Here is a 144,179-nt window from a genome sequence, read left to right on the forward strand (position 1 = left end):
CAGTGTATAGCAGAGCCATTTTTCGGCTTTGGTGTACCCAACTTTTTCAGTATTTAAAAAGTGTTTTGAATAACATTAAAAAGTCTCTTTATTGTATAAATAAAAAAAATGTCACCTTATTGTAATTAATTTTGTCATCTTTTACTATTGGAAAGGATCTGAGTTTTCTAAAACCTCTGTTCTGTAAGTTACGGAAAATGAGATGTTTGTTATCTACCCACTCTCTAAAACTGTTCCAGATACCTGATAATTACACCTTTATTATCACTGACTTATTTTTAAGTTACGGCTTCAGAAACATTTGCTCTATCCACTGACAAAGCAAGCAGTATTTGAGAGAAAGACTCGTTTTAGTTGCCAGGTAAGTCAGGAAGAGCCTCGAAACCTGAGCAACTCCACTTGTCCTGCACGTACCTCCTGGTGAGGCTCCGAACACACAAACGAGGTGACGGCAAAAGCACCCCGCTGCAAGAGGAGGACGCGAAGGGGAGGGTCACGGGGGGAAAGCGGCAGCAGGCCCATAAATCCAGATAACGGCAGAACAGCTCCTGCCTGTTGTTCAATCCAAACAGGAATGACTTCAGTTTCTGCGCAAATACGCTATTGTGGGTGTTTCATGGGAAAGCCCTTACCTCTTTTCCCCCAAATCTCTCCCTTTCTAGACCCCATTAAATACCAGGCCTGCAGCGCTCCGAGGGCTCCAGCTGTACTGGCCGGTTCCAGGGGTCACATTCCAGGGCTGCTGCAAGTGCAGCACATCAAAGGTCCTCACGCCTGCTGAGAGGCTCGCTAAATCTGAAGATCCTGGGGATGAGTGAGTGTATTCTAATGTTAATTTGGGACATATTCAAACACGGGAAAGTTTAAGAAGTTTGAATTGTATTAAGTTTTGCCCTGATACAGAAAGGACAGGCAAAGAAAAAGAAAAATGCTTTCGTTGCACGTATTTTACCTTGTGAACACACACCACGGAAAGGATACCCATCTGAGGTCAGCCTGGCCATCTTCATAGGGGGAATGGAAGAGCGAGATATTGTTTCTGTTCCTGAAGCTTAGCAAGGATGTCATGTAGTTAAAAGCTTTTTTTTTTTAATTGGAGATCACACAGAAGAAAACAGCTGGCGATTAGAAGCTGCAGTCATACATAGGGACAGCATTAAATTTTTGATGCGGGCCACACAAGGCAGTGCAGTACAGCGAAATGCGAGACACAGCTCGGGTCCCCACAACCCCGCAAGTACAGCAGCAAGGCCTTCCGCCGGGCCAAACAGCCCTGACTTCTCAGCGTTGCTTTTTAAGCCAGGCGCAGCACTTCACCCAGCGAGCTCCACCCGCAGTGCCTACACCATACCGGCAATTCAGCTGTAAGAACAGTGAACTGTTTTCCATAGACATACGGATGGATCAAAAGTGGGGTTCGGGGGGAGGGTGGGGGGGGGGAACACCCAACAGCTGGAAATCAATATGGAACCAGCTTCAATTTTAGTTCTAATTCATAGGCCTGTAATCGTCTAACACAGAAGCAACGTACCTGCAGTCACATAGCAAGGAACATCAAGCAGCTTTTCCTTTTTAATTATTCATATCCATGAAACATTACTGTTATTAATAAAGATATCACTTCCAGGATGTGGAAGTGTGTTTAAATACCAAATAAAAAATGTTTAAAAGTATTGGCTAGAAAATTAATTATATCATATGCTAAACTATTAAAATAAAACTAAGACCATACATACATCCAACAGGAACCATTTATTGTTTCAGTGCAGTTACCACCATCAACCACATTTTGATTACTCGTACATAAGCCATGCATGCAGTCTGCAGTACGTTTCACACTGTATCTGTATCACAACCATGCAGTTTAAGGTTTCAAGCATTTTATCACAGACGGACCAGTAACCAATTGTTTGAGGCAATAGTTAAGAGACCAAAAACTTTGTAGAAGATTATGTAACAAGTATTTATAAAACAGGCATACAAAAATCAAAAAGTTAATTTCTGCCTTATGCTCAAATACTTTGGTGTTTACAAGTCTTTTAAAAAAATTAGCTTAATTATAGAAAAACATCATTGTCATTATTACTGAAGCCAGCTTTCAACATAATCCTTTATTACAAAAAGTGTAAACAAATATATTGGGGCATTTTAAAACCCACTGTGGAAACATGCAACCTTGGGGGGAAAATATTTCATGGGCGAGTTCCTTTTTAACATACAAATGACAACCACTATTATAAATGCTTTATGGCAGCGGCCAAATTAACAGCGAGTTGATAAACAAGGAGAAGGCAGTTTGATTATACAGCATTTGGTCAGCGAGGATAATTGATTCGCCAGCCTAACAGGGAAACAAACTACTGTATTAAGTGGGAATTCGGCTTCTTAGATATTCTAGCACTGCAGCTGTTCCCTTTGCCAAAATGGCTGCTCGGGGAATACGGAATGGATTTCCTTCTAACAGAAGTGTCCTAGAAAAACAGAGATGTTGAAGTCATTTTTATAAAGGTTTATCCTTGGACCAGCACATTCATACACCATATATCAATTTATGAATCCTATGAAATTCATGAGTAATTTCTCTTCTGTTCTTCCAAAAGAATTTTAGCTTCTGCTACCCTAATTCACACTAACCTATCTCCCTTAGAGACATCTGAATTTTAATTTATACTAATAAATCTGCAGTCATATAGTACTGTAGATAGATACAAAATACACACATACCCTACTTCTTCAGTAAGCCTCTGCCAAAGACAGAGCAGGAAAAAGAACTTCTGAAACATATAAATGGCACAAAAAATGGGATAAAATATGTTAAATTACAACCCTCCACTTTCTAGCTCAGCTGCTAGCCCACTCTTCTTGGGTAGCTTTTCTGTTTGTGTGTGGTTTTGTGTTTTTCTGTTTTTTTAAAGTCCCTCAAAATTAGACTCCCATTCACCTATAATATTTCTGTTTTGCTGAACTAACAACCTTTATATCAAGTCTAAATTAAGGTGCAAGAGCTAGTTTTTAACCATATATAATCTGGGACATATTCTACTGGAGCATAAACATCCCACTGAGGATAAGATAATTCCAAATTAACAAGTCTTAAGAGGTCGCAATAGCCCCCAGCGGCAGACAGAGAACTGCTGTTTACCGAGGAACGGCTGCAGCAATCGGAGCCCTCACCGCTGCCCAGCTGCCTGCGGTGCCTCGCTGCCCACCACGGCCCAGTATCCTCCCATGAGCGCGTCTAGGCGCCAGGCGGGCTGACGCGGCAGCAGCTCACGGCAGACACCTCTGGGCAGGACAGGAGTCTCGGTAAGCTCCAGCTGGCAGGGCTGGTTCACAGGCAGGATGGCAATTTCTTAAACTGCTACCTGAAGATTTGCAGGCCTAGTCCCTTAGACCGCTGCGATAATGACTGGCTTAAGGCTTGATCGAATGCATACAAAATGACAACACTAGTCATCACGCACATGCCAAGTATCTTGGCTAGCCATCAGTCAACGCAAGGTGAAAAAGTGCAGGAGAGGACCTGGCTGGCAGAGCTCGAGCAAGGGCAAGAGGAGAACGTCAGAGGGGAACTGCCAGAGCCCCAGGAGCTGCCGCTGCCACTCTGGCCTGCTGCTCTTAGCAGTGGGTGTCCCCGGGACCCAAACATCTCACTAAAACTCTGCACCAGGATCCCGCTGCCAGCCTCCTCCTGAAGTATTCTTAAGGAGAAATACAGGAAAGTGTACTTTAAAGGGGAAACCACACTGACCACTGATCTGTTATCTTTGACAAGAGGGAATAGTTATGTGTAACTGTCTTCCTTAAGGTGTATTATCTAAAGACACTTAGACGGCCACGTCTCTTTATACATCATTATACATCATTACCTGGAGGATGTTATCCTGTCTCTCTTTTATAACCAGGCAGGTTACACACACAGGTAAGGAGCTAAATGTGTTTACTGACCGACAGAGCTATGGCTCACTTAGCTGGCAAACCATGCTCGTCTGTAGGTACACCAGCAGTATGTATGGACGGACAGAAAAGCACTTGAACAAGACCACTCATTTCTAGTTAAAAATCCTTGTAACAGCAATCAAGGCAGACAATGCACCTGCTTTAGACCATAACATTAAATCTACGCAATATCAACATTCTCCTTCAGTTCTATTCTGCATACTTTATTATGCACGCTATCCTTTTTCTTAATTTTTATTTCCCCATCCACAGCCAGCACACAGTGAGCGTACATAGCTGATAAGGTACTCAGAGAGGCAAGTGTTCAAAGCCACTGAAAACTCAGCAATCAATACTGGGAGTTTGATATATTCTCCCAAAGCAGATGATTACCTCAAGATATTAAATGCTATCATGCAACCCAGTCTTCCAGTGATAAATATATTTGCCTAATTTTGTTAGGCTCCAAGTTCCTCATGACTTTTCTAGTCTTTATTAATGAAAATAGTGTCATCTTCAAATTTTACCACTTCTGCTCTTCACTTTCTCCTGAGCTTTAACATGGCCAATCACAGTGTAAAATCTTTAAAAATATTTAGTAACTTCAGTTGCTAATTTTTTAACAAATCAATTTTGGCAAGGAGCCAAAAACAAAGGCCAACAAAAGAGGCAGTTATTCTTTATACCAAGGCTCCATGGCCTATGAACAACTTCTACAGTAAAGAGCAAAAAGCAAATTAGGAGGAAGCTAAATTAGAAAACCCACAGCTCTCAGAAAATTCAAAATTAAAGCTGGACTGTTTGCAAAATTTGACCCTTACAGTTAAATTCTACTTTTGGGAGTGCTTACTTACTTACATAAGTAGTTGGGCATCCAGCTTTCAAAGTGCATTTTTATATTAATCTATATTTATAGAGTGAATTTTCACAAAATCATGAAACAACTTTGCCAATTCTCTAAAAATCTTGAGAAGCTACAGAAGAAATTGCATGGTTTTACAAATGATAAAGACATACTCATTATATGCATTTAGACCTACAAACATATATCTTACCAATTTGTATTTTTCCCTCTGACAAAATATGCCTTAAAGAAAGCAGAGTTAGAATACATTTTTATCAAACAGGCTACTGCTTAAGATACACACCTCAGAGTTTCACAGTTTCCAAGTTCTGGTGGCACCTGGAGGAGGTCGTTGTTCTGAAGGTCCAGTGTCCCGAGCTTGTCCATCTTCTGCAGCTGCAGAGGATCTATGGACCCAACCTGATTGTTACTGAGCAGGATAGTCTCCAGTGTTAGGATGTGATAAAGGACGCTGGGAAATACTTTAAATCTTCAAAAAGAAGGCAAATAAATGAGAGTCAGAAATATGACATAAAAAAAATTAACAGCCTTCAAAACAGAAGAGGTTTTTAGGGTTGTTGATTTAAACTTTTGTTTGTTTAAGTATGCCACTCTGAAAGCAGAAAGCATTGATTATTTTACCTTGCACACAGTGAAAAAGCTGGACAGAATTTGTATAGTGACAGCTCAGCACCTATAGCAGAGAACTATAGGCCAGCAGCGTTCACTTTACAGAACTGTAAATGACAATTAAATAGGACAACTATTTCCAACTACTAGTTCTTGTAAACATTCACTGCATCCAAAATTCAAGAAAATGATGAAATCAGAATATTTTAACCAGTGTTTATGTTTAAAAAGCATCTAGTATTAAAACGCCGACTGTCCATAGTATTAAAAAAAAAAGTAGAACTTTCAGTACTTTTAATTTTCCAGCATTATATGTTCCTTAAGGTAAAAGCTGAGTACTGAAGCTCTGAGCTCTAACTACAAATGTACTACATCATATTACTTCAAAAAAATTCCAGAAACACTCATTTGCAAACTATATATAGGTTCTCCTATGTCTGTGTAGCATAACACATAGCCATATATTCACAATTTGGGAAAAATATAAAAATCATCACAAAGTATTTGTCAACTTGTTTTCTTTAAATAGGAGAGCTTTAGTTTTTAAAAGTATTTGCTCTTTAAATATTAATATAGGAAACACCCTCAACATTGCACTTAGAAGGGATCCTCTCTGAGTCATAAACCATAAAAAACAGCAACACGCAGCTTGTGTGTCACACAGAACATGTCTTGCGAGGCTAGTAAAAGGAAAGTTATTCTTACTCTATAGAATTTTGTTCATCTTCTCTTGCTAGAAAAACTACAGATGTGTCAGAGTTCATCGGGGGTCTGAGCTGTGTTTTCCTGCTGCCATTCATCATGTTCATTCTATACTTTTAATGACAATGTTTCCAGATTCACTGGATAAGAACAGCCTGAAGAGGCACTTCAGGAGAGCAGCAATTTGTCACTCACTGCATTCGGCACTTTGTTTCTGCAGAAAAAGGCATGTAAACTCCCTCCAAAGTTGAACGCAGAACCTAAGAGCAGCCTTCTCAAAGTAGAATTGTACCCACCACGTTCTTTAAAAAAAAAATTAACAAATAACGGAGAAGGAGTCCTGCCTTTTTCTAAACAAATAGCTCAGTGCTTAGTGCACTCATCTAGGAAGTGGCAGACTTCAGATTCAGCGCTCTCAGCCTGAACAAGCCCCAACTCAACTCCTGAACTTTCCGCATGGACAGCTGTGTAGGGCACTCGGAGCTTCATGAGCCTCCTAGGCATTTGAAAAGGATCTATCACTGATAAAGTGGAGATGGTTTATATGGGTCCCCCCCTTCCAACCTGCCTAGGAGGCATTAGTACTGTGTATGGGGGAGGAGGCCATTTTGCACTAACCCAATATCCTTCTTCCTTTTCACCCCCTGAACTCATTTTATAAGAATAAACCCTGGCCTGTCTTTCCAAAGAAAGGCAGCTGTTCTTTAGCTTCAGCACAGGGTTTGGGGGGGCATATCCCATGGGATACGTGCAGCACAGAAGATGCCACAAAGCCCCAGGGAGCAAGCACGCTATCTAACCACTTATTTAACTCTGAGCAGCCATATGCCGTTCAGTCTGGCTCACGACTATTTTGAGTCCATTAGATGCTCTTACTTGATACATTTTCTCCATTAAGTCCCAAGGGCAGGAGTCCAAGGATGTGGACATTGCCATGCCTGACCTTTAGGCACGGACCTCTTTCACTGGGTCTGTCCTGGCCTGAACAAGCTTTCACACTGCAAGTGCCATGCACAAGAATGCATTTTCGATGTGTACCACTGTCATTTCCGAGGGAGGTCTGGGTACTTCACATCCCACTGGCCATTGGATAGGGAAAGAAAACAAATGTCTTTATTCTGTATTGAATCGCAGTCATCAGAATCCCTGAAGTACTGTTCATGTTCGTGCTGCATGTGCCAAGGCTGTAATTTGAAGTATATTTAAGCATCCTGACATATGTGCTTGGTGAAAGAAACAGGAAGGATACATGAGAGACTTTTCTTTTAAAATGGAGCTTTATAAAAAGAGCTGAAGATCTTCATGAATACATGAAATTTATTAGCAAAGGGACATGAGATCAGGCGTAGGTGTTCTCTCTTCACTGTTTGAGAAGAACAGAACTGTAATCTGTATGTTTTAAAACACACTGTTTTATGTATGGTAATCTGAACAGACTTCTGAAAGAAGGAGCTACCCCCCTTAAACTTTGCCTAGAAGTAGTAAGAGCAAACTAAACTTAAAAAATGAACTGTAACTAATACAGATGAGAGAAGCAAAGCCATTAGGAGTTAAAATAAGGTTATAGTTGATAGATTAGGTTTGGAAAAACTTATTCCTAGGCAAAATCTAAACGGTATCATTAGAATTTTACTCAAGTTAGTGGCAAAACTCACATTGTCTTCCAGAAGACCAGGATTTTACAAAAAGCGTCCATGAAGGAAATGGGTCAAATGGAGACAACAGATTTAGTCAGTATGATATACTCAGAAACAACCATAGGTCCCCTAAAATCACAGGCACAAGTGATTTGTTTGAGCAAAACTTACTCCCTCCAACATAAATGACAGTAACCGACTCAGTAGTGTAAAGAAGGGAGAATAACGGCCAGGTGTTTTCCTGCACACATAAGAAATGCCCTGAGTCAAATCAACAGTCCTTCTAGCCCAGAACTGTGTCTCGCTACTGTAAGCGATAAAAGCAGGAAGAGATGCTATTCAGAGACCACTCAAGCCTCGCCACTTACTGCAGTCCACTGCCCTCATATTTTTCCAGCATCCAGAACTGCTGTATTACGGATGTTAAAGGGTACATCCCTGACCAATCCTGCTGGTATCCATTTTTGTACATATTGTTCACAATACTGTTTAATACCTTTTTGAACCGGTTGGTACTATCTCTCTCCAAAACTTCTTGTGGTGGCAAGTTCCAAAAATACACTACACATTGTGCAAAGTAGTACATTCTCTTTATCTCTTTTAAGCTGATCACACATTTGATCAAGTGTGTCCTCATTCTTACATCACAGGAATATTATATTGAATTTGGCCCAGTCCTTTTATATTATAAAAAGTCTAAAGAGTTACTTACCTATTAAAGGAAAGATTTATTATTTGCAGTCTTGTCAGTGCCTCCATTTCCTCAGGTAAAGATGTCAAAAAATTATTTCTGTGTATCAAATGAAGACAAACAGTAATTATTAACTTTTAACAAGTGTTAATTAAGAATTCATGGTGAAAGAATACCGTATTTACCAATACTGATATGCTGTCTTAAACCAGCGAACTGCTTCATAAATGGGTCAAGACCATGCTCAAGTATAGATGCTTGCTGATGCAAACCACATTTGCATTCTGATTTTTGCCAGTAAACAGGATTAAAAGCTTGTTCTCTAAAGATACCTAAATATTTCAAAGTGTCATAACGTCTCCAGAAATATGCTTGACAATATTTTCAACACAGAATGAACAGAAATCAAACTTTTAATCATCAATTTCAAAATATAATTTGTTAAGCATGTGTATACACACACATATACATGTCCACATCTGTATGAATTATGCTATACAGATACCTCCTCTTCTTAAGGGTCTTTAGGAGACCAAAGAACACGAGGAACAAACAGCTTCCTAATAGCATGTAAAGAACCAGTATTCCCCCCAACCTGTCAGGTAGGACATACAAGACAAATACTATACAAATTCATCTCCAATGCAGAGTCTTGCCTTTTTTCTTTAATAAATACAAATTTAAAAGAAATATAATTGAAGGCATTAGTTATCAACCTTCCACCCTATTAGTTTGTTCATGGTTTTCCTTGAAGAAGTTTCTGTTCCTTCTTTCTCCCTATTGTCCCAGAAACGTATTCAGTTAGTTGGGTTTCAGAAGGAAGTTAACGAAACTGCCTGGATGTTGGTGCCAACCTGAACCAGTAGGATAACTCTACATCTCTTTAAAATTCATTTAGCCTAATACCCAGTTGCTGTGACAAACTGGTTTATGGCTACTGTTTCCAGAGTGTTTTCCACAATAGGAAGACATTCAGAAACTTTTAAAATACAAGGAGGACAGGGGCTTGTAAGGTCAAACAAGACATTTCTTGAGTGTGGCACATAAAGAGCTGTTACAGGAAAACAGACCACTCACTAAAAGAGACCCAGACTTAAATTCTTGCTCACTCTAAGATATTCAGCCTTATTCTCTCATCAACCTCATCTTACCAACCATTTCTGCAGTCTGCAGCCTAACTCCTCCATCAGCAGCACATATGTTACAGGCAACTTAATTTAAACCAAGCCAAAGCAAAAAACTCTCTTTGCAACTGTGCTTTGCTACTTTTCATTTTGTGATGCACCCAAGATAATAACTGCTGGTGAGCTAATCCTGATGGCCAAACAAATGCAATGAATATTTTTCAGAAGTTAGGGGAAGTAGAATGACAGTAAGGAACTTAATAAAACTACTACAAATAAAAGTACCTATAGAGAGCTGCTGCTCCATGCAGCACACTAGGGTTGCTCTCATTGGTACTACTACCCGGATACCCTCCAGATTTGGGGTTTTTTTACATCCACTTAACATCTCTGAGACCCTTTTTATGACTGGGGCAAGACTCTTCATCAGAGCAAGTCTTAGAGCTTGTCCACTTTTCTTTTTTTTTAAACCAAAGCAGAGATCTAGGCCACCTGCCATTTCAGATCTGCCAGTCATTCAACTGACATGGAGGCATTTAGAGAAATGAAAAATTATTTCAGTACTGCTATACTGCAGTAACAGATGGCTGGTTTAAAAAGGCATAGAAATAAATTACTCAGAAAGGAAGTCCAACACACGACACAAACCTGATATCCAAATGTGTCAATTTATGAAGCATGCAAAGCTCCAAGGAAATAGATGAGAGTTTATTGAAGCCAAGGTTGACATCACAAACTGAGTCTTTCAGCTCCACAATCCTGCAACACAGTATGAATATACTTTTATTATGTAAGTACGTTTGCATTATATTTTCTAAGTTGCTGAAAAAATCTGCTTTATTCTAGAAATTCACAAACCAAGGACATTCTGTTTGGATGCTTCAGAAGCGATTTTGTGAAGATAATGGAAACTAAACTTGTGAAAGCAGCCTGTCCTGGAGTTTTATGCTTGGTGCAAAGACAAAGCTCAGAGTCACTTTTCTAAAGTTGCTGTCACTGATTCAGAGAGCGAGTTTTACTATGAAAGCCTGTTCACTTAAATGCAGTTAAGAGATATTTTAGAAACTATGGCACAAATGACCATCACTGTCATCTCCTGCCCTATACGCGTTTTAACAGAAGACTCCATCCATGTGACTCCATGTGATTCTTTAATAGTCACAATGAACAGAAATAGCTTATTATTATTTTATTTCCATTTTTCACTTTTGTTCCCCTGTTCTGCTATTACAGATTGCAGATTTGTAGTTTGTAAACAGCATTTGCTGTTTCTCATAAAAGGATAAAATACTGAGATGCTTCAGTGTAAAGTACTTAGAAGCTCAGGAAGTTAGTTATTGAATCCCTATGACAGAATCTTCATTTTAACCTTAAAAAGAGGTAATTAAATGAGCTAAATACTCATCTCTCATATCTGGATTCCCACTGAATTCTCTTGCACCTAGCAGCTGCACACCTACACCTTCCTCCCCACTGAATGCTACAGCCTCAAATACATGAAAAAGCATGGAAGGCACAAGCATTATCTCGCCAAGTTCATCTTCCATGAATGTACTGAAAAGAATTTTTTTCTATGGGAAAAAGACAGCACCTCCTCTTCAAGTTCTACATGCTAAAAGTATATAATGCTTAGCACATTTGGGTCCCAGGATGGAAACAAGTGGGCACCACAATAATGTAAACAAACGCGTACTGAATATTCAGGCATACCCTTCATCGTTATCTGCTTACACTGACATATTGTTTAGACGCGCTGATTGCAGCTGAGCATTATAAAAACCTGAAGGCAGGGCCATCGTTCACAGGAGTTAAAACAGATCTGAGCTCATGTACAAAATTTCTACTCGGGCAAGATTCCCAAATTCAAGCAATAGAAGGTTCTGTCTGAATAAGAACTGCAAAGTCAACCGAGGGGGTACCAGGCTGTTGTCCTACATAAGAGAGAATTTCCATTAGATCTTTCCCGTATCAAGTAGAGTATCCTCATCACTTGAAATTATTCTTCTCTCAAGATCCATAAGTACTAAGTCATGTGGTACTCTCTGTGTTGCAGGTTCAGATTGCTGACTCCTTATTGCATGAACTCTATCCTCCCCTTCTCAAAAGCAAACTCAAAGGTGTTTAGATATATTAAACATGAATTTTAAGAATGGCTTCTAGGCATGAAAGTGTTTTTTTTTCCTACAGTATAAGCTGCTCTAATAAATTTTTTTTTTCCTTAAAAATCAGTTTTGATGATTTTCTTAAGCTACCAGAGATACAATAACACTCCTCATTACACAAAAAGACTATTTATTCTCACTAGTGTCAGGAAAAAGCTTTTCCTTGACTGTGGATGAAGAATTAAGTACAATAATATCAAATGCTACTTGATGGTACACCAAACAATTTAAGAAAAAAAGGCATGGAAATTGTTCAGGCTTCTTTTAAAAAAATAAAAATTATGGTATCTGAAAAACCTGAATTTAAACAAGACCTTGACTATAATACAGAGGCATCATCTAATGAAGTACCGAATACACACAGATTATCTTCATATGGGAAAAGGATCACTCTGTAGAGAAAATAATAAACCATACTACATTATAGTTAAGTACAGCACTTCATTATTATGTGAAGTGACACTAGAGTCTCCCCTTATTCATTTCATCGATGCTTAGCAAAGCAAGATGAAAAACAACATGTAATGAAAGCATCACTCAGTAATGACGAGCTTCCTTTAACTAAAACCTCCATGTTACAATCAAAGGGCCCACCTGCATGCCACATACTAGAAGTGCAAGTTTTATTCAGCATCTTAATTTTACTTTCATTATATCTCTTTCTCTAAAATACATACGTGCATATATATATTATATATATAAATAAATGCATATATGGATATAAAATACTATACATATATAAAATACATACACACACACATAAATATATTAGGATAAAGTGTAAATATGCTTGATTAGAAAAACACAAGATGTTGAAGGACAAAAGCAGAAAAAAGTAAGAGATAAAGAATGATCTCTATTTTGGAACAGCTGGTACCTTGCAGGAGTTTCATTCAGCTGATTTTTGCTGAAGTTGACAGTGGTGACAGGATAGCTTCTGACTGCATTAAACATTTCATCAGGAATCACAGCTGCCTGTTTCTCACTAAACAATGAAAAGCATTTAGCAGAGTAACATGAACAAGTTAGTCATTTCCTATTTATTAACAAGACCTTTTCATCTTTTAGAAAAACAGGAGCAGTAGAATACATATATTATATAAATATCTACAATTTGAAGTCCTTGAACAACTGTTAACCAGAAAGCTATGAATCACTGTGCCAGGGTACATGGAATGTAGGCAATAACACCATTTCATGCCAGCAACCTGTTCTGTTGTCTAGCTTGACAAAAATCAGTAAAAGCTGAATTATGTCATTATCTCAGCAAATGCGTAAATTCTGTATGGGCCAGTAAGTGTTGCAAGATTATCATTAAACAAGTTTTCCCCCCTCAACTTAGAAAACATCCCCAGCATAGCGACATGGTAATGGTTTAACTCAGGTAACTATTGAACTTGGAGCTTCCGAACGTTTGTGGCAACTAAAACTATTCCAGCCCTTTTCATCAGAACAAGGTCCTCTCCCCATTCTAACTCTGTCCATGGCTCTGTGCATCTCACCTGACAGTTCTCACCAAATACAGGTGGCGTTTTTTTTCTTTCCTAACCTAACAAGTTACATTGCTGGTTTCATTCAAGAATTAACTGAAGAGATACTTGCCTACTGCAATGAGATGTTTTGAGACTTAACAATAATTTCTAAAGACACTTAAGATGTACTAATAGCACCTGAAATAATAAGTATTTCAATGAGTTAAAAGGAATGTTACTGTGGAATAGTTGATAAGACAAAGAAATGAAAATCCAGGAGAAACACCGACTGCAATTCAAACCTGTCCGTTCCTAAGCATGCAAGTTAGAGTGAAAAACATGCAAGTGTAGCCAGATTTTCAAACAGTTTGTATATATCATGAAGTCAAAAATAAAGAAAGCAAAAAATAAAAAAATTATTACAGCTTTAGAAATACTAAGTATTTCAAAACACATACCTATATTCCAATAATTTTAGTGAAGTTATGGCATGCATGTTTATCCTTGACTCACTTGGAAGAGTCATTGCTGTCACAGGAGGCTCTTCATTTGGGCTAGTTACATCATCTAGAGATAATATACGTATATAGTCACACAAACTACTATAGGCTGCAGTCAGATGTGGTGTTCCAAATGTTCTAGATCGAGAGCTTCATTGTCCCTAGTCACTTGCCATCATCCTTTTTAACTCTTCCTGTATTCTGGTTTGATTGCATATAACTTGATACAGATTAATTTCAATAATTTTCTAGTAAGGGGTTTTTGTAGTCTTAGATTTTGGGTTGGTGATTTTTTTTAACTTGGCTCACTTTGACAAAATAGGTCAGGAAACAATACACATGTTACGCTAGCCAAGATGCTGAGGGGCAGCAGCCTCCGAGGGGTAGGGAGATAGAAACTGAAAAAGAGAACAGTGATAAACAGGAAAGATGGGCTAGAAGTGATGATCCAGATCATCTATATCCAGAAGAGCAAAGCTGACCACAACTATAGTTAAAACATTAATATTTGTTATAATTTTCATAATACCCTTCTCTATAGGGTTCCTTTTCAACAGTGTTTGTGAAGAAGTTTTTGGACTTAAAGGGCTACTTTGAATGTATGAGCTTAATAAATGCAGCAGACTAAAAGCATTAGTTCTGCACATTAGAGCTGTGCCATCAAACCCTAGGGATTCGCAAATGCATAATTAGGGTGAAGCTTAGCTAGAAGTCCAAACATACAATAAATTTAACTTCCACTAAAAGAAGTGGAACAAATTCTACAGAATTTCAGCAGTGTTCATGAATAACAGTCTAGTAACAGCTACATCTAACAAAAACTAGTCATCCTTTTACTAAGAATTGTCAAAAACAAGGTTCAAGGGGCCTCTTCTCAATTTCAACCTCTACAGGAAGAGGACTGCTACTGCTATTTGTTTATCTCCCTCTTAGATGTCATAGTAACAGGTACAATAAGATGATAAATATTCCTGTACATGCAAGACATTAGTTAATATAATTAATAAGATAATAAAATAAGAGGATAAGATTAGCTATTCTGGTTCACCAGTTGAGCTTCTGAGTATGTACTCTACCATCCAATTAATATTTACAAAGTTAATAATGTTAGATTTGCTTTGAACCCAACATTCTGAAAGCCAAGCAACCTTATACTATGCAGTGACTTAATCCTGCCATCTTCTGGTAATGAGGAGATAAAACCTATTTACAAAAGGAAGAAATTTCATACATTTTCAACAAAAAGTTGCCTCTTCTAAATTAAGAGGTTAAACATTTTTCGCCATTTAAGTGCAGCATAATCATTCCCATATTATATTTAATGACCAGTGACCTCAGTCATTTTGCCTACTTCACACTTCTCAAAAGTTAACAAAGATGAAGATTTCTAAAGCTGATAAACTGAAGTCCTGTTCTGAAAAGATTAAGGCTCCTCAGCATGCAAGTTACTTAAAGATTCTGACAGCCTGCTTCCTATGTAAGCAGAAAATACGAAGTCTGACCACCATTAATTTGTTAAGAAAATGCAGAACAAAATGAAAAGCCAACTACCAAAATATCTCAGTGAATTACAAACCCAGGTATCAGTCTGGAGAGTGACTTGGGTGCACAAAGCAACTAGTAACTTTTAATTCCTTTTTTTTTAATATTATCAATTAATTTTACAAAGTAGCATATTCTGTTACAGAAGAATGACACACAATAATCTAGGTGTTTTTTAATCCACAGACATAAAGCTTAGAGTCCGAAGGAGGATTCTACAAAAACATACAGCAGTTGTCCAGAGAAGTAATCTCTGTGCAACATTTCACCTGATTTTCTGCTTTAAGACTTTTTAATTATTTCTATAGAGAATGCTGGGATAGAGACTTTTAAATGGTAGAAAGACCAATTCTAATAGGCCAGGATTAGAATTATGTTTTAAATAATTGGTTACTTTCTCCTGAAAGACTTTTCATATTCTTAGTCAGCTTAGAAGTAGACTTCGTGGCTTTACTAAGACTTTAAGGCAGACTTATTCATGCATATACTCGTTAGGAATCACAGGTCTGTAGTGCCCATGTTATTACATGAATGAATAACACATAGTACCTCTGCAAAATCTCATCTATTTTTCCATTCTGTGACCAAGCCAGCAGACAGATGGCAAGCTTAAAAGAAACTCCTTACATAAGCTTCCCTTTAGGTCCAGGGGGGGAAAATAAAAAGCAAGCTATCTGAATTCCTCATGCAAAATGTATAAAGGGTTAGAGGAAAATATGTAAGATTATCTTTCTAAACAATAATCCTCCATAATGAAGGTTTGTTATTTGGTATCACCTAAGAGAATAAGGAAAGGAAACTGCACTGAAGTGTAAGAGCAAACTGTTGAGTAAAGAAAACACTATTACTGCAGGATAACTAAGGGGAAATTAATTAAAAAAAACCAAACAGCTACCCTGGATAAGTTCTAATTTGTTTTAATTCATAAAAGGTTCTCTTTAAAAAAATGCAATACAATAGAGTAATATACCTTGGATTTTGCTTCTTAGGTATTTCAGAAGTTCTTGGGTTCCTTTCTTAAAAAAATAAAAAATAAAAGGTGAAACAAGCATTTGCAAGCCAGCATTTATACAGTTGTTTTAGCATGGAAGAATGACAAACATCAGTTGTGTAGGTGGAGCTCATAGCACTGCTGACTATAAAAGCTACCTAACACTTCCTGTAGAAAAACCCTCTTTGCAGTATCTTATAATTTTGCTTATGTGCAATTTTATCTACTTATTCCAGGTGAAATTTTCCATGCCATGTCAGGCACCAGGAGCTGCCCTAGGCTCCACATTATTAATTCTTTATCTAAAATTTCATCCAGTTCCAAGAACAAGGAAAAAAGATCAAATTAAATTAATTTTCTCTTTTAAAATGTCTAGCACAATTATGCTTTTGAGAAGGAACTTCAAATTTGTCAAAGAGGGTGGCTGTGCAGAATTTCAATAACTTTACATCCAAGTTTGACCAAATTATAAGATCTGGGAAAAACACTGCAGCTTACAAAGTTTACATGGATTTTTAACAGCTGTATTCTCCAAAGATTTGATTTTCAGTCCTCTCACAGCAACTCATATTGGCCAAACAACACAGTTACCACTTGCATAATCTCTGAATAATCAAGCATAATCTCAATCACCCCATTTGTTTTGGAAGCAAAGTTTTCCTTATGATTTCATGTGCTTCTCTTTGTTTTTGTAAAACCATGGACTGAACTAAAGCACTGAATATGTGTTACTGTTTTTCATTCTAACTGACATCTATATTACATACAAGAAGAGACTGATTGATCTGAAAGCTGAAGGGAGAAAGAAAATGTGGAAGTGGGAAAGGAACAAACCAGCACAAGGAATCTCATGAGACTGGTCAGCAGAAACTGAAGATAAAATACTGAGAAAGAGAGGCTGGAGGAAATTGGGACTGACTGTGGGCACAGGTAGGGCTGGCGTGAGCTGAGCTGAGCAAGAGGGGAACCAATACAGAGGGAACTGGGGACTTGTAAGGGAAACATGGAGGTCAAACAAAGTTGAGTAAGTCACCTGGCTTGCATGGAGGGGAAGGCAGACAATAAGCTGGAGATCAGCAGACAAGTAACAACGGGTTATGCAAAGAGATGAGAAACACGAAGGGATAGTGGGGTGGAAAAGGAAGATTACAGTTTAACAAAAGATGACTACAGCTTTGTCAAAAAACAATGAAACACACAGAGGACATGAATGGAATTGGGACTAGAATGAGAGGCCTGAAGAGTAAGAAGAGACAAGACAGAACAGGGACCTACAAAAGGGGATCTGTGCCTGCTAGACTACACCCCTCCCCTCGAGTCCTTGTAAATCTGTAGTCTCATCATTCACTTGCTGCTAGCAAGTGTCTGGAGAACCTACAAGATTTGTCAATCACTCCATTAAATCAAGTGGAAAAAATCCAGACAGTGCATATAAAATTTCAATTATATAGATTTCCAGTGTTGGTAATTGATCAAGAAGTGTAAGTATAAAATGTTGTAATGGAATTCTTATACCTCTGGTTTGCTATAAAATATGTAAGAAATACAATAAATTACACACGTGTATGCTCTTACACTTGAAAGAAAATGAAATCTTCAGAAGTCAGGGAATACCAGAACTTAAGTAGTGAGGCAATCCTAGCTCAGTCTCCTTTGCATGTATATTGTGGCACAGGTTTGAACTCTGTGATCACAGATAACTTCCATCCACTGAACCCCTGTTCATTAACTTAGTGCATACAGTGCTCACCTAATCAGCAGTTACATGATTTTCTTCCCTCTTATTTTTGACACGCTGCTGTAAATTACAAAATTTAATTTGGGGTCTTCAGTGTTTCTTATTTTTAGAGAATTCAAGTGCTTCAGAAACATTTATTTTATAGCACTGGCAAAAGCACAAAAAGAAGTAATCAATCTATACCACCAACAAAAAGAGGGGCCTGCTGGGGGGTAGAAGGGAAAGGAATTCAGTAGCAGTAGTAGTTCCCACACCCCAACCTCCCTGGTGCCCTAAGTACTTGTTTTCTCATGTATAACCCACACCTTCACTTTGCTAGTTACCTAAAGAGAGAACACAGATTATCTGAGGTGTAGGTTATCCATAAGAAAATGTGGTACATCATATTGTCATTCCTCAAAACACATCTGCCATCAAATACTCTGCATAAATGGAATCCTAGATCCTTAATTCACACAAGCAGGAAATGAAAAACAGAAATCCACACCCATCTAAGAAAAGCTTAAATTAAAGTACTCCCCTAGCATCACAACTGATTGTAACTGCAGGAGGATTATAACCCAGTTTCCCAAGGCAGCAGCCAGCTGCCTTATCCTTTATTCTTCAGACATCCCTTGCTTCATTCGCAATATATATTACAACATCTGTAGCACATCAGAAAGAGGTCCTATAAGCAACAACCTCCTTTATTCCACACCCTCATGATTTTATGCATTGCATCAGACTCGAGTGGAAAGAGTTCCTGAATCACAATACACACAAGAGACAGATTAAAGTTGCACAGGGCACTTGAAATCTAGACATTTGCTAAGTTTTTAATGTTTGGCTTCACAATTTGAATAATGTAAACAAACAACATAACCAAACTTTATATATTGTCTAAATGTGCTTACTTGCAGAAGGTCTCTTCGAATGGTTCTCAGAGGATTTCCCTCTAATGCCAGGAATTTCAGCTGAGGAAGGTTCCCCATTGTATACGGCAATCTGCAAATGGAAGCAGCTCATTTCAGTGCAACTTCAAAACAAATTTTAAATTAAGAATTTAAGAATTTAAATAAAGAATTAGCAATGGTTTTTCAGATGCCCTGGTATTCTGAAGCTCACATTCAAATCAAAAGATACAGAATATATTATGTTTAAGAAAGGCACAGTTGGATCATAACATTTAGATAAAACAGAAAGATTTCTTTTATCGAGTCATTTTTAATTACATTTTAGAAACTGCAATACATCAGCTATAGAATTATTAGTGAGTTATTACTCTGTTTCAGGCAAATATGGATGTCATTAGCTATGCCTCAATACAAATATATGCAGTTTTTAATATTACCTACTGATATCATTGTTGGCTAGATCAAGTCGTTCCAACTTCTGAAGCACAGTAATTTCATCAGGAACAGATTTTATCTTGTTATCTCTAAGTTCCAATACAGAGAGAGAACTCAGGTGCTTAAGATTCTCAGCATTTAAAATTTCAATCTGATTTTCACCAGCATGTAATTCCTATAGAAACAAAGATCAGCCACAATTACATTACTCTGGTAAAATTACTCTGTAACTTTAATCTCCTGAATCATGACATTGGCAAAAACATATGATGACATGTGGAGAAAATACAGAATCTGATTCCCTTTCATCTACATACAAAAAACCAAAGCCTCTGAAGATTCAGACATGAGTCTGAACTTAGTTTTCCTGAAACTGTCGTAGAATCCACAGCTTTGAGTTCCATTTCCAAGCTAGGAATCAATCTGCTCCATATCTCTCTTTGCTCAGGGAAGTTTCTTAAACTCCAAGCTACAGAAGTTGAGAGGGCAGCTCTCCATCTCTCAGTTGAAAATGTTTCACTTACAGTGGAAGAACTGAGTGGTTCCTTGGACCAGAAAGAGCACACACATGCTGCTGGAAACACTAAGACACAAAACTTCACACTCCAGCAGGAATTTTTTTTTTTATTTTTTAGGGAAAAAAAAAAAAGAAATAGCTTGGAATTTTAACTGCTGAGTTCAGAGTTACATAGCTTTGGTACCTGCATTCTCTGATGGATTTAGTCACCACCATGATATAAGCATTCAGTTGATCCAATTGTTTTCCTATTAATTAACAAATTTCTGATGTCCTGAGGGACAGATGATTTTCAATTTTAAACATACCACGAAATTAGGCTACAAAATATCTGAAGATGTGATTACGTTAAAAGAAAAAGTATGGTATATTTTCTCTGCAGTTGCAATGAAAAAATAACAATGAACAAAGTAAACATATCCAAAGAATGTTTCTAGAGATAAAAAAATACTGCAGACAATATTACATCCAGTCATTCCTCTTCTACATACTTTTATTTCCCAATTCTGAAGAATAAGTACTGCTGCAAGTTTGTCTTTCCAATGACATTAACCTTGACCAGTGGGAACAGCAAAAGTAATTGCAAATGATCTATAATAAATATAGTTCTGTGCACATAATTATTAACTATCACAGCAATTCACAATATTTTGTATTTAAAGTAACAGCTGTTATTATAAAAAAAATTACTGCAGATATATTTACAGTAGTTTCACTTAATATTATTCAAATCTTAGAAGTAAACTTCTTTCGCTCATCATTTTGTTTTTTCTCTCCCCAGTGATTTCAATTATCTCCTATTTATGCATATTTTTCCACTCAAAATAGGCACTGAAGAAAATAATCTGTCAAATTGCTTACTGCACAGTCTTAAGGCTACTGACTTCTAAGTAGAACAATATTAACCCTTATATTTCTCCAATTACTTCCTGTGCCCCATTTATCTAGAAACACCAATACACTGTTTCAAACCTCACCTTCAATAATTTGCATGAAGGAAATTCTGGTAAGTAACGTAACTTATTTTTTCTCAGATAAAGTTGTTCCAAAGATGCCATACTCGCCAATTGAGAAGGTACAGTTTCCAGGTAGTTTTTAGTACAATCCAGTTGTCTTAAACCTATTGAAATAAGTGTGCAAGTGAGAAAAAGTAAACAAAAAATGTCTTCTATAGAATCATAACTATGCTATTTTTAAAATAAACATAACCTTCTGCCCATCAGTATTTTGTAAGAAATCAAACCAGTCAGCATCAGCATTTGTGAAAGCCAGACATCTGCTTAGGCTTTTCACTTATACTTCACAAGACATTCTGGAATGCCTTCGACGACACTACCGGCTACCCGTCCTTTGAAATACAGCAGTGAACAGGAAAGGATAGGCCTATCGTCGTACATCATTTCAGAAATTTCTGCAGATAATTTCTGTACCACTTAAAAAAGCCAGCAGTCTATCCGTTCCTGTAGATCAGCCACAGCAAATAAAATGTATTTCATTTAAACAATAATAAGCTTGATACTCAGTATTATTTCAAATCTTAGAAGTAAACTTCTTTCACTCACCATTTTATGTTTTCTCTCCCCATTAATTTCAAGTATTTCCTATTTATGCATAATTTTCCACTCAAAATTGCACAGTCTTGAGGCTACTGACTTCTAAGCAGAACAATATTAATCCTTACATTTCTCCAATTACTTCTCATGCCCCATCTATCTGGAAATACCAACCCTAAGAGGACTCATGTTTGATATATAAGTGGCTATGAGCTGGGGGGGGGGGGGTTCATTATTTTTATTAATTCTGAACTTGTATTTCTGAGAATTTATTAACTCTTTAAGAACACACTTTCTTAATGCTGAATAATACACAACATATCTCTGAACATGACTACAGAATTAACTGTATGACATTTTATAATCTGAGGAAACTAATTTACTTTTCATTGCACTGATATCTGCAGGCAGGTTCCTGAGCTGATTATAAGCCACGTTGAGTCGCACTAAATTAATGAGCAAAGCAAAACTTGTTGGAATGTCTGTAAGATGGTTGTTGGAAAGATCCTGAAGATTAAAAAAAAGAGAGAGACACAGAAAGGGGTTAGAAATAGAGATGTTTAAAATATCCCATGAGTACTGCTACTGCAAAGTTAATTAGTGGCAGAACATTAAAATTAGGTGACTGACTGACATCCTCAGGATCTTCCCTGTTAGAAACATGAATGGAAGAGATAAATCTCCCATGACTGATAGATCACAAGGGATTTGATTTGTCTTCGAGGACTGGGCAAACCAAAAGCAAAACTTGGCTTCAAATAAAAAAACCCTGTAATACCTGATAAGCTACATAAGTCACTAGAATATTCGTAAAGTTCTGCCATCTAAGCTGTACTTTTTTAAACTACCAGTAGCAAAACATGGATAAATCAGCCTTTCTGAACATATAAATATTTTTAAAGAGTTGTAATTTACTAATTCTTCTAAGCTGACAAGCTGTCCAAATCCATCCGGCAGGTGACTCAGCTCATTGTGATGAAGAAGAAGGCTCTTCAAACATGTCAACTGCATCAACTCTTCCGGGATAGTTTTCAGTTTGTTGTGGCTATTATTAAAACACGGAAAACAAAAGGAAAATCAATTAAGCAGTTTTCAAAACTCAACCTGCACACAGAACATTTTTGTTATATGTTATGCCATTCTAACTAGGGCTATGATACTAGTAACCAGCAGGACTGTCTTAGCCATGCATGACCCCTTGAAACCCATCCTCTACAGACCCTAGAGCAAGTATGAAGTACATCCAGTATCAGATACGCTGGATATTTTGTGTTGGTACAGAACAACTATCAATTACATCTGCAGTGGAACAGGCTCCTGCAAAACATTTTCACACTGCAACATCTACACAGGCACAAAAATTAAGAATTTCAGACAAAAATAAAGATTTTCAAAGTATGAATATTCTCTAGTTAAAAAAAATCTGAAATTAAAGTATTTTTTCTATTTCAATTGCTCATTCACACCTTGAAAGTCACTGCAGTATTTCCCATGTTTTCATTTTGTAACAGGTACTTACCTGACATCAAGTTTCTGAAGATTTTCTAAATGTCCTAAAGCAGAAGGAAGAGATGTCAGCTGATTATCATGTACCTAGAAAATAAAGTTTTTAAAATACAGTTACTAATTTGTACCTTGCAGTGGTTTTCTCTCCACCCAAGATCAAGCTAAACTAATATACAGAATAATTTTGTACACAGGTGACAGCTGCACGCATGCCTCTGCAATTATCAATAGCAGCATTGCAACTGTCAAACTGGCAAAAGTTCACTTAATTGATAGTAAGTGCTGAGAGATGAGGAGGTGAGAAATGAATGGTGGGGAGAAAAAGTGCAGAAAAGGAGGCTGTATCCTATAATAGATCTTCTTTCAGTATCCGTGATAAAATCTCTTACAACTTTCTACAAAACAAGACCATCAGCATAAAAACTGATTAAAGTGTTCTGTAAAAATCCCTAATTTATCCTGAAAATACACCAATGTCACTTCCACACATTCACCAGTGTAGGAAACGGAAAAGAAAGATCTGAGACTGTTTTCCCACCTCCCACAGTGAGAGTACAGTCTTCTTATAATGGGATCAGTGTACTTACATCCAGCACAGTGAGAGCAGGCAGAAGTTTGACATCCTCTGAAAGACACTGAAGTTTGTTTGAGGCTAAAATCAGCTTAGTCAGATCTACTTGCTCCCACCAGCGATCCGCAGCACCAAAAGAGAGATTTTGGTGAGCCTCCTCCGGAGTATCCAAATTTATCCGCCATACATGTTGAGGTACTACGTGCACAAACATACACAAGTCAGCTAGATATTTCTGGTATTCACTGTTGAACTTCCCCTGTCATAGCGCTTTTCATATGTAGATACACATATATATAGTTGACTATTTTTTCTAGGGACAGTTTTCCCAGATTTGTCAATTAAGCTGACGGAAATTTGCCAGCAGCAGCAGCAAAACGCAAGTGGAGGTGCGAGCAGATGGCAGAAAACATTCATTGTTATTGTTCCGTGTATTTGTTTGGTCCCGAGCAGATCACATTCCCAAGGGCAGCACCGAGGAACATCAAAACCAGCTACAGCCTGTGGGATCGGCGGCATCTATTCCCACGCGTTACCCAAAGCCTCCCTCGCCCCCCTCCCCCTCCCCCTCCTCCTCCTCGTCGTCGGCCCGCGGAGCGGCCCCCGGCTCTCACCCTCGCCGAGGCTCCGGCCCGACAGGTTTAACTGCCCGCTCTTCCGCGCCGCCCGGATCAGCCCCTGCGGCACGGCGGGGCCCGGCTCCCCCGCCGGCCGCCCGAAGCCGGCACGGGGGTCGCCCGCCCGCGCTCTCCGCGCCGCCGCCATCCCGCTCCGCTCCGCTCCGCCCCGCCGGCAGAGCAGGCGGAGCCCGGCGCGGCCTCGGGCGGGCGCCGCCACCGCCCCGCCGGGAGGGCGGCAGCAGCGGGCGGCCGCCATTTCCCGCGCGGCGCGGCGCGGCGGGAGCTGCGCAGGCGAAATGGTGCCGGCGGCGCCGAGCCAGGTGCTGCCCGCGCCGGGCTGAGGGGCGCCGCTCCGCACCCCTGCGCCGCCTTCCCCCGCGGAGGAGCCTTCTCGAGTCCTCCGAAAAGTCAGCGGCGCGACTGGCACCTCTGCGCAGGGCAGAAACACCCCTTTCTGCACAGATCTCGGCTCACCAACCGAAAGAACTTCGTGTTTTTGTTACAGTTCACATTGCAATTTAAGCTGTAACTTCTCCCAACACATGGAAAGACAAAAGGGAAACCCTACGCTGTTTAACAGCAGCGCTTTCCTTGTTTTTCCTGAAGAGCGTTTGGGATAATTGCTCAATGAGTGTCTACAAGTCTTGACTTGTGGCACCTTGCGAATGAAGCAAGGCTAGAAACTGTATTTCACAACAGAACTGAAAACAAAAATATTTCTAATTATTACAAAAGCAGGCTCAGCAACAGATGAGGTGCAGCTGTGCATACTGTATTACTCAGAGCTCACTTCCCTCCCTTCCTCCCCATTTCTTTTTGCTAAAGCCTTCTCCTTTGTCATAAAGGACTGACAATTTTCACTGAATATTTCAGATCTTCACACTCTGAATCCAGACCAAAAAACCTGGAAAAATATTTTAAATGTACAAAGTATGCCAAATAAAAAGGTACTTCTATTTAAGCTATTTGTTTTTCCCCATCCCTTTAGTTTAGAGTTCGCAAGATCTATTTGGAAGACCAGGACTTAAGCAAGGTGAAGCTGGTTTGCATCACTCAGAAATCATTACAATGGGGAAAGGTTTTTTTGGAGGGGGGGGAACACCTCACTGAATAATTCATATTCATTACTTTAGAAACAGTTTTAGACACCTAAGAAATAACTGCTTTATTTACAGCCTGATGCCAAGAGTGATAGTGCAGAAAACATTACTCCACAGCACTCTAACTACATTCCTCATAGAATACATAAAATACAAAATAACTATTCCTCTTGCCTCTGCATTAATACAATCAATTCAAGTACGGTCAACCTACCTCGAGTATCAAAAATGCAACAGTTTTAAATTTGCAACCATATCGACTGAGTGGTATCACCAAGGCCGCTTAGAGCGTTTTGAGCAAGGTGTTATTAGCACCCTGCCAGCCGGGCCAGTGTTGAGGCCGTTGAGGGCCTCCCTTTTAAAGACTGACTCGCAATACTCCGAATCCAAGCCCTCATCTGGTTGAACTCTCATGCTACCAGCACAAAAGGTGTTTCAGGCTCAGTGTTTTCCGCATTAGTTCCTTAAGAGGCCTACTGAATTCTGAAGCGAGTCGACCCACCGAGGGCGAGAGGGAGCCGTGAGTTACTCGGGCTCCCGCAGCCCCCAGGCAGCTGGGGGGAGCAGGGTAAGGAATGGCGGCCGCCTCGCGCCTTCCCCCCTCACGGATAACGGCCGTCGCACGCGCGCGCGCCTCCCCCCGCCCCAGCCAACCGCCGAGCCCTCCGGCACCGGCCCCCGGCTCTGCGCATGCGCGGCACCTCCCGCGCGCGCGGCGCGGACACCACGCGTGCGCGAGGGCGGAGCGCTGCCGCTGCCCGCGAGAGGGGCCAGGCTGCGCGTGCGCCGCGGCCGCGCGCTCCCGGGGGAGGCAGGGGCCAGGCGCATGCGCGGGCCCGCGAGGCTGCGCACCGCGCCTGCGCGGGGGGCGGCGGCGGGGGATTGTGGGATACTGCGGCCCAGGCAGGCTGGTGAGGCGAGCGGCGGCGGGTGCGCGGCGGCGGCGGGTGGCCGGGACCGGGGCTGGGCGGGCGGCGCGGCCGGAGCCTGCCCCGCCCCTAACGCGCTCTCCCCTCCTCCCCCCGCTGTGTTTGTAGCACCGGAGCGGGCGGCGGCGGCGCGATGGCTTCCAGCAGCGGCACCGACGTGATCCAGGTCACCAACGTCTCCCCCAGCGCCAGCTCCGAGCAGATGCGGACGCTCTTCGGCTTCCTGGGAAAGATCGAGGAGCTGCGCCTCTTCCCCCCCGAGTGAGTGCCGCCGCCTCGCCCGCCCCCGCTCCGCTCCGCGCCCGCCTCGCCGCCTCCTCCCCCGCCCCCCCCCCCGCCCGCGGCCCGCCTCCCGCCTCCGCGCCGCTCCCGCCGCGCCGAGGCCTGCTAGGCCGCGGGCCGCCCCGACCCGCCCCCGGCTCGGCGCCGGCCTGCCGGGGCTCCCCCCACCCCTCCCCTTCCCTTCGGGAGGCAGCGAGATTGCCGCTGACCCACGTCGCGCAGAGCCGGCGTGGGGGGGGGGTGCTGCGGGCTTCCCAGTCGCTCAAAGCGGAGCGAGCCGCTTCCTTATTTCTCCCTAGTCCTGCTCCTTCTCCAGCAGAGTCGCTGCGCTTTATGGGAGTTTGTGCGCCTACTGCGGCTAGCGATCGTTATTCAGGCAATTGCATTGTGCGCCTATGGGGGGGAAAGGCAGTAATACGGCATCTGATCGGACGTGCGATTCCTGCTGTCAAATGCACTTTATTCCGTAGGAGCTGTTTGTTCTAGGACTGTATCTGCTCTCCACGACTGTGGGCGGATTTTAGAAAGTTAGCCTTAAAACAAACATTCTTAATGAAAATATGTATTCCCTACAAAGAATTCTCAGCAAAATGGGCAGTTAATTACTAATACATAAAGAATACATGTTTTTTGTGTCAGTTAGGAATTCACATTGATTTTGGCCATGTTACTTTGATTTGTTTTATATAACTTTATAGTCATATGTTAAGTTTTTGCATATAAGGAAAAAGGTTTTTTTACAGTACTCTGAATGAACTTGATCTGAATCTGATTTTGTTTGTTTTTCTAGTTACTTATCATATGTAAGACTATTCAGAGTTTCTCATTTTAGAAAAAGAAGAGCTATCACAAAGCATGCTTTTTTTATCACTCATTCTTCAATACCTACTGGCACAAAAAAGGGAAAAATTTCCTATCCTGCTGGTTGGTTGTGTATGCAAACTCAGAAACAGTATTTCTGGTGTTTTTGCTGTTTCTTGTCTGGGGATGGCTGTTGGCAATTTCATGTTGGAAATTAAAGTGTAAAATAAAATAGAATGCATATGGAACTGAAACTTGAGGGATAGTAGCTGACATGAGTGTTTTTGTTATTAATATCTGGGATAACTGTACTTAAATGGCAAGACCATTGATGCTTAGCAACCAACAAAGTGAACCACCTTTAAACAATGCATTTTATTTGATTCACTGCTTCATATTTTATTTTCTCCAATTTTCAAGGTAGATTATTACAGGTAAATTCTGTTTCTGAAACTTAGTACTGTTTTAGATATATACTAACTAATGTGTTAAAAGATCACTTTTGTGGTTTCTGAATGAAATGTTCGGGGGGGGGGGACCCAAAACAAAACCCAAACTTGCAACTCTCTTTTTACCATACTTGAGGTTGTCTGTACAAACTTAATTTAGCTCCTTTGCACAAATGTATCATGAAGTACTGGCCCTGTAGGACCTTGCACCGTACAGCTGACGGACCTGCCTTGGTATTTGCATTGGATAAAAGCCTGTGATTGATTGATTGATTTTTGTAGAATTGGGTTGAAAGAAGACAGGAGATGGTTTTCATGGAGAGCTGGGTTGTATCTTTGTAATGTTTGATACTAGTCTTTAAGGCAAGCTTCTTGCATTGTGTTGTGTCAGAAGTTTCTGCTTCTGCAAAAAGGGTAGGGTCCTGTATTTGACTGCTTACTTCTGCCTTCTTTGTTCTGGTACTGATACTCATGTGGCTTCAGCTGGATCGGTTCCTTGGTATTGACAAATAGTAACTGCCTTTACGACTGCCTTCAGCGAAGGCTATGCATCAAACGAGGACAATGCAACATAAAACAAAGAACTTGAGTAACACAGGTATCAGATATCTCAAATCAGATGACTAAAAAATAGTGGAAACGTTTGGCATAAATTTTTTTTGGTTCAAATCCCTAAATGAAAGAGGAGGATAATGCATCCTATAGGGATATTGTGACGATTAGTATTTACAAAAAACTTAAATACTGCAGTAATTAGAACTATAGAAAAGCCATTAAATAAATTAAAACAAAACAGGAAATACAGTGTAACTAAATAGGTCATGCATGGAACATGGAGAAAAATATTGAATAGCTGCTGAAATGAACAGTATCATTTGTCTTCATTGTAAAATGTAGGTCTGGTGGAAAAATAGCATGTAATTATTTAAAACTGTATATGTAATTTAAATAAAATAAAGGTGGTGCAGTTGAAATTAGAACTGGCACTTTCTCAGGCTAGTAACTTTACTATTTTAAGGAAGTTTAGTGCTGTTTCCTTTGTGTTGATGTCCCGAGAGCTCTGGCTCCTTTAGGCCCACCGCGGGTCTCTGCAGAGGTGCGCAGGGATCTGATGTCAGCAGAGGGCAGTGGTTTGCTGCGTCCGTAGGTTTCACAGGTGCTTACGAACTACAGGGATGTTTCGGAGTCTCCGATTTCATTTCACACCAGGGAGGGGTGTATTTTCTAATAGGGACATTTCCTTTCATCTGTTTCTTCTTAAGGCTTTTCCATTCCCTCTCCTTCAAACTTCCACTCCTGACTCTTCCCTTCCCATGCTGTTCATTTTTGGGGATACATGATATAAAGTATAATATGTAAATTCTCTCCCTAATCTGAATCTCTTTATGTCCTTGATTGCTGTGGGATTCTTTTTCGCACGTTGTGTTCCTAAGTAACCAGTCCCATTTCCATTGCTCTGCCTCCTTATCTGATCTTTCTCTCTGTCTGTCACCCTGATTCTGGTTGTCCCCTATTGAAGTTCCTTTTCCTCATGGGCTTCCGAATCTGGGCTTCCTGAGCTTCTCTGTTTCTCTTTCTCTTTTTCTCTCCCCTTGTCCATTTCTGTATCCCAGTTTATTTAATAAGCCATTGCAGGTTTTATGTATACCTCAGTTTCATATTACATGTCTTTAATCCACAGCCAATTATATTTCTTCTTGCATTTTTTTTTCTCCCCATCTTCCCTCCCCATCCTTCAGCCCTCGATTCAAGTCTGGGTCTGCTTTCCCCCAACTCCATTGCCTGGTTCTTGCCTCTGTTGTATTTCATGTAGCTTCATCCTCCATGGCAGGCAAAACTGAAAAGAGGAGGGAATGGACTTCTGGGAAGTGCTTATAATAAAATTATTATATAAGCTAATCATATTTAGATTTCGGTATATTCTGTTTAGCATATGAAAACTGAAGTTTTATGATGGTTTTAGAACTTGACTATATTTGGGTGGATTTTTCTGAGCATAGCTGAAGTTGTATCACTGTCAGAGTAGCATTTGCATCAAAACTGAAGTTTCTGCTCTGAAACTTGGAAATGAAGGAACTTATGAAAGGACTGTTACTGGAATTTGATAGGGAAACCAGTATGCTCTCTGATCTTTTTCTTAGAAACGAATGATCCATTCAGGTGTTCATAGACACAAAATTTTGTCCAGAAAAAGCACACTTGGTGGAAAATTCAATCTACAAAGTTAAAGTTTGGTGGAATTAGGAACTTACCTTATAATAATATATTTTTGTATATTGGATGACTTAGCAATTGGCAAGATCATCTACCTTCTCTGTAATGACTGCAGATGCACGTTATACAAGGATTCTGTCAGAATACCAACTTTGTTTGCAGTTGCACTGATAGTTGGTCTATTGAGAAAAAGATGACAACGTCTGTTTCAGAGAGAAGAGCGGGGGGGGGGGTCCCTGTTTCTCCCCACACCACTGAGCAAGGTGATGTTGAAGAGCATATGTTGCATGGCCACTCTGTTAACTCTAGCCTGATATATTTTTTTTTTTTTTAACATCAAAAATAGTGTTTAAGTAGTAGAAATATCCTTTCAAAATATATATTTAATGTTTTAAGATACAGGCTGCAATATGAGGGAACTTTGGTGAAGGGAGTTTTTGGAGATTATGAGATACATGAGGGTTAGATTGCCCTATTTATCTATTATATTTCATAGTTGGTGCATTGTTCAAATACCACCCATAGTAAATCATAATTTTTCTCAGCTTTCTTTGGTGTGGTGTCTGAGAGAGAACTACTGAAATTTTCATTCTCTCTAATGAACTAAAATGTGTTTTTGTTGGTAGCTGTGTGAACATTCTGTTCTTGAAGAATTTTGCTCAGGCACAGCTTGGATTTCTGAGGGTTTGGAAATACAGTTTTAAAAATAAAATTTACCAATTTATATTAAATGTCAGCGTGAGGAATAGCCTTGCGTATTAATTTTAATTCTCTTTGTAGATTTGGCCAGTTGTACTGTTCTGTACATGGTGGTACTTCAATGTGTTGCAATGCATATGTATGAATGGCATGTGCTCTGTTTCATGTTTCCACGTTATTGCAGCCATTTTAAGATTAAGTTTGAAAAGATTGTACTGTGCTTATCAATAAATTGTTTAACATTTTTTTATAATTTGGGTTAGTATACCATTCACAAATGCTGTAACTCCTTGATTTCCAACCCTACTTTTTTTATTTACTGTGACTTTTGTTAAATATTACCTGCCAATGCTTCTGGTTTCTTAACCAGAAAAGTTAAGAAAATGCACTGTTTTAAAAAGCTGATGGGTATTTAATAGATAAAGAAAATTGAAACAATTATCTCACTTGTATCTCAGTGAGATTCTCCAAAATATTACCTTCCTTTCTATTAGAGCTGCAAGATGTTGAATGGAGTGGATGTTTCTGGTTTTAACAGTTATAAAAGCTGCAGTGTGCTGGCTCCAAATCTAGTTTTTAACATCAGATTAAATGTAAAGTATATTAAAATGTGGTCTGATATGCATTTAAGACAATTCTTGAATTTACATAACTTGCATGTTGGGCTGAGCCTGTGCTTGGTGGTGGTTAAGATTAGATAGTTTTGAGCATGTGCACTAACATAAATAGATCCTAGACATCTTTCTGGCTGATGTGAAAGCCTCTCCTGATTTCTGACAACCCTCTGCTCTTTCAGTACTTAAAGACTTAGTGAATTTTCTTCAACCTAGATAAAATTGGTTTGGCAGTGGGAGGCATTTTGAAGAACTATTCTTGGAACTGTTTCTGCATATCCAATTGGTAAAGGTAGACCATTGTCACCTAGAATTAGTGAAAGTTTTTCAGAACTAGCTTTTTAGGCTATTTTTATACCTCTCTATCTGAGGGCAGAGCTGAACAGTACAAGTACCTAGGCCTTGTTTAGGCACTGGGTTTTTAGGGACTTGTTCCTACTTCCAGTGCTTGCTCTGGGCCCCTAATTCATCTGTTGCACAGATATATCTGCATGAGTTTCTCATGCTATCTGGTAGTTTATACCTCTGATTAAAGCAAACCTTGCACCATTTGAAACCCATTCTGGACCCTTATCAAGTGGTTTCTGCCACTGATTTTTTTTCTGAGATTTGTACAGCCTACAATTCTTCCCTGTTGTTGTAGGAAGTAGACATTTATACTCTATAAAATTGCTCAAAACTCCCACATTTTCTTTTTGGATTTTCTATATCCAGGAATTTTTATGTAGCTCTACTGACAGATGCTCATTTTCAACTGTGGAGTAGATATGGACCTATCTTGTGACAAGGTTTATATTTACTCATTGTTTGTTTAGAAACCTTTCACTAATTAGTTAGATTTAAACTGTTGTGTTGCCTACATGAGCTTCTTGAATTTCTTTGTGATTAGTTCTGTTACTACTGAATGATAAGTATATGTTTAGCAGTGGGCATCCCTTCAAAATGAACTTAACTGTTTATGTTTGTATGAGTGTTTGGCCAAGAAAAGAAGCATGATGAAGTTTGGCCTAAAAGTGCTCACGAAATTGTATGAATTTTTCATGAAATTCTATAAACAATAAAATCATGGTGGTCTTTTAATCATTACCCTCTTAATTTCATAATTTATCTTTTAAAAATAATAATAATAATAATTTAGGGCCTAAAGCAGAGGGTGTAAAACTACAAAGAGTAACCTACTACATATACTGCATAAGTTCACAAAAATGGTATTTCTTGAGCAAAATTTTCTTTGCCTCCTTTCTTTGTCATAGCAAGGACATGCAAACCAATTTGCATTTTGGTGACTGGTCATAGATATATTATACATAATAGAATTTAGAATTCATTTCCAGTTATAAATGAGGCAATAAAACTACTCCTGTAACTTTACAGGAAAGTGGCTTCATTCAGGGTAATTTCATATCCACGGTCATGAAAACTGATGTTTGATAGAAAAGCTGAAATTGTATTCTTACATAAAGAAGTACACCAGTCAAATATGACTTCCTAGTTCAGTGAAAAGGGAGAGACAGTAAAAATTTGAAACTGTTAAACTTGCTTCCATCTAATTACTTTTTTTTTCTCTTTTCTAGTGATTCTCCTTTGCCTGTTTCATCACGTGTCTGTTTTGTAAAGTTCCATGATCCTGACTCAGCAGTTGTGGCCCAGCATCTGACAAACACTGTATTCGTTGACAGAGCGTTGATAGTCGTACCATATGCAGAAGGTTTGTGAATTGTTTAATGGCCTATGAAGCCACCGGATGATGGCGTGTTATTCCAGTATAGCTCACTAGAATGAGGCTTAGTAGGATATAAAACATACGAGATCCTGACATTTTGAAACCCTTGGTATATTGCCATTGGCCTGTGGATTAAATATATATATTTTTTATTAAGTGACGCTTAATGAAAGTTTACCTCTTACTGTTCTTACATGTGTCTTAAGTTTAGAATATTAATATTTTAGTTAGAATTATTAGCAAATTATGCTCTTTATTAACCTCAATGAGACACTGTCTGAAACAGACTTTTGCAAACAGGTCAACATTTTAAGGAAATTTTGCCGTACTAATTAAGTGTTTGCCATTTTCCCATATGCGTAAATCTCTTCATGAGAGTTGTTTCTCTCTCTCTGAGAGTGCATGGGAGAGTAGATTGACATTTCTTTGAGATACGCTGCCACTTCATTTAGTTGAGAACGTCCCTGAAAAAGCACTCGCTCTCGTTGTGAATTCCAGTATACCAAGGGTTTGAATAATTGTGGTTTAATTTCCAAGTGAGATCTTCCAAGAGGTGCCAAATGGGCGCTGGTATTAGTTTTTATTCCAAGTTTTCTTGTTCAGCCTTGCTATATTTTATAGAATTTCACTAAATAATAAACTCTTCTCTCTGTTATTTGTGTGTGTGATTTTTGTAGTGGAGAAGGCAAATGCAAAGCCCTTCCAGATGACTGAAAAACAGTGGGTCCTCTGCAGCTACAGGGGATTCTAGACATTAACTAAAGGCCAGCAAGCACTCAAGTCCCCAAGTGTTTTCCTGGTGTAACCACTTGTTAACTACATTTTCTCTTCTTCTTTTTATTTTTACATTTTAGGGTGTTACAGTAATTTGAAAGGCAATGAGCAGGGTTTTTGGAACTTACCTTAAAAACAATCTGCTGAGAAGACAACACTTCTTACAGAAGTCTTATTAAACTCTTCTAGACTTGCTTTATAAGTAATTTATTTCCACTGTACTATTTCTTGGTTTACTTCTGAAATCATGGATTTTTCTAAATCGTTTGAATTAAATAAAACCTCTGCAGATTAAGTCATACTACAATAATAAATTTGATATACGGTCTTGGTTCAGACCTTTTATCAAGACATTGTAATGCTATAGGCTCTCTTTTGAGGCCTTGGGAGCTGTCTTAGATTTGTATTCTTCAAATCTAAAAGATATGAAAACTTAGTTTATTTAAGGAGCTCAGGAATCTGCAGCATGGCTAGTGATTGAGACATGATGCTTTTTTGAGAGTACAGAACACATTCTGAAATTATTATTATTATTATTGCTTCTGCTTTCACTAGTTTAGGAATAATAGCATAGTTGAAAGGCATCTTATCCTAATCTTTACATTAAAGTGTGTTACAGTAACAGTCCATCTGAGTTAGTACTGAAATATTTTCCAAGGCCCATATTTAAGAATGTTAGTGTTTAAGAATAAAACAATTTTCTCTTTGCCAGTCTGACTTTGTCCATTGTGCTTGATGGTGGATAAATCTGGCACACAGAGAAACCTGCCCAGTAGTTTTGGTTCATAATGTGTAAAGATAAATTATAATATAGTAGTTCATTCTAATGGGCCTGTTTAAATCAAGGAGCTCCTCATGGGCTGTTTCTTGTGGTGTTCTGATGATTAAGAATGCTGATATTTTTGGCATAATGATACGGCATATCGCAACAGATATGTTTTGCCAATAAAGTTATGCCCCCTGGTTTTGTAATAATATTCTCTGCTTTTGTCCCTGAACTGGAGTATAGTTTTTCCTCCAAATACATATTGCCAGGGTCCCAATTCAACAAGTTATTTAAGCACGATACAGCAAGATTCTTAAAATCATAATGAAATTGCTCGTGTGCTTAAAGCCAGGCATATGCTTAACTACTGTGCTGAACTGGGCCCTTTTATCTTCTATTTTCTATTGTGATAATTCTGTATTAATATTGCCTGTCACTAAAGTAAATGTTTATTATCTGTTTAGTGCAGTAATTATCCCCTATATCACAAGCGTACTCCAGTTTTAGCATACACAGACATTTTGATGTTGGCTGTTGCTTTGTGTTATAGAACTATACACAAAGTCTACGGTAAGGTTTAGTATTAATTATAACTTTTCACTGTGATATTCCTAGATTTGGAAGGAACTCTAATCTTAAAGATGGCTGTGGGGGGTTATTTAGGTTCTTTGGTTAATGTTTGTTTCTTTTTGTCTGTTTCTTTTTCTTTCATTTCTACACATTCATGCAGTATTTCATGGTTCTAACAAAGCAGCAGTAAAAAAAACTCTTGAAGCATGAAAATTAACTGGTGAGGGGCCTCATTGCTTTTTTTTAAAGTTGTAGTTATTTATTTCTAAATACTTTTTTTAAAAAATAGAGGATCAGATGCATGATTTTTTTTTTTTAATGGATGCAGATCTTCTGTGAGGTGTCTCAAGATAAGTCTGAGGATTTGTATTTAGATGCCAGAAATGTTGTAGTTGCACTAATTTGAAATGTCTAGATATAACTGATAAATATCCTCTGAGACATAATTTTGCATGCAAAATTACCCCATAATCTCTGTAGGTATGTTAATATATTGATGCATTAATGCCCTTTATCTAAATGACCTTTTTCCCCCCCTCTCCCTCCATAACTTTTGGTATCTAAATTGATGACAGCTCAATGACACAAGCAAGATAACAGTGCTGTGTATTATACATTTGTTTATATTATCGGCACTTCTCAGTATAGGTGGAAGGAACCATTACCTTTATTTAACAGTGGTTTTTCTTTTTTGTTGTTGTGTTTTACAGTTCTTTTCCCTGGTTCAGCCTGAACTATATACCAGGCCCTGCTGAAAATACCACCCAACAGTTTTCTTCTGCAGCTTATCCAGTTTCTCTTAAGTGCCCTGTACATATTGTATGTTTTATGATGAGATGCAGTTTCTTAATATGTATTACAGAAACACTACTGGTATTTGCAAATATATAGTAAAATTGTTTTATTGAACTCTCATTTTGGGGGCTTGGGCACATTAACAAATTAATCCATCTGTATAGGGCTTTTGCTGTTGGATAGAATTAAAAATACCTACATAAGTACTTGTTTCATAGTAGGACCCTTAAAATTGTTGTATGTGCAGAACAGGCAGTAAAATAAGACACTTGTCTTAGTTGGCTGCAAGATTTTGGGCCAGAAGTTTCTTCTGAAATGGCAGTAAATAGCAGCATTCTTGGTACAATAAGCATGGCACATATTGGAACGTATGCATTTTACTGCACAGGTAAGGAATGTGCCACAGTATACTGTCTGTACGCACCCGTCCACCCACAGACACACATACACAGCGTGTATTTGAAGATCTGCAGAGACTTTCATTTTCATTTGACAAGTCAGCAAAAGCCCTACGCTTGATTCAACAAAAAATATTTCCATACCTTCTCTTAATTTTTGCAAAGTTTGTATGGTAGGTTTAAAAGAAAACATAGTGAACTGTACCATATTATTAACCCCTAAATCAAACTTTTTTTGTCTTGTGTATCTTGATTTTTCTGTGTGCTTTATAGTGAAGCAGCCGACACGAGTCGTTGTTCATAAAACAGCTTTTGAAAGTTGAGAGCACACCCCTGGAGAACCGACTGTGCTTGCTTACGTTTGGTTCATGACTTAAAAATCGAGTACAGGTGATGAAATCTTGGCAGTGTTAACAAAAAAGTAGTGTGTATTGTGCTATTTTTTTGCTCTAGAAACTTAACCATTTGTAGAGAAAAAGGAACAGTCAAATTTTCACACATTGAAGTTTCATTCTGACAAAAAATTTAATGATAAATATTAATAGACAACAAGCTTTGTATTTTAGCCAACATAAGTACTTTCAACAAACTCAGGTGGTGTTTCAGGGAGACATTTTCTGGGTGTATTTGTGTATTTTCTGCCTTTGAGATAGAATGCATTCTAATGCAAGGCTGTTTCTCTGCAGGAGTTATTCCTGATGAGACTAAGGCTTTGTCTCTCTTGGCACCAGCTAATGCTGTGGCAGGTCTGCTGCCTGGAGGTGGACTCCTGCCTACTCCCAACCCACTCTCTCAGGTAGGCGTTCCGGTTGGACCGAAGGGAAGGGAAGCTGTTAGATGTATTCTCTTAGACTCTGATTTGCTTTTTGTTGTTGTCTGCAGCATAAATAGATTGATGTACTAATGCTGGCTAATGGAATGTTTTAGTTTATATACCTTGATGGATCGTATTGTTACAGATGTCTGGTATGATTTTTGGCGTAATGGCGATACATTGCTAGATGGAATACTTCTGTTTCCCTAATACAGCACTTCTCTTATGGCCTCAGTGTTTTCTCTCTCATAACCCTCTTTTTTTCTATTGGAAACTTTCAGCCAGATTTGATGAGCAGTAGAGATCTCAAAGATCTTAAATTCCTGAAGTTCAAGAAAATGGCATGCTGTGGAGAGAGACCCACCATCAGTATTCCAGCTGAGTGGGGGAAAAGGCAGCATGTATTCACTCTTTATCTAGACACACAAGAATCCATGTGGAAGAGGGACAGTTAGAATAACTCAGTGTGGAAAAAGTTTCAGTCAGGAAAAATCATATTAGAGAACAGAGAATCCAAGTGAAAGGGGCAAATTAGTAAGAATTAGGCTTCATTATTTCTGCTGCTCTCAGATCTACTTCTTCAGCTTGTGCTTAGCTCTTCTTTGTGTAGCTTCTGTTATGTTTTCATATCACATGAAAAATGTACTTGCCATTGAGCCGTCCAGAAGCTCTCTTAAATCTTATATAATTGGAAAAATCTAAAGTTTAACTTTGAAATTTCAGGAAAGTGATGGAAGAAACAAATAACATATAAAAGATTTATTGTTCAAAAAAAAAGTGTATATATAAATTCTTGGAAATGGAGGTTGAACCAACTTAATTTTAGTTCTGTCAATCTGAATCCCAACCCACTCCCAGCCCACTCAATTTTATAATTTAGCACATCCACTTTATGTGATTGTACAGAAAATTGTGGTGGATGGTGATTTTCAAAGGCATCTCAAAAGCTTGTTATGCAGCTCCTTCTGATTATTAAAGTGAGTTGGGCATCTAACTCAGTAAAAACTTTTTAGAATTCTAGTCTCTGTTCATGACATCAGTATGTGGGATGTGACTTTTTCTTTGAGACTGCAGGGAGAAGGTCCGTACGGTTTCAAGAGAAAGGTGAGTTAACTGAAGAGCTCATCATTGCCAGAAAGCAGAAGGTCCTGCTCCCTTGTTCCTGGCCACATGCTCCTGCCTCTTATTTTACGCTGGCTCTGGAGCTCATCAGATCCTTTTGTGAACCAGTGTGTTAGCTGGGTGCGGACAGCACAAAAATAAATTTTCTGATGGCTTAGTGAGTTGAATTGGTTGACAAATGGGTCCCACAAATGCCAGTGCAGCCAGAAAGGAGGTGGTGAGAATTAAGGAAGTCAGGGCAAGACCTTTTGGTAAAACTAAACCATTAGATCAGCATATGTGCTTATAAAAATCATATGTTTTGTTAGCAGATTTGTTCCAGTGTACTGGTCATCTCACTTGAATGGCCAGAAAATGAAGTTCTCTTCTGAGGCTTCTAGATTCATTTCTTAAGGAATTCAGACTCATGCTGTCATCCTACTTATTTTTTCTCAGTAGCTTTTCAATCCATTGGCGAGTTTTACTCAAATTTGAGAGACATACAGAAATGTAATGATTTACTGTCTTTTAAGAGGAAATGTATTAATTTCAAATCCTAAATTGACTTAGATATGAGGTAATTGGCTCAGAACCTTAAGATTAATTTTCATTGAAACTCTGGGGCAGAATTCCATTTTAAATAATTTCTCGAAGGTATTGGAAAACATTCCTTTTTTTTTCCGCCTTCGCTCTGTTTTTCCCACCTTTTGGGATGCTGAGGAATTTTATTTTAGAATATTTAGGATTCATGATGCTTTAGGAAAAAAACATTTTCATATACCAAGCCTTGAAATACACGAATAAGGAAAGCTAAAATACATTTACTGACTTTATTATAATGTTTCCTTTAGTTGGCAGCCGAGGTAAAACCCAGTTCAAATTTCCCCGTATGTAATGCCTGGGAATCTTGTTCTAATAGCTTTTTATCAGTTGAACATGCCTTTGTCTAACTGTTATCTTTGTATGTTACAGATCGGTGCTGTTCCTTTAGCTGCTTTAGGAGCTCCTGCTCTTGATCCTGCCCTAGCTGCTCTTGGGCTTCCTGGAGCAAACTTAAACTCTCAGGTATGTAATACATTTAAAATTTTTCTTTATTCTCCTTATCACACATGTAGAATGACTAGGATTCATGATGCTTTTTGTTTTCACATTATATTTAATCACAGACTAAAGACCTGGAACTTACTGTTCTTAGGTTTGAACAAGTGTTATAAAACATCGCTTTAGTAAAGGCTTGGCTCAACATAGTTTGGGTAGGCTGTTGGGCCTTTAAACTTCTTCCAGTTGTTATACAGTACAGCATTTGTGTCTTGGCATAGCAGGTTCATACAAGAGCACTTTTTTTTTTTTTTTTTTTTTTTTTTTTTGGATCATCTCTAATTTAATAGTCATTTTCATTTATATCAGCTCAGCAACCACTATCTAAAAATCCAGTGGTTAATTTTTTTCTCTGAACACTTCTTCGGAATAAATGGTGTGTGTACTAGTACCAAATAAAATGCCAAAAGGATGTAGAAGATAATTTGGGAGTAACAGTGAAATGTCATTACCAAAGTATGAATGTATCTTGTATTTATAGTAAGAAATTAAGGTTGGCTTTTTTATTTGGTAGATGCAGAAAATACTGAGAAGGCTTTGTTAGATTGTAAACTTTTTTAAAGCTGAAAAGAAAGACTTCATGTAATAAGAAATAGTGAGTAGAATATTGTGTTAATGTTTAAGATATAGCAATCAAATACTGTACAGATAGCATGTTTTGTAGATACCAGAAGTAGTAATAATTTAATGCAATGTTAGGAAATCCATCATTTAGCATTCTCTCTACACACGTCAGATATTGTAACAAAAGTAAGTAATTATGATAATGAAATAACAAATGAAAAAAATAAGCATTAAGTACATACTAGCAAAATATCGTATCAACCTACCAGAATTATATTTTCTTTGTCCGTTAAGCCAGTTGATTGCAATACTACTTATGTATTTGGGTAGATCAACAAATGGCTGCCTCGGTTAGATCAAAAATTACTGGGGAGAAAGCATTTGGCTTGTTAATATATCATTGCTCTAACAAGTGGCTAATTGTAATAATGTCTGAATTTTCCTAAGAGCTGTAAAACATGTTTTTAATGGAATTCTTAAAGAAAATAAGAATTTGCTTATCGTTGATGAATTGACACTGAATGCTTCCCATGAGCAGACAACTTAGTTCTCTAATATGCTGTGTATTTTCTTAAAGTGAGAGAAATAACCTGTAAATACCAGAAGCTTGGTGGGGTTTATTTTAAGGTGCTTTGATTCTGCCTGGGAAAGGGTCACTGTTTGGCTTCCTTGGAAAAAAAATGCTCTTACGCACCGAAACATGGTAAGACCTAGTTTGCATCTCCAAAATTTTAAAAGAGAACGATGGACCGTTTCGGCTATAACTTGTTGGATTTTTTTTATTTGCAAGCACTTTCTTTTTGCTTTTAGCCAGAGCTGAGGGTGCATTCAAGGAAGATGGTATCTTCTTAAGGATGCTCTGGAAAATCCTCCAACATTGTTTTAATTTTATTTTTTCTTTCCCTCACAGTCTCTTGCAGCAGATCAACTACTAAAACTTATGAGTACAGTGGATCCAAAGTAAGCTTCAGTATTTACAAATACTTGTATTGCAATACACTTGATCTTGGGAATGATAACTTCTGTGATTCAGTATCCGTTCTTTGTCCTACCTGATCTAGTTAAGATTGGAGAAAACTAGCGTCCTGGATCTTGTGCAGACCCTCCTGTGGTAGGGAGAAGAGGGTCGGGGAAGTAAGGTTGTTCAGCCTTGCATCTATGGAGTCACACCAGTTCACTTCTGGGGTTTCATTTGGCTAGAGACAGGAATTCGGTTTTTCATATTTCACATTTGTCACTTCTGGTCACTTCACACAGGTCCATAATGTAAAGGTGCAGCTAGCACCTTGCACCTTGCATCTTGCAAGGATGGAATCAAAGGGAGGTAGAGAATGAGTTAAGACCAGCAACCGCTGTAAAAGGCGATAATAAAAGAAACTACAGCTGTTAAAGACAACAAAAGACAGTATATCTTGTTACTTAATGGAAAAAGGGAGCAAGTAACAGATAAAACAAGTACTTGCTAATTTTTATTTCAGTATTCACAAAGGATAGTGTTCAAAAAAGTATGGCATGGGGACAGCAAGCATGGAAGAATTGTGGCACTTAGTGTTTATTAGTGTGCAGTTAAGCTACTGATACTGTTGCAACAGGATGATGAAAGTTTCTGTCAGTGAAAAAAGTGATTTTACAAATTAATAGATGAAAAGTCCATCTAAGAATACTAAATCCAAAGAAACCACATGTGCCTCAGGAAGTCCTTGTGCTGCAAATCGGTGGAGCCTTTGGAGAGAATACCGGGAAAACACATCAGTGTGTGCTTGCCCTGCTGTTACATTAGCTGCTGCTAGAGCTAGGATACTAAACTAAATATTTGCTTCTAACCCAGTATGGCTGTTTTAAAATTATGTCAAAGCCATCTGAAGTAGCCTAGTTTATAAAGTTTTATGTGAACTATCTTTGTTTTTAATACTATTACAGGCAAGCCAGAGCAATGAATTTTAAGTTGACATTTCTATAAATAAGAAATGCACAACTGATTGAAAAAACTTAAAATAGTTATCAAAGCTAATGCATCAGACAAGCATCAGTTAGGGCTGTATTAGCTATACCTGATCTGCTTCAAAGCCAAGCTGTAGAACGGATAACTTCTGAACTTGAAACTTCATCATTGTTTACAGGCTTCTCAGTAGGACTTAAAAAACAAACTGACTTTCTACAGTGTAATACACTTTCCTGTGAAGTTGCTCTTTCCAGTGATGAGAATCAAAATTGCATTTTACAAAAATGTACTGGAAAGTGTCCTTAGAAATATATCTGTGCAAGGCAGTCTGGACTCTCTTCCTGTTTACAGTTTACTGGAATTCTAAGAGCCTTACGTGTTAGTATTTGTTCCACTGATTTCAACACAGATATCACGTCAGACTTGTGACTCTTATCTAAATGGTGACAAAATGCAGACAGAGATACTGACTCACTTAGATCAGTCATTTTGGGTGGACTGCAATTTGACAATGTAGGCTTGTATTTTTTTGATTAAACAATGCTGAATTTCTAAAACTCTTTCTTATTTACCAGGTTGAACCATGTGGCTGCAGGCCTTGTTTCACCAAGTCTGAAATCAGATACCTCCAGTAAAGAAATAGAAGAAGCTATGAAAAGAGTACGAGAAGCACAGTCATTAATTTCTGCTGCTATAGAGCCAGGTAATTTTAAGTCGCAGACTGCCTCCTTCAATTCAAGATGGTGTTTTGACATAGTACATGATAAAAGTTAGCTGTCTGCAAAATATTGGCTTTATGCTTTCCTGTTCTATAATTACTTAATTTATAGTCGACAAGCAGTTAATTGTCCTACATTTTGAATGTATATGAATGTCCTGCAGAATGAAATAGGGAGTGAATCATCTGGGGGGGGGGGGGGGTGTTGTTGTTCCCTCGCCCCACGCACCTCAAATAACTCGATTTGAGGATGGTAAAATGTTTGAGCTTCCGAACACATTGGAAACAGCAAGTGACATAACCACTTGACATCCAGTGGCATTTATTCTTGGTAATGATTTCCTTTCTTTTAGTTCTTACTCTGTGAAAGTTAGTAATTTTTTTTGTAGTTAGTGTTTTTGTAATTTTGTAGATTTCTACTGTAGAGTGAGATGCAGCAGTCCATTCGCAAATGTCAGATGAACTAAATATGAGATGTACCCAGAACACGGAAAATGTAGTTTTGCTGCTTTTTGATCATTTTGAGGAAAGAATAGAGCTTCTGTTCTTTTTATTACCAGAAATATACGCTGATCATTTTGTTTGAGGCTTTTGTGGGAAGCTCGGAGCAGTGATCTGAGAGAGACTCCTTAGCCATTCATAAAATGGCAGAGATGCTGAGATACTAACAAGACTTTTCATTGCCTCACAGCTGTCTTTTTCATTTAAGTCAGTGTTAAAAAAAAAACTGTCTGAAGTTTGACTTCTTTACTTTTGTGTAATATTTTATGTTGTTTCTGTGTATGTCACATGTCTTTGTCATTTGTTCATTCTGTGCCTCATCCTTTGAGGAAAAAGATAAGGCTTTTGATTTCTAACGTCAAAATGTTCCCTAGGTTTTCTTTGTCCTGTTTGTCTGTAGTGTGAAACCCAAGTTATTTTCCTTTATAGAATCTCTTTGAATACTAAAATAGCATTTGTTTTTCTACTATGCTTTTTGTTTTAAACTCTAGACAAAAAAGATGAAAAACGAAGACATTCAAGGTCAAGATCACGCTCAAGGAGGAGGAGGACGCCTTCTTCGTCTAGGCACAGGTAGCTTATTTCCTTTAAAAACATAGCTTGCCTGGAACAATTCCTTCAAAATTACTTCTTGCAAGTTATACTTTGCTCATGCAGACTGACATGAGGGAAAACGCAAACCTTTTGAAGAACGCTAAGGCTATGATTTGGGGTAACTAGGGTGAGATGAAGGCCTAGCCCTGTGTTTTTATAGAACGAGTGGAGGAATGACGGTAGCACAAGATTGAACTATTGCAGCAAGAACTTCAGGAACTGTAAGAATGGGACACCCACTGAGATGGCTTCCTTACCAGCAGTGTTTGGACTCTGATTTTAAACAATTTATTGTTTCTTTTTTACGAGACAGCTTTAACAGAAGGCCTTAATTTTACATAGCCCTAACTCCTGTTAACACCTAAGCCATCCTAGGCTGTCCATTTTACAGTAGTTCCTTAGACCTCTTTTCACTCTCCTTCCATATGGTAATTTTAATTTGTTTTCAAACCAAAAAATTATATAAAACATTAAATGTTTATTTGGGCTGTTTTTTCTGGTATGTGCAGCCAATTCTGCCTGGTGGAAGTGCTTGGGACAAGAGTTTTCCAGGCGTTTCTAGGTTTTGATTTAATTGGGCATCGGGTCTGTTCAGGTGTCCTGGCTAAAGATCTCAGTACTGGCCTACCTAAACAGAGATCAGTTTGGTTGATTTATGTTGCTGACTTGTCAACTCCAGTTAAGACAGTGCACGCCAATGGTCTATGCGTGACAAAGCCATTGTAACTTTGGTCTTGCCATTGGCATTTCTTTGCTATTTGCATATTCAGTAATTGACTTGTATTTGGTTTATCGTTTCCAAATTTCTTTCACACTCCCACACAGCTTACCAGTTTCCTTCTACAATAGGACTGCTGTTTTCTTGCAAGGAAAACGACAAGATGGCTGATTTAAGTATCACCTGTTCTTTCACATCTAGCAGTTGTGCACTTTTTTTTCTCTTTCCCTCTATTTTCTCGGAGGACTGAATGTGACTCCTTTGCTCCATTTTCTGTATTAGGGTGCATTACAATGCAATTAGTATTGAGCAGATGGATTCTGAATGGTATATCAAAATTAAATATATTTAAATCCCACATACATTGTATTATTGGTAGACGGTCAAGAAGCAGATCAAGGAGAAGGTCCCATTCAAAGTCAAGAAGCAGGAGGCGATCTAAAAGTCCAAGGCGAAGAAGATCTCACTCTAGAGAGAGAAGCAGAAGATCTAGGAGCACATCCAAAACCAGGTAATTGCTTCTGTAAATTTATTACACTTACTAGAAATTAAGTTTTAGATTTTGGTATTTTATCAGAAAAAAAAAAATCTAGACCAGGATGAACTAGTGACTCTTTTAAAATAAAACCCCTTGTAACATTTTTATGAGAATAGTTACTATATTTACCCTATAAATGTGCACAATTAGTCACCTAAAAACACGTAACATGGTTTTCCTCTGTGTCAACAGATGCAGCACCCATTAATAGATAATTGTTGTCTTTTACGTTAATATTATGTGACTGGCCCCAGAAAAATAATATATATGCTATCCAATATAATTATGCCTTTGTTCATCTCCTTATATAGTAAGAATAGTAGTATTACCTGAACTGTTTGAAAATGACTTGAATTTAAAATTTGTATTTCACTAAAAGGGATAAGAAGAAGGAAGAGAAAGAAAAGAAACGTTCTAAAACTCCTCCCAAAAGCTACAGCACAACTAGACGATCTAGAAGCACAAGCAGGTACAGTAACTTGAATAATTTTCTTAGTCTACATTTCTAGCATGTTTAATCCACTTTAAAGAGATGCATTAATGGAAAGAATGTTCCTGTATTTAATAGGATGATGATGGTCATGTTGTGGATATACTAGGTTGTACACATGTCACTTACAGTACACATGCATGTGTGCTCTCTTTACCTGTGTCTATAAGATGCTTAATTTTTTTCCTTTATACTTTAATTTTCTGGAGGTATTATTTGGACTTAGAATAATTTCTGCTTTTTCTATATCAAAAAGTGCATGATGCTTTGAGGTCACTTTTAAGCCATTTTCTGATTTATAGGATAAGTCAAACACATGCATAAGGTGTAATGTCCTTTTTAAAATCACTTCCAGAATTGTTTTGTTATATTAACAAGAACAAACTGTCTTGTCTCTATTGTGGATGGAGTAAGAATCAGTGTCTCTAATAACGTTTAAGATAGCAATTTGTTCATGAAGGTGAAGACTGAATAGGAAACAACTCGCTTTGCTGACTGGCAACTGCCTTGGCTTTGCAGTGTTGCTAATAGTAAATACCAGTTTTCAATTATAGTATATATTTACTATCTTTTGAGCTGTGGTGGTTTTGGAGGAGTATTTGGAGTCCAACAAGCTTTGATCTCTCTTCCCTACAGAGAAAGACGACGCAGAAGAAGCAGGAGTGGAACACGGTCACCTAAAAAACCCAGGTCTCCTAAAAGGAAACTGTCCCGGTCCCCATCTCCAAGAAGGTGAGAATGCTAATAAACCCCTTGTCTAAAAAAAGGGGTTTGGACAGAAAATTTCTTACATATATGAAATACAGCAAAGATCATGGTGGGGTTATTCTGAAGATAGATGATGTGTGTTTGTCTTGTTCCTAGTATCTAGCCCAGAGGTTGATTTGTTGAAAGAAAGAGTGGATCTCTCTTGCCTGCTACCTCTTTTATCTTAGTTTAATTAGCTTCAGACATAGAACTACTTTGTTTTAATGCACAAGAGCTCCAAATATGATGCTTTCCGAGGACATGGAGTGGGAAATTTCCAGTTTCTAACCTGCTGACTCTGTACAGTTGCCATCAACTGACTGCATTAGTAAGTTGGTTAAATAATCCCCTCATCCTAAATGTGGGATTTGGGATGCTCCTTAATAAGAGAGTGTAGTTTTGCTATTCTTAACTAAGGCACTTCCTTGACTTCACTTTGAGGTGGTGGTGTTTTGGTCTAGAGCTAAGAAGTAGGAATGAATGGTTGGTTATTTTTTTAAAAAGAAACGGCAAGTCTTACTTGCAGACAGTTGTTCCTCCCTGTAGGTTTTTAAGGAACTATGGGTGACGGTTTAGACACAATTTGTGTTCTAGTCATATAACAGTGTAATTGTCTTTCATTCTTGAACATACTTTGTCATTGTAGACATAAAAAGGAGAAAAAGAAGGATAAGGACAAAGAGAGAAGTAGAGATGAAAGGGAACGGTCAACAAGCAAGAAAAAAAAAAGCAAAGACAAAGAGAAGGATCGAGAAAGAAAATCCGAGAGTGATAAAGACGTGAAAGTATGTTTAAAAATCTGTTTAACTTAGTGCCTTTAATAAAGCATTAACCTTAAATCCACAAGGGCTTTGAAAGCAAGTTTTACTTTTTTTTATCTCGGCAAAGCAGGTCACAAGGGATTATGACGAAGAAGAGCAAGGATACGACAGCGAGAAAGAGAAAAAGGAAGAAAAGAAAACGGCAGATTCTTCTTCCCCTAAAATAAAGGAGTCTGCAGGTGATAAAGGAAGTGGAGATTCAGCAAGGGAGTCCAAAGTAAATGGGGATGATCATCATGAAGAGGACATGGATATGAGTGACTAAATTTTGGCTTTGCAGTGAACACAGCTGCAGACGTGCATCAGTGTCATTCCTGTGTGATTCTTTTATGCTGTACTTGTTAATCCTAAATCTAGATGTATACAGCTCTAAGCTATAAATGGTTTGTAAAGCTCCTGATACTAACTCACATCAAAAGCTTTATAGAAAGGTAACCATCCTTGTTGCGGCCAAAAGGGATTGCATAGCCAAGCCGTTTTTACTAACTTGGTGATGCTTCAAGCAAAAGTAAAAAAGCTGCATGCATCTACAGCAGGCATGGATTGTTTGTTGTATGATCTCCTTTAGTAAATCAGCTCACTTATGATAGTGTTTTAGAATTTGATTCATTGCAGTAATAGAGCAGTATAGGGAATGCACTGACTGCATGTTGATTGTGGCAGAAACATCCTAAATGTTCTAAAATCCTACAACATATGATGGATCTACTTAAGGGTCTTAAGTGTGACTACACAAAAATTGACAGTACATCTGAAAATAAGCATTCTAATATAGATAGGGGTTGTTTTTTTTTTTTAAAGCCATGTGGCTTTTTTTTTTTTTTTGGTGGGTTTTGTTTGGCTTTGACAAAGTTAAAATGCACTAACCTTTCTGAGGGCTTTTTTTTACTCTGTCAGTTCAAATCCATCTCAGGCAACAAAGAGCAGCAAGTCGTGATGGTTTATAACGTTTCTTTTGCTTGGGCCTTGGGAGGTGAAAATCTCTGCTTGATCGGTGCCCAGTGATTAAAGGTTGATTTGTGCAGTTTTCATAATCCAGATTGTTTTATTTGTTCATTCAGACATTGCAAAAGGGTAGTGCATTTTAAAATTGACCTTTGTATGCTTTTAAAAGCAAGTCTACTTGATAATGTACTTTTTACTTGATCTCAAGTTGTATAAACTAATAAATTTGTGTTTACTGTCACTGCAGTAGTAATCTTATGCACACAGTGATTCCATGTTATATGCAAAGTAGTTAGGCAAGCTGTTTCTTAGTTACAGAGCTTTTACTTTTGTGCAGGTAAAAAGACAAAAGTAGGCTACAGTCTGTGCCATGTTGATGTACAGTTTCTGAAATTGTTTTACAAAACTTTGATAATAAAACCCTTAAACTTATACTCATGTTCCTATAAAACTGTACTGGTATTTATTTACACAATTGAATGTATGAAACTTTACCTCATTCATTTAGAATTTATATTTTTCCTCATCTACCTATTTTAGCAAGACTATAACTTAACTCCATCTCTTTAAAAACTGCACATGCAGTGATAAAACTGTTAAGCCTGCCATTTTAGCTGAGTTAAGTATGTTGTACTAAAGAAAGATTTATTTTACTTTATTTGTGAATGAAGGGAACAGGCTTAAACGGGAATCTAAAGGTATTATGGGACAAGTACTTTTTAAAAGAAATATGTATTTGTAAAAAAACTTTTGTATTTTCATTGAAATATGAACTTTCACCTTTTATCTTTAGAATGGTAATAGAAGACTAATAGAAACAGGAGGCAGCAAGTGCGTTGTGCATTATAAAATAGGCTGTTAAGGCCAGGAACTAAAAATATATTGGTTTAAATTAGTTAAACTTTGAAATGAAACTATAAATGGTGCTTGTACTTCTTGAATCTGATAAGTCAAATCACCTTCTTAAAACTGTCATTTTGCCATAGGCAAAGTGGAACTTGCCATTTAGATATGCAGTGTCATTTTTAGAATTTGTAGAAATGTAACTTTTTACCAACTGTTTTGAGTATTTTGTCAATACAGAGAGGTGTATGTCATACAGCCAGTTCTAGCCTTTTATTTCTAGTGGAGAGAGAGAGAGAGTGATAGTTCTCATAATAAAATAACAATAGACACAGACAAGGTGCATGATGTCTTCATAGATGTGCCTTTTTTGTTGTCATCAAGATATTTATATGTGAAGTTATAAGAACATAAAACAATTTATAGTAATAAAGTAAAGCTCCTTGATCCTTAGATTTTGTTGTTGTGGAAGTCATTAAAATGCTGTCATGAAGGACCAAGCCAGTTTCTTGCCACTGTATTGAGCTGAAGATGATAAATCCTGCCTGACTTGGATATTGCAACATTTAAACAAACTACACTGTTTGTAGTTTATTTTACTAACCACCTAAGTCTTGTACTTTGTATTAAAGGTGTAGCTCGCTCTGCCCTAGCCTGAATATATAAACAGGAGAAACAAGGCTGTGGTTTTCAGACCACATTTGCTAGTTACACACCTTACATACTTGTGTTTTATTACCTTGCAGAGTAAAAGTATATGCTGGCTGGCTTGTACAGAATACCAGTTTGCAAAACTCGGAGCTTATAGAGATACAGTGCAGGAGGCAGGCTGCCAAACACTTAAAAGCTTACAGGCTGTGTCCTGAAATGTTCCTCCTCAGGGGTGTTATAAAGTCCTGCCTCCGCTTTCCTGTTACAGTGCTTGAACCTGTGTCAGAGGTTTACTTCCTTTCAGAAGTAAACGTACACTAAGTCTCATAGTTAGAGCACTGAGGCAGAAGAGGATTTTTTGGGGTAAAGTTGGCTTTGCTAGTTATTACTGAGGACAGGGTTGCCTATCATCTCTTGAGCTGAGATGTTGCAAGTCCTGCAGCAGCTCTCTGCCTTACTGAAGTAGCTTACTCCTGAGTTAGTAGCCATTGCACCCAACTTCAGCATTCTCTGAGGTGGATGCAACTGAGATAGATAGATAGTAACTTGCAAGATTTCTTCTGCTCCTAAGTTATACAGAGAACCGAGCGGTTACAGTTGCACATAGAAGCAGCATCCATTAATAGTGTTATACTCAAAGGATGCACCAAAGCATGGCCATAGAATGACTTGTTACTTATGAGCTGAAGGGTGAGGGAAAGCACTTCCATGCTCTTCCCCCTAGCGCTCTCAGCAGGCTGGAACCAAAGACAGGCAACTAATTATAGGCCAAACCTAAAGTCCTTGGAAAATACCAGCTAGGAAATAAAGGTGAGTAATACGCTTCTGTGGCTTGCTATAGGGGCTATGTTTAATGTTTCAGTGGTCGCTAGCAGTACCCGAGCTCTTAAAAAAAAAGTGTCATTTTTGTTTATACATTAGCCTTTTACTATTGCTGTAGTGCATCGGCTTTCACTCGGATCTAGCTGTTAACTTCAACACTGATAGGGTGCTGGCTTTTAAGGTCAGCATGCAGCTCAATCTACAGTATTTCGTCGAAATTAATATGTAGGAACTATGTTACATGAGAATGAAGTATCACATAATTCAGGTGAAGAATGTTTTTGTTCTGCTGTTGTCACTGGGGAATTTTATTTCAATAAAGTAAGTCTAGCTTAACAGTAATCAATCTGAGTATTCCCTACTTTGCTGAAATATCAAGTGGTGTTTTACTCCTTTTTAAAGTAAAAGTACTTCTCTGCAGACAGGCTTGCAGCTACACAAACTAATGGCTGCAGTGTTGTAGCAACAGAAAGGCTACAACTGCAGTTTACTGGAATTCTTGCTTCTGTCGTTAATAGTAAAGCATGTTCTATAACTCCAAATCTGAGTCCTACTTTTTCCTTATAAACATGAAGAGGTTTTAGAACTTGGTAGCAAATCCTTAACTTTCCAGGGGATGGATGTCTTGATTTCTGCTTCAGCAAATAAAGTTTGAGGCTTGCAAGAGGTCAGAAAAACAAACTGCTGCTGTACTTTCAGGAGCCACAGGTCAAAAAAGACTCCTATAAGGCAAAATAAAACTTTTTAGAACTTTCCAGTTTTTGCATACATAGTTCTCCCAAGAGATTACTTTTATAATAGCAACAAAGACACCAGTTGTCATATCTTGTTACTTAAATAAATGCATTTCTGCAGTGGAAATCAATTTAGGAGGTAAAACTCCAATTACATGAACTTATTTATAACACATTGAAGAAAACTTAAAAGATCTCCTTCTACCCCTCCCAATTACTTATCTCTAAACTTCCTTCATTTGGGCTCCTTTAACTCCAGCTAAACACTGGAAGTTACTTTTCATTTTTTCCAACATGGCTATTCCGTTCTATATTAGATGAGCCAAAAAAATTCCACAGAACTTACCAGATGGTAAAGAGCAGAGCTATACTGAGAATTCAAGATTTTATTTAAAAACTGACCAATAAAATGCCTTGGGAATATAGTAGTGTGAACTTGTCTCCTCAAATCGAAATACTTGCTCAAGCACACATCTGTGTAGGTGTTCTGAGAAGTGCTGTGGAGAGTTAAACTGAATTTGCAGATGTTGATCAGCTTCAGAATCAAACAGCGTATTTTGGTCTTTATTCTAACAAATGACATCATAACCTAAAAAAATACTATTAGTGAAGGTAAGTTAAAAACATGGACCACACAAATAGTAAAATGCAAAAAAGTGACATTGTTTCCATGATAATTACAAATTGTAAGGAAAATAAATGTGAAACTGCAGCATTACAGGAAATTTGTTAATACAGATTAAATAATGCAGTTATCCTTGCATGAATTAAAAATCAAGAACAAGTACACTTTAAAAAAATGACAATTGCTTTGAATGTCAACTTAACATGGTGGGTTTCCAGCACAAATATATCCAGAATTCTTTGTAACAAATCATTTCAATACATAAATCAATAATTGCAGTAAAGTGAGTACAGTGACTGGAACAGCAGCTCCTTAAAAGGAAAAAGAAAAAGAAAATGCATTCCCTTTGCCACAAATTAAAGCAATATTTTGGAAGACCAGTAAAACAGTTTGGTTAAGAAACAACCCTAAGAATTCATTTGCAACAATTTCTTATTCAGCTTACCAAAATTAATGGCTGGTTTTTAATACTTACTCTTAAAAAAATTCACAGCCATCAGAAAAAAAAAAAAGAGGGTGAAATTACAAAGAAAAAGCCCCAAACTATATACTGAGGTTGTCTCTTCCACCGCACTGGTACGCAGAGATTCCCCCTCAGTGAGTCATTCCTGCACCTCTGTCAGCTTCACCTCCAACACCACTGTGGCGTCAGTTTGTATCTTAACGGTTTGAATCTTTCTTACCTCTGAAAGCTTTTTTTCCCCCCCTTTTTTCCTCCAAGTTGTGCTAACCACCAGTGATTATACGACTCAGTCGGTGTTTCCAGAAATAGATTTTTAGCTATCTAGATGCTTTTGTTCCAGGGTATCTTGTTACAATGAAAGTCTCCAAACTGCACAAGTAAAATTTCAAATATTAAAGCTGACACACTTCTTGCTATGCAGTAGTAATGAGACAACCTCTGTAAAAGCACTGTGGATATGTATTCACTCTACAGGGGACCAAATCTTTCTTAACTGCTAAAGCAAGATAAGGGGAAAAACCAAAAATCAAGCTCTGCTAGGTCAATCCAGCTAGAAAAGATAAATTTTCAAAAGATATCTTAACAGGAGATCGAAGTGGTAAAGGACGCCAAAGGCCACAGCACAGCTGTGGGCTAGGGCTACGTCTATACTAGAAACACTTTACCCATTTACAGCGCAGGCAAAGCTTCTTTGTGGATCCATCCATACTGACAAACACGCACTTGGCATCAGTACAATAAAATAAATCCTTGCAAGCAGAACAAATTATACTGGATAAAACATTTATATCAGTGTGGACACAGTTACCACTAAGGACTCGCACCAGCACAGCTACATCGTCAGGGATCACATCTCTTCACGCCTGTGGACCGCTACAGTTGCACCAATATGCAAGTCCCTCCTGCAGGCTCAGCCCGATGCAAAACATCCCTCGCTGGCCAAGATTCCTACAGCTTTCAGCGTATCCTCCAGGAAACCATGCCCAAAGCGTCCGCACGTTTCGACAGTGTTTTAAAACTCACCACTAGGAATGTCTCAGACAGAATACACATCACCAGAAGTAGCAAGATGGAAGGAAACATACTGAGAACAGTTCACCAATTCTTACTCAATGAGGCTGTCGCAGGAATCTAAAAAACAGTCACTGAACTGAAAAATGCAATCTGACTGGAGTCAGATCTTTCAGCTTCATATTAACAAAAGAAGTAGTAGGGTATATTCACTACAATAATGTAGAAAGACTACAGTCAACCAAATCTGCGTCCACTTGTGCTGACACTCCAAACTAGAACAAGCCTTAATATAGCAACCCACTATAAAAAGTTTCTGCAAATCTTAAAATGTATCAAAGTTAGTAGTTGTGTATTCATGAAGGTTAAAAAACAAAAAAAACAAAAAACCAAAGTTTTCAGCCAGAGTCCATGAAAATTGCTGACAACAATTCCACAAACTGCAGTGGGCTTTGAGTCAGACACCTCATTTGCCATCAGAAGTAAACACAGTCTCTCCTATAGACAGATGGAGATATACCAACCCCTCTATTTTCATGTAAAGCTAAACTAAATGATTTTGTTTTGTTTTTTAAAAATCTAGAATCCAGTCCATTGCAGTTGCTATATTGCCTACAATACATAGCTGTAGCTATGTATGCTCCTTCCTATGTCAGCAAGCACCGTGATGATATTTTGGAATAACCAAAAACGCAAAATAATATGAAACACATAGTTCTTTCTCTGTAATACTGAGAGAAAAGATTTCTAACGTTCACCTTATGGAGAAACGTCCTATTGTGTTTGCTGAAATTTCAGTACCCTCATATGGTACCTGCAGTCATTAGGGGAACATGGTATCTCAATTTAGCGCCCATCACAAAACCTGATCCAGCAGCACTAAACAAAACATCCTACTCTGTTTTAGAGCTCTGTAAAATAGAGATCAACAAAGAATTCTACGTTTGGCCCCACTGACATGTAACCCTGACCTCTAGCACTGACAGAAGAGGTCGGTCTCTACATACATTCAATCCTCATCTCTTAATGCGAGGGATCTCAGCTGGTGCTAAGGAGGATTATGAGGTGGGTGTCAATTTATACCACAGATGTAAAACACTTCAGGAATTCATAATTACTTGGAAAAACAAGTCCTATCATTCCTACCAAATGTTCAACATCTGCTACTCATACAGTACTTCAAAAGTAATTACAAGAATTTTACATTTCCCTTTGTTTTTTTCCTCTTTTGTTCTATTTTCAGTTTGATTTAGAATTAAACAACTACAGTGTATCAGTCACTGTCTGCAAAGTAAACACTACCCACCTGTCAAACTTGTAGATTTAATGTAATGCTGGAATAGGATCAACCTCAACTTCCTGTTTTCAGTTTATCCATCCTTTGCTGATAGTGATTCAATGGGACTCCATTCACAGAGTGGATACTGTATTTCCCTAGAGCAGCCTCTTTGGATTTTTGATAGAGAGGATTCCAGAAGTTTTGAAAGAATGTCTACTTGAAGTATTTCCACATTCGATTGATGTGCCTGACAAATCAGCTTTTATTGCCTTGTGATAAGCTATCGCCATTTATCATCTGCATGGTTAGTCAGGTTGGTTACCTTTACTAAGCATTGATGGTACTCTTTATAATAAAGTTTCAAACATAACTCTATTGATTTCCAGAAAAAGTTTTAACTACAGTGCACAAAGAATATAATTTTGAAAATATTTACATTTTTGTACAGTTACACCACAGCACTTTAATCTAAATTTCTTAATACAAACAAATAGCACCATTAGCCTTTTGCACAAATTCTTTCTAACAAACCAGAAAGCTGGATTATTGTCAAATTAGGAGACTGGAACCACTTGGAATGAGAATAAGCTCAAGAAACCAGAGTACTGTAACTCCTTACCTATCAAAAATATTAGGAAGAAGAAAATTAATTTGGAAACATACTAAGCATCTGTAAATAAAATCTTCCAGTGTGAGCTCTATTCAATGTGCACTACAATTAAACTAACTTCAAGAGAAACTTTTTTGTGTAAGAAGACTTAACACTTGAGCTTATTGTTCTGGTAGCTCTTCATATGCATCCCATGTATTCCAGTGGCTACTGGACATAAAAACAAGATAACCTAGTTGATGTTTAGCCATTATGGAGCAAGTCTCCTAAATGAGTATGAGAAAAGGAAGGGAAAAAAAAAAGTGACGAATTCTAGCTAATGAGCCTCCAAGCATGCTAATCAACACCACATCATGGACACAGCAAGGACTTTTTAAGCCAGTATGATAAAAAAGAAAAGAAAAGAAAAGAAAAAAATAGTTACTTGCAGAGCCAATGAAAGGAAGATTAACAAAGAGCTCAGTGAAGAAATCAACAGTTCAGAGAGACACGGATAGCACCACAATGGATTGCACTAAGGTGCTAAGGTGGTATCTTATTCCCTGCAGAGTGAATGCTATTTCTGATGTGTATTGCAATATGAAAATGCAACTGTTTAATGGTTACCATTTGGTTCATTCATCTACAGAAAACGCATTCCTTCTAATATATGTTCAACTAACATTCAAATTACTGAACTATACATAATGATACATAGTTTACAATTCATGAAAACAAAGCATGAAAGAATATAATATGGTCATCTTAAGTATGGTGGGATGTTTTAAAGGATTAATATCCAGCTAAGACATTTCAATTTTTATGCTAATGGTCCAAGAGTGCTTTCTGTATCACCAAGAAAAAATGTAAAAAATTTAAAAACGAATGATAGTCCTCACAGCTGTTAAATATTCTTAGGGTCACTGAGGTGTCAGACTACCACGCTTGCAGTACTGGATGTATAAAAGTGTGAACGACACATCAGGAGACTTGCTGTAAATCAGGAACTAGATTAGATGTCCATTATAGTGAATATCAGTATATCAGTCATTCGATGCATGTTCCCTTTTCTTCTGGGTTATTATTTTAAGTTTATCCCTTCCTTTATGACCCACTTCTATACTTATATCTGTGGCCTATTTGCATCCATTTGCTTTCACTGTGGTACGCTGGTATTGTTATTCACCATTAACCTTCCAGTTTAATTAGAGATCAGGAAAACGGCTGGGGTCCTCCTTGTAGTCATCAGGAATAGTGAAGATAGATTCATCAAATTCATCATAACGAAACTCCTGAAAAGTCACAGTGGCTGTGATGGTGGGAAATACAGGAATATCTAGGTATGAAGCAAAATGGTACAATGAAGAGCAAAGAAATACAAGCTCACCAACAATTAGCAGTTGTTATTTAATGTCATGTCACTTCAGATTTGCTAATACATAGAAACTTCTTTGATATTTCATACAATAGCAATTCAAAGCCTAAAAAAACCAAGGATGTGCTTTAAAGAAAGTTATTGCAGAATATGTTCAAACAGCCTGAGTGGGGAAACAGTAGACAACTCAATACACCATTCAAAAACATTAATATAACTAATTCAGTGACTTTCCTTTCTTTATGCAGATTAATAACATGGAAACAAAAGACAATGTAGAGTTTTGGCTTGGATGAACAACAAATTCAAGGTGCTGTGAACATGCAGATTAGTCTGCTCAGAGGAAATTGCCCTGAAGATACCATGAGATAAAATAATCTTGCCATTTTTAGGTTTCAGCTGAGCAAACTCACATGCAGAGTTGAGCTTTTTTGATGTTTGCTTTAAAATATATACTTTTTCATTTTAAATTCACGTTGAAGGTTTAAGAATTGTCCTCATTAAAATTGGCTTACCCATGAACTAACTTAACAAGCTAAGCAAAAATTCAAACCTCAAATGCAAAAAGACAGCTGTGCCAATGTAATAGGAGGTAGAATTTAGTCTGTTCAGAATGTTCAAGCTTAAACAGAACAAACATGAAAAATTCTCCTGCTGCTATGCAAGAAAACCTCTAACATTTAGAAAAGGGACTCTTACATTTTGGTAGTTTATATTGTAATCATCTATATCCATGAATAAAATATTTTATACATTTCTATTTGTTAGCAAGGGTAATGGTTTAGTTTCTCATTTGCTTGTAAGTGAGTAATATATCACCACTGATCCTTGAGGGAAAAAGAAATACTCATATGAAAAACCCTACAAAATCCTTTACTCAAGACTAAGATCATCCTTTAACGCACGTATACTTCAATGTGTCTATGTTATTCTTAGAACAAGATCCTAGCACTAGGAAAATGTAAATTAAAGAACTCTTCATGGCTGGGACTGCATTCTCCTTTCAGATACAGATTTCCTTTTTCAAACCTAAGATTACTTCCAGTAATGTAGCTACGTTCTCCTGAAATCCACAGCAACACACTCATGTTAAGGAGAGACAGTTCTTTTCTAAAACTTAACAGAATTTTAAAACATATTATATGCACACACATTCTGGAAATACAAAATCACTAAAGTTGTAGGAGTCACCTTACCTAATTTTACAGGAAAGCCTGGTGGAAGCTTCATTTGAACAAATTCTCTAAGTTTGTTAAAGTGCTTGAAGGGTGCAATTACTTCTAAAACATTCAATAATCTAAAAAGAGAATGGATTCCATTACAAATTCTTGTTTCACAAGCTTACTTTTTCCTTCAGAGAAGATGAAAATGACCCAAAGAGCTAGGCAATAAAGAGATAGTTGAAAAATTACATCACTTTAATATATATTCTTAGAGCTTCAGTATCAGCATCATCACATTTGCTTCCTAGTGATCTGTAATGCTTTATTACATACATACAAATAACATGAAGGCATTTGTTTATTGTCCTCATGTTTCACAAGAAGCAGGAGGACACAGTATCACACTCACTTCTCCAAACCTCCTTCCCGTGTAAAAAGAACCTGACATGTGGTTTTGTCTTGGTTTAGAGAACATAATCGTGTGCTAATACTTGTTGTGGGCAAAGATGTTTTAGTATCCTGTAGGATCAAGTACATTAGTATCATGAGAAGCTAATGATAAACCTGGCCAAACCTCTGGTCTAATCAAGTAAGATTAATACTTGGGTCTTGCAGTAACAGGCACATCAGCACTGAAGTCTCCAATTTTAACGGTTTCTTTCTCTACAACACAACTTCATTCACATTTTTGAACTGCCAAAGTCCCACATCTGAAGATATGAAGAACCGTGCAGTTCATAAACACATTAATACATTTCCTACATACAAACAACATTTCCAGACAAAATTTTAACTTACGATTCAATTCCCAAGGGAAATTCCTGGCTCATAGCTATCGTGGCTTTAAAGGTTTTCTTGCTTTCTTTGCAGACCAGCTCTCTACCCAGATGAGGAGCTCTTTGAAGGGGGGTGGGAAGGGGAAAGAGAAAAATAAAGTCAGCAGAACCTTGGTTTTAAAGGAAGGAAGAAAGAATTAGGTCTGAAAAAAGTCAGTAAAGAACTCCTACAGTTAAGGAAATAGCTTTAAACAAAAGCTATGTATGGTAACAGAGGAAATGGTAGCCACTGCAATTTAGATTACTATGAGTTCTGGTAAACCTGGAGACAAGACAAAATTAATTAAGGAAAAGACAAAAATATTCAAAATAACTCCACGTGAATGCTATATTAATAACACTACAAAGAGACATGATAATTACCTAGGAATAGATTTCGGGTGGTATCAGAAGTGAATTAACATAGTATATATAGGTGATAGTATATATACACTATATTACAAGTGAACAAAGCATCAAGCTGAACTAGAAGAAAGTTAACCTTGCACTCAGCCTAGACTATGAAACAATCTCAGAGAAAGCAGGAAAGTTATTCTACTGTCACTAGAAGACAACATTGAAAAACACAGGACAGGAAACAATTCTGTAATAGGAGAGGATAAGACATAAGGTAACAGATCTTTTCCTCGTCTGATTTATATTAGCTAGAAATCCAGACATCCCACTGAACTGCCTTCAGTTAATTAGAATACTAAACATAGCAAAATCTAATATACTCGCATATTTTTGTCCCAATACTAATAGCTGTTCAAGCATAATCTATATATTCTGTTTGAATACTTATTCTACTGTCTCAAATACACAAAAAATACACAAAAAATGAGTTAAAACAAACAAAACAAAAAACCAACGATATGCATGTGCCTTTTTGGTAAGCCTGTACTGTGATATCATCATCTTCGCCGGTAACATCTGACTACAGGATAATCTATAACCTCTGTGAAGAAAGGACTTTTATCATTGCTGTTTCCGTGATGCACTCAGTATACTTTTGGATCCTTCTAAATTCAATAGCTAGGCAGCATCCAGTCCTAGAAATAAACTCCATTGCTTGAATCTTCTACAAATGAAGGAATGGTAAATGAATTTTAACTATACCTGTTCACTACCTAGTTACACAGCTGGGGGGGAGTATCTTGCAAAGATTTGGCTAACATTAGCAGTTATATATGGCATTATATTCCAGAAGCATTCATTTTTGGACATGACTAGAGGATCATCAAATCATACGCTTTTATCTTCATTTTAAACATGGTGAATTGAATCATTTATTACTATCACAAGTAAAGATTAATGAATTACAGCGATGAGTTTGACAGAAAATCTTCCTTAATTAAAAAAATGCCAGCTTAAATAGATGTGAATCTTTTCAAAATGTTTAAATTTCAAGCTACAGGTATCAGGTAGATGCCCATCTGATATTTGTATCATCAATTGCTGCAATAATACTATCTACTTATACAGGTGTCAGTTTCCCAACCAGTCTACTAGAGAATGTAAAACATTTAAGAGATCAAAAACAATGTTCCTCTGTCCCCAGAAAACCATAAACAAAAAGCACACACAAACTAGATGAGACTGAAACATATATTAATAATCTAAAGCTGTCTACAGAAGGTCATGTCAAATCAAAAACACTTACTTTCCATTTTCAGCAGATATATACTCTTCCCATGTAATTGTATTGGGTGATGGTGGAGTAAGTGACTGCCGTCTCACAGGCTGTTAAGAAAAAAAAGTCTTGACTATTTACCTTTTCTTATCTTCTTCCAAAATTTTACCATTCAAAAGATAAAACTGTAGTTTAATTCTATGAAGAGCAGCAATGTAGTCTGCTCAGTGTGCAACTGGTACTTCACTAGGCTTCTCCATCTCCTGTTCCTTCTTTCCTGCTCTCCATTTAGATATTAGGCCTCAAACAATATTTTACACAGAAGCTGGCTGTTTTAATGCATCACTTAATTCAACTATCTGAATGACAAGTAGAAAAGCACAAACTAATATAGAAATAAATTAATCATTTTTAAAAGGCTGTATACATGTTCCTAGATGATGTCTGGCTCATTCTGAATGGTTTCCAATTTCATGACGACAGCCACAGGCTTAGAGCGTTCTAAAGAATCATAAGGAAAACATGATTGAGAAAGGAACCAGAAGGGCATTCTAAATCATAAACATTTTGTCTAAGAGAAATTTAATTCATTTGCTGCAGCTAAAAACATCTTCTTTTGCTAAGAGCCATAGTTAAGACTGAAATATTCAAAATAATCAAAGAAATTCCTCAGTGTGTGCACTAATCTGGCTAATACATGAACAGATCACACTGATTACATTCATAGGTTATATCTATTATTTTAAAGTTAAGACAATAGAGCAAAAATATGACCTATTAATTTTGCTGAATGACTAGTGTGAAAGTTTATTCTCCCATGCAAAAATCGGCATGCGGTAAAGAATGACTCAAATATACCTCAAAATTTTGTTCCATTAAGTTGCCACCTTTACTCAGACTCTCCATGATAGCTTTATTTCGAAGAATATCTTCCTCACTGAGATGTTCTCTTCTTTTCCTTGATTCTAATACAAGTCCATTAACCAGGTAGAAATCTGCCAGAAAGTTTCCTACTCTTTCCTGCAAGAAAGAAACTTGACATTAATAAATGACAAAGACAAAATAAGGCCTTTGTAATTCATATATATGTATATGAATTCATATATATATACATATAAATAATTACACTTCAGTGCAATATCAGTGTACACTCCCAATAATTTAAATACAGCACAAACAAAAATTTCACCAGGAATAAAATTTCCATTCACATGAAATATCTAACTCAGAAGAGACTATTCAAGAATTCGTTTGAGTGGCCAAGGGAAATCTAACTACAAAGCTCTTCAACAGCAAGTTGTGTTAAATGATAATTTACACATGCTATATTTTACATATACAGAACATGGATTTCATATTTCTTAAAAGGAAAACATTCTAAAACATTAGCTTAGCAGAAAAAAATGTGATGAATGGCACTACATGTTGGACCCAGATGAAAACAAAACCCCTGCAGAGCTAATCCCAAGATAGCATTTTCCTACCTAAAGGAGATGCGTAGGTAGATATTTCTCAGTTTTTTCACAGCTGAGAACATATATCTCAAACAGAAAGAAAGCACTGACTACTCAGCTTCAAAGGATACCGTTCCCAGAACACCTTTTTGTGCTTTTTCCTTCATTTCACTGATGTAAAAGCTTACATAATCCTCACTGTACATCTTAGAATGTGTGTGTGTGTATATATATATATATATATATATGTGTGTGTGTGTGTGTGTGTGTGTGTGTATAGGCTACATTATCCTAGAATGAAGTCATTTTCAGTACAATCTACTCATTTCCCCCAGCAGCTACTTTTTGTGAGCTCTTTCCAAGCTACCATTTTCTTATGAAGGCAGCCCAGTAAAACATACTATGATCACACAGAATGTATATGATAAAAGTAGTGACAACAGGGCAGGGAGGCAGCGATTTTCCCACCCAACCTGGGAAATGAATACCTTATTGTTTTTCCTCCTTATTTCTTCCCAACCACACTACCATAACGCTCTCTGAACTATTCTGACTCCAGTAGTGTCAGCATATGAAATTTCTTTCCAGCTTACTGTTTTGTCTTCTCGAAAAAGCCATCCCGTTTGGGCACGTGTGAAGGTAATTGATTTGGTTGATAATGTTGCTGAGTAAATATCACTGCTCATCAAAATGTCAACCTCCTCTTCTGTTTCCATCTCTGATTCCTAGAGAAAAATTCCCAAATACAGAATAGAATTTAATATTTCTTCTTAAAAAAAAACAAAAAACTTTTCCTTTGAAAGTGTTACCAGAATTAGTATTTCCTGAATTTTTAACCAGATTTATAAAAGCTCTGTCCAAATCATTACCAAATAGTTCCATCTTAAATATTATTGTAAATAAAGCATCTAAGTGTGATTTATCCAGAAGTTCAGCAGCCACACTCCTTAAATAGGCCAAGATCCATATACTTGAGCGATTAGCAGATAGAGCTATATTTAAAAGAATTTGTCTAAACACAAGGTGTCCAATGATTCATGCCCCTTGTATTGTTAACTAAACACAGAGTGATTAAACAGGTGCAAAACAGTGGCTACCAGGTTTGAAAACCTACCTGACGACACCTGAATTAAGTCCACTGGAAAGATTAAAAATAGCACGCTTCATAATTTAAAATATATTTGTTTACTCAAAATGATATAATATTTTCTAATAGCTCTGCATTTTTAGCTTTTTTTAAATTAGATAACTGTATTCAAAAAGCACTCTTTTGGTAAGAAAATTTTATGTCACTAATAGACCTTAAGTTATATCAGCTACACAAAAAATTCTTTGGTTTGCAGTTCTTTGAAGTTAGATTTTTCTGGGGCACGTTTTGCTTAATAAATTAATTCATCAGACTTCTAATGGGCATAAAAATCTTGAGGTATTTCACATCCTATATTCATGCAGCTCCTTACCTCATGATGTATTCGCTGGTAAACTTTTTGTTCATTGTCTAAAACTACAAAAGATTCAGAGGGTGCTGCATCACCGTTAAAAATGAAGCTTAAATCCCCTCGTTGGCACTTCATGTCGGTAAAGTCTATGAGAGTTGTGTCCAGCCTGTGAAAAAAGACCAATACTTTAAAAATAGTTACCCATAAACATTAAAAAACACTAATGAGTTCCAGTTGCATGTAGAAGCATTTTTGCCATAATCAAACATATTAAGCTCTAAGTTTTCATAGAATGTTCCATAAAGGAAGTCTAGATGCAGAAATAAACTGGTATTAACAACTGATAGGTTTCACATTACGTGTGAATGTATGTCTACCATTATAAATTAATTCCAAGTTATTTTTATGCTTTGTTCATAGGAAAATTTAAATCTTTTCCTCCATAATGTATATACAGTAGAACTAAAAAAGGAAAGTTTTTTGAACACAAAGTTTTTACTTTTATTTCAAAACTTTTACATAAACATTTACTTTATTTCAAAACTGCCAGCATAAGGAGGTGACAGAATTTATACAACCAGCATGAGCTACCTACTGAGAAATGTAACTACTCCATGTGATCAGCATCCTATTCCACAAGAAGTCGCCAATGATTTGAGTAACAATGTTAAGATGTGACCCAAATTATGAAGAGGACTAAGAAAAAGACTGAATTTTGATTTGATGCATTTTAGTTAGACTGTTTCTATTTTTTCCTCAGCAACAAAAAGAAACACTTCAACTGGCCTTAAGAATTAGAAGAGGACAAAGATCTCCCCAGCAATTCATGTGCATTATTGCTAGCGTATTTACTTTTTCAAGAAAGACAGTTAAAGAACCTGATTTTAGTGACCACTTCAGCTCTAAGCAGTTATTGCTTAGTACTCATCATATATTGGTCTTTAAATTCAAGAAAGAATCTGTAGCTATTTCCAGTCAGTCATATAACTCCCAGCTGTACAAGCAACGTACCCAAAAATGAGAAGACAGAAGAAAGGAAAAAAAAATAAAGGGGGGGGGGAGGGGAGGAGAAGAGATCTCAGGCTAAGATCTGACCTAAAAAGTCAGTTCACATTTCTATGCTAAAAGCTTTAATAGGAACAGAAGTTTCTACTCAATAATGATCTTGAATTTTTTAATTTTGGAACCTAAATAGAAAAGAGACTTGAATCCAAAAAAATCCCATCTGAACTAGTTAAAGAGCTGAGCTTGGAAAAAGTGCTGGAAACACTCTGAGTTTGTGAATATCACAGGATTAGGGCATATTAAAAAGTGAAACTATATATATATATATATATATATATATATATATTTTTTTTTTTTAAACTACAGAGTTTGGAGCAGCAATATTTTGCCACAACATACAGAAAGCTTGTTTATTTGAAATTCTTCCATTACAAATATAATCAAATTTGCTTTTATCAGTTAATCATTATCATGTTTGGTAGATACAGCCATATATGGCATAAATACTTATGCTCTATATTTTAAGTGACTCAGGAAATAAAGTTAAATTCAAACTGATAAAGACGAGTTTTAATCATACTGTTCTGTCGAGTGTCTGCATCATCTACCATGGTTTTCTTAAGTCAGTTCATATGCTTATTTACTAACCAATATAACTAACTTCAGCAGATATGGAAGGAAAAGAACATCCCAATAGGTAAGTAGGTATATACCAATTCTAGAAGTTCTTAAATATTTCAAAGGCATTCTATTTACAAAACTAACTCAGCTAATTGATCAGCTCTGCCATTTGATACCAATATAGAGGCAATTTAATGCACACTGTGCCAAAGCATATTTCCTTTTAAGAAGATTTTTCAGTGTTTCCAATAAATAATACTATTTTATCATGATAAACCTTTTTTGATGAAAGATTTCATTTAGAAGTCCTCCTTAACTGAAAGTCCTTCTTATGGGTTTTATTCACTGCCATAGACACTGTAAAAACTAAGCGTTAAAAAAAGAAATTATATTAGTTTCTGTTAGACTGAAAAAGTTCAAAACTTGTTTTAGGGGTTAGTTTCTGGAGTGCGATCTCAGTCATTTCCAACAAAGTTCTATTATATGAGAAGAATGAGAACTTTTGACCAATACACAAAAAAGCTAAGGGTGGTTCAAACACTTCCTTTCTCTTAGCACCTATATAACAACACATTCGAGCACACTCAAATCCAGTGTTCTCACAACATGCAGTTATTTATGACTTTAGATATCACACACCGTAAATCAGTACTTACCTGATATTTATACCTTGCTTGTGTATTTTACATGCATCAGAAGGCAGAATTCGGGAAAGTAAAGGCACTAGATGTAGGGGGAGAAATAATATAATTTGAACGTTAAAATACCAAGAGGTTCTTTTGGAAAGTATTTCTATTAAAACTACTCAGTTTGCATCTTGATGCATTTTAACAGAAATACAACATATCCATTTTCTATCATAATCTCAATACAAATGCAATGGAAGAACACCATTTTTTTCTATTCAGTAACTGCAAAACTGATTTGGGACTGTACAGACCACCTTCAGCATCAGGACAGAACTTTAAATGTCCTCAGCCACAGCTACATCATTTGTAACTTCCAGTAAGTCATGTTTCAGCTGCTTGAAGTTTTAATCCTATGATTTGATATTATACTGACTGAAAGCCTAGCTATAATTATGACTATATCAAATACTCAAAATCAGAAAAAAAATCCAATGCACTAAGCTTAAAACCTTAAGCAAACATTAAACCACCAGTGGTACTGTGAGTCAGTACAGTATCATGAGCTGAATATATGAGACTCCAGCTGTCCTCATTTTAAAAAGCACCATTTATTTTATAGCAATAAAACCAACTCAACATTATGGCATTTCAACACTTTTCTTCAAATAGCACTACAAATAAGTGAAACCATCTGTAAAATGCAATTAGCCTAAAGGACCAATAATCAGCACAAAAGGCAAATGCCCATCTTTTTCTTCAAGAAATGAGACTATATAAAAAAACTAAGCCATGTTAAGAGAGGTGTGCTCTACTGTACAGTGAGACTGCTGGAGAAGAGGACCTTAAGACTTGGTTTTGCTTCTGGCACTTTTCTGTGCAGTGTCTAACTGCCATCATAATACTCTGCAAGTCAGGTTGTGGTATCATCACTAAGCCACGTTTTATTCCATGCCTATCCCCACTCTTTTTCTTTCCCATACTGACTCTTCTGTGAAAAAGTCCACTCATTAAACGTGCAGTGCACTGTAGACCACCTAAGAAAATGAGGTGTTCCATATCTGCTCAACATTTGGTTACAGCTCAGCTGCTCATTCCTCCTCTGAATACTGGAAGAGGCACGTATTGCACCAAGTAATTAGACTACACTAACATAAAAGAATATAAAATTACCAACTTCAGTTCAAACAGTAATAGAAAATATCAGTAAGACATTTTGAAGTTATTCAGATACACTGACCATTGTTAACAAATTTCTGCTAATTTGCTTAGATTTTTCTTCTACAGATGGGAGGAGGTGGAAACTCAAAAAATACTTAATGCATTTGACTAGATCGTTAACGATATCAGTTATACTGTCATATAAACCCCATATTAACATGAAGCTAAGGTTTGAAGTACATACTAAATGGTTGCACTTAACTGAAAGCCAAGTTCTCAGAGTCCAGGTTGAACTTCAAGAAGTTAAACATCATAAGAAGTTCAGCTAAATTACTCAAACCACTGCTCTATAGTGACACCAAATGACCACACAGAAACTTTTTAATATTTTACTTTTATAATAATCAATTTTTAAAGTAAGCAACAGCTTGTTCCCACAACCCACTACGTCATTAGGTTACATTACAATATTCAGATCCAAAAATGAGTAACCAAAAATAATTCAGAGAAAAAGTTGTCTGTCCTTTCTTTATAACTTATACCTTGAGAATGGAATTGTAGATTTTACATTGTGCAAACTAGAAAAAAAATGAAGCCTGAGAGAACAAATGTTGAAGACCAATTATATTATCTCTATGAAAGGGAATATGCAGTTTCTTACCCCAACTTTGAAAATCCCAGTGAAGCTCTAGATAGAAGTCACCTAGCTGAGATGAAAACAAGACTGTTTTAGCATACTTTCTAGTCAAAATGACAACTGTAAACTTTGCTGAAAGGCAGAAATTTTGACAAACTAATCAAAATTAAAACAGATACAACAATGAAAACTTTCTTCTTTTTCTGGTGTTAGTACTTGAACAATACTGAAATTAAACATTTCTGAGGCTTTATATACAGTAGAATTAACAATGAAGAAATTATGTCAGTCATTTGAAGCATCCATTTTTAATGATCTTTTGCTTGAAATAATAATTGACACAAATATTAAGCTATGGATTGTAAACAAATGATATCAATTTAAACAGATCTATTGAGCTCTTAGTTTGCTTCAATTGATCACATCCAATCACACGGAATTATATGTTCTGACTTTAATGAGAATCAAGTTTCGGCTACTATTATTAACATATACAAATTTCAATTTATTTTCTGGAAAGATGCTTACGTACTTATACAAAAATTCCTCTATTTTTATAAACATGTGACAGCCAACTCCTTTAAATTGTACAAGAATCAAAAGCAAAGTAAGGGATAACTTGAATAAAATCAGCAAATGCTCATAATACACTGAGGTAGCCACATGCTTCCACTCTATGTAAGGGCAAAAAAAATAGCATAACTATAAGCCAGGTCTTGAACCAGCAGGAACAAGAAACAGCGCAGCAGTTCTAGTAAGGCTGAGTTAAAGTCCCTAACTGTTTGCTCTCACAGAAAAACTGAAAACATTTTTCACTGCTAGACCAGACAGCAGGGTTTTTTCTTGGATCGATGAAAAATGTGGGAAAGGTGGTAGAGCTTATTACAGACAAAACCAAGCTCAAGTTTTCAGATACATGGTTTAATTAACTTAACATCAGCGGTTTGTTTTCTACAAACCCATTCATATTTTTACCACTTGCGTAGGAAGGAGAAGCGCACCTCATCTAAAGGGAAATACAAACACCTGTGTTTTATAACCACAGTTTTAGCACATTACCGCAGTCTTTCAACTGAGCAAACTGACTTTTTCTTCTTAGTTTCCCTACACTGAGGAATGTTTTACTGTGCTCAGGAAGAACTGGCTGCTGCATGTAGATGGAGAACTTAATTAAAAATCTCTTTCATTACAAAGCATTAAAAAAAGGTGTCATTCATGATAGCGATAAACAAAATCAGCAAATCATACACCAAAACAAAAGATTTAAGGAAGCCTTAGAAATCCTAAAGAAATAAGTACAGATTAAAAACATGTTCTTTAACTTCTAGATTGCAAAGATGACTAACAGGTCTGTCTTAAGTATACCCTACCATCTATCCGAATTTCTAGAAATTGAGGAGGAAGCATTATCTTAAAAATACATACAAGTCTGTGACCTCTTAAAATGGACATTGTAAGTTAAAACCGCTACTAAGAGCAAAAAGGTCTGTAAAAGCAAGTTAGAAAAACTTTTTTTAGAGTTTTTCTAGAGCATCCATACTAAGTGACCATAAGCAATTATTTTCCACCACAATCTGTTTTTGTCAACACAACCTACCTCTTTCAGGGCTTTTAATAATCGAGGTCGCTTTTCTTCAACACTTTCCCTGGACTGCTGCTTAAGCTTTCTTAGGAGTGCTGTAACTAAACAGACATTAACTGTGAGATAAGAATATCCTATTCGTTTGTTAACTTCAGGATAGTATCACTACTTTACAAATCTTTACAAAAATTGAAAAACATATGCAAATGTAACATTCCAGTCTTTAGAGAAATTCACTTCAAGTTATAATAATTATACATAAACCACTAGGATCCCAGCAGGAAGAAAAGCATGCATATATATATGTGTGTGTGTGTGTATATATATACATATATATACACACATATACACACGTCAAGATATCTCTTCACACACAAATTAGCGAACATTTACATACACACATGTATTACTGAACATGAGCTAGGGACTGGGTAGCATTTACTCCCACTGAGACGATTCTTCAGCAGTGAGGAGCTCACTTGTAGAACATTGCCAGTACATTAGAAACTAGTACGTTAATATATTATAAACCCAGATGATAAGTTTTCTGCTACAGGACATGGTAAAACCAAATACTATCACCATCCGCTAATAAGTAGAAGTAGAATAATTTTTCCCTTTACTACTTCATATCTGCAGTGGATAAGTAATTCACTTGAATCATTATATTTATCTGCCGGCCTGCTGAGATGTAACATAAAAGCAACATCCCATTGCCAATCGTTACATCAAATGTCATACATATGACTACTATACATGGAGTTGCTCCAATTAGATGATTCCATACAGCTAAAATCCATTTCCACCTTGTAACTCTACTTTTAAATACAGAATGATCATTTATAGCTTTTACAATAATTTACAAGCATAATCTTAACTCTATTTAACATTATTTATCTTAACGCAATTTCTTTCCTATCCAAATTAGGAAACTGACATGAGTAGAGCTTGTCATATCATATCTAGATATAAAAAAAATTCTACTGGTCAAAATAAACTCTTCAAACAACTAAAATGGATGTATTATATATATTAAAAAAATTTTTTTTGAAAGACTTTGTTTTCCTAATCTGCACGAGACATCCTTTTTGATTAATCGAGAAGCTGAGATTCTTACTCATTTGTCTGTCTCCATAGCTGATGGCTTCTGCAAGAGGGCTCCATCCCTGAGCATTTTTCACCTTTACTGGAGCATTATGGGCTAAAAGCAAGTGGGCACATTCTGTAACAGAGTAAATAGTAATATTTAGTTACAGTAAACAACATTTTTTTATAGTAATATCATTCATAATAAAGAAAATGATAATTTTTTCAATGAAGAAAAAGCAGTAGATAATCAATACATTAACAGACTATTAAAACACAACATCTGGATTCTTAATCCCAAACCTCACACAAAAAAATAAAATATTTATAAAGTATCTGTAGCACTTTCCTGTTCAATATTGGCATTAAGGACATACCTAAGTGACCAACCATCACTTACATACATACAGAAGTACCACCCTTCTGGTTTCTATATTTTGCTTTTTATAAAGGCATATTTGCATGCATGTGGGTATGCGCTCACACACACACACACGTGTAATAACATTTTAAAAGTTACATCAGTTCTCTCGACATCATGCACAAAGCCCTGAATCAGGACACACTTAATGGTCTTCCACACACGAAAGTTGTGCAGTCTTTCTCCTTTCCCCTGTAAATGTCCAGTTTGCTAGAAACTTATCTGAAATCTACACCTCTATGTAACTTTTGAGAACACTGGCTAATGGGGGGAGGGGGGGAAGCTGTCACAGTAACACAAACTCAAGTACATCCCCACATGCTAGAACATCTCATGGCAACATCACACGTCTGAAGTAGGGCAAAAAATTAAGCGTATTTCAACCTAAGAGTGTCTCAGAGTATGCGCATAATATGCTGCACAACATGCTACAGTTGCTCTAGCTAGGACTAACAACACGGATATCTGGAGCATGGATAACACAGCGTACCACTGGTGGGCCTGTGCTCCATCGATACAGATGTAGTGCATTGCAAACTTACACCTTTGGTCAGCAGCATCAGTAACTGCATGTATCAGTGCTACCCCTGCCACTTAGCGTGCACACACTGTGCTATAAACCATGTCAGCATCTCAGCAAAACCGAGCAAGTTCAATTTGCTTCTCTAAAGGAAAGGTGAAAGAAGATGATGGAACGACAAATAGAGCTTAAAATTAAGAGGAGAAGAAATCTTTATGTGCTTTCATGTTTTGAATACGCTGTCCTTGCTTTAAACAGTTCTTTAGTTTCTAAGTAGTTTCCTCACCATGTGTCATTAAAATCAGTCTGTCCCATCTCCAAATGGCACAGCACTATCAAGCTGGAGCTGTAGCCTGAACAAATGTCTTGTTATGAATAGGATGGGCAGGAATTATAGAGGAACTTCCTGGATTTTTTCTCCTACTGTAGGTGTTACAGGAAACCGCACCAGTCATTCAAGATGCAACAATCATGAGTCAGTGCTAAGCACAGTGTTTGGAAAAGGAAGGAATACTTCAGCAGTGAACATGCTATCTTCAGCAGTAAATAAACAAAAGCCTTAACTACTTTGCCAGAAATCATACAAAGGTATTTTTATGGCTGCTTAGATACTGCCTAGCACAATAACAACGTTCTAAACTGAACAGGCAAATGAGCTTGCATTTGCTAGCCAGATTACATTTTTAGTTAAACAGGATGTAAATTCACTCTATATTTCACTTGGTAAAAGACTGTCTATAATGTTGCTATATACAGTTGAACAATCAAAATGCATCACCCCAGAAAGAGGGGGGAAAAAAAAAAATCTGATCTTTGGGATCAATGTCTATCAATTTTATTTAGTCTATCAATGGGATAGACTAATAAGGCAGAAAAGAACCTGGGGTTCTTGGTGGATCACAGACTAAATAGCAATCAAAATTTAAATTAAAAAAACAAGTATTATGCTTGGTGTCATATGCAAATAGCCCTGCCCTACTCAAGCTAGGCTTGAACAGGATTACCACAAACATCCTAAATGATTTAGGGTTTTGCATATAGGATGACCGACCATATGCAAAGAAGTCAAGAAGTGAACTGCAAACGGAAATCTAAGATACGCGTCCAGAAGAATTTTTTCTCCTCTCTTTGCTATACTAAACTCAAGGACAGTATTCAAGTCCACAAACCATATTCAAGTATATGAAAAGATGCTGGAAAGTAGAACTGAATAAATTGTCCTTAATGTCCATAATGCACAGAATTAGTAGTAAGAGTTTATGTTTAAATCATGATCAATTTAGGCCTGATGCTAAGGAAAGTTTAACTGTAACAATGCTAAGGAAAACTTAACTGTAAGGACAGCTGACACTGGAACAAACTGATCAGATTTGCCTTCACTTCATGATTTTCATATTTACAATGAAATTTTAAATAACTAGTTTAGGTACAGCTGTCTTGAACACAAATGGACTAAGTAATCTACTCAAATGTCACCCAGTCCCATCTTTCATGCAACTTTTTTGCGTATTAACCCATGAATTCATATCTCAGTGCAACTAAAGGGAGCTACTAAATTGTAGAACAAAGCTACTGCAGAGCTCAACAAGAAATTGGTATTGCAGTGGTTTAATTAGAGGTTCTGAAGTTTTTCTTCTATTTGTTTAAAAACTTGTTAGCCATATACAGTCTGAAAATGCACGTTTGTAATTAAAATATAGTATTAACAAGTGAAGATCAAAATGCTGACAGAGCCCTTGCAGAGTGCTCAAAGTCATCAGCAGTCTCTAGCAGTCTGCAGGCTCCACCCGTTGTTGTGAAACTACAGGTGAGGAATTGTCAGCAGTGGATGGAGTGGGCTTTTTATCCTAGAGCTGAAACAGAAAACAACCGACCAAAATTTAAAACAGACTTAGAGTATGTATTCAACTGTACTGAATTAAAGCACCAGTGTTATTAGAAGAAGCATCTTTGATCAAAATTGGTTATCTGTATTTCTAACTACAACAGCATCATACCATGTTATGTGGAAAATGCCCCTTCAGGACAGCTAATCACGTTTTAATAAAACAAAACGAAACGAAACAGCCCACAAACCTTGCTATATCAACAGTGCAAGGCTTGTAAACATTAACTAATGACCCTGAGACAAGCCAAGGCTTGAAACAAACAGTGTAATAAGGCATAATACATAAGAAATCACATACATGACTGCAATCATCATTGCTTGAATACGTATAGATTTTAGCTTTGTAACTGCTAACTCTCCTGCAGAGAAAAATGCCTTATTTGAGGCTGACAAATTTAAGCAAGGCTCCTGCCTCTGGTTTCTTCTGTTGTCCTAAGCCTCTAGCCTAGTACACTGACTGGAAAACAGCAGTTCTAAAAAAGCACCATTTCTCACAATTTGGAGAGCAACTGCGATATGTGAATGCTAACAGGCACTTGTAAAACATTTTCTTCATCACTGTCTCAAAGAATTTCTGCAGGTCTTTTCTGTTTTGTGTTGTTTAAGAAGTGTCACAGATTAGACCAATATCAGCACATCCCAGCAAGCTCTAGTGACTCTCCCTCTGGATAGCCACCTCTCCTTCTTTTTCCTTCAAAACTGTTCCCCATTGTTACTCTCAATTATCTTGGATCACTTCAAAGCTATTACCAAAATGTCCTAAGACAACTTCTCCTTGCATTTCCTGCATTTCCCTCACCAAAATCAGCCAGGTGTTTCAGTTAACAATAGCTCTGTTATTGAGTAGTGAGATGTACCAGGTGTAGGACTCACATGACTTAACGGAAGCAAAGTATTCTTTTTCTTGTTTCCATGGGGGGAGGGGGGACTTCTTCTGTCATGGAAACTGAATAATCACACTTTAAGTCTCTTCCCAGTCTTGAGAAGTGTTAGAAATTGAAATTTCAATCCTGCACCTTGAAATTCTACTATAAAAAAGTCCCCAAAGGATAGCTGGAAAGGTGAGAGCCATCATGAACTGACAGGCAGCACAGACCAGTAGGCTGTCCTATGCGCCTCTAGAGCAGTGAGTCTTGAAACATCAAGGAACAGCTAGGCAGTGGGTCAGGAATTTGAACCAAGTGAACTAAAGACAGTGAAAAAGCAGGTGAGCAATTAAATTTCCACTCACGCTGAGTGTCTTTATACTGGAGAATATTATGCTGATTCACACCACTGAAAAAAAGCAAGAGGGGTTGCTCAAGACCTCTACTGAGCAGTTCAGCAACAAGCATGATAACACTAACAACCAAAAAAGTGCTGAAGGTGGAAAAGGGTATCATCACACAATAGGAATTAATAAGTCTTCCGTACCATGCATTAATTGCAGATTACAATAGAGGTCTGCCTGGACCAAGTCCCCTGCCTACACATACTGAGTACATCCCTCCACTTCAGCTGTTTGGACACCAAAGAGGAAGCAGGCATGCATATGCTTGCCTCCACTGCTTAGGGCTGTGTTTCTTGATTCTCAGTCTTCTATGATCTTCCATGTTCCTCAGTTTCCTTCTAGCTCTGTAAAAAGAGAGAAGCTGCATCCACCCACTGTTCTTGTTCTAGGCTTATAAAGGAGCCCAACTGTTAAAACTCTTTTCCTAGAATTAAGTCTTTCCACCCTACCCGATTTACTGTCTGACTCCTTGATTTTACCCTATGAAATAGCCCTGATTTCTTCTCAGACTTTTCTCTTCTAAATCTGTGCAGCCTCTTCTTCTCAGAAAACCTCTTCAACTTTGAACTACTTTGAAACACAAGATCACATTCAGCAAAACTGGAAAAATCTTTTTTCCTCTCTCCCCTAAATCTTCAGGATAATTTAAAAACAAATAAAATTGATGGGTTTACCAACCTTTGTGCCCCAACATCACAGCAAGATGTAAAGGAGTGTTTCCTAAAATAAAAAAAATAAATAAAAAAAATATTAGATTCAGTGTAACAGAAATCATTGCAATTCCTTCAGGAATTTGCACACACAGCTCAAATCTCATGTATTAAGAAAAGTCAATTACTGTGACCTGAAAAAGGCACACACTAAAATATGAGTTATGTTTCTTAAAGAAGTCCTACGTACAGTCTTCAGATTGTACTTTTTAAGATAGATACATCTGAAGCACATTTCATGGACAAAGCTTGTATATTTGTATCTTGAACTTATTGCAGCTAAAGAAAGAGGTCCAGTTATATTTTCAAGAAAGTGATAACACAAACCTCTACTTTATGGTCTGAAAAGTCTGATATTTTATAAAGAATGACAGATCTAGGGTAACAGCTACTCAAAGATATGACTCTGATTAAAATTTTAAGAGCATATTTTATTAATTTTTCAAAGATTCAGTACAAAATTTTTACTAGGACAGCATTGGACAGGTTACGAAATAACAGTCCAACCTTCGCTACAAAAAAGTCTTTTAGTTTTTCTAATGCCATGTTTCCAAAAAAAGCATCCAAGATTATTAACAGAAATTATAAACACGTTGCTGTTTTCCTGGCTATGCATATGACGTATTTTGTAGTTCTGCTCTTAAATATGAACCATAAGTTAGAGTTGTTTTTTCTGAATTAATGCTACTAGAATTCTGACACACTTATGTAGCTTATGGATGCAAAGTTCTTCCATTTAACAATGTAACTCTGTATTTATATGTTTAAACACTTTCTCAGTGAAGTTAGCAGAAAAATTGGTGGTAACCAAGTTTCTTTTGAAATTATAATAAATATACTGGATTTTAGGGGTATTTTACAGTATCACTTTAGCAATGAGTATTGCTACATGCAAAGGATGATGTCATTTCACTACAAATCTAAAAGATACAGTCCTAAACATTCATCGATTCTGTTATACAAAGTTATTACTGTTATAGTATAGTATCACGAAATCTCTGATGAAGATAGGCCAGCAGTCAAAGGCAGAGTTCCTGAGTGCTTTTTAATTAGTTATTCAAAACATAGTACTAATTATTCTTCTTGTAGGTCACTAGCAACATCTCAGTTACATCCTCATTCATTATGCACACTCTAACTAAGCTAACCTCAAATTTTCTGTTAAGAGATTTTGTAACATCTCCAAGCCAAAGCATAATTTAGAATATTGGATGCAACCATTCTTCTTTGTTAAGTCACTAAAGTAATGATGTTATTGAGGAACAAACTTGAGAACGAGCCAAAACATATACTCAGAGAATTGAGATTATGCAAGACGGGTAAATATTTAGCTCATCTAATCAGGCACTTTAACAGGAAAAAAAAAACAAATAAAAATCACTAGATGCTATGTTTTCTCTTAAATTAATAAGCCTTAAAATAAATAAATAAAAATAACACCTTTCAAACACCAAATAAAACAGATGTCTTTCCAGTCTGGAGGCAGACAGCTCCAGTACCTATGACAGCTTGGCATACTGGCAAAAAACAACAAAATGAAAGCCAACCAGACACTTGATTATTTTCCTGAGAACTTTGACCAATTTCATTCAGCTGATAAATGGGAACTGATAAATCAGTTGTGTAACAACACATCATTTCAAAACTCCTCTGGAAAAGGTTGTGAGCAACCTGATCTAACTTCGATGTTATCTCTGCTTTGAGCAGGAGGCTGGACCAGACTACCTCCAGAGATCTCTTTCACGCTAAAATCATCTACACACCAAAAAGTGTGAAATTCAAAAAATTATATAGGAAAATGGGATACAACAGACAAGGGGGAGGGGAGGAGGAGCACACAAAACAGATATTACAATAAAGTACAGAAGAAAAAAATTTAAAAATTAAACACAAGGAAGTTGAAAAGTGTAATTGGAGGGGAAAAAACAACAACAACAACACTGTATTCTCCTAAACTGTAAGAAGCAGTCAAAGCTTAAACTTGGTCATAAATTGACAGAAAACCTCTTGCTCCCCAAACCAACCCCAGGAACAGCAAATTGTGAGAATTCCAGCTCCATTAACCATCTCTCTATTTCCCCTTCCCGGTGGGACAGTGGAGGAGGAGGAGGAGGTGGTATTTCCCCCCTAATCCAGAACAAGAAGGAACATCCTTCTCACTGGCTTTTTAAGCTGATGTACCAAAGGGAGAGGGGAGTCACTAACAGGTAAGTTAGGAAAAAGACTTTAGGGAAGGGAGGGAAGAAAGAGAGGTAAGGCAAACATAGGAAAGAGACATTAGGCAACTTGGAAAGAAACCGTGTAACATTCCCAACTACCTGACTAATGAAGCCTGTTTTTCACTGCCCATCGTGACTCCTCTTCAAACAACTGCTACCCAGAACAGCCAAACTCGGGGAGCATAGACACAACAGTATATGGCTGCTTTAGAGAGAAGACTGGAACGTGGTGGCACAGATGGATCATTCTTAGAAATATATATTCAGTAAACCAAATCTTGCAAGAACCACATTAATCTCTCATGCATTTTTATTTTATCAAAATTCCAGTGCTACCTTACACAAAGTACTTCCTTGGGAAGTTAGGTGCCCAAGTATATTTGCTGATCTTGGCCTGTCAGCCAAACAGATCTGTCCCTCCTGCACCCCCTCCCCACAGGATAACAGCCTCAGCAAGAACTGAGAGATATAACTAGCTTTGGCACATTCAAAAATCAAATGTGGAACAGGATTTTGCCCAGTTCCATCACTAATCACCTCAGCTTTCCTGAAATCTGATAAATTCACAGCGGTCTTGATGCTCTTTGGTCCACACAGAGTGAGTTTTATCAGCAGCAAATTTAAGCCTGATTTATTAAAATAAACTGCCCAATCTGTATATGATTATATGTCACAAAATGAAGAAATTGGGGTGCAGTGGTGGTCCATGAGAGTCTCAGCTTGTAGAGCACCTCAACACAGTCCTCAGCTTCTTCCCCTCCATCAGCGGAAAGGGAAGAGCTGTTCAAGCAGAAAGACCCTCCTTTACCTCATCATAGTCCTAAGCAGAGACAAGCTTTCACTCTGCCCAGGAAGACCGAGAGAAGGCAAGTGCCTCGGAGAAGACGAGACCAGTGCCGTCCGTTTCCCAGCTAGCAAAAACTGCCGGCCTTCATCACTCAGCAGCAGCAGCACTTATCAGGGTCTGAAATGGGCAGCAGCCAAAGACTTTCTATACTTCTCAGAAGCCTGGCTATCTGGCAGGCACAACGGGATGGGTTTGCTTCTACTTCTTTGGGAGAGCTGGGGATCTCAAAACATGGTGGTAGAAGTCCCAGACTCACGATTTAATTAGTACCGGTATCCACTGTACTCAAAGGGAATTGTCTCACTGCAATTCGATCACACGACAACCTCGAGTTCTATCGATCTTAAAATACTAACCATGTTCAGTTGCTTATTCATGGCAAGAACAGCTGGGGCTTCTCTAGAAGATTTACTATCAACAGCAGATAGAACAATTCTAGAATTAGACTGTGAAACTGCTCAGGGTTAAAATTAATCTGAGGGGAGAAAAATAGTGAACTTTAACCCTAATCAATCTTTCCTACCCAGTTCAGAGGGCAACTAAGCATTTCTGCCAGGAAAGGCAAGAGGGTGGAAAAGGACTGTTTCACTTCTTTCAGTTGCATGGATAGTTTTAACAGCTTGAGGTATTCAACGATCTACAGCAAAAGCCACAACAACAAGCCTCAGATAGCATGAAAATAAGCAGCTTTATACAAGACAATTGCTGGTAAGAGACGGAAGGGTGCAAACATACAACTATGTGGTTTACCTACATAGGAGAGCAGTAATTATTTACATTGCCCTTTATAATAGGTGGCTGACATGTAGTTTTGATTACTTCAACACAACTTAATCATCTTCATGATAATATGTTTGATATGATCACTTTTAGACACTGAGCTAGAATATGAATGTGCATACACTTGAATAGTTGCAATCAAGTTCATTCTCACTGAGATTTCCCTTTCGACAGTAACTCTGCTTGATTCATCATATAAACCAATTTCATGTATCCCTTGTATCTGAAGACAATTTCTTTGATATTGACACCTTTGGAAAATAAGCATTTATAATTTCCCTGCCCAATTTTAAGCTGTGTAAACTACAGGGCCTTATTCCAAGACAGTACTGATACAACGGTGCCTAAAATCATGCAGGTGTACATCCAGGATACGTAAACAAAAATCATTTGTACAAAGTAGAGCACTTGCCTAATAAAGTTATACATGTAGGCATGGGTAAATTTTTGGCACACCTACAAGGAGGCTCAGTCTGTTTCCTGAGAGTAACTCAGTAAAAAGATCTGCCTGTTTGGGAACATGATAGCATACTGTTATTTTTAATATATGCTTATACTTTTATTTTTACTGCAATAAAATATAAAAGATAGCTAATATATACACATACAAGTTTCTCACAAGCAATTCATCTCTTTTGGAATAATGATACTGACCTTACTCTCTAAATGGAGCTCAAAAAGCATTACTCATCAGTAAGTTAGGCAAGCTGCACTCAAATTTACAAACATAGCGACTGTTTGTTTCATCAGAACACCAGGAGTTCAATATTCTATAGGACTTGGCTTTTTAGAACTTACTCGCACAAAAATGGGACTGAATTACAAACAACAGTTGTTGCTAGGAGTTCTTTCCCTTCAGTCACTTGCTTATCATGCAGTAGGATTCTTCTGTCTTATTTTTGAATATAATCATAAACTGAATTTATCTACCCCAAATAACTCATAATTCAAACATGTAAACAAGTGACAGAAGGATTCAGGCAGAAAGATGACAGAAAGCAATAATAAGGCAATAGCGGTCAGGCCTTTGATACGTCAAGACATCAAGAATTTTTTGAAAACAATTAAGTGCAAAGCAACACTTCAAGTAAAAATTTGGAGAAAGATAATGAGACAGAAGTCCCCAAAGTTTTTCTACTCTAAACAGCAATGAGAAAGCAGAAAGGTGTTCATATGAAAAATTTGTGTGTGTGTCCCCATATATATATATATATATATATATATATATATACACACACACACACACACACTCACACACACATATATATACACATATACATATAAATCATGGTATCAATATTTGTGGTAAGTTAAAGATGCTAGTAAAGCAAAGATGGGTCAGGAAGTGCCATAAAAGTAAATATATTATGCTTATGATGATGAGTTATTTGATGAGAAGTTGGGAGGGGTGGAGAGGAGAAATCAGTAGAAGAGGTAGAAGAAAAATTTCTTTCTGAGCCTGTTGCTTTCATTCTACCAGTCTTTGCAGCAACATCCCGAATGAAGATGACATGATAAATACATCTACAGCTATATTGAGAATACGCTACTTAGAAAAACATTCTAATAGCTGTAAGAAACACTACTGCCCATCTTAACTGAGAAACTAGAAGTTACTCTAACACTATATCCATTAGTTTGTGTTTCAAAATGCCTGTGATTATCAGGGACACGGTTTATAATTCCAAGTTATGTTATTCCTCCTATTGTACCAATCCCAAGGATTGCTCTATCTTAACACTCCTTTTTGTTTTACACAAGTAAAACAAAGTGAACAGTGATCTCTTAATCAGGAAGAACGTCGCCCTTTAAGCACAGCTGGTCCAGATACCACATACCATATAACTTATGTTCTCCAACAGGAACAGATTGCGCTACTCTTGAGAAAGGCAGGAAACTTATAGATAAAAACTAACCACGAATGAAACTTTTAAGGTAACTTGACAGGCCAGTTTATTTTTTAAACACATAGAATGTTCCCTGAATTAAATGTATTAAGTGCCCTAGCAAGTTTTAAAGTATTTATACGTTATAAAGTAAGATCAGGATCACATTTCTACCGCTGTTACTGTTGCTTCCATGTCTGAAGCAACCTCGCAGAGGGACAAATGACAAGATACTTGCTCTTTCAAATCCCAGAAGCATCTAAGAAAGATTTTTTTTTTTTCCAGTCTGGGTAAAAACTAAAGATAACCCCACCAACAGCCAGGGAACCCATCCTGAGCGCCCCCTAAACCCTGTCATCTCCAAAAGCGAACGGGTGACAATTCAGAAAACAAGCAAACAAACAAACAAACAGGGCGAGCGCTTTGAAGTGACATGAAGTAACGTTTGGTACGCCGGAAGAGCTTCCTCTTTACGTGACTAAAAAAAATGACTGACATGCTCATTCATATTACGAAAATTCCAAGAAATCTTGGCTAGGCGAGGCTGGGTCACGCTATTTTGCAGAGAGACGTCATCATGATTTTCCCCGCCGCTAACTAGCCAAACCTCAGGAAAGATAAACACAAAGGTTTAAAAAAAAAAGAAAAAAGAAAAAAAAATAAGACGCAGCAACTCGTGCTGAGGAGAAACAAGAGAACCAAACAGCCCAAAGTGCCGCACGAAAGCCCGGGGAAACTCTCCGGGAGGTGACGGACGAGGTGAAAAATGAACCCGTACAAGGCGAAGAGGAAACCGGTGACGACCGGGGGCTCCAGCACGCGACGGGGAAGAGTCTTTCGGACAGTTTCCCCGAAGCGAGCAGGAGCCAGCGCGTTTCTCGCCCCCTTTTCGGGGTCAATCCCGCCGAGCGGCACCGAGGCCGCGGGGAGGGGAGGGGAGCGGAGGGGAAGGGAGGGGAGGGGAGGGGAGCGGCGCTCACCGTGGCTGTCCTTCTGGCCGATGCCCTGCGTGCGGATGAGGGCCGAGAGCCGCCGCACGTCGCCCTTGAAGACGCACTCGTGCACGGGGAAGTGCGCCGGGCACTTGTCGGGCTCGGCGGCCGGGCCCGTCCCGCCGCCCGCCGGCCCCCCCTTGAGCTGCGCCCGGTGGTGGTGGTGGTGGTGGTGGTGGTGGTTGCTGAAGATGCGGTGGCCGCCGGCGCGGCCGCCCTTGCCGCCGCTCGCGCGCCCGCCGGTGAAGAGGCCCCCGGGCGCGGCGGCCGCCTCCTCCTCGCCGGGCGCCAGCAGGTCCCCGTCCTCCTTGCTGGGCTTGTGGTCCCTGCGCAGCGAGCGCAGCTTCTCTCCGGTCATCGCGGGCGGCGGGGCCGCGTCGGGGAGGCTCGCCGCGGCCGCCGGGACGAGGCGCTTAGAGCCGCGGCGGCGAGTCCCGCGCCGCCGGCATCGCCCGCCTCAAACGCCCCGAGCCCGCGGCACCCACGAGCGCCGCGCCTCGCCGCGCCGCGCCACGCCGCCCGCCCGCGGGGGCCCGCTCAGCGGCCCGGCGCCGCCGCCATCTTGGCCGGCTGCTCCCGCGAGAGGAGCGGCGTGCGGCGAGACTGCCCTCGACATCGCGAGAGCGCTGGCAGGGGGCGCGAGCGGCGCGGAGGGGCGGTGCTAGGGGCGCGGAGGCGGGAACGGCGCTGACGGGGGGCGCGAGCGGCGCTGAGGGGAGGCGGGAACGGCGCTGAGGGGAGGCGCGAGCTGCGCTGACAGGGGGCGCGAGCGGCGCTTAGGGGAGGCGGCAACGGCGCTGAGGCGCGAGCTGCGCTGAGGGGAGGCGGGAGCGCTGCTGAGGCGGGAACGGCGCTGAGGGGAGGCGCGAGCGGCGCTGAGGCGCGAGCGGCGCTGAGGGGAGGCACGAGCGCTGCTGAGGCGGGAACGGTGCTGCGGGGAGGTGCGAGCGGCGCTGACAGGGGGCGCGAGCGCCGCTGAGGCGGGAACGGTGCTGAGGCAGGAACGGCGCTGAGGCGCGGCTGAACCCCCTGCCTAGGGTTTAAGCACAAGCTAGTGCATCCGCACTAAGAATATGCCCAGCATGTGTAGGGAAACAGCTGCTTTTTCTACAGGCAGCGGAAGCTCGCCCTTGTCTCATGGAGGCCGTGAACAAAATAAGGTATGTAAGGAGAGGGACCACCTGCTGTTACAACTAGGAGTTGTTTGTCGGCCGGACAGCTCGTCCTCCTTCCTTGCAGTGTTACTTCTTCTAACAAAAGGCTGTGCCTTTTTACAGGGGTCACATCACATCTCCTTGTACTATGTCTACCCTTGGACCTACAACACAGCTTCCAGCAATCAGCAAGTAGTAGCAGCTTCCTAATTAAGACATCAGCATCGGTTTGCTGAGTAGAACCACTCTCTCTAGTGCTGACATACACAAGGAAAGTACCCAGATTCTCGGTCCATTGCAGAAATCTGCTGTGATGACTCCTACGGATTTCTTCTAGATGCATTTATAAAGTGGTAATGTGGATCTAAGAGTGTCTTGGCTTGAGGTTTAGTTACTCAACTTTGGCGGTGTGTATTCTGTATGTTGTTGCATGCCAGAGGTGTAAGCAAACCACACATCAATGAAAAAAATCTGACCAGCCAGTTCACCTTATTTATAAAGAGAACAGAAGTGCGGGATTAGTTCACGGGTCGTGAAAAATCAAGCGATTTTTCACAACACTATCTCCTCAAAGCAAATCAGCATTCCTGCATCTCCTCTGGTGCTCCTTCTGTGAATCCTCTTCACTTCAGATCGGTGAGACAAGGAAAAGAAATAGGCTCTTAATGCTGTTCTGAACAAAATGTCATTCAGCTCCTTCATTAGCCCTCAGTTTCCTGTGTCTGGGAAGCTGCTTCATTCACCAAGGGAAAGGGAAATAAAAGGAAAAAAAAACAACAATGACTGTGAAACAAGTTTCTGGAGAATTCAGGGACCTGTACAAGCGGTATTTTTTTAAAACACACCCAAAAAGGGGGAAGACAAGACAGTCGTCCTTATGTCAGTATTTAAAGATGCATTATCATCTTTTAAAGAAACTGTGTTAGGTCTGTTCACTGTTTCCAGATTTCACTACAAAAGCTGCTTCTTTAGCATTAGTTATACAAGATTCTACTTACGATAATGGAATGAATCATTATTTTTAAAAAATGATGATGTGTCAAATTCCAGGGGGATGATTTTTTTTTACAAGGGGAAACAATCTACAATTTGGCCGAAGGATTAGATCTGCAGTGATAGACAAATTAGCCTTCCGGATGACTTCTTTCTTCACCCAGTTTGCATCATCTCCCATGCCAGGTGACCGAGAAGAATTCTAGGCAGAGACCACGAAACACAGTTTCTGCACCTGCTGTCATCAGCACGACAACAAAATTGCCTCCCGCATGTCTATTCATAATAAGGATTTTTAAATCTAAGTTTAAAAAAAGTCTTTTTTTTTTTTTTTTGCATTCATCTCTGTACTTCATTGGTTGCTCCACCAAGATTTTTCCGACCTTTTTATTTTAGAGAAAATTGAAGCCCATTTACAAACAGAACTTGAGAGGATCTCGTCGGGTCAGGGCCAGGGCCGGGTCCCGGATCGGGGCCGGTGCCGGGGCCCAAGGCCCCGGCCCCGGCCCCGGCCCCGGCCCCGGCCCCGGTCCGGGCCCCGGTCGGTTCCTCTTCCGGCGGCGGGGCCGGGGCGGGGGCGGCTCCGCCCGCGCCGGGCCCCTCGGGGCGGAGCGGCGCCGCGCAGGAGCCCAGAGCAGCGGGGCCATGGAGGGAGCCGGCGACAGCAGCGGGTTCCTGCCGCGTTTCGCCCACTTCGCCACGCAGGCCATCCACGCCGGGCAGGAGCCCGAGCAGTGGCGCTCCGCCGCCGTGGTGCCGCCGCTTTCTCTCTCCACCACCTTCAAGCAGCGGGCGCCGGGGCAGCACGCGGTGAGTGGCCGGCCTCGCGGACGCCGCTGGGTTTTCTTTTCTTCCCCTCTCCCCCGCAATTCTCTCCTGTCCCCCTCTCTCTCCCTGTCCCCCACGCGTGTTTCTCAAGGGTGCGGTGGGGGTGGTTTTCTGCAGCGGGTGCCGAGGCGCGGGGTGCAGAGCAGTCGGGAAATGCAGCGTTTAACGGACGGGGCAAGTGGTGGGGGGACTCCCGGGTCGAAACGCGTTGAAGGATGTGTTTCGTTATTTCGTTATTAAACATGGAGGGGTTGCATCTCGCCTTGAAGATGCTGTGACTTACCCTTGAAATTCAGGTTTCCTCACGGTGTCTGATTAGACGTGCAAAGTCACTGCAGGAGGGGAGGATCCTTTTTCCCCTTTTAAATCTTTAAAGCGTGTGTGACATCCCAAGCTGTTGTTTTTCCATCATGCTAGCTCCTGAAGCAAAAGGAACAAAACCAGTCTTATTGTAATTTTTTTTCCCCGTTGGAAAAGATAAGCTTTCCCACCATAGTCTGAAAGGCATATCGTCTGCCAGGAAGATTTTCAATTCGAAAGTCACATGAAGTTAAGTACTCGGGTTCCCTCTGTGACTGGACAGGCTTCCCTTTGATGCGTGCAAAGGGATTCAACTGAGGAAGCTGCCCACCATGTTAATGCCCTGGCATGTGTCAGGTGGTTTGCATGCGCCCAAAGGCTTTGGTGAACCAAGGGAGATAACAATATTGAACTTTGCTGCGAGGCCTGGACATTTCCTCATTTATACAGATTGTGTAAGAGGTTGCTTCAATTGTACTTCCAGATCTCAAATTTTCCATAAATATTTTGTGGAGGTCTTGAAGCACTTGAAGCGTTAAATTATCATGAAGTTCCTGATGGTCACAACGTGCGTGTGAGGGAAATAACACATTTTTTGAATTCATGAATCAGCATTTGCCCCAAGCCCTAATTCTGAACATCACGCTTTGCCAGTTCAGCAGTCGGAATTTGCCTCATGACCTTTGATCACTTACATAGACTAAAATTTTGAATACTTGTGAGCTGACAACAGATTAATTAACTTGTTGAAGAGCACAGAAGAAGTAGTCACAAGCTGCTGTACTTACATACTGTTAATAAAGTGAGCCACGTTCCTGCTGGAAGCTCGGTGAGAACAGTCTGTCAGATTCCTGAGTATGATGAAGTTGTCTTTAAACAGAAACCTTGAAAATACAAAAATACCAAGATGCTTAGCCAGGTTCTCTTGGTGACAAATGCATCCATGTGTGCATGATTTTTTTTTCTTGTTTAAGTTTTCAGTATTCATATAAAAACTATTGGATTCAAACCTGGAACTTGGCATGATTGCATGGCAGGAAAATATCTGAGCTTTCTGAAGAACTTTTTGACTGGTCTTTCCCAGTCTGGTACTGACCAGTGCCCTATAGCATTTATCAAGCAGAGGGTCATGGAGAAGGGACACTTCCTTTCTGATAAGAATGTGAGAATGAGTGGACTATGTCAGACCAAAGCCTTTTCTCCAACAGCAACCGAAGGTAGACAACTAGAAAAAAAGAGAAAGAATGTGGCAAGCAGTATGATATTTCTCCCAATACTCTCCCAGAAACCGTTTTCTGCTTGGGGATGTCCGTAAAGGGCTTGGAGACAGTTTTGGAGTTATTCTACTTGTTGTATTGGGTACTTAAATATCTTTTGGAAGCTGCTCAGATGATCATCTTAGTTTCAGTGTTAATTTCTGGGGATACGTGATCAAACGCAAACATTATAATATCTGGGTCTCAGAGATACAGATTGCTTTCAGTGAAGTCACCCTGAGCGGAAGGTACTCATCGTTTCACAGAATTGGGCCTCCTAGCCATCATAATTCAGATTTTGGCAAATAATTTGGTTTCTAGTTCATTTAGTAATTCTAAATGATGTAATTCCTGTTCATTTAGATAATCACTATAATAAGACAAATAATCAAAGATCGACTGCTGCTGTCTAGAACACAGATTCTCTTTAAAGAATGGAGAAATTAATTTTCTCTAAGTTCTTCCTTCATTGAGATACAGGCTGTGTTTTAGTCAATCAGCAGAGGTCTAGGTGTTTTTTTTTTTTTAATTAATGCTTAATTAAATTAAATTTATGCTTAATTAAATTAATTAAATTTAATTTGAAATGTTGCATGGCATTTAAATGTGCTTTAGATATTCAGATTTTAAAGGGGTGGCAGTCCATGAGATTAGTAAAGCTGTGTTGGTTGACAGCAGCTGAATAAATATCCAGCCATTGATTTTTTTCAAATGGAGTGATGAATGGCTAGTGACTGGAGCTGAACTGTAGACATCCCTTTAAAGCAAAATGAGCTTTTCGCTCCAAGATCAGTTAACACAAAATATGTCAATGTGTATTAAAATTCATACCAGATAAATCTAGGTAAAGCTCACATAGATGTCTTGCTAGAGCTCATGGGAGTCTTAATAACAAACAGATTTGTAAGGTAGGAGGGATGGATCCTACATTGTGTACGACAGCTTGATGTAGCCAGAAGACCATCCCGCTGTTACTGGAAAGGATGGATGCAAAGCCTGAGTGTTGAGGATGAGGACTTTTTAAGGAACCCAGGATTAGTATTGTACAAAACTTTCTCACTGCTCTCTTTTAAGTTATGTTTGTTTTGCTTTCACAATAGGGTTTTGAATATAGCCGGAGTGGAAATCCTACCCGAAATTGCCTAGAAAAGGCTGTAGCTGCACTGGATGGAGCTAAATACTGTAAGCAGTTAATGGTTTCCTTAAACAAGATGTCAGCACATGTATCTCTTGATAATGCTTTACAGTAGGCATGTATTGTGGAGGCAAGAATGTTGCGTTTTCACCAGCACTTGTATGACAGCAAGACTTTGACTACTGGTTAGGGGCATGAGCTGCTTTGATCTGTGTTGTGAAACTTAACATTCGGGAAAGTCCAGCTCAATCACTGGTCTTTGTATAATGACTTTACTTCTTTTTGCTGCATTTAATACCTAAGCTTAAACTTAAGTATGGTGTTTCATGCTGTAAATTCATCCCTGTGTAGCAGCACTGAATTCAGTGGTGTGAGCATGAACGGATCAGCACTTGCTATCAGACTTTGTTACCAGAGTTCACCGAGGGTTACACCTTATGTAAACAATGTCTATTGCTTTTAGTGAATCTACTTAGAGTGAGATAGCATAAGTGAGAGTGACAGAACAGGTTCCTTTTGAAAGCTAAGTAAGGAAAGTGAAGGCAAGTTTGACAGAGTTGTACCATACTAAAATATGATCCATCTGCCATTTACTGTTCTCTGTTTTAGGTTTAGCTTATGCTTCTGGCTTAGCTGCTACTGTGAATATTACTCACCTGTTAAAGGCAGGGGATACAATTATCTGTATGGATGATGTCTATGGAGGTAAGTAAAGCACATGTTTTTGGTCTTAATTGTGCAAATGATTTAAAGTACCTATTTGTATTTTTCATTAACCTTTTGAATTGCATGCTTCTGACCTTATTTTTCTTTAAAGCCTTTTCACTTCATGAGAACATGAGTACATGGTTTTTACAACGTGAGAATAGCATACAGTTTATTGTAGAAATATAGGTTTGGACTATGGGTCGGAGTTGTTTATAGTGTATTTATGTAATAGAATTTATATGTAGATCCATTCTTTGTGATTTAATTTATATATAGAGAGACATTTTTTGATAAAACAAAAAAGAAATATCAGTTTATTCTAATTATAATGCATTGTAAGATTGGGAATTGTCTTAGAGGCAGCCTGCCAATGTGAAAATACCTGTTAGAATAGCATATGATGACTGTGAATGTGTACTTTGGGACCAGCAGGAGGATTTCAGTTTCAGTTTAATTTACCCATTAAAAAAAGCCCAAACAGTATAATGCTATTAATTGAAAGTATTTCAGAAATCATTCTGATTCCATATTCCTATTACTTTTCCATGATGTTTAAAAATACAGCAATCTTTAAATCTTTTAGAAATAAAAGCATACTATTCTATCTTTTACAGTGTACAGCATAAAACTTGCACTCTGACTTTCCTTGGTTATATACAGGAGACTGGAGATCAGTGAAGGAATGTTAGTTTTATTTTGTACCTCAGTTCTTGCATTTTTTTCTCCCATCCTGTTAAATAAATTTAAAGCAAAACATTTCTTTAACAAGTCGCTTGCTCGCTCGCTCACTCACTCGCTCTCTTTTTTGTTGTTGTTAAGGTACAAACAGGTATTTCAGGAAAATAGCCATGAAAATGGGTTTGAACATCATTTTTGTTGACTGTACAAAATTGGAATGCCTGGAAGCTGCAATTACACCAGAGACCAAGGTAGGAGAGAGAAATTGCTAATCTTGTTTGCTTAATGTCCTTAGATAATTTTATTCTTGCTTCTTATATGGTCATATGATAGGCTTTTATTTAGTGTGCAAAATAAATAAATGCAATGCCTAGAAATTTTTAACTTCTTAAATCTCTTAGAAGCACTAGGAAATAGCACAATTTCAAAGTGCTTCAAGAGGGGGAATAGGAAATCATCTGCAAGCAATAAAGGCTTCTTCAGAGAAACATGTTGAAAAGGCCTGTTGAAAAGGGGAAAGAAGTCGGGAAGTAGTTAGTGGTGTCATAGCTATAATGTTATAAAAATGAATAAGCAGTGTTTTGGAGTGGTAATAGTTGATCTCGTGGAAGATAGTACAGCTGTAAAAGGCTTCCAAACTTTTGGACATAAAGTTTTCTTCTAGTATGTCAGGCATTCTTTAGCTATGAAGGACTTCAGTTCTCAAAAGCTTTGCTGTTTTTAACACATATCAGTTGTTTTCATGGAAAATAGTACCTCTCCCAAGGAATCTTGTCTTTCTTCAGTAATAACCCTTCCTTATTTACACTCTGCAAACTGAATGGAAAGCTGACACTCAACAAGTTAACATTAAAAAGCAGTTAAGACTTCAAAAACCATTTCTTAAAATAGAAATGTAGTATTTGTGTTGGTAGAACTGATGATAACAAAGTATCCTAAATGATACTGATGATGATAATTGATGATGATGAAAAGTAACTGGTGTTTATGTGTGAGAGAGGGGCCTGGATATTCAAGTATTGTTAGTTTTTTAGTCTGACACTATTAAAAATATATGAAAAGGAGGAAATGTTTGCTTTAAACACTGTGCAATATACATGCATCATCACCAGCATTGTAATGTCTCCAAACTGATGGTTTATATTGTTGAATTACTACAGCTTGTTTGGATTGAAACGCCTACAAACCCCACACTGAAGGTCATTGATATTCAAGGCTGTGCAGATGTAGTACATAAGCATAAAGATGTTCTTCTAGTAGTAGACAACACTTTTATGTCTGCATATTTCCAGGTAAACTGTTTGTTTGTTTACAATTATTCCATTATTTCAGTGTATTCAAAAGTACTTTTTTTGAAGTAGGAAGGACCACCAACAAAGAGCTGTGGTTTTGATCTGTGTACTTTAAAATTGCCTGCTGTAGTTCTAGGTACAACTGATGCACTGCTACTTTTTAAATTAGTAAAGATGGGATCCAAAGTATTTTATAGCTAGTTATATAGAAATATGATAACAGTAAAAACAACATAGCTCAACAGTTAAATAAACACACCGGATTGTTTTCAACATTCAGTATTTTGTTGAACATGTGGCTTAGAAGTTTATAATTTTGATCTCTGACAAGTCTCATAGTTTTTCTTCTTTTTTAACTAGAATACATGAAGTAAAGATAGTTTTTTAAATTACACAAATATTTCTAAATAATAAACTTCAAAGTCTTGTTCATCTTAATGTGGACTAGAAATATTCGTATATATTTCTCTGGACACCAAGCTAACCCCTTTATAATATAGGCCTAATGAAAAACTGTTTAGGTTTTTTTTTTTTTTTGAAGGATGAAACAAAAGGTGTCCTTGTGTTTGTTAAGGATATTGAGATCGTTATAATTTAAGAGAGGTTTATAAAAAGTGTTAATGCTTAGCTAAAGTGGCACTTGAGTTTGTCTTGCACACATCAAAGGCTTAGTGATTGTATATTTTTCTTTTCCTGTATCTATTTTCCTTCTGAAAGACACGTGCGTGGAAGAAGCAAAGTGAACATCTGGAAATAAGAGCTAGTTAAGATATCTTATATTGACCTGGTCTTAAGAGGAAGTCTGTTTTAATGATTAATTTCAGTAAGCATTAATAGGTAATGTCTTTAAACCCCTCAAGAATGCTGCTGACAGAAAGTACTAAGAAAATGGTAATTTTAGGGTGATTTTTTTTTTTATAGTAATATTGAATATAGAGGCACTGATGTTAATGCTATTATTGCAATGGCCAAGCATTGGGAATGCATGCCATCTTTGTTCCTTGAAAGGACTTCCACATTTAATCTGACAGCAGTGTTCTTTTGCTCTAAATCTGATTGCTTTATCACCTTTTAACACATTAGTACTCCTCAGTATTTATAATATGTTTAAATTTTGTGCAAAACTGTTACTTAGTTACTGATTAAAATAAGATTGTTCATTCCTTTTTGCCTATTAACATCTAGGTTTAACTCCCACCTTAAAAAGGCTTCTAGCAATAAAGTTGAACGGGTTAGAAAAGAGAGACTTGACAAACAAAACCCTTTGCACTTTCTTCAGGTTTCCAATTGTTCTTCCTATGTTGTATCACTAATACTGATACTTAGAAAGCTGGAAGATTTTTTTCTTTGAAAACTAAACCTTCTTTATTGTCTTGAGGCCTATATTTTAGACTGATTATCATTACTTATCCCCTCCTCAGCTAAGCAATATAACTAATTTTTCATAAGTGTGAATGGGCTGAAGGTTAAGTGCATTCAGTTCATTCAAATTAATTGCTCCTGTCTCTGAAGCCAGTGAAAGTTAGACTGGTACCTTTGAATCACACTTTATTGTGTGTTCTTTTTATTGTGCTTATCATGAATTCAGAGTAATTTTTGTTACATTCTGTCTTTCTTCATCCTGTTATTTTTGCATTAAGGTTTTGATCTTGGTTTCTGTGTCTGTTGTTACTTTCTGGTTTTGATCACAGCATTTCTGGACAGTTTGGGAAGGGCTAGAGTGCAAAAATAACTTTAATCAGACCTATTATTTTCATTTCATTTTAGCGTCCTTTATCTTTGGGGGCTGATATTTGTATGTATTCTGCAACCAAATACATGAATGGTAAGTATTTGGATTCCACACAACTCAGGCTGGTTGTTTCAAAGCCATTCCAAGTACCACAGAATCTTTGTGTTACCTCTTGAACCTCTTCCATGTCTCACAGAAGCTTCTACATTCATTTTGCCTTGGAGAAATCTATATATAGCTATTGCCAACTTGCTGCTAACAGCAGCAGTGAGTGATGTTGTGCAAACACAGTTTGCACTGTGATAGTGTCCAGATGGTTTGCCTTAATGAAAAGAACAAATCCATGAGATAAAACTGTATTTCTCAAACCCAGGCTCCCTCCAGGTTTGGCTGGTTTTACAGTGTTCAGAATGGAGCAGTCCTGGATAAGAAACCAACAGCAGCTGTTGGAAATACACCACGCACACATACACCCATCTGTAAAACTAAACAGTCGGCCACAGTTGGCTGGGGTCACCTCACAGAGCCTTAGTCCCTTTGTGGGTGCTGACTGCTGGCATAATTGGTGCTGTGCAGTGACAGTTTGCTCTAGAAGCACTCTGTCCTGACCAGATTCACTGGATTCCAGCCACTGTAATCTCCTTCAACATCCTTTCTCTCTTGCATGTACCATTTCCTTACACATCCTTGCCAGTCAGAGCTTTGGCCTCTGCTCATGCTATGTATGCCCTTTTCCTGATGTGCATCCTCTCCCACTAATCTTCTCTCACTACATCTGCTCTGGCTGCCTTCCTTTCTGCCAACAGCTGCAGGCAGTTCATGAAAGTGAATGCATCCGCCAGTAATTCTTAGATAGACCATTAGTTTCAGTCTGAGGAGTCTTAATAGCTCCTAAACTATTCCTGAGGAAAGAAATACTGACATGACTTTGAAGCACTGTACCTATAGGTGCTTGTAGCCACGTTAGCTTTAATCTGGCTGCAACACAGCAAAGGGACATCAGCGCAAGGTAGCTGCCAGAAGAGATATTAAGGTTGAAGGAAGATTTTACATGGCTCTGTTGGAGCCTGTTCAAAAGCATATTCATTGTGTTGTTTCCCAAACAATCCAGACTAAAATACAGGTTTACTGTGCTACCTGTGCTGTAACCACATGTTCTCATTGTGGTACAGATAAAAGTGGAAGTGTTCTAGCTGCTGTTTGTTCTTGCTAAAGCAGCAGTCTGTGTTGCCTATCTGCTCCACAGGAACACATTTGATTTCTGGACAAGGTCCTGCTTTCTGTCTGTTAGCTGTAGTGGGTATGGTAAGTATCTGGGGGCATGAGAAGAGATCACACAACATGCGACATTGCCAAATGCTAACCATAACTTCAGAAGAAGCTGAAATCTGCCTTATGATTCACGTGTTGGTACAGGAAGGACAACTGTAGCAATGAGGAGTCCAGTGTCTTGAAAATATGGGACTGTATTAGCACCAAGACTGAAAAAATGAGTTTATTGCAGAACCCTGGAGCAGATGGAGTGGCTAACATTGTTCTCGTGTTCTCCCTGCATTTTTAGGGCACAGCGATGTTGTAATGGGACTTGTTTCGGTAAATTGTGATGATCTCTATGAAAGGCTCAAATTCTTACAAAACTGTAAGTAATCAATGTAGGAAATAACTTAAAATGCATTATATTCAATTATTATATTCAAATATACCAGTTCATAATGGAAAACGTTGCATATACACAAGCATGAATTCTGTCTCTAGAGATGTAGCCCAAGCATGTAAATGTGAGGAAATGTAAATGACTGGAGCGAAAGTAGTAAAACATACGTAGGAAACCTAAATTCTGTTCCCTGCCTTTCCTAAGTACGTGGCATGGCCTTATGCAAACATGACAGCTTTCGTTATACCCCCATGGCTTCTCGGTCAAATGAAGTTAATGACACTGGTCTTCTCTCAAAAGCACTTCATAGCTGCTAATGGAAGAATACTCGATTATGTGTTCTGTGCTTTTTTTTCTGCCATTTTGTTTGTTTATAAATTGGAGGAAAGTTGTTCTTAAATTTCAATGCCTGACAACAAATGGTTGAAATCAGGGCTGTTCAGTCTATGGCTTGAACTATGAACTATGCCCTTTTCTGTGGGCAGTTCAGGGGACTGGCGAAATGAGATGAATTGTCTGGCGGTAGCTGCTTGAATCCAAGCACCATCAGTCTCTGAAGGATTAAAGTTGAGACCACGGCAAAAAGCACGCAATCTTTTCCTGTATTCACTTGACTTCACACATAAGACCTTTAAATGATGCATTTATTTAATTTCATCTAACTTATGTCAATTATATTTGGGCTTTTTTTAACTCATTCACAAATCAGAGGATTCAGCTAATGTAGAATTTTCATATATAGTTTGATTTTAACAATAGAATTTTACTGCCTCATAATGAATAGTGTTCTGTCTGCCTCCTGTCTGCTACAGAAGGAGTAAAGGTGTATTAGGTCTAGCAGATTTCATCCTCAAGTCTGCAGTTTATTAATTCAGCTCATTAATTGCTTTCATGTGTATGTGAGATGGGGAGGACAGATGACATCGAATTTGTCTTTCCCCTTGTCTTGTTCTAACTTTAGAGTATTTATACCTTGGTATCAGAGTGCTACATTTGAGTTTTCAAGGTCCAAAGTAAATTCTGTGCAGATGGAAGCCAAGTTCCAGTAGGAATCAGTAGGAATTTTATCTGTTTGCTTCAGGGGTTAGCTTGGAAATTAGTACTGTTATTTAGTTATATCAAAAAAGCCCTCTTTATTTTATGTGTAATTTTGTCTTTTAATTTCTGTAGCTCTTGGAGCTGTTCCGTCTCCTTTTGACTGTTATCTATGCAATCGTGGTTTGAAGACACTGCAAATCCGGATGAAGCAACATTTCCACAATGCATTGGCTGTTGCTCGATTTCTTGAGTCAGACTCCCGTGTGGAGAAAGTCATTTTTCCTGGTAGGTTGGCCTGTCTTCAAAGCAGGTGACATCTTGGAATGGCATGCATTTGAGTACTGTAATACTGTCATTTATATACCCTTAACATTTGATGACTCTAGGTGTCTACCTTGGCAATGGCCTTTTCATGTGAAGTGTTTTTCCACGGTTTATGGTGACTTGCTTTTGTCTTTGAAGGGATGGTAATTAACATAAACAAACTTCTACACATATTACTAATTTCAGGATTGCCTTCACACCCTCAGCATGAGTTGGTCAAGCGGCAGTGTACTGGCTGTCCTGGAATGATAACCATTTATATTAAAGGAAATCTTGAACATGCTGTTACTTTTCTCAAGAATTTAAAGGTAAATGACATTAAATATATGCTACCCTAAAGTGAATTGAATCTGTCCTTTTGAGTGTGATAATGGTAGGAAGTGGTTTTCCTTGGGGCAGGGAGAGACTTCCTCTACGCTTGCAAAGCTCCTTATTTCTTTTGGGTGTATCCATCTTGGAAATAATAGATTGTCTGCAACACTAATGAGAGGGAAGAAAAGGATGCCTCAACCTCAAGGATGTCTCATTTAAAGTGTCTGTTTACACAGTATTGTGTTCTATGTCCAGGTTAGCCCAGGTATTGCTTCTAATAAAGTACTTGCGTAGTAGCCTTTTACAATTGGCCACAGTATTTGAAAGCAGAGAAGCTGTGGCTGGTGTAATACTATGGTAATATTTCAAAGCACTTGTCAGGAGAAAATCCTGGTGAGAAATAATATGAATCATGAAACAAAGAAGGAGCCCCTCAGTTTAGAGAATAGTTGTTTGTTTATTTTATGAGCCATAGGATTTTGGTTTTGGTCTTCGTAATTCATGCATTCTGTCTGTACTCTTTAATGTATATGTAAGTCTTGGCCTCTGGTTAATTTGCATTCTGCTCTTCTTTTTGTTTTTTAATCATGGAAAAACAGATCAGTAATAACTGACAAAGGCAAAATAGAACTTCCTCGCCCTCCTTGTCTTGCTCACCTGCCAGTTAATGTCATCAGCAGAAAATGTATATACTAACAAAATAATTTTCCCACAGAATGTCCTTTTGAATGAGAGTGAGTATTTAATCCTGGTGCAGGAGATCAAGCAGATGTGCCAACAAGTTAGAGTGCGGAAGCACGTTCCAGAAGATACAGTCCCCTATGAGCATATTCGCTTCGCGCCTTTGACTTGGCCAATCATCAGTTTGTCACTAGGCTGATTTAAAAAAAAGTAAGGCCAATGCTTTACACCAAGCTGAGACAAGAGGATTCTCTGGTTGATAGGTTGGTTGTGGGTTTTCTGTGGCCTTGCTGAGTACAAAAGAAAAAAAGCCAATATGAGCAACCAGAAGTGCAGAGAAATAGAGGGCAGTAAATACATTCCTAAGCAGACAAATTGAACAAATCGTGCCTGTGTATCTGAGTGCGGCCAACCCTCTAGAGAGCTCCTTTGTCATCCAGGAATATATGCATAATTTAAAGATCAGTGTTAAAAAACCTTAACTAGTGGAAAGCAGTTCTCAAACACAAGTTCTAGAAATTTAGGATGTGCTTCAAAATACTAAACTAATCTTCAGTGAAAATAAATCTGTTCAGTCTTATTGGAAGCATCTTAAAGGTTTTTTTCTTTTCTTTTTTTTTTCTACATCAGTTCTGCCTTTGGCCAGCCTAAAAAGTATGTTACATGTGAATATTGATAAGTGATGGTGATGATGGAGAAGAATAGACAAGGATATGATATAGTCAGTTAAACCATAATCTAAATTTGTAAGATATGAGCCTGGTTTTATTCAGGCAGATGGTTTTATCCCTTCTCTGACTAGAATGAACCCATTGGTAGGCCCCAGGCAGAATCCTCTCCCTAATGTTATTTTCCCTGCTGATCTTCCCCGTCTGCATCGCTCTCCGTGCATTGCATTATGGGAGCTACTTTTGAGTTATATTTGCTCAACATGGGAATATTTTAATTTCAGTTTTGTATCAGTGCCTTTTATAGTCATTTTAGGAAAAATCTATTTTTAATCTTAATAGTTAACTTGAAAATGTCCACCTTTTTTTCCTTATTACAGCTAATATTTTTCATAATATAAAAGTTATTGTAGAAAACTTTAGCAAAAGTATACAAAAATAAGAAAATTAAAAGTTCCTGTTTCTTTCACTGTCTCTTTCTAAGCTTTCGTACCTTTATATTTTTTATTTTAACTTCTGTTTACTTTTTTTGCTGTAGCTTTTTGCACTGGCTGAGAGTCTGGGAGGATATGAAAGTCTAGCAGAGCATCCGTAAGTCATTTTTCACCTTAAAAGTCTATTAAGAAAAATTCTGAAAAGCTTCACAGTAGCAAAAGAGTTTCCGATGTATTTTTATGGTAGTTCTAAAATTTACTAGTATAAAAAGCTATAATGTTTTGCATATAATTGAGCTCCAAGGATAGTATGTCGTATAACACAAAAACAATGGCTACTCCAGAAGTCAGTGCGACTTTTTTAAGTGCAAGAAGAACACGACCTCCTACATTAAAATATTCCTGAATGATAATAGATTGTTCCAAATCTAACCCAAAGAGGTAAGAAATATCACACCCTTCAGCATTGTGGAGTGTTTGAGGGGGCCAGAACTGGAGCAACCCTTGGAAGCCCCCTAATAGTGTTGGGATGGTGCAGCATTTGCAAGAGTGCAAAGATGCGCACCTAAGGTGTCCTTGTCCCAGCTGGGCTGCAGGTTTCAAATTTTGCTGCTTAGGGCTTAGCCAAAGCACATGTGGTCTCTGTGCCTGGTCTTGAACTCCTTTGCCTAGGTAAACCTTCTTTAGCACTCACACTCTCTCAGTTATAATTAGACCTGCATATTAAATATATATCCAAGTAGGTTCATCAACATTCACTTTTCTTTCCCCCTCCCCAAAATGCTTTATGGTGCCATTGGCTGAGTTTTAAATTAGGCTAATAGGTCTTATATCCATTGAGCAAATTGTTTTAGAGCCATTGTAAATTTTAACAATTTTTTTTCACTATTTTCAGCAATACTATGCTAATACTTTCCAAGTTTCCTTGTTTAATCTGGAAGACTGAGCTGCAAAGTACTGTGCTATCAAATCCAAGAAATCAGTATTTTTAGTATTGAGTCTGTTTGATCTTACTACTGTGAGGAAAAATGACTGCCATTCTAACTGCTTACACAAGAGGGCATCTTCAGTACCTTAAACTGAATTGCATCTGTCTTCATGTCAGGCGGTTTTGCAAGGATTTTGGTAATACTTAGCTGCCTCTGCCCAAAGCAATTGGTCAGGTAGATCTGTAGAATTTTCAGAGAAAGTAGCTGTTTAGACTCCTATCAAGTCATTGCAACCAGTAGTGAAAATTAACATAATGTTGTTGCACCATTATCTTTTTTCTTTTTTAACCTGCTGATATTTGGGTGGGGGTCATTTACCTGCATGATTTACCAAATAGAGATAAGCAAGAGTGTTTATTTAAAAAAAAAAAAAGTTTAAAATGGAATTTTTATTTAATTGGATACATAAATCCAATTTGCTCTTATAAAAAAAATTTACATAGAAAGTTATGATTAAATTTATGTGCTAAATCATTTTAGTTACTCATTTTAGAATAACCCCAAATCTTAAACATTCAAACATCTGAAAGATAGTTGCTAACTGGTGGAAGTCACTGGCTGAGCATATGGGGGAAATAGCTTCTTATGCAGGTACAGAGAGAATAAACGCTTCAGTGTAAGTAGTACCATTTGACAAGTGATCTGAGCAACCAGAGGTTAAAAAGATTGGGAGATTTCTTTCAGTCTATGAATAAAAACTAAGTATGAGAAAATGTGATCTAGTATTTTTAAAATGTTGAAGAATATAAAGCAACCATTTCATTTTAAAAGAGAATTTTCTGTATTTGATGTTTAATAATCCAGTATTTGAGTAACTTTTCTTTCCTATACATCCAGTGCACTTATTCCACAAATTAATGCTTACAAGTGTTGTTCATGTGTCTCATTTGGACTACAGTTCAAATACTTTGACATAAATTATGCATAAAATAACTTAGAAAAAAGTGGCATTATTCATAATTTTCTAAAAGTATAAAACTGAAGAGAATTAGTGTGCATATACATGATATTTATTTAAATAATTGTTAAAGTATTCTTAAATAGAAAAGTGGTAAATTTTGTGTAAATATTATTAAATTAATAACCATTGCAAAGTATTGATTTGCAACCAATGAAAATCAGTCTTTTTTCAGGAAATGTCATAAGTGTGGATACAAAACAAGATTTAAAAAACCTGATTGTAGTCAAAGATTCTACTTGTTGATTTGAACCACTTTATTTTAAGTCTGGTGTACAGGACACTGTTCTACCTTCACTTGGGGACTCGGGTGGCTCCTTTCTGTAAGCAGGGGAAATCTTAGGCTAATGATTTCAAAGTTGCCCTAGCTGCTTTTTGATCGAGAAGGCATCTCTCTGATGGAGAGGTGCAAATCCTTCTATAATATTGCTGTATCTCCATATGCTTAAAGTAGAGCTTTTAGATCCTCTTTTTCTGAAAATTAAAAAAAAAAATCTGGAAGGAAGAGGAGTAGGATTTTTTTCTCCTCTTTCAGTTCCACTTTTTTTTCATGATCTGTAGTTTGGAATTACTGCACTGAAACACTTGGAGATACAAGTCACTGACTTCACTGAAGTTCACTTAATTTGCAGTGACTGACAATATGATATCTTCAATCTATAGGTTAACTAGCAGGTGATACAAAATAGGTATGAAATCTTCGTGCGACTACAGGGAATGCTGGCAAGTAACCAGTGTGGTTGGTCTCTACCAATAACAATAAAAGCTTCTTAAAAAAACTATTTTTTTCTTTCAGAGCCATCATGACTCACTCTTCAGTGCCTAAGGAGGATAGGGAGGCTCTTGGAATCAGCGATACATTAATTCGTCTATCAGTTGGTTTGGAAGATGAAGAAGATTTACTGGAAGACCTAGATCAAGCTCTGAAAGCTGCAGTAAGTTGGTTGTTATCTTAATGCCATCACTACAAAAAAAATTTCCCCTCTAATCATCTGTCTTTCTAACTAATCACATGTGAGCTCTAACAGTTTTACTGAGTCTCAGGAGTAAGTTGCTAGTTAACTAACAAGTGCAGCAACTGTCTCCTGGTAATTTTTACCTCACTTAATTTTTAAAGTACTCCTAAACATGCCTTGCAGAGTGTGCATACATTTTTCAAGTTTTCCTTATTAACATTCTCTTTGCATCGAGGTTTACAACCCTTGTCAGTCACAGTCCAAATTCATGTAGATTCCTACTGCAAACGGATGGTGTCCTTAGAGTCTGAGTGATAGGGATAGCTGATAAAGTTAGGGCAAATGGAGACTCTCATATAGGCAGTGAAGTGCTTAATAAGCATGTATGTACTTTGAAATTTTCATGTCATAATTTTAGAGAGGGTTAAATATATTAAGCAGCTTCAATAAAAGAGCTTCCACCAGATAGTAACTCCTATATTTGAGTAGCATTATTTCCTTTATAGGCAAGGGAGTATTCCTACTCCTCTACCTAAAGTTCTGTATTTCAGACAATAGATTAAAATATGATTCCATATTGTGTCTTTTCTTCTCAAGGCAGATCTTCTAAAACACATTAAGTGTATATGTGTATGTGTTTGTTTGTGTGTATACATACATGCACATGTATAGAGTAGAGACTAATGAAATATTTCTTGCTTGGTCCTATACAGATTTGGATAGGCCTGTGTTGTGACTGATAGAATAATAGTTTTTCCTGCAAGTTTTTTTTAATTACTCTTTTCTTACTGGAGTGGATTAGACGTACCTGAAAAATATAAAGTAGGGGCACTTGGCTTTGAACTGGTGCATCAATCTGATGCATACTATTTGGAAGCTGCAGACTCGCAGTTTGATGTATCAGTATTTCAGTGCAGAATATGCTATGTAGTACTGTCCTTTCTATTTATCATGTTGTAACTTATCAAGGGCATTGCCAGTGTCTTTGGTTTCTGCAGTAGTGAATAATTGGTTACGTAAATTTCACTGATCATCCTAGAAAGTAGATCATGTCATCCGATAGGTCCTTTCTCTTTCCCAGAAAGAGATCCCTGACCTTTTGGTATGCAGGAGAATTCCTTGTGATTTAAAATCTCATGACAGCTTCAAATCTGAATATATGAGCAAGACATGCGAAGCAGATGTCCTTAGGCCTACCCACCCACTCTGATTTAACCTCTAATTACGTCTAGTCTCCAGAGCTTCAGTGGAAGTCTAAAAACCCTTCCAACCTTCAGAAGCATAATTGTGTGTTGGGGAGAGGAAGGAGAGCTTCCTCCTGATCTTACAGGCAACAAACAGAGCCCAGAGGCATGGGATGGCCACAGGCAAAGCGTGAGCCCTTTCAGATGCCATTGTAGATCCATTACCCAAGGATGTGCACTAGATCTTTGGTTCCTGTTGCAAGCTCGATTTTTGTTCTCAGAAACTGCCAAGTGTCGTCAAACAATCCCATCCAGAAAACTTCTTGTTCTGTCTTTACAATTCTAGGTTCCTTTCCCAAGTATCCCGTTTGTCTGGTATAGAAATTCACTTCTGGAAAGTTAGAAACTTCTGATTTCCGAAATCTAATCATATTCCTAACCTGTTTATATCCACTTGATCACACATTGCTCCCACGCAGGCAAGCTTGGGTATTAAACGTGTTGCTACCCCACAATGAAAAAGTTTCATCAGGGCAGTGTGCTCTCTGCCACGCTATGAGAAGTGTTCTCCCTCCCAAGATAGTTTGGGGGGGGGGGTCAAAGAGAATGAGGGAGGCACAAGGTAAATCAAGGATTGCGGCAAAGCACGTGCTTAAGAGGGGCTTCAGCAAACGATGCACTAAAATTTAGTAAATAACCACACTGTAAAAGCATGAGTTTCCTTCTTCCCTTCCTCCTGCTTGTACTTTCATACTGTCAGAGCACCATAACTCTCGTTGGTTTGTTTTCTTCTCCTGGGGATTCTGAGGATTCGTTAACTCCTCAGGAGTCCTCGCGATGCTTAGTACAGAGTTCAGTGGAAAGACGGAGTCAGTCTTTACTTGACCGTGAATCAGCTCTAAGTCAATGGCAGAGGTAGAAGTAGATTCAGTACTGCCTTGTTTTCCTCCAACACCTCTGCTGGTAGGTACCAGCATCCCAAAAAACAATTAGAAAAATTAAGGTGTTTGAAATTAGTTTTGTTTGAGAGAACATGATGTTACTAGCAGATAAAATATAAATCTGAGCCCTGCAGCAATTGTAGCAAATGTATAGTAGTTTGATACACTGCACAGCCAGGAAGTTATTTTTTTCTTTCATTGGTGATATGGAAAGTTAATAAAAATTAGCAATAATAACTGCATGTGTTTCTACATGCCAGTATAGAGCACAAAGATAACTTGGTGCTACTCTGTATTATTCTTACATGCTGAAAATGGAGTGGTGCATGGTTGATATAGGTGCATAGTATAATTATCTCATACTTTTCCTTCTTACTGCAGTTTCCAGAGAATAAGACTTTCAACTAACATCTAAAACCTGAATTTGGAAGTTGAACGTTAAACGGCTAAAGAAGATGACATGAAAAGTCAAACTGCTAGCAGTTTTCCTTGGATTTGCCTTTGAGAATTGAAATCTGTTCAATCAAACTCTAGATTCCCGGGGAGTTTTTCCTTTGTGCCATTATGTTCATTCTGTTAATGTCTGTTTGTATGTTGGTTACACACTATTGCGCAAACCTTACACTCTCCTCTGTGTCCATTTCTGGTTGTACTGTAATTCTTACCACTGGAATTTAAGAAGTCAATTTATGTTTGAGAGAAGCTGTGATATATACTCAGGAATATTATGGCCAGTTCTCTCAGTGGAAATTAATGTTTCTCATTTGTCATGCTAATGCTAAGAGGATGTTATATCTCTAGGGTTTGTTTCTGTTAATTAATTTTTCACATCACTTCAAAACCAACAGTATTCTTGAATATCATTGATACAATTCAGATTTTTTAATGACACTGGAAATTTTTCCACCCTCTGATATTTTATGGAGTATTGAAAATGAAGCAAAATCCAATATCTGATACCTAATGGTGACTTTCTGAAGATGATTCTTTGGCTTTTAAAAAAAATCACTTAACTGTGTTAGTGATTTGCTATATATTTGGAGTTGGAATTTGTTAATTAAAAGATACTTTGCATTTCCCTGTTTTTGTTACTACTTTTGGTATTTGAACATACTACTTACATTCAAAGTCAATTGATAAAGTGACCCTGGATTTGTTTAAGTTCTCCTATAGGAAAATGATTTCATCAGTGTTTTTAATTTTGTCAAGAAAAAAAGAGATACAAATTGTTATACGTTGGAATTTATCATGCAAATTGCAACATTCCCACAAGCAAGGATTTCCATCAGACAGTAGACACTGACTCACAAAATGGCATTTATTCAGATTAGTGGTTTGCTGCATTGGATTTGTTGGTGCTTTGAAGTTCTGTAGACTTACGGTTCTGTGTGTTGGTCTGCCACAGTGATGAGGGCAGTGCATATACTAAAATAGGAGTCAGCTCCATGTTTCAAGTGAAGATCTTAATAGTCTGTGTTTTGCCTCTGCAAATACCCCAGTGAAGATGCTGAGGCTGTGTCTGAAGTTAGATCTGAAAGCGCAACTTGAGCACATCCCAGCTACCGATCTAGGCAAGAGGCATGCGTGTAGCAGTTCTGCTTTCCCCACCACTCACTTGTCTGGGTTCTGCAGGAAGGAAGCTGGAGCAGAAGGAGGCTGTGACTGTCTTGGGGCAGGTCTCTTATCTGGATAATAGACACCAGAAGCCTCAGCAAACTGCGTACTTGGATTAAGTGATCGGTGGGTTATCTGAAGTTGAGGTAGAACATTTCACGTATGCAGAATAGACATAAACCCTCGTGCCTGCTTCCTTGAGGTGGAATTTGTGTTGATTTTTTTTTTCCTTTTTTTTCCTCCGTCTAAAGATATGTGGTGAATAACCACAAAAGAAGCAAAAATTCCATAGGTATTTGTTACAAGACTGACCACACACATCTTTTTGGTAAGGTTTAAAAACTTTTACCTTTCCCAAACTACATGGAAATTAGACTTGAAGTTTTTCCTGTGTCTCTAGTTTTGTTTTCTAAGAATGAGAGCTGATATTAAATGATAGTTTTGTGAGTTTTCACTCATTAGCTGATTAAATGTTGATTTATAATATTGTATAGAATATAGTAAGTAGAACATACATAAGTGAGACGAGTGGGCTGTAACTGGCTGTACAGTAGCTGTAAGCTGTAATCCTTGGTGGTGACCTGAGACATTAAATAATTGTGATATGCTTTTATTGCGTGAGAATCTGAGCACTTGATGTTCCACACAGCTGGAAAAGATACTAGGTTTAAGATGAAAATATTTTTCTTCTAGCAGTAGAAGAGTTTTTTCTGGTTCATTCTTGATTAACATATTGCTAAAATAAATGAAACATTGCAGATAACACTGCTAAATCAGAACTGCATTCTCTAGGAGAATGCTCAGAGTTGCTTTTTGTTTGTTTTTTGCTTTTTTTTTTTTTTAAGTTGACAGGCATTGGCATACTTAAAGAATTTCTCTTTTTCATATTGATTACTGTTGCCTACTGACGCATGGAAGCACTTTTATTCAACCTCTGCTTACTTAAACATCACTGCTTACAGGTGTTGATATTCCTGAGCTTCTGAAATACACTGCAATGTGAATTACCCACTACAAAAAAGAAATTAGCACACCAAAGGCTTCAAGCCTTTCTTTTTTTTTTTTTCTGAGTATATAAGCAAGTAACTTTTGATGACTTTTTTCTTTTCTTTTTCTTTTTTTTTCCAGCTGTGTTGTTCTCTCCTTTCAGAGCATACCCATCCTCAGCTGAGAGGATAATAGTATAGACTGTTCTTCTCACAATCTGTTTGTGTGTCTCTCAGTTTTTTAGTGTAATTAGAACCTTAAAAATATCTGACATATCAGTGATGTACTATATTACTTAGATGAAAGTAGTATCCCATCAGAGAAACTATACAACAGAGCTGCTGGCACTAAAGAGCAGCTGAAGCAGGAAACCTAGGGGATGCGCAATATGAAAAAAGATCCTGTTTAGTGTTCTGGCAACTAACTCTCTGCTTATGCCTCTCTTTAGCTCCTGCGGAGGCTGGGCGACCGCCCGTGCTGATTTTGGGCGTGGGGCTGGCGTGCAACATGGCCTAGAGCACGGCAAGGCCGACATGCTCCAACTGCAGTGTTACGCAGGGCAGCCCCACAGCTGCAGGAGGCGGGATCACTCCTACCCAGCTCTGGATCGAGATCTGCCTCTTAGAGGTATGTATCAAGGCACAGAGGCTGAAAAGTGATCCCAGGCAATTTATGGAGAACTCTCAGTTTCCTGGAGGAAATTACGCCTTTTCAGGAATCAGTTAAGCATCCTGCAAGGCTGTTCAGACAAATGCATTGAGCAATTTTTCGAGCCAGGACCAGAACGTATAGCTGTTTGGGCTATCAAAAGGGGAAAGAGCTGTGACGTGATACAGACAGAGGCTGATAATGATGGAAGGGGATGTATCACAGGCAGGTTGTTTAGTGATTACGTTGCTTGCTTGCCTTTATCCTCCTATTTAACCTTAAGATAACTTATCTATTAGGCCTGCTGCTGGCAGATTCATTACTGAGGCAGTCCACTTGTTCACCCAAAGGGCATAAAAACATTCAATGCGACTGCAGACTACAGTCCTGAACTCCTGAACTGTATGTAGTTCAGGAGTGAAGCAGGCAGCGCCGTCTCTTCAGCTGCACAATTTCGGCTGTGGGCACGCAGAACATGGTGGATCTGCACAACAGACCATGCTCCTTGTACTAGCAGCAAGAGAGTTTTCTGGGGGCCATTTCCAAATTCCACTTACATGGCATTGCTGTCCCCAGCACTCACTGTTACCTCTTGCTAAAATTCTAGTCGGTTAGTAATGCTAGCAGTCACCAGGACGTCCCAATTTTCCTTTTTCGAAGGAACCCAGGCAAGTTAGAACCAAGATGCTCTGCATCTTTCTTATGTTCCTCTGCACCAGTAATTGTACCCTGTGGTGTTCAGGCTTTAGAGCTTTGAGCTCTGGGTGTCCTTTCTTTTGTATTTTTTTTTAACTTATGTCATTAGTAAACTCTTTCAAAAATCAGCTCACTAGCCGTGCCAATCTCTCTCTTTCTCCAAGTTCTCCAAGTTCTGAGAGTTGACCTGAAGCATTGCCTTTCTTGCTCTAGAATGGAAGTGCTGCAGGATGGTGTTTTCATTCCTTTCATGTAAAGCAGCCAGTCCTTTATCCTGTGCATTAAGGATGTGCCCACAGGTTAGGCTCACCGGTCTTTTTTTTTTTTATTTGAATTTTTACTAGTTCTGAATTAATTGCATTGTCATTTGTACAAACACAGTGCACCTCGTTTACACTGACCAATAACCCAGAAAATGACAAAAAGAAGTCAAGGCCTATAAGATCTGCAAACAGAGATTCTTCTCATTGATAATAATATGGTTTGAAGAATGATCATGAATTTCAACTAGTTATAGAGGCAATATAGTGAATTCTTAAGATGTGTTTTTACAAAGATACAGCAAGTCAGAAGTGGTGGGGCTGAACAGTGTAATTTAAATAACTATGGTAGTGGTTAAGATTCATTGAATGCAATGTCTTGGTGCATCAATCTGTTCCTTGTGAGAAAAGAGAACCAGAATTTAGGGTACCTATGCACTTTTACTTAAAAATAATTGTATAGGCCTGTGTATGTAACATGATCCTGCAAAACACTTGAGTTCATGCATAGCTTTAAACAAGTAAAGGCTTCTGTTTGTTTTGATTAAAGTTAAGAATGTGCTTTTTATACCAGGCCAATACAGCATTAAAGTGTGAAGCACAGAGTACAAAGATAATCCTGTCAACCTATCTGGGCATTGTGACTTCTGAGCTGCGAGCATTTATACATACAGACACCCAAACAGCATAGTTTACGTTATCTGGAATGGTTAAATAGAGATTAACTCTTCGAAAAACTGAGATGACACTGTGTACACCCAACAGATATCTCAGTTACTTATTTGCATTACTGGGTATATCACAAAAGCATGTGCAAAGTGAATAAAATGCTATGTTTGATGTAACCTAGCAATGATAAAAAATGAGGAGCTCTATTTTTCAAAAAAAAAACCCCAAAGAATGACTGGCAGTGAGCAGTCTCAAAGTCATGGTTATTGTATTGTACAAGCTATTAACTGTTCCCATTTCAGCAAAAAAACCCCTACTGTATTAATCTCCATTTTGAATTTTCATGTTCATGATTACAACATTTTTTGACTAAATATCCAGTTTAATTTCTATATTCCCACTCTAGGTTTTGTCGTGTCTTTGCTAAGAAGGGTGCAACGTGTGATGAATGTGAGTAGTTTTAGAAATGACAAACTGAATAGTGTACCTCCACCTGAGCAGAATTAATGTGAAAATGAGAATGTCCTAGGGAAAATATGTGCCCTTAGATGGCAGTGATGGGCTGGAAACCCTTAATTCCCTGTTTATATAGAGTAAAGCAATAAAAGATGAACAGGTTGCATTTTTTCTGTTCCCAGGAGATCAGGAACCAGAAATAATTTTTCCATTATTCTTTATTCATATAAATATCCTTGATCAACATTTCCAAGTTCAGTCACAAAAGTCAAAATAAAATTTCATTAAAATGTCAAATACAAAAGCTGTTACCTCCAAATAATTCCTTTATTTGCTTAATGACTCGACGGAGATCAGTGAACTGAGCTATGCGAAACTGAATTATAAATCAGGTCTGTATATGAGACAAAAAAAAATCTGCATAAATGATTCCTACGGGATAAAGCAAAATTAACCTATGAAGCAGCTTGGATCCTTCTTGTTTGACATCTCCTAAAGCACTGATCCTGCAAGCTGCCAGAGTAATCTGTGGGTTTTAGCCATGTGTCCCTAGTTCTGGAGGGCAGGAAGTGACTGCAGTTATGGTTTGGGTCCTCTAAACCCACCTTCAGACCTCGCTGCATCTGGTCAGCTCATTTGGGCTGACTGTGCAGCTTCCAACCTTGTTTCCAGGCTCAGAAAAATGGAAGCACAGCTCGTACTCTCATCTGAGTTCATACTACAGACTGTAGCAACTGCCATGCTTTGCGTGTAATAATCTTAAATTATGTTTAACTCGTTTACAGTTCTGATCTGTGTAATATTTTGTTCCACAATGCTTATTATTCAAAGGTATGTGCAAAAGGAATTCCTTTTTTTCCTTTTCTCCTGTTGCTGTTAGATTTTTTTTTCTTAGTCTCTCTTCTGTCTCTTTTTTTTTTTTCTAAGCAATTATTTGTCGTCTTGTACTTTTCATGCACAGTCTACAAGTTTTAAATGCTGCTATGTGAAACAACTTACAAATCAGGTTTTCTTTTGTTGAGGTTTTCTCAGGTTTAACATGCAAATATGAGCACTTCTATTAACCACGGTTGTTGTCTTTGCATTGAACAGTCATGAAGATGATACTGTGAAGAACTAAAAATTTGAGGTTTTGGGAAGATCTGCTTTGTATTGGATTGGTTAGGTCCTAGTTTCTTTCAGCTCTGCAAGAGCCATCCTATCTCTACAGAGTTCAGGCAGGACACTTTCTCTATAGCTTGTGGCAGGTTGTTCAGTAAGATTTCTCTTTGTTGTGTACAGTGCTTTGTTTTTTGTTTTAATTTTTCTTGTTCCTCCAGTATTTTGGTTACATCAGGTCTGCAGCTAATGAAACAGTCCCTCAGATAAGGTTTTTTTCCTAATATTTGTAAAGCAGCTACATTCTGAAATGAAGTCCAAGTATGTGAATGGTTGGTCTTCAGCTCCTTGCAAATGCAATTCCTTCTCTGAATGCACTCTAGAATGAAGGAAGACTGCTTGTATGGGGTACACGTATCTGGTTTTTACCAAGAGAATATCTGTCATGAAATGAATAGCTTCTGTATTTCTTAATTCTTTGGCAGCTGCCTTATGCAGATATGAATTTCCTTTATACTGTTTATTTTGGGAAAAGACTGATGATACTGCCAGCAGCTAAATTCTCAATGAATTGGTCAATAATTTTCTGAACACATGAAATATCAGTCTAAAGTTGGATACAGTAAGATTGTCCTCATTGCAACCAAAAGTTAGGCTCATTAGATTTCAGAGGACCTGGTCTTTTTATGGGGAAGAATTAAAGTCAATGAGTATATAAGAATTTAAGAAGCTGATTACAAATCTGCAAAAATAGAAGATAATCATTTGAGATCTAATCTAATATCCATTCTTTCTATGACTTTCCTAAAGTCATCATATTTGCCAGCACACTTTCCCAAGCAAGAACTTCCATACTTGTGCTACCCTCTCTTTTTATACAGTTACCTCTGCCACAGTTTCTTCAATAATCTTCTTAAAAATGGATTCCCAAACTGCTTCGGAAAACTGATGTTGTTCTCTTGGTTACAATCCATTAATGACATCAGTCAGCTGTGTTCTTTTCTTAGCTGTCTTGCAAATACCACAGTTACAGTCATAATCCTTAAAGTGTAATAATTTACTTGAACTGGAAAAAATAATAAGTTTCCCCTGGAAAATTTGCAGCTACCTTCAGTGAACTATGATATGCGATATGCGAACTCTTCTTTAAATATCAGCTGCTAAGCTTAAATGAAACCTTTTAGACTACTGGGAATAGTTGGCACTGACTTTCAGTTTTGAAAATGTTGAAGTGAGGACCCAGGAAAATATCATACATATCTCACCTTGAAAATTTCCACAATAAATTTATCTCAAAATAAGTTATTCTGTGCTATTGTGAAAAACACAAAGCCTATTGCAAGCAATGGTGCCAGGTGAGTGATGACATAAATGTGATATACTTTGAGATACTGTCAGCAAATCACAAAAGATTAGGAATACTTCAAAGTAGGGGAAGGAAAAGTAATGCTATTTAAAATAAATTTCAGTATGGCTGCCTCTGCACTTCAATGGATTAATCCAGGTCTTTCACATATTTCACATATAACATTCTTTCTGAAGTTAAAAGGGTGACTTATCTCTTGATTAGTTTCTTGCACATCTGGAATAACAGATTGCATTACACTTCAAGGAGAATTTCTTTTTTATGTTGAGTCCAAGATCATACTTATATTTAATATAAGATTACATTTGTTCCCTAGAAAATAATTGTGTATAGCTAAGCCTAGAAATAAAAACAATTAAACAGTGTCTGCTCTAAGAAAATGAACACTGAAAGATGTCCTAATCACATTAGGAGTCAAGTGAAATTTATAAGTTGTGGCAGCTCCTGCATAAAGTCTAACCCAGTTATTATGTTTCTGGTTGTTGTCATGTGAATTTGCTCATGTTTTCTACAAACTGAGAATCAGTGTGGTAAGGGATTCCAAAGGCAAAATATTCCTCTTTCTTACACTAGCTTGAATCTACTGAGAAGAATGAATGTCTAAGAAATAAATAAGAACAGAATTGGATTTTGACATTATAAGTTTTGCAAATACTTGCATTTCCTCTTTTATAAAGTACCGATTCAGTTTCCAAGTTCAAAAGACGAAAGACAAAAAAAGGCCTCTTGAAGCAATAGAAATATCAGGTACTAAGAGAAAATTATCATTTTAGGCACTTATTTGCCTGAACACTGGCAGTAATAGTTTTGGAAGAGTTTTCTTATTTGGGATACCCAATGTTTTTTGGTACATGCAAGAGCATTCAGGAGCAAGAGTATACAGCAAACATAACAAGCACCGTACTGCTCTGCTCTTCGATAATTCACATCCATGCCATGTGCGAGGTGGAATTTTCTACTGGAAAAAGCTAAATCCCAAATTATAAAAATTACTTTGTGCCAAGACAGAATTTTTCCCAAGTGCTATGTAGGTGAAATTTCTGTCCTACTCACTGGTTGGCTGTACAGACCTTATTCATTTTTCTTGAGCACAGGAGGCACAGTGCTCTTGTGGACAGAGTACATTTGTAGTCTCATGGACTTAACTATAGAAGTTAGCAGACTGTACTGTAATAAAATGCCATCTGTGCAATTTATACTGAAAAATGTTGGAATATAATTTTATTTTAAACTATATACAAGAGTAATCCCCATCCAGCTGTTTTCAGACTTCTTTACTATTATGAGAAAGATGAGGTGCTTCACTTTTCATTCAAATTGACTGTCTTGGGTTGAATGTACCTGCAGTTGTTGAAACAGCCCTTTATGGCCAGAAGAGGTATTTGTGGAAGAGAACATTAATTACAAAAAAAACCAAAACCCTCTATGCAAAGTTGCTCCACCGTGTATGCCAAGAGCTGTCAAGGCATTTCATAGGCGTTGCTCAGTTACGTGATGACGCGAGGGAGGAACACGGCTTCATGGCAGCGATCGGGGCGGGGGGCTGTGCTGGCAGGTAACACCCTGAGCAGGATGTTTTGGGACCTTTGCCCCCGCTGTCTCCCACAAGGCGCTATGCAATGACAGTCATAATCTGGCTCCCAGCCTACAGTGTTATAAATGGCAGCAAGTACAGAAGTCTGCATCTCCCTTGCTCTCTTCAAACCGTAGATTCCCCTAAACTTGAGCTTTTTGGCGTTTATTAATGGGTGTCACAACTGCAACCTTTTGATGAAATGCTGTTCTGTTTGTCTGCCACAGTACAGCCAAGAGCTGTACCATATTAGTCAGTATAGTTCTTAGAAACTTTCAGCTTTTACTTACAGGAAAGTTGCTGTAATTGAAATACGCTATTTGTCATAATTATATAAACTATATTATATATAGAAAATGTCAAGTGGTACGGCACATACTTTCCATTTCAGTGGAGACATTGACCCCTTTTGGAGATTTACTGATTGGCCATTGACTGTCACCACTGACTATGAATGTAGAAATGTAACGATACTTTATCTTATCCTGCTGATGGATGTCTGTGTTAGAGTGTAAGTTTGGAAATGTCAGTTCAGTATCCACATATTTATGGATTTAATGGACTTGAAGGCATTAACTCCAACAAAGCAGATGCATGTTCATATCAGTATGGTTTATTAACCTTTGCAGTTATATCTCTGTGAAACGTTAAAATGGGTTTGAGACTGATAAGTGCTTTTTAATTTTTTTATCTCCTGTAGTAGCTGACTTACAAATGCAATTTTCATTCCTCCCTTTTATCATCTCCCATTAGGAAAATATTGATTCTCTTATGTCTCGTTAAAACAAGAGCCTATATCATAAAATAGTATTAGATCTATGGCTCTTATCTTGTGAGTTTTGCCTTGGATAAACTTAGCTCAGCGTCATCAGAGTTTCCTTCTATAGAAGGCTGAATTACTGCTGAAGTAAGTATATCTGGATGCCTGCAAATACTGAAGTTAGTTAAGGCAGTTGCTAAGTTTTTGAGTCACATCTGTACTTTTCATCTTATGGCTCAAAGGACTTAAAATAAAAGTAGCTCTTTACGCCACTGCTCTGCTCTGGTAGCCGCTGTCGACAGGAGTAGGCACCCCAGGACCGACCGGGGTAAGTTCCCGCAGCAGGACCAAGGCAGGTGGGCCGGAGCAGGGAGCATCCCGCAGGGCACCAAGCCCTACAGAGGTCTTGGCAGAAATGGGAGGGAGCCTGAGACACCCTCATTTCACTCCTTATGTATTTATCTAAATTTTATATTTATACAGCATCCATCACTACTTTATCTGTGAGTCTTACAAACAAGTGAATTAACTTCTGTTCACCCTTTCTTTGTGCCATTTTATTATCACCTTTTTGTACTGTGATAAGACAGACAAAATCTTAGTAAAAAACTGGGGTATTCATCATGGAAGAAGTAAGATGCCAGTGGAATTAAGAGAGTTGTGTGTGCCTCCCTGCTCCATGACCTCAGGGAAGAAATAATGTCTTGACTGTTTATTTCTTGTCAATGAATATTGCTTTCTCAAAGCTAAAATGTTTAATGGAAATGTTGATTTTTTTTTTTATGAAAGTTTTCTGGTTCGGATTGGGACTGTCAAGTTGTTGCCAAATAGAGAAAGAGAAATGAAAAGAAAAAGATTTGATTAAGAAAAGACATTTAGAACCTAACACCATTTTCTGAAAAAGGTCCAGAGGTCCAAGGTTGTTTATTCCCTTGTGGAATGGAAACAACTGTTTGCCTCCCCAAAGCTGCCACGAGACAAAATTGTTGCCCAGTCAGCCACAGTCCCTCAGCCCTCCCCGCCTGCCTGCGGGTCTTCTCCGAATGCTCTTCCCTCGCAGCCAGGCCTCAAGGGCTCCCAGGAAGGGTCGGAGTGGCACAGGCTCCCAAGGGCGCAGTGGGCTGTTCTTTTGGTTTCATGCAGCCTAGTCTCATTTTCACCTGCTCTACAGGCTAGTAATGCTCTCACATAGCCAGAGGCTGCAGAAACTGAAAGAAAAATGTATTTGTTTGCGAAATGAGGAAAGGCCTTAAGAATGGTTATTCATGGTTTTCAGGAAACAGTGCTCCCTTCCTGAGCTGGGCGGATGCCTGTGTGCAAACACACTTAAGGATTTCCCATGCATTATGAAGCCCTCTCCCAGTCATGCACAAGAAACATTCCAGTCCATCCTTCCAAAATATGAATCTCACAGAATCAAAGGTGTTGTGTAAATATGGTTTACTGTTGCCATTTACAAAAAGAAAAAAAAAAATTAGCAACACATATTAATCAAGAGTATTTGATCTATTAACAATAAAAATTCATTTGGTGTTAGAAACGCAATAGTTGAGAGAGTGAATATGAATTAATAACTGTAGATATTGATATCTTTTAGAAATCACAAAGGATTCAGCAATTATTTCCTGTCGTTTTAATTAATTGGTTAATAGAAATTTAGGGTAAATTTCTTGCAGGTGGAATGCTGAACAACCTGCTTTTAAAAGGTCTAATAATCATAAATCTACATTAGTTCCTAGAATTAATGAGAAAACTGAAGTGCATGGCTAGAATTTCATCTGTATCTTGATTAAATATCAAGGATACTTGAAAAAATAAGGTCTGAACAGCTTTTTAGCTGGATGAGACAACTGGGAGAATTTGAAGCTGAACTAATGTAGAGGTGGCCACAAATGTGATTTATTTTTCTCTCTGTGTACCTCGTAAATGTTTTGTTAATTTGGGGGTAATACTAAACCACCCTACTTGTTTGCTTAGTGCTAAAATCATTAGCTGTGGGACTGGCAAAAACACTCCTTCCATTCCCAGCTGTATTACAGGTATTACTGCACTCTCGCACTGTCTGGCACCCTAAGATAAAACGCAGAGCACCCAAGAGCTAATGTTGTCTTCCTTTGCTCAGCTGTGCAGGTTGGCTCAAGAGCTGACAGTACAAGAGGTCAGTCTGAGATGCCGAAGACCGTTGAGGAAAGAGCCTGGACCTTGAGCATCTCTGATGAGTTTATAACATGGACAAGTAAGTGCAGTGATTTTGTCCTGCTAAATAGCATATCTCTAGCATATCTAGAACAGGCACTGGTTAGTACTTGTAGGAGACGCTGAACAAAATGTGAATACCATTGGGAGAGTCTGTTTAGGTATTCAGATTTTCTCCTCAAATATTATAAGCAGATTTTTCTAACATTGCAGATTATTTAAATGGTTTGGAACTTCCTTGAAGAAAATCATGTGTTTGAAAAAATAATACTGAGTTGTATGAATTTAGTAAATCAGTAAAATAGCTTCATATTTTGTTGCATGTCTGCCAATGTAAAGTACCATTAATTTGTGTAATTACTGATGTGTCTAGGCTGTCAGATTGCAGCACTGCATGTACCCATAACTGCGCCAAGAGCTGTGCTGGGTGCCAGAAGCAGGCCACCTGTGGCATCCTGGCCCTCCGTGCGGTCGTTTGACATGCAGAGTGTTAGGAGTGCTTGAACATTCGCACTTGTCAGCTCTCTTTTCTCTTTGTAGGTAACTCAGCAAGCAGAATGGGACCTGTTTGTTCAGTCTTGTGTGATTTATGTGAACCACAGCTGATGTCATCAGTGAGATCATTTCATAGCTTGCGTTTGCTGTGAGTTTTGAGATTGCTTTGCCTGATAACCTGTTTTAAATATCAATGTTTTTTATTTCATTACCGGCAGTTATTAATGATTATTACAGACTTTCCAAAAGGGCTTTTAATACACAGAAATACAGAAAATCGGAGCAGCAGTCTTTCTAATGGGAAGTAGATCTGCCTCTCTGGAATGGCACTGATCTCGCTATTGCTTGGGCAGATCCTCCTGCAGGATTTCTTGCTCACTGCTGTCTAATTCCAGAAGAGCTCTACCTGGATATCAGCAGCCCCATGGTGTAGATGTTACCTTTGCGGTGTTGAGCAGTATGCATTTTCTGAGAAGTGCTCTTCATTTCTGTGTTCCAGTGACTCCCATAAAGTCTGTGGCCACTTAGCTTTTTGTAAGCGCGCATTTTCAAGACCTCAGACTTCTTTTGACCTTAATTTAGTTCTTAGTTATTATTCAGCACTGTGTTGCCAGAGATTGAATTCAGTGCAATGCGCAGGTTTTGCTTAGCACTTACAAGCTTGGGTCCTCGTCCTTCTGTGTACATCACAGATCCAGTAACCAGCTAGCACAAACTGAATCAATCTTGAGATGCAGAAGCACAAGCTGGCATAGCAGCGATGCTGAAAACATAAGTCATAGGGAGGTGTCAAGAAAGGTTTCTCAGAGCATTTGCAAGACTTAACGTGTCAAATAACACTCCTGTGCCTCTGTTCCTTTACTCTCATCAGCAAAAAAATTTGTCAGCTTACTAAACAGTTGATAAACTAGGTCGTGGCCCTGCAGTCTGATCCTTTAGTGTGAACTTTGTGCCTGTTTGAAGTTCCATAAACTGTGATGGATTTAGGTACAGGAAGCAGACTGTCAAATTGGACTCTGGTGTGCAAGAGAAAAAGGGGCTTAAATCTTCACAGGCTGTGTCCTCTGAAGAGAGATGGAATAATAAATCCAAAATAACAATTGAAAGGCAGATATGATCCGGTGTAGAGGACAGGAAAACAGAGACAGAAAGTCTCGGTGAAGGAAATATTGAAAGTTAGGCATTATAAAATCTACTTTAAGAAAGAAGAAGTAAACGTTTCTCTAGAAGCCTTTCCTGGGTGCTAATCTATGTTACTAAGCAGGTAAACAGAAGTTCAATGTTAGTGCCAAATTGCATGTGAGGATTCATGCCATCTTCCCACATATGACTAAATAAGATTGTTATTTTAACGCATTCATTTGATCTTTCTGAATTTCTTTTGGTTTTTTTGTTGTGTTTAATTTTGAGTGGTTAGGTAGAAAGAAAATTGCATAATATTTAGTAAGCTTCTGCAGCTGTCTAACATTTAATATGCAGAAGCTTTTTCTCTGTGATATATTGTTAATTTTATTTGAAAAATATTACTAACTTATCACAGTAAAAAATGTGACTTTTAGAATATATCTATGAGAAACATGAGTACCTAGAAAACTCTTCATGTAGTGTGGTAAAAGCTCAAAGCAATTCATCTGCATGTGTTTTACTTACATTTTTCAGTGATGGCCAGAGTATATAAAGCCATTTCTAATCCCTGGAAAAGGCATATCTCTTAATCCACATTATTTGTAGTCACATTCAGCTTTTCAGGACTGTATATGTCCTAAGTGCATGTACAGTTTTTGGTGTCAGTTGGTCAAGCACAGCAATAAAGATATGAAAAAGAGTTTTTCTAAGCAATGTCACATTATTAATTTCCATCTTTATCCAGGTAGGGAACAGACTGTCCAGATCTGCTCTTTCTGAACAAAGTGAGTTCCTGGCATTTTTGAAGTCTCATGAATGGGTCAAGGTAAGTGTGCCTCAAGTGGCGTTCTTTACTTGTGTTGTCTTTACACCAGCACCACTGACAGTTACTCTCCGAGAGCATTTGTTGAGCCGGTTACGATCACTATAAAGTAGGTAGGTTGTATAAAAGAGTGAAGTGGAAGACAGGATGAAACCTGTAGGACCAGCTAAATGGGCTTTGCCAGTTTTCCTAAATTACTGCTTGATTTGTTTGAGATTATTTCATGGCATTTTGTGGGTAGACACAAATTTTCTTTGCCTGCATTTCACAGTATTGGAAGCCATGTAGCTTCCAAAGTAGCATTCAGAGCTACTCCTATATTAGGTTGGTGGAGGATAGAAGGAAACGGAAGTAGCACTTAGGTGGACAACTCCGGTGTGCAGCAGTGCGCACACAGGTCTTTGGCCTGTGAAGAGCAAAGCGTAGGTGCAAAGCACTGAGTGCTCTCTGGAGAGTAAAGGGAGCTCTCCACCATGAGAAGCAGAATTTCGAAACCAGCATGACCACTGTTATAGCCTTTGGCATCAGTGATACAGCTCTTGGGCTCAGTGTTATGTGTGCAACCGCAGCTGTATGCACCTGAACCAATCCTGAATTATTTTTTCAATTATTCCTTCAATTATTTTTTCAAGTGAATCTACTTTTATAACAAATGACTGTAGGAATCAGCAGAAGTATTTGTTGGGTCTAAAATGTGGGATTTTCAGAGGAACACAAGAAAATTATGGTTCCTAATACCCTGAGAAATTAAACATGTACATTTTCTAGGTTAATCTGTAAATCCAAGCCTAAACTAGATTTTGCTCTTAGAAAATATGCTGCATCTCTTAGTGGCAGTAATATTTATTCAAGATACAACAACATGAAGGTACAGATTGTTTTCCTCATTCAAGGCCAAATCCCATCTGCTTTCCGCAGACGTATATTCCTGTTAACTTCAAGTAACTGTCCATGATCGGTGTTTTCAGAATTGCAAAATCCTTATTCCCTAAAACAGAGCACTTCCTGAGACAGCTAAATATAGCAGAGATGATTGCTGGCAGTGGTAATCTCATCATGCATTTGTCCTTTGGCAGGTCAGCTGTGGAGGATCCTTCAGCGTTCCATACATGGTAATGGGAATATCCACATTGCTCTACAGTTCGCTGCCGTGATTTAAATTCGATCTACAGATAGGTCACCTCCTTTAATGAGAATTTTAGATAATTCTATAATCCTATCCATGAAAAGTCTTTCATCATGTATGTATTGTTTTGGAGTTTGTAATTTGTGTAAACTATTTGTACATCTCTTTTTGCTGTCTTGACAAAACATCTGTTTATTCCCCTAACTCTGCTATGTTATTAATCCAATTGTAAAGAGGAATCGGGGCCAAGAATTGATACTAGGCAATTCTGAAATACTGAAGAACAGCCCAGATCTGAATCTGGTTCTCAGAAATTCTCAGCTAGTGTGAACATTTCTTGGCAAGACAGCAATACTCAAATTACTGTGAAGTGTAAGTTTTGCCTCTGCTTGACCTTTTCAGCATTTCATGAAGAGACAGAATAGTACAGGCTGGAAATCCTTCCGACAGGGCCAGATGGGAACTTCAGACCACAGCAGCACCTCGTGCAGGGTAACATAGCAGAAGCATAAATCCCTACCTTCTCATAAGTTGTATGTTTTAAGAATTCTGGTTAAGATTAATAGTATTTTGAAACGCTGATAAAGAATTTTGTAGTTTGATAGCTGATTTTAAAAGCTGCCTGCTACACTATGGAAGAAGGTAGCCAAGTTCTTTAACAGATTGTACTTTCTTTTCTTTAGGTAATTTACTGACTTGAATAAATTCAATTTAATAGGCAACTCTATGGATGGCATGTCCTTTCCTAAGCATGCAAGGTACTTTATTAACTGTTAGAATATACACTACCTGACTACTCTATTTGAAAGGAAGTTTTGGCAGAGTCTTCAAAAAATCTTAAACCAGCCATCAGTCCAGGTACTCGTGTGCCTCGGGAGCTGTGGGTGGGCATGTGTGCGCACGAGTGTGTGGGATCAGTACCAGCAGCTGGAGGGGGGCTGTGGGCCCTGAGGTTCACAGGTGCAGGTGCTCGGGCTGGGGAGAGCAGCGTGCCGGGAGCTCTGGGGTGGACTCAGCACCCCTCCCTTGTCCTGGGATTTGGGGAGCTCCAGGGTGGCCCCGGTTCTGGGATGCAGGAGCTCCAGGGTGGCCCCGGCATCTCGCCCTGGTCCCAGGACACGGGGAGCTCCACTAAGTGCTTCTCTTGGAGTTGCACACAGCTGTGCTTTATCCTGGATTTAAGAAGCTCTGTGTTTTCTTTGTGGCACCAAAAGAAAAAAAACAACAAAAGAATTTGAGAAGGTAGAGCAATAGATTTAAGGACTTGCTAAAATTCTCATGAATATCCTACGTGATTCACCACTTCAAAGAGTCTGCTTGATGTAAAGATAATATATTACATGCAGCTACAATATGCATACCAGTCCAGTACAGAATGTCACTAAATGAAGCGGTTCTCTTCTAACGGTAGCTTGAAATTTGAATAGGAAAACTTAGTAGTTTTTTTTAATATTTCCATGTCTGCATGTATTTTCAAGATGACTGTTGTGTTCTCACCATAACAGTTATTGACATAATAATTACTACTTGAAAATGATTTTGAAAGACTTTGTGTATTGCCCAAGAATAATACTAGATCTGCAAAGAACTTCCAGAAATTCCATTTCACTTAAGAAATATTTCCCAAGTGGGTGTGTGTCATAAAAGCTCTAAGAATGAAGAAAATCTTTATATTTAGATTATGTTAATCATTTTTCTCTTCTTTTAAGCTTTCATGAGGTCAAATGAACATAAAAGGAATTCTTTCATTTAGATATATAGAAGAGCAGAAACAGATTAGTTTAAGCCAAAAGTAATATTTAATGTTTCCAGACTTCACTTCAAAATTTGTGTGCTTAATTTCGGTAAGTGATTGCATCCAAGGAGCAAGTTCACAGCTTAGCATGTTAAGAGGTGAAAATGGGTAGTTTAGATTTAAAATCCCGAAAAAGCCACCATTTGAGATATCCAAACAAACATTTGTCTGTGTCAAGAAGTATCTTTGGAAGTAAGACAAATTAAGATGCTTCTGCTTGTAGGCAAAGTAGAAAAGAGAGTGAACATGAGAGAAAGCAAAAGATTAGAGAATAATCTAAGGAGAAGCAAAAGCAATCCAAAACCATAAAAGTTTTCCCAGCTTCCAAATATTTGACTCATTGAACTTTATTTTATCTCATTGCTTTCTAGGTGGGACTCGGTCTCCGGTGGGGCTTAGTCTCCAGTGGGACTCATTTTTCATTTCCTGTAAGGTTGTCCATGCCAGTACTCCAGATGGGGGGGGAAGGGTAGCTTTTGTGTTGCTGTGTAAAGGTGTATGTTCTGACTAGCAGCCGGAGGTCCTTGAGCAGAGGTGCATTAAGCTAGCAGATTTGGATTTTGGACATTGATTAGTTACAGCTAAATTAAATTTACCTTTCCATTAATTTAAAATTGAAGCAACGCTTGTCACTTAAATTCAGTTACCCTGAAGAAGCACTTGATGTTCTGGGGTCCATTTCAGTTAAAACTGCTGATTGGTTCGCCTTGGCCCAAACCCTTTTTCCTCAGCAAGCTTCTCTGCCGGCTGTGTGGTTGGTGATGGAGAGGAGGGAGCAGCCTTGGCCCCCGGCAGGACCTTCCTTGCTGCAGGCTTGACCACTGCCCCCGGCTGCAGCTGCAGGGCCGGCCAGCCCCTGGCCCGCTCTCCTCCTGCCGGGGGGACCTGCTCCTCTGCTCCACTCAGTTGGGGCAATTCTGGTGATATTCTCTGCTGCTCTCCGTTACATACGTACAGACAAATGCCATTGCGCCGGGTGCCGTTGCTATCTCTAAACCTGGCAGTTATGAAGGTGGGAGTCAGGGTGTTCAGGCTTCCCTTGCTGCCCACTACAAAAATCAAGAGAGAAAAAAGCTGTGAAGCAACACATTGGCCTACTAAAAATAATACCAAAGAATAGAGTCCCAACAATTCTAGGGAATTTAGCCTCACCGCTTATCTAGATGGTTGCCTGAATGCTTGAGTAATTTTTAAACGACATCTTCATATGGTGTTTGCTGACATTTTATCAGTCAGAGCAGCCAAACAGGATTTTCACTAATTATACTTTTATAGCTCATATTTATGTGAATACTATTTCTTCCTCAAGCCCACATTTACCCCAGTTCGGTAGATTTGATTTGGTGATGATATCCTTTTACATTCACTGCTTTCGTGAAATAGCCAATGAACAAGTATTTCAAATAAGCACTTACTGACTCGGGTTCAAGCATCCATCTTTCTTTCTAATTCTTTTTTCAGAATCTCCAGTACAGCCATGTCACTGGTAGCTCATATATTGCAACCGCACATGAAAAATAAAGCCAATGTGCTTTCTGACTAACTCAGTTAAATCTGTTTTATCTTAATATCTAAAATTTACATTGCATTATTAAAATTTTATTTTAATTTGTAAAACTTACCTAGCTCCAAGCAAAACAGCAGTTTCCTCTTTCTTTTAGAATTAGGAGGTGGACAATGATTGTTCAGTGTGTTTTCCTTCCGCTTAGCACTTTTTCTTTTTGTCATTCATCTTGCATGTTTGGTTCTTCTACATACAGGGGGGAGAAAATCACTAACCAGTTTTCCTTTGAGGACAACTACCTCCCCAAAGTAATTTCATTATTATCTTTTAAAAGGAAAGAAAAGTGTAATTTGCAAAATGAAATCCATTGAAAGCACACTGTCTTCCTTCTTTCCTTCTTTCCCCTGGAAAATTCTGCTGATGTCCTCCTTCACACATGGATTTTAATTGATAGTGTTGCCTTTCTCAATGGATTATTTTGAAATAGCTTCAGTTTCTAATATAAAATCTTACATAATGTCTTAAACACTGAAAATAATTTCCTGAAACTTTAATTGAAGTGATGTCTTCTTTGCAAACACTACCCACATCTTTGAACTGAGGCCAGAACAGCAAAATCTGGGGCATCCTGGCAGATACGAAGAGCATATATAAAAAATATTAAGCAACCATATTTGTGCTGGTTATCCAATGAAAATTCTCTTGAAGATAGTCTTCTATCATGAAGTCTTCTTCCGTAATCTGTTCTAAATCAGCACATTTCCCATGAATTGCCCATAAAGAAATTGGAAGTTTTGAAACAGAGTAACCAGAATGAGCTCATTGGAGCAGGTTGCATAACCTGGCAAATGCCCAGAGCTTCACAGTCATTTACCATGTTCATTACCTAACATCTGTCAAGGAAATGCCTTAAAATAAATACATAAATAAATAAGCAGCACTAATTCCTACTTCCAGCACCAATTTCTCTGTCACCTTAAGCATGTTCTGCCACAAGTGCTATGGCTGTTCTCTAAGTCTACATCGGCACTGTCTTTGGTAGGAGTCCTTGAGTTACCAGCCAGACGACACCGCTTACGTCCACACTGCCGACACTTTGGGGCCCTGTAGAGTGCTTTGTGTGTGTATTTGCAATTTGGCACGAGCATGCTTGGACATGCTGGTTTTGGTTCATGCCTGTCTAGCGTTCATGACTCTCCCACTTCATTTGCCTTCTGCTCACCCCATGGGCTCCTCCTTGCCTCCCCTCCTTGCATACTCCTGTAACAGACTAATCTGCTTGACTCTCAGTGTTTGCATTGAGACTGTACAACCATCTTGCCTGTTCCTACTAATGATAAGTCAGAGCAAACTTGTGACAAGGGACAGGAGACCTGCCCCAGGCGCATCCATTCCTTCAAGAAGCAAACCAGAAGATGGAGGACCAAGAAACTCTTGGTGAGACTCTTGGTTCAACCTCAGCATTGCCTGGGAGAAAAGAGAAATTTTAGCACCCCTCACTGAGAACCTGCTTTTTCTACTCCAGACCATGGCCTGGGCCTTGGTAGTGCTCCAGCCTGCTTATATTCCTCTTTGGAGGAGGAAGACTTCTGCACATTGGTGGTACCATGTTTTCCTCTGCATTTGGAATGACCGAAAGTGGGAGTAAACATCAGGGTGACTGTGCTCAGTGTCCAAAGTTGCAGTCCTGCAGCAACCATACCCCCTTCAGAGCTCTGTTCCCTTGCCCAAGAGTAAACCTCTGCTTCCTGTAGACAGCTGCCATGTTGCCTATAATTTACAGAGAAATTGCTCAGGTGGGAAAATTCAATATTTATCCCTAATGTTGAAATATGTTGTTATTTTTTCTATTGTATTTGAAAACCATGCTGAAGTCTATCTTTGGCTTTGTTTTCTTCAAAACAAAATGCTCACTAACTTGGTCACTGAGCCCAATATAAGTAATAAAGAGAGGCTTAAAATGAATGGTTCCATTTACAGTAAAGATCAAATTCAGTTTATTCCATATTAAATCCATTCTTCAAAGAAAATCAAAACAAAACCACTCTATGAGTTTTAGCACAGATTATGGTGCAGTGCATTTATATGTTCTCCGTCCACAGCGTTAAAATAACTGTCCACATCCTTAGATATCTGCTACTGTCCAATTTGAATATGGTGTATGTCCAGTTGTACATCTGTTTCTTATAAAAGGGAGTGTCACCCTTGTTATTGGGAACGGTGCCATCAGTTCCATTATTTTCTAAACAGTATTGTTCTCATGCACCATCCATGTAAGGATGTGTTTGTGCTAGAAATCTAATAATGAAATATGAGGGGACATAAGGAGGAGAGCAAGACCTGATTTTCATCAATTATCTATGTTATTGTAAGTAGACACATACTATTTCTTTACCTATTGAAAAATGAGTTGTATCGATCCTGTTAATAAAGGAGATGAAACTTTCTGTAAGGAGACTGTGAAACAGATAATGAAACAGTAGCTCTCCTCAGCCATGAAATATTCAGGTACATTGATTTTTTGCCACCTTCTTGAGCACTGATCATTCTTGACACAAAATTTCCCCCTTCAGTAAAGATATGAACTTCATCTCATCAAAAACCATATCCTGAAATCTTCCCTCACATAATATATTCTCATTTACTTCTCTGCAGCTCTGACAGCCCGTGGCAGAGCATCATTTCTCCCTTTGCCACTGGAACCAGAGCCCTTGAATTTGGCTGCCTCTGTGGAAGTTGGTGCTCTCACTGCTAAAGCTGAAGTCAGGAATCCAGAAAGGATTCCTAAGAGCAACCACACCTGGGGAGGAAGTGAGGGTCCTTTTGGAGGTGTATTTTGGAGCTGTTAACAAATCAGAATTTTAAATCTATGTGTGGTCAGCTAGAGAGTTCAGGTTCTTTATACATCCTATGACCCGTCAATCTTTCTTTTCCTAAAATGGCAGAATGCCTTATAATGCAATTTATACAGGTTTCCTTTAACTGCTTGCATATTTTTCAGACTGTGGTTCAATCCTACCTGTGGCTCGGTAGCAAAAGAAATACCCACCTAAGGGAATCCGTACCCCACCGGTGCCCTCAGGTACGTGTTTGTGTTGCTACACTTTCATGAGACACCTTCCTGACTGTGCCAACACAGCTGTTTGCATTGCCATGGCCCAGGATGGCTCCCTGAGGCGGTGTGGGTTTATAACAACGTCGTCTGTTCACGGATACCATGCCCGGCCGGCCCGGCCCCACAGTCAGTGCTGCTGGGAAATCGGGAGGGATGGTAGGTGTCATGAATCTGAAAGGCCAGGTGACAGGGGTCTTCTTGGTCCAGCAGTTCCCAGATCATCAAGCTAAAGCTAACCCTTGGACTCTGTTTCTGTCTGTGTTTGTCCAGCTGTGCTTACGGGATTGAACTCCCATTTATTTCAATAGGAGTTTTTTTCTAGACAGGAACTCGAGTGTTTGTTCATGACCTCTTTGCTGAGAAACACGGTTTCCTTCTTAATATTCTGATGATGCTGGTTCTTTGCAAACAGACAGCTCTAGCTGTGGACTAGCTGTTTTGCCTAATGATTTTTTAGGACAGGACCATCAATACAATATTGAACAATGCAATATTGAAGTGCTAATGAAAATGAGTCTGGGAAACAAGTACAATAGTATTATGAGCATCTTTGGCTCATTGATTATGATTAGTGGTTTGTTCTTTATAAAATGGAAGGGATTGCTCCACCTGGAGATTATGCCCTTGTAAATCTATTTGCAACAGCTGTAACTAACAAATACAAGCATGATGAATGCGCATGAGTACACTGTTAACACTTCGAATTTAGAACATTTTAAAGTGAAATATAGAAAAGATGATGGATGGTATTCTGTTGAAGCCATGTTTGGTATACTGTTTGCAACAAGTCTGTCCGCATTAGGAAAGGTATGTGCAAGTCCAATTTCAAACTTGCTCTTGCAAATAGAGCCAAAACCTCAGATATGCATTTTAGCAGAAATTCAGTTGCACCATGCTTTTTGGTGTTGTATGGCTCTCGTTACAGTCATGTGAACTGCAGTCAACTCACCTGCTGTCTGAATGTATTAGGTACTTATAATTAAGAGTAGGTCAGCTGAAAGGTCCTCTGCTAGGCCTGGGGATTCGTATGACAATTTGTGATAGTTACAGTTCTATTCAGTTTTCATAGAATTCAGGTGAAACACTCCATTTAATTTCATTCCAAGAATGGCATTTATTATATTGCCAATATCATGTTAAAAGACAAATAGCTGTTAAAAGATGAACACTAAATATGTAGCTTATTATTTCTTTGTCAAACACACATTTTAGAAAGCTTTGCTCCACTAATCGGTGAAAAATTCTTTAGCCTCTGCATGTTATAGAGTCTGCTCTTCGTAAAACGAGCTCTCATTTTAGAAACCAGAGGAGCTGAGAATGCTACAGCAGTGGAACATGTGTTCACTCATAACTTTTGTCTTCACTGGATTTCTTTTCTGGGAAATGGAAATAACTCAGGAAGAGAATGACTGCCTATGGATGGTAGAAGAATGCAGTATTTTCAGTTCACCTTCTCCTTTTCTCAGCTTTTCTTCTTTGGGTTTGATGTCAGCATTAACATGCTCTGAATGTGTATGTCTGTCTTTTTCACAGCATCTTTCTGTAAATATCTGGGGATTTATTTAATTCCTCTGTACAGCAGAGGCTTCTCCAAGAAAAAAATATCCAGTAAGATATTCAAAACCATATCTGAGCTTGGAAAAATGTACCAAGTTCAGTTTTACTGGAGAGATTTGTGTTCTTTTGTCCTCATGGAAAAAAAAAAACAGTCTCTAATTGTGTACTATGTAATAGTTTCTCCAAGGCCCAGATTCATTTTTATATAGTTGTAGGCCTTCAAATCAGACACCTACATCAAGAGTCTATTTATGCTTTTCAAAGTAAAATATATACATGTGTTTTAATCAGATCTAGGTGCTGGTTTTCAAAATCTTTGAAGCAGTACCCATTTTCACTATAAATTTGTAGAAGACAACCTTGGGGCCACAGCAGCTGAAACTGCTGTAGAAAGTTAGTGTGAATTTTTAATTTTCTTCTGGATTTAGAGAGCTTCAAACCTATGCTAGGAGGTACAGATGGAATAAATGTGCTAGGCTTTGTCCAAAGTAACTCCTCTGTTATGGAAGAAAGAGTGGTCACAACCTGCACTGGTCTTGACTCAGAAGAAATTTAATGCTTGACTAGAAAGAGGGATGACTATAGGGTAAAATAAAAAAATGTTAGATTCTCACTCCTTATTTCAGCAAGTTCTTTTGATTCTGCGCCACTGAAACTAGAACAAACATATATTCTCAAACCAAGTGAGCTAAATGGAAAAATTCTGCTCAATTAGGTCTAGCCTCCAATATCTTCCCTTTAAAAGAACTCTACTTCTTCCCAAAAGCTAAAATATTCTTATTTCAGACTTGTAAATATTTATGGACTGAAAACAAATCCAGTTTCTTGCATTTTAATATAAAATCTTTTGCTTTGTTTAACTACATCATGTTTAAATGATAGAACATTGAGTGAGTAGGAGATTCACAGGAAGTATATCCTATTGAATCTCCCACTGGCATTTTAAAATTTAGAGATATTATTTCCAGTCCCTGAATTTCCTTTGTACTAAATCCCAGTTTTCTTAAAAGGTTATGTTAACATGAATAAAAAAACACACAAGTCAATTTGCAGATTTTACTGTCAGCTCTTAATGACCTGCTAAAAATAACACGGATGATTCATTTTCTAATCTATTGAAACAGTAGTTATTTGTTCTTGGCAGTTGTCTTGTTTTCAGTCTGTGCTGCACAAGATATATGTATTAGCAAAATCAAAAAATATTGTAGTGATTTTTCTTCTTTGTATTTCAGGAGAGGGAAAACATTTTCTAAGAACAAAGGTAAGTTTTTCATGACTATAGAGAAATACAGCATTCTGGAATACTGTCATGCATGCTGTACGTGGAAGCTTTCAGAATTTTGAAAAATTGCTGTCTGAAGTTTCAACGTACAAGTCTAATACTAATAATGCAGTTTTTAAACAGAAGTATTTAAACAGAACTAATTTTAAACAGAATATTTTAAATGGGATATTTAATAAGTCATAGAACAATCAATATTTTCTAATCTTTTTATAGGGACTGCTTAAATGTTCTAGTAAGAAAGTAATGGCTGATGTAATAACTTCTTTTTAATTAAAATTAATTCATCAATTGTATTAAAGCCATTTAGGTTTTAAATCCAAGTCTTCTTCAGATCTGCAGCGCACTTCACTTTACCTATAGAGTTTCACAACATTAGGCCTTTGCTGACCCTTACAATGCAGTGATATTTTTTGCAAAACTGTTTAAATACCAGTACTTTCTAAGGCACAAATCCATTATTTTTTGACACATCTGCACTAGCCCTGTAAACAGCTCTGTCTATTATTAGCCACCTGCATGAAATTCCAATAATTAGAGCAAGGACTAAGGCATACATCCCTTTGAAAAGTCAGAAGTGGCCGGATCCTAGGGGATCCACCACTTTATAAGGAGCAGGTGTGGTAAGGAAAGGATCCCACCATGCCAGGAGGGAGAAAAGCCCCTCCGGAGATGCCAGAGCAGGACCCACCGCTACAGAAACAGCGGCTGTGGCAGTGGCAGTCCACAGCGCCAGCCCAGGCTGGTTGGCTGCAGCTTGACCACAGAGTCACCTGGGCTACAAAAAGATGAGCCATTTTTCGCTAGTTTGTATTGCAACAACTTTTAACTTTGTTTTAATCAGATATTCTGTTTTAGTAGGATTCAGTCAGATAGTAGGAACATAGGGTTAGCAAAGCATACTTGGGCTGAGCATAATATTTATCCATTTGTTCATAATAATAATAATTTGCTTTTGGGGAACATTTACCTAGACTATTTTTACCTTCACCATGCTAGGATATGACTGTTTTGCTCAAAAACATTCATCTGTGCTCACTTATAATCTATAGAATTTATTGTTCACTAAACAATTATAAAAACATTTATATTAATATTATGATATTACAATTATGCATACAATTTTGCTACCCTGCTCAGAATATAGAACAGTCCTATTTGATCAATTTGAGCAATTGCATGACTGAAACAGCAAAAGTGGTTAACAGTTTGCAAACATACATGAGACTGAAATTTGTTAGCAAATTATTTTGCAGATGCTTACTGAAAATAAATAGACTTTCAGAAATCTGCAGCAGTTTGTGAATATCTGCTTAACTGAAAAAAGATCTATATTTGAATAACCAGTTTGCTATTTATACTTTAGTCATCTCTATTAATGTCAAGCCACAAATATTAACAGGAGGAATCTTTGATCCCAAGCTGACATGACGCAAAAGTGACTGGTGAGAGGGGAACCTGTTTGATTTTTAAACGGAGATAATCTTGGAAATCCAATAATGCCAGTTTTTCAGAAGGTAAGCTTATTAGAATTTGAACAACATGGGCAAGAAAAAAACATAGATCAAGGAGTTATATTCTAAGTTATCTTTTTCACAAGTGGTTATTTTTTGTAGTTTAAACCAAAGGTAAGTGAATGAAAGGCTTTGGAAAAATGTGACATATTTTTCAAATGTAGGTAGCTAACTCAGCTGGGGGGATCTTACCTGTAATACAGCAGAAATATGTTTCAATGAATGAAGAAAAGCATAATGCACTAAAGCATGCAAAAATTAAAACATCCATTTGAAACCATGTTTATTTAAATGTGCTTTTTATCACAGTACTGAGGAAGGATAAAGTGGTTGTGTTTAACTATATAAGAAAAATATTTATGTAACTCCAGAACTTCCACTGCTTTTCTGTATCTGGCTTTGAAAGCTTGTCAGAAAGTTTCCTGCTGATTTCAACATTTTGTTAGAAGCTTAATTAGTCAATAGGAGCAGATGTTTGCAGAATGCAGATTGCAGGGTAAACTACATGATTTGGCTCATAATTTTAGGCAGGAGCAACCTGATCTCACCCTCTGAAATCTCATGCTAGGAGCTCCTCGCTTTATTGCTCTGGAGGTACTGGATCATAGTTTAGGAAACCATCCTATTGCAGCTATGCCTTGTTGTCATGTCATTTGTGTTGATATTATTAAACACATATGTTGTTATCCTGCCTCTGAGAATAAGCCGGAATAAACTGAGATGCCCTGGAGTTGCAGAGTGCAGAACAAATAGCGGTCTGTACCTTGGTACCTTTTGATTCATGCATAAAATAAGAGACAAGAGTGCAACAGATGGACAGAGGAGCCAATGACAAGTACTGGATGGGTGGAGAGGTACAAGTGAAAAATGATAATCAGATTATGGGTCTTAATCACAGACTGGATGATGGGGTGGTTCTCAGTTATCGAGAAAGACAGCTATAGAAATGGGCGCAAAGATTTAACAACTTTTTTTAAGACAAATTGGAATGACCTAGTGATTAGTCAGAAAATCAGAAATACACTGTGAGTTTAATCTGGACTAAAACAGAAATAAAACTAAAGAAGACAAGGTGTCAAGACAGATATAGTCAACAATATTATTAAAGGTAGCTGAGAGGGAAAAGTAGATGTGATAGTTATGTGCCTTAGTAAGGATTTTGATTCTGTCTTGGGTTCTCATAAACAAAGAAAACATGAAAAACAATGAATTTGCTTCAGGTGAAGATCTTAGTGGAAAAGCAACAAATAAAAATATTTTTTGATTAGTATCACACACTTCAGGTGGGATTTGTTCCAGGCATGCCCTTCCTAATTTTCATTAGGAGCTTGAGTGGTGATGACCATTTTATAGGACAACTTGAAGAACAGAAAATATTTGTGGGCAACATGGAGTTGGAAGTAGCTGCAGTCACTTCAGTTCCTAGCAAAATAATGTTGAACAATTGGAGGAGGCCCAAAATCAGTCAGATTAAATTAAGGCAAGTGCGAAGGACTACATTTTAGCAGAAAAAAGTCAAATATATTAATGCTAAATGGGAAATAACTTGCTAGATAGCAGTACTGTATAACAAGATCCAGTGAACCAAACACTGAATAAGAACAAGCAATACTGCAAAAATGCCAAGTTTCATTTGGGACTTGGGACTGTTTTCTACTTTACATCATGCTGGTGAGATTTCAGTCAAAACACCCTGTCCAGTTTTGAGTGCCACATTTTAAAACAAATGTGGAAAATTAGACGTATTTTAGTGGAAAAAAATAAATGATAGGAAGTTTAGAAGACATGTCCTGTGGGCAATGCTGAGGAATATAACACAGAGAATACAATTACAAATGATAAAAGCCAAATGAGGTTTCTGTGACAAAATGAAAAATGCTGGAGTCTGTTAGGGATTCACAGATCCTTGCCAGTTATGTGGCTGTTCATGGCAAAGTGCAAAAATGAAAAAGGAGGCTGAGGCTATGAGGGAATCATGGAAAGAGTTTGTCCTTTCCCTGTCTGAAGCAAGGAGAGCAGCTAAGGAGTTTTGCCTGATTGACTTTAATTTTGTATAAATTTTTTATAAAGAAAACAAGCTTTGAAGAAGAGACTACCAAAAAAAAAAAAAAAAAGTGAAGCCTGCTGGTGAAACCACTCCCAGCCCACAGTGTGTGATATAAATGCAGAGAACAATTTCTTATCACTAGGAAGGAGAAAAAGCAGAACAAATCCACTTTCTTTTGTCCATAAAAGTTGCAGAGACCCAGTAAATGTTATTCATTTTAGGTATATAGTAGTAACAATCATTAACAGAGGGTGTTTCAAAATTTGCACTGCAAAAGGCAGAAGTATAGAGATTCTTGCATCAAGGGAAAAGGAACGAGTATCTTTATTTTCTTGGCTCAATGAGTGAATTTCTTATGGAAAATAAAATTAGCAGGGAGTTAAGTAATACAAATTTTTAATGCAGGTGATAAACAGCATATGCAGGATTGTTCCAGCTTAAGAACCCTGAAAAACAAATGAAGGAAAAATGTATAAACTATTCGAGGATATAGATTTAGTTTTCACATTTGCTTAACAGCCAAAGCTGATAAATGCTGCATCTACAAAAACCTCACGTGGGATGTCAGTCATATGTGGTAGGCTTAGCATGCACGCACACTGTCTGTTTGCTTCATTGCATGTGCTGCTCTGAAATAAATAAAAGCACCCAGCTTTGTGAAAGCAGGTAGCTGATGGCTAGCTTTGCTGTTAGGAGGAAAGCAGGCACACTGCTTCTAAATTACGTTCACATCTGCTAAATTAAATGGCTTGAATTTAGAGCAGTCACCCTGACTGCCCCCTCCACAGTAAGAGGAGTGTGGTTTTTGCCTCTGGGAAATATGACAGCTAAAAGACTTGAGTGGGATAACCCAGGGAAAAATTATGATGGCATCAGAGCTGCAGCTATATCCCAGTTTTTGAGTTTAGTCTCCGAAATTGCTACTGTATTTCATTTTCTTCAGGTAGAAAACGTATCTGTCCAGATAACTGATAGGCCTTTGTACCAGCCCCAAGTACTCGCTTTGAACTGCCCTTGTCGCCTTGCCAATTCGCACTTGCAGCAGCACTTTCAGCACTTCTGGACCTTGTTTTCTCAGTCTGGGAGAAGCTCATGTTCTCTGACTGCTGTTGGGGAAATTACTCAAAGCACTGAGTACAGAAATGGATGCAAAATCTTTCCAGCTGCTATGTTGGGAAAAGGGTGCACAGAGATAAGTTGAACTGCTAGTACACTGGTGACTGTTCAGGACAGAAAGCGAGGGCTGAGATATAAAATTAAATTATTTGAAAATGGGCATGTAGAGTTGAAATGAGTTAGGAAAGGAACAAATTAACTGATACCGCTATTGCCGAGAAGGTTGATAAGGCTATTTCCCATGATAAATTGGTAATGTTCCTAGTTACAAACTAGCAGTGGGGTAAGGAGGTGGTAGGTAGGCACAGGAGTCAAAGACTGAACAAGAATAATGTCTAGTGTAAAAAGCATTAGAATTTGTAAAGAGATTAATCTCATGATTTGGGAGGAGGAATATATCTTGCTTTTGAACTTTTGGAGTTGGCAATAGTGTAGTTTTCACTGTGTTTCTCTGCAAGCTCTTAACATGAAAATACATGATTTATTTGCTGTTGGGTTCAAATCCAAAAGGGAATTGTGTTCTGGGTAATACCAAATCATGTTTAACTTGTTGTTATTACTAGAAAAAAATAAGTGAGATTCTGCTTGAAACTCCTTTATATAATCTCCAGTGGTTGTACGCCTGCTCCTTTCTCATAACAAGTGAATTGCTCAGCTGAGTTATGGTATTATGTTCAGTGCAGTTTATTACTTAAAGGATGACTGATCTAACGAACATAATTCTATTAGAATAATCAAAGATGAAACTCTCTCTGTAGAACTTAATGCTGATTTCCTTGTATGCATCATGACAATTGTATGTAGGAATCTTAGATTTACTTTATTTACTTTTCAGTGACTAATATGTACTGTAACTCATGCAGCTTACTAACCATGCATTTTTGCAATCAACTAACACTGACAAGAGTGAATCTAACTACTTTTTGACTTGATATTTAGCCAGCATGCAGACTTTTATGAATCTCTCTGCTAGAGGCAATTGTTTGAGAAGTATTTAGAGAGAAGTGGTTTCAGCCAGAGGATTTGCATATCAATCTTTTGCGTTAGCTTTTCCCATTCTGTCTGATGTTCAGCACTGAGACGTGATTAGATACAGCAATTCAGTAGCATTGGACTGACAAAGTCCTGCAGTGACACAGCAGAAATCCCTCTTATCTTGTTTACTGAAGAAAACTGATTTAGCTGGAAAGTAAATTAATGATAAGAAATTAGTGTTTCATGAAATATAATTTGACACTACTACTGAAGTAAGTACCCAGTAATGTCACTGTCCTGGTGTTTAAAGGAACACAGCCTCAGCTATGCACTGAGAAGAAAGTTTATACATCTCTAGATAGGTGTTGAGATCCAGTCTGATTATTCATTTCTCCAGACATAGTAATGTGCCTCTGTAGTTGTTATTTTTCAGACTTTCTTTACCATCCTTATAGTGATAGCTCTGTTCTGTGATATGAACATGCCTGGTCATATGGCATGCCCCATGTGTGTTTTAAGTATGTTTGGTCCTGTCGTGACAGTAATGGTATAGGGATATATGAAAAAGCAGTAAGGAGAAGAATGTACTTTATGAAAGTGATTATTTGTTGAGTTTTCTGTATTCTATATGCCTTTAAAGTACTAATGAAATAAAATGGTGTACAGAGATTTATTACGCAGGGATTAGGGAGTTCATGAACACTTTTGCTATGTTGACGGTACCCATATGTAATAGATTAGAAATTGTATTCAATTTTCAAATTAATATTTACTGCTGATTGAATGAATTTCAAGTAGATACAGTTCTATTGGCTTTTCCTTCTGCTGTGAGGTCCAGCTTACGCCACTGATGCTGTGGGATTTTCCCACCTGTCTTTGGATGCGTCACAGGCGTTGTGCAGGCAGCGGAAGCAGCCCCGTCTTGTCTTGTTGCATTCGTGATTTGATCTCTTTGAATGTACACACTGAGCTGTGTGTCTGGGTACCTGAGAAAAGGAGAAACGAAAGGTCCCCTTCCAGGTCCTCTCCTGTGGCGAGGTGGTGGCTGGCTGCTGCAGGAACATCACATTGAAGTGAATTTGGGGCAGTGGTGAGATCATCCCTTTCCAAGAATCCCTGGGAAGTACCTGTACCTCAGGAAAGTCTCTGCCAGGAGTCTTTCCACAAGGAGAAATCCTGGCAGCTCAGCCACATTTTTTAAATGAACATTTTGTTTCTGAAAACAAGATTCTAGTGTATACTTAATTGTGTGCAAGTGACTTAGCTATGTTTCACCATTGCTGTTTTCCAAGAAAACTCGCCCGCCCTCCCAGGGTGACTGATCCCTCGCAGCTCTCGGAACATCCCTTATGTACACAGACTGGGTGCAGGGGTAGCCAAAAGAAGAACTGCCTAATTCGCCAGGCCATTCTTTATTAATATTTGGTATGGATTACTGAACTGGAAGAAAATGCTGTTTATTCTTTCCAGACTTCATGATGGAAAGCAAGAAGCTTGTTCTCAGCATAATTTGTAGAAAATATATTAAATATTGACACTAATTAGATTAGCCTGACCCAGAATAATATTGATATTAATTTGATTAGACTGAATTTAAGAGGAAACACTGTTTAACTTAATGTCCATAATAAACGAAGCAGGTATTAGTGAAGCTTTCCTTCTCCATAAAAAGAAGACAGCTTAGAAAATATTTTTCATATTTTAGGCTCTGAAAAGGCATACCTTTTCAGGTAATCGGTGTTACTGGTTTATAGTACAATTCCCTTGTACATGAACTACAAGGTAAATCTTACATGAACTTGATAGTCTATTATGAACCGTAATTGTTGTTGATCAGATCTTCTGCAACCAGTGAGGTCTGCTGCTCAGAATAAATAGATATCCATTTACCCCAATCACACATGTAGCAGCTGTTCATGGATTAATGGAGTAACAGAAATAGGAATGTCAGGGAAAATGGGAATAAGGCCAGTGGCTCTGTGCACAGCCCGAGCCTGCCTGGCCCAAAGCCTGCGAGGCTGCAGATCAGTCAGCTGCATTTGCTACTGGCCTCGGCTAGCTGTGCGGCCAGGCCAGCGTGGAGTCAAAAATTCAGGCTGAAGATAAAGGCTTTTGACCTTATGATATCTTGATTTATCTTCCTGTGACAGTTGTTTTTCTCCTTCTTCTGGCTTTACTCCTGAGGAAAGGTCTAGCAGATAGGAGCAAGCAGGTTAGAGGAAACAGCGTAGCATTTCGTCCCAAAAGCAAGCAAAAGCCAGAAGAAATGACATCCCTGCCAAGAGCCCCAACATACCCCCTCTGCCACAGCAATCCCAAATTCGGGTCAGGGGCTACCTGCCATCTCACTTAGACTCCCTCTATTCTCTGTGCGGTTTTCTGGAAAAGGAAATAACAAGTCTATTATCCTGCAACGATGTGATAGCAGAAATCACTAACATCCGCTTTCCTGAAGAACACCTGGTCCTCTTGGGAGTATCAACATTACTCTTGCTCTTCACCTACCTGAGAAAGCAGCAGAAAGGCACACAGGGCTTTTGTCCTTCCTGGTCAAGTGACAAAACATCCCGTTTGGGGGCGGAGGAGCGTTTTGGAGATGCTCAGTGCGCTTCTCTTTTGACAGCCCTTGTGCAGCAGGATGCTTCACAGATGGGATGCCTTTTCCTGTAGGCTGCTTCCCTTCTTAGGGTGAATCATCCCCTCGTCTGTCTAGCAGCAGACAAGGAGAAAAGCGTAACAATCTTTCAGTCATTTTCAGTATGCCACTGGCATGATACTTGAAATTCTGTAATTAATTTTGCTTATTCTCTCTGCTGGGTTTCTCCTATGAGGTATCTAAATGCTGTGCCTTCTGGTGGCAAAAGGATAGCAAGTAGGGCATAAGACTGAGCCTTGAAGGAGCCAGTTTTATTTCTTGTTCTGTCGTTGGCCTGCGGAGAGAACTTGCCTCACCGAGACTCAGTTTCCCCCAGACAGAGCTAATGATATTAACTTGTTGAAGGGAGGGGGAAAATGTATTTAGCAAGCCAAGTAATAAGATAATAGCAGCTGGCACACTCCTGCTATCTAAATACAATATGTAGTCACGCAATACCTTATGTATTTATAAAAAATTGTAATGCAACTAGAGATATACTGACTCTTGAAATTTCTCTTATCCTACTCACTATTATTGACCTATTTTATGATTTCATAATGCTGCCTAATTATATCTCATAGCAAAAGTGTGGTTATTAGTGGATTTTATGAAGTCATTGGCTCTTTTTAGAGGGAAAATTTGTTTTTTATTTCAGAGAGAAAATTAGCTTTGGGTTTTTTGGGTTTTTTTTTGAGAATAGGCAGAGTTTTGTTTAAGGCATAACAAACATGTATGACCATAAGCAAGGAGGACATAGTTATGTCCTATCATCTCACAGTAGTGAAAACAGGATGTTTCTGGGTCTGCTGTGCAGAATTGCTACAAAACAGTATGATTTAACACTACTTTTCTGTATCTCTGTTCCATCATAACTAAATGGGAATTAGTAGCTGTAGATAATTGTCATTAACTGCATGTGACTGGGTAGAGATAGCAAGATAAAGATCCTGCCTGCGGAGCCTGTAATCTGGCAACAAACAGGGATGTTGCAAAGATGACAGACTGAAGTTTGGTGGATTATTTTGACATTTTAGGATGAAGGCTATGTAGAAGTGCAAAGTGCTATTAAAACAATTCAATTGAAAAGCCAAGTAATGTTAAAAATGAATGATATTCATTATCCTAGCCAAGTGTTCATCTTTCAACTAATTCAGCTGCTTGTAGCTAAACAAATGACTAGGAAAAACATAAAAAAATAAACATCCCTTTTAGAAGAAGGGGAGAGAACAGGGTCCCTGAGGTGGGGGGATGGAGGGAGGAGCACCATAGTGTAATTCAGGTGATACACAGTTTGCCTCAAAATGGAATAATCTGTTTAGCATGGCTTTGTTGCTATAGCAGCAAGGTTTTATTCCAAAGATGTTGGCTGCAAAAAGGAATATAAGATGTTGAATGTGCAAAGGAATTTGTAGTGGTCCTGTGTTCAGCTTTCACTGGGGTTCGGAGAAACAAGAAATGAAAAGCATTATTGAAATGACTGAGAGCAAAACTCTTCCCAGACTTGCTTCTAGTCAGGATCTGAATTCCTTACATGGCACAGAGAATTCAGTGGAGTGTACCCAAAATGTAGAATTGATCTATGTATTTATTTAAATCAAATTCCATCCAGTCAGAATTAGATTGCAGAAGTGGGCTTTTTCTCTTTGCTTGTTGTTTTTAATTTGTTTGATCAGTCTTTTTTAAATTGACTTCTATAGATATGAAGGGAAGTGCCAGGATAAAGAAAATAATTCTTAGACTACATTATCTATACTGTTTCTGCAGTACTACAGTATTACTGTTTTTACTGCTTTTTTAAGCAGTCCATAGAAAGTTATTAAGTAGCTGTTTGTTAAAATGGTGGTACACTTTCATGGCCCAGTAAAGCATTTGTGTATATATAAATATTATTGTATTATAGGCATATAACTAATTAGTTAAATTATTATCTTTTTTTACAGACTTTAAAAAAATTGATCCCTAGTACTGAAGTCTAACAAGAAGTTTTAATAGACAAGATTCAGAGTCAAATCCTGACATTTTTTATGAAGTTTACACTGATTAATACAGTACAGAATTCTTGATTCCTTAGCCTGTTCCACTTGGGTGTTTGTACCGTCTGCCAGTGAAAAGACTAACTGCATATTCCAACATGCAAGTTGAGTGTCTTCAGTTTTTGAAACATTCTTTACAATTTTGCATACATTAGCTTAGGGTGTTAACCTTTTATGCCAGCATCTTTGGAAAATTTTGAGAACATGATTTTCTTGTCCTCTTTCTTTTAAAGTCACCAGACATCAGCAATTATATACATTACACTAAACTATAACTGCTGTGTAATTCAGCATCCCTGCATCACAAAATTAACCCATCAGCCACTAAATATCAAAAGGCTTATTCATGCTGATTTGTAATCCACATATGCACTTTTTCATGGGAGCATTCCAACTCTGGCAAAATTCCATCCCAGGAAATTAGATTTCACTGATCTCCAGTTGTAGCTCCTCAAAGTATGTGTTTCCATTACAATGCAGGAAATCTGAACTTCTTCCTTTCTGATTTATGTGAAATAATTGAGGAAGTTGTTGCTTCAGGTCCCAATGGTCAAGAAATTAACAACCTCCCCATGATTTATGCACAGTCTTATGCCCATCATATTACCGAATTTTGAGAGACTTGTACAAAAGGCTTTCTGTAAGCTAAGCAATAATACAATATCCATAATCTCATTTATTTAAACTTTTCAATTAAGGAATCCTGGGAGTAGAATTATGTTAAAAAACAGACCAGATCCTGAGTCAGATTGGGGGAAGGGGGAGGTGATTCTGTTTCTAACTCCATTCTCAAGAAAAGAAGTAAAAAACCCCCCATGCCTATTTATGTCACAGATCATAGTAAATTGCCTTAGTTATGCCTTAATTAGTTATGCCTTAAATTGCCTTAATTATGCCTTAGTCACAGGAGCTTTTGGGAATCCAGTTTTAATTCTTTATCCTATATAATTCATTTCTATGCCTTTTCCTGTACTACTTCTTTTGGTCAGAGGGAATAAGCAGTATTTATTCCCTGTCCCCATTTTTAAGACAATTAAATCATCCATAATGTTAGCTCCTCTATAAACTTATATGCCAGGTTTTTATTTCCTCTAATGTTTGCTTAACTTAATTTGAACTGATGCCTGTTTGAGTGAAGATCATGTCAAGTTTAATGTCACGTAGTGACTTCTTTTTTAAAGGTAGCTGGAAATGGAAATCCTCCAATGAACTTCTTCTTGTCACCTGCTTCAGAATTTGCTCTGAAAAGTTTACAAGTACCATTACATAAAGTGAGAAATGTATCACTTTTGTTTTCTCTTCTGAATCTGAAACTTGCTTGGGCTGAAAAGGTCTGTTAGCAAGCATGCTAATGAGTTTTGGGATGCACTAATCCAGCTGGTTTGATGGGATCCTAAATAACTTCCGTCTCCTGGAGCATGTTATCCCCATAGCAAGCTTATGGGTTGGTTGATGACAGAATCGGAGAAGCCTTTCCTGGTGTTTCTACTGCATAATTCGGGGGATTTTCTCTTCCTGGCCTGCAGTGCAGGCTGCCTGCTCCTTGGGAGCTGTTGCATACCTGTAGCTTTTAATCTGGCCGTGGCAGGGTTTGGTCTGAGCGGAGAGGGTCCCGTGCGGGGAAATCCTGCCTGATCAGCCCTCGTGCTCACCCTGGCAAATTCTCCTCTCCATCCCTTCCCAGGCCTCCTTTACCTCCACCTTTTATACAGCGAGCAACCTTTAGTAGAGCACAGCCTATTTTGTCCAATGATGGATAAAAGACCTCCTGCGTTCGAGGCTCTGGGGTTACTACTCAAGCAGTAGTGAAGGGTGAAGGGGGTTACTGGTCGCGCTCCTAGAGAGTGGGGTGAAGGCTTGGTCAGATCTTGTGTGGAAACAAACAGATCTTGGCATGACGAGTCTGATAAACGAAATCCATAGGAATTTAGCTGTCTAGACATTCCTTTACATTTAATCTTTACAGAGCAGTGCATTTATGCTATACCTTTGCTTGTTGCTATGTTGAAAATTCTTCTTGTTTCTAGCAGCTTTAATTTTCAAATGGTCATTAGAAGTAATAAAAACAGTGGGGGGGGAGGATAAAATAGATGGATTAAAGAGAGAGACATTATTTACATGCACACACACAAAAAAAATACTTGTAAGCTTCATATAGGATAATGCTAACTTTCCTTAAAGGCCATTTATATATTCCTAAAGACACTTACCGTGTCTCTTCAAGCAATAATGTACATTTATTGCTTTCATGCTTCTTTTCACTTATTACTTTTAAGATGATTTACTTAAATTCAGTAAGGCATGTGTACTAAAACTAGTGTAAAGCACTGAAAAATTCACTGCCTCTCCTGTGGTTATTGAAGCAGACCAGTTTTTGTAAACACGCCTTCATATACATGTGATGCAAATTGAAAGGAAGATTAGAGAATTAGGTTTTCAAGTATCATCCCATTCAGGATCCTCCAGTTCACGCTGTAATCATGTAATCGGTTTATTGCATACAGTGGCCAAAATGTTCCCCTTGCAGGCCGTCTAGTCCCACTGCATACCTGGAGTCTGCATATATGCTTTCCAGGGCAATGCCTGGCAATGTTTTAGTGAAATATGTTCACATTAAGACACAAACCAACATTACAGGACATCTCGAGCAAGAGGCACATGAAAGCTATATTAAAGAACGGAATGAAAAAAGGTGATGGAACAGTTTCAGGGGTGGGGGCAATGTAGAGATGGTTGTTATGCTTTAGGCTGTATTTTATGTTGTATTTTTCCTTGGCTATGTTACATTCTTTACTGCCATCTCCCTTTAACAGAAGATAATTTTCACCACTATTAATTACCATTATTTTATACTCCTCCACGCGGCTATTATTCATCTAATTGTCTGCATTTAAAAAGCTGTTTCACTTCTCTAATTTACATGATTTCCATACTCCTGCAAAACTTTCCCAGAGGACTAAACACACCCGGAGGATCCCGATCCTATGGGATGGAGCTCAGTCAGAGCCTGCAGCAGCAGAGAGCTCAGTATAGACCAGCTGCCCAAGCATCCACGCGCTGCTTTGGGCAGGCTTTGCAGCCAGGCCGAACCCCGGTACCACCAAGCCCGGAAACGTGACAGCAGCATAAAACGCACGCGGCTTTCGGAGACAGGAGCTTTAGCTGTTGCTCTTCTCCCAGGTGTTGTTGTCCTCCGGACCTACCCACAGCTGAGTGAGTATCCAAGCTTTCACCTCATGCGTTTCCCTGCTGCCCCGGGGGTCTGCAGCGGAGGTGGGATGCACTTCAGGATTTTCGTAGCTTGAGTGTAAAATCCATATTTGTGCTTACAAAGTGCAGATGCTTGCCGATGCCTAGTCACTCTTGTTCAGGAGTTTTGGTGTGGGTTTATGAGTCTTGCCTTAAGCCTGCATGGTTGAATGGTTGAATATTTTGGCTTTGGTATTTGCTGTCCTGTTGGGATTATGTGTTGGCTGGGGCTCATTAACGGGCTCAGGCACACCTCTGCCCTAAACATCAAAACCGTAGGGAGGAAGTGTGTAGAAGAGTCACGAGCTGTCTTGATTCTTCAAGGCATTTCTCAGGTCCTAAAAAGTGGTGTTTAAGGAAAACGTATGCATGTGAGAGTAGCGTTTTCATAGCATCCCGGAGGAGCTGAGGTCGGCAGGGCCCTCTGGAGATCGCCTGGTCCTACCCCTGCTCCGGCAGCACCTCCGGGAGCAGCTGCCCGGACCGTGTCCAGGCGGGTTTGAGCATCTCCGAGGATGGAGACGCCGCCGCCTCTCTGGGCAACCCAGCCCAGTGTTTTGATTAAAATCTTTTATAAAACAATTGCATAAATGTACTTTTGCTTTGAGACATTTATTTTATCAATCTCGGGCAAGCGTTGGCACACCTTCAACTGGATTTGTTTAATAAACTGGATTAGCCTCTTTTGGAGCGACTTGTTATCCTCGAGCTGTCTCGTTAACGACGCTCCCCGTTTCTGCTTCACGCATAATAAAAACAAAGCGACGTCCCGCGGCAGCCGGGCCGTGCGGGCACGGGTGGTCGGAGGCGGCGGGGAGGCGGCGGCCCGCCATCGCGCAGCCCTTCTCGCCCAGGGAGCCCGCCCGCGCCCCACCCGCCGTTGCCGCGGCAACCGGCGGCCGTTGGGCCGGGGTGTCCAACGGCCGCACCCCGGCGCGGGTCGCCCTGGCAACCGGCGGCCGTTGGGCTGCGGGGGCGCCGCGGCCCCTCAAAGCGCGGCCGGCCCGCGGGGGCTCACCCCTTTCTTCCTTCTTCTTTTAGTTTTTATCTTCTTTTTCATTTCTTTACAACCGTCCGGCAAAGGCCAAGCGAGGGTTGCTCAGCCTCATCCTGACTGTAAGTGCCCGGCTAGATCTTACTGTGCTTGGTTGTTTTACTCCCCTAGCTCTCTGTCTAAAAAAAAAAAAAAAAAAAAAAACCTGAAGACAAGGCAATTTGTCATCTTCTCTGCTTGTTTTGGTGTTTAGAAACAAAATCTTAGTGTTGGGCCTCTCCCAATGAATTGGACTCACAAATTCAGTCATTAGAGACATGATTTAATTACCTATGTGTTTAAACTGTGGCCAAGTTGTCAAAAGGCAGTTATGTTTTTCCAGGGTTATTTAAGAGTATAAATTATTTGTCTGTAAATGGAAGCTGTGTTTGAACTACAACAGCATCTTTATATTTTGCATTGATGCACAGATCACAAAAACATCAGTTGTCATCAGATCATAACTCAAGTTTGTAGCGAAAACAAAGTAGATACAATAAAAGTAAAAACAATCCTACTATGTTCAGAGGGTTATTTTTCAGAACAGAACTGGGGATTGGAGTCATTCTGATAATTCATATTCACAAGAATTCATTTCTATAACATTACAGTGAAAAAAAACTTTGACAGGCTCTATCCTGCCAAAGATGCATGCCGTTCGAACAGCATGCTGTCCCTTAAAAAGAAGAAATGTAGTCATGGATCCAGAAAACCTTTCAGATTAAGAATAGAAAGGTTATTTGGACTTCACAATAATTGTATTTTAAGTGGGGGAGGGATGGGGGGTCAAACCACTTAGCCTTAAAACTGAGAGAGAGATGTAGCAGAAAGGGGTAAAGCAGCATTTCACCCGTGCAGATGCATTAGAAGAGCTTGGCTTTAATACCCCCCAGTTCTCCTTCCCTGCTTTATGCCCCCCTGGGATGGTGATACGGTGGCTCGGTTTTGCCCTCTGTGTCCTGGAGGCCAGGCCAAACCCTTATGCTGCAAGTTTTATATAGGATTTTATTTTTTAATGTATTATATTCAGCTTTTCTCAAACTCCTATTAGGTCTGTTTCCTGTTGTTTGCTTTCAGAGAGGCAGAGGACTGGACTGACTTGTTTAAGAGCTGTTTAAATAGAAAGCATGCACTTCCTGGAGTTCTCCTGCGGGTTGGTAGGACGGAGTGGTGGGGGGGGCAACTCCTCCAATGTCACATTGCAGGTTTTCTAGGTCTCTCTTGCCCCACAAGTTATAGCGTGGCCAGGGCTGTACTGGTAGATGGTCACTTTCTTGCGTGTGATGTGCTGGGCCAGGCCCTGATGCACAAAAGCATCCTCTGCTCTCACCTGCTGCGAACCCAGCTCACCTGTGAGAGCTTGTGCCGCCGAGCAATGCACCTCTTGGCTATAGGCAAAGAGATAAACTCTGCCTCGGTTCATGGTTCGTACAGACAGCTATACCAGATCGAGTAGCACTGAGCAGGACAGAAATTGTGAGATAATTTTGGCCTTGTGGGCTGTATTTTCGGAAAAGGAGGCTATGCTGTCTGGGCAAAACCAACTCTTATAAAATTTCTGTGTGACAAACAGGCCTTCTTGTTTCTGGGAAGGCAATGGTTTGGGGTAAATTCTTGTAATAGGTAATAGCATACACACAGCACAGATTCCAGTGACTGAGCAGCTGGAGAGCAGCAGTATTACATCCTGTCTTCCCGGGACAGTCAAATGTTCATATTAATAGTTTCGGTAAAGCTGTGACTGTAATGAAGCTGCAGGGTGGTTAATATACATTTAATATCCCTTTGTTATTGCTAAAAGTGATCTGAAAATAGAGTCTACCTAGAAACCCTAGCTGTTATCCTGTGCCACTGAGTACGATGCATGTCTGTTTATAATGCACGGTGAACTTTCCCCTAATTATTTACATATATATTTCATTGTTATTAGCTGTGCTTTATATTCCAGTTATAAAGTGTGGCTCCCTTTCTAAAGGGTACAGGGCTTGAGGAGCTCACTGCACGCCGCTATCTGGCACAGATATATCCCAGCCTCTGTGCTGAAGTGTAATTCTTGTTCAATTCAAGTTGCAGGGAGTTTTGCCACTGACTTGAATAGGAACAGGTTCTTCTATTGCGTATTAGAATGTACTATATAGTGCGTGGCCATGGACATTATTTGCTTATCGTTAATTTAATTGTTTATTATTTGCATTTGTCGCTTGCTTGTTTTCAGATTGGCAGGTTTTCTTATTCTGTCTAATTTGAAAGAGCATTTTTCTTCTTACACTATGTTATTGGGGTAAAATTGTTTTTTTTTCTCAAAAGTGATAGGGGTCTAATGTGACTGCTCAATATTTTACATAGGCAACAGTAATGACACTTCTCTCATTTGTAATGAAATGTTCATATTGTTGTTGATTTGCAGAAAAAAATCAAATTCATTATTTCCAGTTTGTAGATTTACCAAAAACATACTTGTTACTGATATCTGAGTAAAGTAATTTACTGTTGGAAATATGTATAAAATTTAAACTCGGTGTTGCTTAAAAATGGGGAGAGAATAATATCTGTCCTGAAGCATGTTTGTATCATCTTCTCCTTGACATATTGGTGAAATATATATTTGACATATAACTGAACCCAGAAAACTACTTGCGGGAGTGGAAGCATAAAAGTTGAAGAATTATGCAAGTTAGCTCTGCACGGAGAATTTATATTCCTGATGCTCTTTGGATGGATGACATAAAAATAATTTAGTCTTAACAACCGAGTGAATAAGGAAGAATGTGGCATAAAACACATTGGTTATATGTACCACAATAGCAAAGTTGTAACTTTATACAGGATTTGGCATAAAATCAGAGATGAAATAATTTACTATGGTTTTAGTAAATATACTGTTTTTTCTTTAAATTAGAACTTTCATGTTCCTTTGTATATACTTTAATGACATAGAGCAGGATGTTTTTCTTTCATCTGCCTCCTAACTGGACAAGTGGTCAGTTCCCAACTTTTAATTTGAGAATAAGCTTGTTCCTTTATGAATCAGACTCTATATCAGGCTAGTTAGTTATTATGAAGATACTAATCACCACCCTAAACACTAATTTCAGATGTGAGTTTTGCAAATGATCCTTGTTTTTAAAGACCTGAAACTGAGGTCACTGTTTGGAATGCTCTCCAGAACTGTAAGGGTTTATTTACTTAGAGAGAGAGAGGTGGTTTCAAGCAGTGTGGGCTGAGCTCACCTGTTTTCATCTCTCCATTTTGCTAAGTCTATTTGCTCTGCTCTTTATCTGCTGGTCTGATATGA

At 38.4% G+C, this 144,179-nt stretch overlaps 4 protein-coding genes and 1 long non-coding RNA gene across 8 annotated transcripts; 3 read left to right on the forward strand and 2 right to left on the reverse strand.

The window, feature by feature from the left end:
• Positions 1 to 1,737: 1,737 nt before the first annotated feature.
• Positions 1,738 to 24,221, reverse strand: LRRC40 (leucine rich repeat containing 40). Its single transcript, XM_067301393.1, has 15 exons — positions 24,062 to 24,221; positions 23,464 to 23,645; positions 22,890 to 22,963; positions 22,286 to 22,415; positions 21,754 to 21,877; positions 20,795 to 20,937; positions 19,303 to 19,475; positions 18,866 to 18,956; positions 16,214 to 16,259; positions 13,660 to 13,768; positions 12,607 to 12,714; positions 10,216 to 10,326; positions 8,465 to 8,542; positions 5,088 to 5,273; positions 1,738 to 2,471 (listed from the first exon to the last, which is right to left on the reverse strand). The coding sequence occupies exons 1-15, from the start codon at positions 24,210 to 24,212 to the stop codon at positions 2,366 to 2,368; spliced, it is 1,812 nt and encodes a 603-aa protein (XP_067157494.1). The 5' UTR covers positions 24,213 to 24,221; the 3' UTR covers positions 1,738 to 2,365.
• A 1,781-nt stretch (positions 24,222 to 26,002) lies between these two features.
• SRSF11 (serine and arginine rich splicing factor 11) lies at positions 26,003 to 48,204 on the forward strand. Of its 4 annotated transcripts, none has more exons than XM_067301394.1 (13): positions 26,003 to 26,078; positions 26,205 to 26,357; positions 32,730 to 32,863; positions 36,868 to 36,977; positions 39,069 to 39,161; positions 40,669 to 40,718; positions 42,276 to 42,403; positions 43,411 to 43,492; positions 44,611 to 44,742; positions 45,149 to 45,238; positions 45,896 to 45,991; positions 46,653 to 46,791; positions 46,895 to 48,204. In XM_067301394.1, exons 2-13 carry the CDS (start codon positions 26,230 to 26,232, stop codon positions 47,090 to 47,092), a joined length of 1,380 nt encoding a protein of 459 aa, XP_067157495.1. In that variant the 5' UTR covers positions 26,003 to 26,078; positions 26,205 to 26,229; the 3' UTR covers positions 47,093 to 48,204. The 4 variants fall into 4 exon arrangements, with proteins under 4 accessions (XP_067157495.1, XP_067157497.1, XP_067157499.1 ...); XM_067301396.1 differs by having other exon boundaries at positions 46,898 to 48,204; XM_067301398.1 differs by having other exon boundaries at positions 46,869 to 47,085.
• A 6,238-nt stretch (positions 48,205 to 54,442) lies between these two features.
• On the reverse strand, positions 54,443 to 81,374 carry ANKRD13C (ankyrin repeat domain 13C). The gene is made up of 13 exons (XM_067301399.1): positions 80,908 to 81,374; positions 74,164 to 74,205; positions 69,418 to 69,522; positions 68,316 to 68,401; positions 66,743 to 66,788; positions 64,951 to 65,017; positions 62,690 to 62,834; positions 61,823 to 61,954; positions 60,634 to 60,795; positions 59,806 to 59,885; positions 58,126 to 58,224; positions 57,361 to 57,461; positions 54,443 to 56,125 (listed from the first exon to the last, which is right to left on the reverse strand). The coding sequence occupies exons 1-13, from the start codon at positions 81,275 to 81,277 to the stop codon at positions 55,995 to 55,997; spliced, it is 1,566 nt and encodes a 521-aa protein (XP_067157500.1). The 5' UTR covers positions 81,278 to 81,374; the 3' UTR covers positions 54,443 to 55,994.
• A 2,263-nt stretch (positions 81,375 to 83,637) lies between these two features.
• CTH (cystathionine gamma-lyase) lies at positions 83,638 to 102,208 on the forward strand. Its single transcript, XM_013945101.2, has 12 exons — positions 83,638 to 83,876; positions 86,551 to 86,632; positions 87,195 to 87,290; positions 88,113 to 88,222; positions 89,132 to 89,263; positions 91,031 to 91,088; positions 92,557 to 92,634; positions 93,820 to 93,972; positions 94,198 to 94,319; positions 96,211 to 96,263; positions 98,850 to 98,988; positions 101,516 to 102,208. The coding sequence occupies exons 1-12, from the start codon at positions 83,712 to 83,714 to the stop codon at positions 101,540 to 101,542; spliced, it is 1,215 nt and encodes a 404-aa protein (XP_013800555.1). The 5' UTR covers positions 83,638 to 83,711; the 3' UTR covers positions 101,543 to 102,208.
• An 11,875-nt stretch (positions 102,209 to 114,083) lies between these two features.
• LOC106486512 (uncharacterized) lies at positions 114,084 to 117,712 on the forward strand. Its single transcript, XR_001292885.1, has 3 exons — positions 114,084 to 114,100; positions 115,827 to 115,903; positions 116,977 to 117,712. It is a non-coding gene; the product is annotated as an uncharacterized lncRNA (long non-coding RNA).
• The last annotated feature ends 26,467 nt before the right edge of the window (positions 117,713 to 144,179 follow it).

Source organism: Apteryx mantelli, chromosome 8 (assembly GCF_036417845.1).
Source record: "Apteryx mantelli isolate bAptMan1 chromosome 8, bAptMan1.hap1, whole genome shotgun sequence".
Taxonomy (NCBI): Eukaryota; Metazoa; Chordata; class Aves; order Apterygiformes; family Apterygidae; genus Apteryx; species Apteryx mantelli.

Bases quoted from the DNA above. Each gene is read 5' to 3' on its own strand.
- ANKRD13C (XM_067301399.1), bottom strand. From the start codon at position 81,277: ATGACCGGAGAGAAGCTGCGCTCGCTGCGCAGGGACCACAAGCCCAGC. The intron at 68,402-69,417 runs GTAAGAATCTCA...ATGTCTGTTTAG, and splicing joins CTATGGAGACAGACAAATGA to TTACAGCACTCCTAAGAAAG. The intron at 58,225-59,805 runs GTAAGTGTTTTT...CCCCCTTCAAAG, and splicing joins ATATCTGCTGAAAATGGAAA to AGCTCCTCATCTGGGTAGAG.
- SRSF11 (XM_067301394.1), top strand. From the start codon at position 26,230: ATGGCTTCCAGCAGCGGCACCGACGTGATCCAGGTCACCAACGTCTCC. The intron at 36,978-39,068 runs GTAGGCGTTCCG...TGTATGTTACAG, and splicing joins CTCCCAACCCACTCTCTCAG to ATCGGTGCTGTTCCTTTAGC. The intron at 40,719-42,275 runs GTAAGCTTCAGT...CTTATTTACCAG, and splicing joins ATGAGTACAGTGGATCCAAA to GTTGAACCATGTGGCTGCAG.
- LRRC40 (XM_067301393.1), bottom strand. From the start codon at position 24,212: ATGGCGGCGGCGCGGAGAGCGCGGGCGGGCGACCCCCGTGCCGGCTTC. The intron at 20,938-21,753 runs GTAAATTAGTTT...TTATTTCAATAG, and splicing joins AGATATCAGTGCAATGAAAA to GTTTAAGACAACTGGATTGT. The intron at 13,769-16,213 runs GTATATTACTCT...TATTATCTCTAG, and splicing joins CCTAAGAAGCAAAATCCAAG to ATGATGTAACTAGCCCAAAT.
- CTH (XM_013945101.2), top strand. From the start codon at position 83,712: ATGGAGGGAGCCGGCGACAGCAGCGGGTTCCTGCCGCGTTTCGCCCAC. The intron at 94,320-96,210 runs GTAAATGACATT...TTTTTGCTGTAG, and splicing joins CTTTTCTCAAGAATTTAAAG to CTTTTTGCACTGGCTGAGAG. The intron at 96,264-98,849 runs GTAAGTCATTTT...TTTTTCTTTCAG, and splicing joins GAAAGTCTAGCAGAGCATCC to AGCCATCATGACTCACTCTT.